At 41.7% G+C, this 144,179-nt stretch overlaps 1 protein-coding gene and 1 long non-coding RNA gene across 2 annotated transcripts; one reads left to right on the forward strand and one right to left on the reverse strand.

Moving 5' to 3' along the window:
• Positions 1–37,130: 37,130 nt before the first annotated feature.
• Positions 37,131–39,803, reverse strand: LOC126940229 (uncharacterized). The gene is made up of 3 exons (XR_007720670.1): positions 39,676–39,803; positions 38,872–38,971; positions 37,131–37,531 (listed from the first exon to the last, which is right to left on the reverse strand). It is a non-coding gene; the product is annotated as an uncharacterized LOC126940229 (long non-coding RNA).
• Positions 39,804–40,903: 1,100 nt separating this feature from the next.
• Positions 40,904–115,553, forward strand: TM9SF2 (transmembrane 9 superfamily member 2). The gene is made up of 17 exons (XM_050765977.1): positions 40,904–42,402; positions 60,024–60,091; positions 62,734–62,827; positions 72,538–72,665; positions 84,169–84,298; positions 85,300–85,424; positions 87,001–87,112; positions 88,235–88,314; positions 89,083–89,191; positions 95,286–95,418; positions 98,355–98,474; positions 100,530–100,587; positions 103,510–103,669; positions 105,675–105,826; positions 106,910–107,021; positions 110,740–110,911; positions 114,855–115,553. The coding sequence occupies exons 1-17, from the start codon at positions 42,232–42,234 to the stop codon at positions 114,920–114,922; spliced, it is 1,992 nt and encodes a 663-aa protein (XP_050621934.1). The 5' UTR covers positions 40,904–42,231; the 3' UTR covers positions 114,923–115,553.
• The last annotated feature ends 28,626 nt before the right edge of the window (positions 115,554–144,179 follow it).

The following is a 144,179-nucleotide window of genomic DNA, read 5'->3' on the forward strand; positions in this document are numbered from 1 at the left end:
ATCTCTTAAAAAAAAAAAAAAAAAAAAAGAAGAAGAAAGAAAGACAGAGAGAGAGAAAGAAAGAGAGAAAGAGAGAAAAGAAAGGGGAAGTGATATGGCTTGGCTGTATGTACCCACCCAAATCTCATCTTGAATTGTACTCCCTAATTCCCATGTATTGTGGGAAGGATCTCCCGGTGGGAGATAATTTGAATCATGGGGGCAGTTTCCCCCATACTGTTCTCATTGTAGTGAATAAGCCTCATGAGATCTGATGGGTTTATCAGGGGTTTCCACTTCTGCATCTTTCTCATTCTTCTCTTGCTGCTGCCACGTAAGAAGTGCCTTTTGCCTCCTGCCATGATTGTGAGGCCTCCCCAGCCATGTGGAATTGTAAGTCCAATTAAACCTCTTTTTCTTCCCAGCCTCGCATGAAGATGGACTAATACAGAAAGAAAGAAAGAAAGAAGGAAAGAAAGAAAGAAAGAAAGAAAGAGAAGGGGGGAGGGAGGGAGGAAAGAAGGAAATGAAATTGTGTTTATAAAGCCATCAGTACACAGTTAAATATCTAATTAATGTGAGTCCCCATTCATTCCTGCTCCCCCAAAATACACACTTTCCCCTTTGGAGGCCTACCCAGACCATGTGACCTCATGATCCTAGAAAGACATAGAAAGAGGCAGGGTGGGGCTGTTTAAAGATAATTTTCAGGAAAAGGTAAATCAAGAGTCTCATTCATATATTACAACACACACATGTTAAGTGTTTTATTTAGCTCCTTTGATGAGGAATTCAGGCAGATTTTACAATGGGCTCAAAAAAGAAGTCAAGAAGCACAAGTTGATATGGGTATAAAGGAACTGTTGAAATGAATTGTGAATGAGGGAAAACTGTTTCTTTTTAACAGGTTGGAGAGGGGAGTCAGCCAGACCTCTATCAGATGTGACAGAATTCACATGGCTGTTTTCTGTTATCTGTAGTTTGCAGAGTTGTAAAATAGCTCAGAATATGACTCAGAATCAGAAGGAAAATATCCTACTCTGACAAGGCAGAAGAGTGGGTTAGAGATGATGCATAGTTTTTCATCGGAATACACATTTTTTTTCTGCCACTGAAGGTGTGTGCAGCAATATTTTTCTCCCTTTTTTTTTTTTTTTTTTTTTTTTTTTTTTTTTTGAGGCAGAGTCTTGCTCTGTCGCCCAGGCTGGAGTGCAGTGGCGCGATCTCGGCTCACTGCAAGCTCCGCCTCCCGGGTTCACGCCATTCTCCTGCCTCAGCCTCCCGAGTAGCTGGGACTACAGGCACCGTCACCACGCCCGCAATTTTTTTGTATTTTTAGTGGAGACGGGGTTTCATTGTGTTAGCCAGGATGTTTTCTCCCTTTTTATTTCCTGCTTCCAAGACTTAGATCATACAGAAACCATCCTGCTGTGGCCCAGGCTTGTTGTGAGATCACTAAAAATCAAGGTTCTGGGTTCTGGAAAAAAGCTTCAGGCTCCAGAGACAAGCGAAGCAGTTTGCTAAGAATCAAGGCATCTTGCAACAAAGAAAGCCCCAGCCGTGCAGTGTAACCCACGCTCCTCCTCCTGCCCTGGTCCAGGTTCAGTCTCCCTGGCTCAGGCTGGCTTTAGGTCTGCAGCCCTGGGCCTGCTGGGAGGTAAATTGACCAGTGCAGTGGCTCCCACTCAATTTAACTCCCAGCAGGCTGCTCAGGGAAAACTCTCTGACCAGCAGAGCCACACCACTGGCTCCAAGTTTCAAGCCCTAGCTCTCTGCTCAATAATAAAAAACAAATTCTTTTCACACCTCCAATTCTTGAGACTTGCCAGAAGGCCATGCACCTAATTGAAGACCCCTCACCCTCACCCATTTCTGAGCTCATGAAAATATTAGTCCTAACATGGCATTTTGATGTCGACAGTGGATGGGGATCTTGCCTATACTGTCCTTGCCAGACGGTGCCTTGCTTACCATGCAGGGTTAGTAATAAAGTGCACAGAGAAAGTGATCTGGAATAGTGTTTTTTAAAATTGATTGAACTACCTGGCTTCTATGGATTAGCAAGTGGATTGGCAAGTGGATTCAGCTCCTCTTGTTGCTCCATTCCCGTCTTTTGGAGGGGATCAGAATATGCCACCTCCAAAATATGCCACTGTAGCATAAGATTATTTCGAGTTGAGGGCAATTAAGAAACAGCAGACACCAGAGGAACTCTCTTTCCTTCTGCTGTTTACAAGTAAGCCATACATTTCCCTCTGTAAAGGTGACATAAAATTCCTTTTGTAAAGTATTCTCCTCTTCTGATGTCTCTCATACCAGGAGGAGACTAACTCCAAATGACTTATCTGCAATACAAACCTTATTCACCATATGTTTCCTAGTCACCTTTCCACAATTTTCCACCCCTAGAAGCCCAAACCCTGACTCCCTTTCTCCTTTGTTGAGTCACCTCTCCACAATCTATTTTCCTTTGTTAAAATGGTATATAAAGGCTGGGTGCAGTGGCTCATGCCTATAATCCCTGTACTTTGGCAGGCCAAGGCAGGAGGATCACTTGAGATCCAGGAGTTCAAGACCAGCCTGGGCAACATGGTAAAACCCCATCTCTATAAAAAATACAAGAATTAGCTGGGCATGGTGGCACGTGCTTGTAGTCCCAGCTACTCTGGAGGCTGAGGTGGGAGGATTGCTTGAACCCCAAGAGGTTAAAGTTGCAGTGAGTCAAGATCATGCCACTGCCCTCCAGCCTGGTCAACAAAGTGAGACTCTGTCTAAAAAAAAAAAAAAAAAAAAAAAACTTTATGGGAGTCCACTGTTTTGGACTTGCCTCCTCCACTAGGTAGCCCCTGGTAGACCAGACCAAACCAGGATACAGTCACTTGTGCTAAGTTCTGCCTAATCAAACTAAACTTTGAGATGGGGCAGTATTCCAAAAAACATCAGATCGGGGTCAACGTGAGTCAGCAAAATAAGGAAGTCCTCTCTGTTTTATCCATTTATGTGTTGATGGACTTTTGGTTGTTTTTACTTTTTGTGCATTATGAATAATGCTGCTAGGAACAGATGTCTGGAAGTTTTTGTGTGAACATACGTTTTCAGTCCTCTTGGGTATCTATCTTGCAGTAGAGTGGTGGAGCCATATGATAACTGTGTTTAACCTTTTCAGGACCTGCCAGGTTGATTTCCACATTGGCTGCACCACTTTACAATCCCACTGATAGGGTATGAGGGTTCCACTTTCTCCCTGCATCTTCACCAGCACTTGTTATGATCTGTTTTTTTAATGATAGCAGCTGGCTTTGATGGGTGATGAACTGATGAGCGTGGCTGATCTAGGTTGGGGCGGAATGGACGTCCACGTTAGGCTCAGTATGTATTGCACACCATGGCAGGCAGTGTCTTCTTTTGGGTTCCCTCGGAATCAGACCCCAAGCAAAGGATTCCAATGCAAGTAGTTTCTTCTGGGGGGAAATAAACTGCAAATGGGCATGAGGGATCTTTTAAGGTGATAAGAATGTTCTCAAATAGGATTGTGGTGATGGCTGCGCAGCTCTGTAAATGTAGTAAAGATCATTGAATTGTACACTTAATATGAGTGAATTTTATGGCATGTAAATTATTTTTCAATAAGGCTGTTTTTAAGCAATGGCACAGAGAGACTTAAAACAGGCACAGGGATTCAGAACTAGCCTGCCTCTTCATCTGTCTCCATAACAGACATCTTATTGCCCCTAAATCAGAATCCATTCTGCTGCTGGGGCAAAACAACATTTTTTTTTTTTTGTAAGAGATGGGGTTTCATTACATTGCTAAGGCTGGAATCGAATTCCTCCCACTAGCTGGGATTGTAGGCATGCACTACCAAGTGCCCGGCTGCAAAACAACTTTTGCTGTTGGAAATCCATCAGACATTGATGGCTATGAGCTGGACAAGTGACCTAACTGCCTTGGGCCTCATTTTCTCCATAAGGACAGCGATGGGTGTTTTTTACAGATCACAAGAGTGCCCAGCACCTCTAAATCTGATAACATTATATGTGTTACATGGTGCCCTTAGGGATGATTTCTTGGTGTTACTGAGGCATAAATACAGTAATGGGATAGTCATCCAAACAAAAGTGAATTGGAAAAGCATCCTAGTCCCAAGACACTTTATAAAATGAATGTGACTTTTAAAATGAATAATATAACAGTACTAATAAAGAAGAGTGCAGCGCAGGGCATGCATAAGGCCAAGTACATTGGGGAAGAACGTTGCAGTGCATAGCCTTCTGGGGGTGAGGCTTTTAACAATTTATAGGGTTATAGCAACTTAGCTTCAGGAAACCTCTAACTCCGCTTGATGAAGAATGAAAGGAATTTCCATTAGTTACTAAAGCTCTTACTCAGTCCTCCTGATGACAAAAGAAAATGGCAATGACTGAAGCATGCTTTATGGAACCAGGATGATTGATTTGATGAAAGCGGGTAATAAACTATAGGAAAGCCAAATGTGATTGGTTGAATGAGGTCATATAAAGTCATTAGTTTTAGTCAAACTCTCTTTTAAACACAAGTCCAGAAATTTCTCTTGCGTTGGAACTTTTAGTAGCCCAGGTTTCTATCATAAGTTTCCCTCAATAGTTTTGCAGTCTGTTTGTGTTTACCATCAGTGTTTTGAGATTGTACTTTATCAACTGCTCACAAAATTAAGTCAACCAATGAAAGCTATTTAGAGGCAAGTTTCATAAAATACTCTCTTCTGGCTGTCTTAATTTCAGAGTGAAGCTTATCAAAAGACAAGAATATTGCGCATGACCAACTTTTAAATGATTTTATTTATAGAAAGTAACAGTTCTACTGGTGATTTTTATTATCTTCTTTATTTTTTTCTGAATTTTATAAATATGCTACAATAAATTGGAGGCTGGGAGCATTGGCTCACACTTATAATTCCAGCACTTTGGGAGGCCAAGGTGGGAGAATTGCTTGATCTCAGGAGTTAGAGACCAGCCTGGGCAAAATAGTGAGACCTTGTCTCTACAAAAAAAAAAAAACAGTTAGCCAGGCATAGTGGTGCATGCTTATAGTCACAGCTATTTGGGAGTCTGAGGTGGGAGGATCACTTGCGCCTGGGAGGTTGAGGCTGCAGTGGGCCATGGTGGTGCCACTGCACTCCAATGTGGGTGACAGAGCAAAACCCTGTCTTAAAAAGATAAAATAGGCGGGGCACGGTGGCTCACGCCTGTTATCCCAGCACTTTGGGAGGCCGAGGTGGGCAGATCATGAGGTCAGAAGATTGAGACCATCCTGGCTAACATGGTGAAACCCCACCTCTACTAAAAATACAAAAAAATTAGCTGGGCGTGGTGGCGCGCGCCTGAGGTCCCAGCTACTCGGGAGGCTGAGGCAGGAGAATGGCGTGAACCCGGGAGGCAGAGCTTGCAGTGAGCCGAGATCATGCCACTGCACTCCAGCCTGGGTGACAGAGCGAGACTCCGTCTCAAAAAAAAATAAAGATAAAATAAAAAATAAATTGGTATTATTTTACTTTAGTTTTAGGGATTTTAGTTTGTTTAATTATGGCAAATAATATCCAAATATACTCTAGTCATAAAAGATTTCAGCAACCCTAAAGTGCCTGGAGTAAAAAGTGAAGTCCGACAGCACTGTCACCACCAACCTCAACTTTCTTTGTGCTATAGTTGTGACAGCTGTAGCAGTTTAATGTGCATTCTGCTAACACTTTACACTGATGTGAAGTTTTCGTGGCATTGTGTGTTTTAATTATATAATATGCTGTGATTCACCTTTCAGCTTAACAAAGTCTGGGTGATCTGTATGTATACGTACTTCATTCTTTTTCATGGCTGTGTAATATTCTGGTGCTGTAGCTTATTTCACAATTCTCACATTGATGGACAGTCCCTTGGCTTTCCAGTTCACCGGGCATTCTTTGTACATACACGTTCGTGCACAGGAACAAATATTTTGTAGGAAAGATTCCTAGAAGTGGAATTGGTGGATCACAGGGTATTTGCAGTTTTAGTTTCTATAGATGCTGCCATATTTCTGTTCACACAGTAGCACAGTGACAGTTCCCCAGGATGAAAGTGACTAGCATGCCAGAATCAGGGAAGCCTTCGCAGAGGTGGTGAGGCGGGTTCGTTTTGTTTTTGAGACAGAGTCTCACTCTGTTGCCTAGACTGGAGTGTAGTGGCACGATCTCAGCTCACTGCAACCTCCGCCTCCCAGGTTTAAGTGATTCTCCTGCCTCAGCCTCCCAAGTAGCTGGCATTACAGGTGTGTGCCACCATGCCTAGCTAATTTTTGTATTTTTTAGTAGAGACAGAGTTTTGCAATGTTGGCCAGGCTGGTCTCGAACTCCTGACCTCAGGTGATCTGCCTGCCTTGGCTCACAAAATGCTAGGATTACAGGCATGAGCCACTGCTTTCGGCCTGAGGTGGTTTTAAAAGGTAAATAGGGATCGTTTTGGAAGACAAGGGCAAAGTGGAAGGCACCATGCAAATATATTCCAGACAGCAGTAACAGCATGTGTGAATGAAGGGAGAAGTGGGCTGATGGAAGTATAATCACAACAGCAGAGTTTAATTCCCCATTTGTAATGGGCAAACAGATGGAGCAACAATAAATAGCCAAAGAAAAAGGGATCTAAACAATATAGCTAAGAAGGTAAATTAATCTATACCAGGACTTGTATGTCACAAAGATAGGTTATATATTTTTCTTCTTTTATTTGGAAGAGGTTTACATCTGGAGAAAAGGGGAAAGAAGCAGACTTCTCCAGTGGGGCACTCAGTCTGGAGCCAGAAAGCATATCAAATCAGAGCACAGACCTGGCTCAACATGGGGCTACTTCCCAAGGTGTCAATCTTCTTTAAAGATTTTCAGGTGAGTAAAACATTGTTTTCGTAATAAAACCAAATGGAATATTTCTGAAGCAGAATGCAAACTTTTTGTTACTTTTTAAGATGTCACTCAAACCTTCAAAGACGATTTTCAAAACCTCAGGAAATGTACTAATTCCCCTTGGCCATCAGGAAGGCTTTGGTGGAAATGTTTGAAAAGCATAAAAGCCAAAATTTCTCATTTGTCCCAGTTTTACTATTTGGCCCCATCAAATCTTCAACTTTATTGTCACCATTTCTCTCCATTCCGTGTGACCTGGCCTTTTGAGATTTTTTTCTTGCTTTCCAAATATTCCTGCATTAGCATCTCTTTCACCCCTGCCTAGAATCATCCTTGAAAGGCCAATTCAAGCCTTACTTCTCTGAAACTTTTCTAAGCAGAATGGAACGGCAAGAGTAAATCTTTGGAGATTGATAAATTATATTAATGCATTCTTCCCAATTGTTCACTGCCTTTACCAATAAGATTCCCTTATCAGTTTCCCTGAGCATTGCCATGACCTGTCTGTAGAAGGCATAGACCTCTCTGCTGCCACTAATAGCAGGCTTGGCCAAGTGACTCGCTTTGGCCAATAGTAGTAAGCAGAAGTGATAAACTGCACATCCAAATAGCAGCTTTCAGAAACAGAGCATGGTTCACTCGTTTCTCTTTTCTTTCTGCCATAACAAAATGACAAGTCTGATGGCTGTCCTTTCAGACTGAGTCCAGGAATGAAGAGGACGCAGGAGCCGCATTGTCAGCAAGACATAGCCGATGCATGGTCTGAGTGAGAAACAGGTTTTTACAGTTAGAAGCTAATGAGATTTGGTGATGGAGAAACCCACTCAGAACCCCAGAGATGGTATAAAGATTATTTTAAGCAAAAGGCATTTCAGTTCAACAGTTAGAGAAAAAAAAAAAAAAGCCTTCTTAGAGCTTCTCTTATCTTACTAAAAGCAGAAACTTCTGGAAAATAAGGCTGCCATAAATGTTTCTTCAGGGTGGATCTACTTCAAGAAAAGAGACCGTGAATAAAGCGACCCCAAATCCTCTCTCTGGGGAAGTTTCACGGTCCTGAAGGAGACCGAAAGAGGAGGCATGTCACTCATAACTGCATAGAAAAACATTATCGCAAACTTCCTTATCTCCAGTTTGTTCTCCTCAAAACTCATTTATCTTTTTTTTTTTTTTTATAAAGGGTCTTGCTGTGTTGCCCAGCCAGAATGCAGTGGCGTGATCACAGCTCACTGCAGCCTCAACCTCCCAGGCTCAAACAATTCTCTCACCTCAGCCTCCTGAGTAGCTGGGGCCACAGAAATGTGCCGCCATGCCTGGCTAATTTTTGTATTTTTTGTAAAGATGGAGTTTCACTGTGTTACCCAGGCTGGTCTTGAACTCCTGGGCTCAAAGGATGCTCCCATCTTAGCCTTCCAAAGTGCTGGGATTACAGGAGTGAACCACCACACCCAGCCCCATTTACCTTTCTGAAAAGTCGTTGTTTTCACATAAGTGCCTTTCTTTTCCTACTCATTCCCTTCTAAGATGGTATGTAAGCCTGTCTATCCACTCCTTTGAGTAACTCACTCACTGAAATCAGAGTTACACACTGACTTCTGTGTGTATATGTATTACATGCATAAATAAACTCTCACGTTTTCCTCTTTTTAATCTGTCCTTGTCAGTTTAATTCACAGGCCTCGGGCTTGGAACATGAAGAATAGAGGAAAAAGTTTTCCTCTGCTACCAGAGCCATTTGTTATTACAGCAAACTGATACAAGAACCAGTGGGCCTGAATTTCCAATTATGCTTGCTGAGAGAAGTTTATGTTCTGAAAGGCCCTTGGTCAGATGTTCCTTCAGCTTATAAGTTAAATATGGGTAATGTTCTCTCCTTTCTGGTGAAGAACAAATAGGATGAACAAACTGTGTCTGTTGTGTTGGTATTAAGTCACAGTAATACATCTTCTCTTTCAGAAGGTAAGTTATACATACTGCAGTAAGAAAAGACATTGGATAATATTTGCCAAATTTTGGGAGAAACTTGTCCATCTAAAAATTATTCTTCCTTTGCAGTTTTAATGTTTCTATTAAAGAATAAATAAGAAAGTGCTCATTAAATGTGCTTGAAACCCTCACTTAGAATTATGACTGGATGTCCCATGGCCAATCGTAAGAGCCTAGGTTGGCAAAGAGAAATCAGTCCCTCCCCATGCCCTCCTTTTTTTAAGAGATGATGTCTTGCTCTGCCTCATGCAAGAAGCTGTTACCCTATGCTGTTCTCGTGATAGTGAGTGAGTTCTCACAAGATCTGATGGCATTTTAAAGGGCTCTTTCCCCTTCGCTTGGCACTTCTCCTTCCTGCCACCTTGTGAAGAAGGTGCCTTCCTTCCCCTTCCCCTTCTGTCATGATTGTAAGTTTCCTGAGGCCTCCCCAGCCATGCTGAACTGTGAGTCAATTAAAACTCTTTCTTTTATACATTCCCCGGTCTTGGGCAGTTCTTTATAGCAGTATGAAAATGGGCTAATACAGTGGGAGAATTGCTTGAGCCCAGAAGTTCGAGACCAGCCTGGGAAAGGGACAAAACCCTGTCTCTACAAAAAAAAAAAAAAAAAAAAAAATTAGCTGGGCATGGTGGCATGTGCCTGTAGTCTCAGCTACTTGGGATACTGAAGCAAGAGTCTTGCTTGAGCCCAGGAGGTCAAAGCTACAATGAGCCATGATCACGCCACTACGCTCCAGCCTGGGTGACAGAGAACAATGAGTTGATGATTGTTATGCCCGGGTGATGGGTACATGGAGAGTTCTTGTATATTCTCCCAATTTATGTGTAATTTAAATCTTTCCATAGAGAGAGAGACAGAGAGAGAGAGAGAGAGGGAGAGAGAGAGAAAATAGGCCTATTTTGGAGAAGGGAGTCATCTGATTTGGCAAATGTTTAAAACAACGGAGTAAACTTCTTAACTTACTGAACCTCAGTTTATTCTCTATGATATGGGATTAATGATAACTATTTCACCGAGTAGTATTTAATAAGAGAGTGCAAGGACAATATCCCTTTGTCCACATAATAAATACCTGTGTGTAATGAGACTTTTTTGCTTTGGTTACTAAAATAACCCACTAAGTATTTGATATCTCTAAGTAGGAAGTCTGCTGTTGCAACTTGATTACGATAAAGCATTTGGATTTGGGCAGCTTGCTATTTTTAATATAAATGTGTGATTGGCTCCTGGCTTAGTATTTTAAATGGCCAGTGGATATTTTTTCCTGGGCGTCTCCAGCCCGTAGTTTTCTGCCTATTCTCTATGAATTTGTAACCCCAGGCCAGCTGCTTTGTAGAGCTCTCTTTAGAAGGATAAGGGCCACACTCAGCCCGCTCAGTAAGAGGGAAGGCCCAAAGGCCATCTCAGCAGCACAGCCCATAGACATCTGCGTTGCTACATTGAAACTGCTGAGATTCACTGGTCAATGCAATGATCCTCCACTGACCAGGGGAAGAGGGACATGGGTTCCCTGAGGACCCCTGCATCCCTGTCCACCATCAGCATGCATGAGTAGACTTTGGTTCCTGATGGTTAGAAGTTGTAACCTTTAACTGCCTTCTTTGTTTGGAAATGAATTCTTCCCGTCTTTCCCACTGGGTCTTGGAAGGATGAAAAATAATTTAGAAGGGAAAGAACCTGCTTATAATTTCACTTTGCAACTAGAAATGTATTTCTTTACTCAGACAAATGCAGATACATTGGGAAATAACTTACTGGGAAAGAACTTAATGCTGTTCTCAATCCATGTGCGTTTTCTTTCTCGCTGAATTCCCTCAGGTGTTTGTTTAAACATTTCGAATATGTAGTGGCCGGGAATGGTGGCTCACACCTGTAATCCCAGCACTTTGGGAGGCTGAGGCGGGCAGATCATGAGGTCAGGAGTTTGAGACTAGCCTGACCAACATGGTGAAACCCCATCTCTATCAAAAATACAAAAATTAGCTGGGCGTGGTGGTGCACACCTGTTATCTCAGCTACTCAGGAGGCTGGGGCAGGGGAATCGCTTGAGCCCAGGAGGCAGAGGTTGCAGTGAGCTGAGATCGTGCCACTGCATGCCAGCCTGGGCAACGGAGTGAGACTCTGTCTCAAAAAAAAAAAAAAAAAAAAAAAAAAAAAAAAAGAATATGTAGTGTCTTAGCTATTTTCCCTATTCGACAGTGTGTTCTTCTTACATTTGATAGATGCACAATGAACAAACATTAATTGCATGGATGGATGGATGGATGGATGGATGGGTGGATGGATGGAATGGTTTGCAGGTAAGTGACCATGTGAATCGATGGGTAGAGGGGTGGATTGATGGATGGATGGTTAGAATCCACTTTCTCTGTGTAGCTATCCCCCTGTGATTTCTGCATAAGATTGATGTTATGGGCTAAATGTTTGTGTCCCCCACAAAATGTATATGTTGATGCCCTACCCCACAATATGATGGCATTTGGAGATGGAACTTTTCAGAGGTAATTAGGCCTAGATTAGGCCACAAGGATAGGAGCCACATGGTGAAATTCGTGCCCTTTAATAAGTGGAGGCACCAGAGCTTTCTCTCTTTCCATTTGCATGAACCAAGGAAGGGCTGTGTAAGCACACAGCAGGAAGGTGGCTGTCTACAAGTCAGGAAAGAGCCCTCCCAAAGAAGCAGATCTGTTGGCACCTTCCCAGGCTACAGAACTATGAGAAATGAATGTCTGTTGCTTAAGCCGTCTGTGGATACAGGGATAATCTATCCACCTGGATAACACCTTCCAGTCTATGGTATTTTGTTACAACAGCTCAACCTAAGGCAATCTGCTTCTGCCTATAAGTATACTTCTGCATCCAGCTCCAAATGCACATGTGATTGCTTCTGTTCTGTATGCCTATGTGTCTGCGTGTGTTTCTCCTTCTTCTGCATGTGGTTTCATTGACAGGGCCAACAATACTTTAGGCATTTCTGTAAAACAGATATGATTATGGCTCCTATCTTATAAGATTGTTATAAGTGTTTGATATCATTATTATTTAATACTTATCACTATTGACCACTAGACTTGAATTAAAGAAGTTCAAATTTATTTCTCTTACATTATTATTCATAAAGGTTAATGGTTAAGACTGGGTTTGTATCTCAGCTTTACCCATCATTCATCTGTCTATCTAACCATCCATCCATCCGTCCATCCATCCATCCATCCATAGCCTCAGTTTTTCCATCTGTAAAATGGGCACAATAAGACTATTTCCCTAATAGCATAGAGTGAAATAATACATGTAAACTGCTTAGTACAATGTCTAGCACATAGTAAGCACTTACTGTATGTCAACCAATAGAAAGAGCAGAGTTCTGTGGGAAATTATAGTACTTGAAGGGAGAAAAATCTATAGATACAGGTTATGACGAGGATGCAGTGGTGATGACTCTGCAGGCATCTTCCCAAGGCTCTGACTCCTCGTGGGAGGATGGGGAAGACAGGTCACACTGAGTCTGTAATGGAAGGTGTCCCCCACCCTCCACCCTGATGGATGGGATTGATGGTCGTGGGTGTCGAGTATTGCCTTTCTTCAGCGAGCAGGAATGCTGGCTTGTAGCCCTGTGGCACCTCTATGTTGAATGTTTCCTTCCAGAAACATTCATTCAAACAGAATTAGTTTGAACACCAATTCGTTCTGTGAGGACAGACCTCTGTGGATCCTTTATTGTGTTTTTCAACTGAGTTTCTTAGCACATTCTTAACAAAACTGAAAGCAGATGTCTGTGTTTATAAAGTAAGATGAACTAGACCCAGAAAATGTATTTGCAAGAAACGCTAACGTATTAAGTTGAGGAAGGTACTTGTTCTCTTCTGTTTTTATAAAGTGAGAAGGTTAGAAGGTCAGCCATAGCCTCGTGTCTGGTTTTCTGGGGTGCCCCTGGCACTCTCGTTGGGGCTTCCTAATTCCTGAATCCTGTCCCTGTTGTGTGTAGACATGCATTTCTGTGTTGTTTGGAAGAAAAAACTGTTATTAAAAGACAATTTGGCACCATCTCTCAGGTTCAACTACCTGCATTTTCCTTCTTTGTCACTCTCTCCATGATAATGACTACAGGGTCCTGAGCTAGGTAACAACTGATGGGCAGAAGTGGGGAGAAGGGCCAGGGAAGCTAAGTGGTCATACCACCTGAAGCTTCTGTCTGTGTAAACTCTTCTCAGCGCCAGGGCTGATGGCCACACCCGACATCCATCCTCTCCTCAAGGAACCTCGAAAAATCTCTAGGGTGTGTGCTTTTTGCTTATGGTTCAGAAAAAAAGTGTAAGCAGGAATGTGATGCTATTACAACAGCCAGCATTTGTGGAGTCTTTCCCATGTGCTGGGATTATAGTAAGTAAGATCTCTGCAAGCATTCTCTCAGGCCCTGTCTTTCAAGACTGTTGGTAATCAGAGCTCCTATCAGCTCATTGGCACTGTTACAGCTGTGCCACTTGTTCACTCTGGAGATGATGCCTGAACCCATCAAGTGCCTGCAACACACCCATTGCTCTGGGCCGAGGTAGGGCTTCTGAGGGGCTGCCCTGGTGTCTACCGCCCTCCAGCAACCTGCTGGGCCTCCAACAGCTCCCATCCGCATTTGACACTCCCCAGAACAGACTGGGCCCAGACCTTGGAAGGGGAGATGCCACTCTGGAACCCCAGTGGGAAAAGACCAGTGCCCACCTGGCTCTCTAAGCTGTGTTTACGTGCCACCATGTGGTGCCCTCTGTAATTACTGCATCTGCTTATCAGAGCAGCCTCCACAATGTAGAATACAGCATACAAAATATTTTGAATATCACCCTGCCTTTCTTTTGCTTTTTGCACCAACTACAACAGAATTAAGGCAACATCAACTAAGCATTTTTCAAAATCTCACTAGAAATTAAATGTTTTTCTTTTTCAAAAAATTTAAATTTTTTTGTATGTTGTTCAGGCTAGTCTTTTTTTTAAAACTTTTATTTTAGGTTCAAGGGTCCATGTGCAAGTTTGTTACACAGGTAAATTCCATGTCATGGGGGTTTGGTGTACAGATTACTTCATCACTCAACTAAAAAATAAGCCTAGTACCCAATAGGCAGGGGTTTTGGGTTTGTGTTTGTTTGTTTGTTTTTTGAGATGGAATCTCACTCTGTTGCCCAGGCTGCAGTGCAGTGGCGCATTCTCGGCTCACTGCAAACTCCCCCTCCAAGGTTCAAGTGATTCTCCTACCTCAACCTCCCAAATACAGGCGTGCGCCACCACGCCCAGCTAATTTTTGTAATTTTAGTAGAGACAGGGTTTCATCATGTTGGCCAGGCTGCTCTTAAACTCCTGACCTCAGGTGATCCACCTGCCTCTGCCTCCCAAAGTGCTGGGATTACAGGCATGAGCCACTGCACCCGGCCCTCAATAGGAAGGTTTTTGATCCTCACCCTCCCGCAACCCTCCACCCTCACGTAGGCCTGAGTGTCTGTCTTTCCCTTCTTTGTGCGATATCTACACACTCTTTAGCTCCCACTTGGAAGTGAGAACATGTGGCATTTGGTTTTCTGCTCCTATGTTAGTTCGCATAGGATGATAGCCTCCAGCTCCATCCGTGCTTCTGCAAGGGACATTATCTCATTCTTTCTCTTGTCTGTGTAGTATTCCATGGTGTACAGGTACCACATTTTCTTTATCCAGTCTACTGCTGATGGGCACAGGCTAGTGTTTAACTCAGACTGTAGCTATCTTCCCTCCTCAGCCTCGCAAAGTGCTGGGGTTACAGGCGTGAGCCACCACATCTGGCCTTTTTCATTTTTAGCTATTGTTTTAGAGACTTTGTTTGTCCACATCCATAATTATTACACAGTTGTAATCACAGAAAAGTTTATTTTTTAAATCTTGCTTCTTTCGTGGAACATTATGTCATAAGTATTTTCTCAAACTGTTACAGTTTTCAAAATTATCATTTTAATAGTTTATCAGATCTCACTTGGAAGGGATCTGATAAATCGGGGATCTGATCCCATACATTTCCCCAGCAGGTATTAGATAGCTAGCCAAAGTTCTCCCGAAGGGCCAAATCCACAGTCCTGAAGAAGAAATCCCTGTAGAACGTCACAAGCAGCCATAATTATAGTGTTGCCAAGACACCTGGTTCTTTGCTTCTACATTTTTTGTTTTACTGCCCTTTTCTTGGGGAAGCTCAAGGCCCATGTTACTTCTAAGCTTTTGGTAGAGGTACTAAGTCTTCAATTAAAGCAAGGCAACTAGAACAAGCTGTTAGTTTTGAAAACACAGCCTGTCCACTTGGTTCTAGAATGAGGCCACTTATTTTTCAGAAATAACACTTAATGATCTCAAGGAGACTAATTCGTTGATTTATGAGAACATTTTTAAAAATCAGGTCACCCTTTCCCATGCCCAAAATCAATTGTCCCTACACTTTGCCATGTCTTCTTTCAAGTTGGGAAAGTAATAAAGAAAAATAAGAGAAGGTTTGAAAACACTAGATATTCAGCACACTTTCCTGTTGCTAAAGTTTTAGATTTTTTTTGGTAGAACATAATATTATCCCATGCTTAGCTTGCTAAAGGCAATTGAGCAGCAGGATTTACCTAACAGAACAGTTTTGGCTTGATCTAATTTTAAGTAATTACCTCTCTTTTCAAAGCTCGTTTCTCTTGTGCTTTTGCTGGTCTTGATGTGTCACACAACAGCATTCACCCCCAGGATCTACTGCTCTGAAAGCAATAGAAAGAACAGCTCAATTTCCTTTATCAAATATCAAGCATGAAATATAGATCCACGTGTAAAATAAGGAATTTGATACCAGTCATAAAAATCTACCCACAAACAGGTGGAGAAGGAAAAAAAAAAAACAAATCAAAATGCCTAGATCAATAAAATATTTCATAAACCCAAGCAAATACTAACATTACTGATAGCTGGATATCTAATCTGAGTCATTACCCAAATAGGGCGACTTGGGCTATGTTCACCCAATCCTGGATATTTTCATTTGAAAGGCAAGGCCTTCCTGGAACTGGGTTTGCCAATGCCTTAAAAAAGTTAGTCACTGCAAATAAAGGAGGGAACTCAGCTAGCTCCACAGCAACTGCTCATATGTGTGTGTGTGTGTGTGTGTGTGTGTATACACACACACATATATATACACACATATATATATGATAAACACTTTTTTCCTTATAGTGCTTTTTTCAATCTTTGAGTATGTTTTAAAATGCTTTATTTCAGGGCAGGTGCGGTGGCTCACGCCTGTAATCCCAGCACTTTGGGAGGCTGAGGTGGGCAGATCACGAGGTCAAGAGATCGAGACCATCCTGGTCAACATGGTAAAACCCCATCTCTACTAACAATACAAAAATTACCTGGGCGTGGTGGCTCACACCTGTAGTCCCAGCTACTGGGGAGGCTGGGGCAGGAGAATCGCTTGAACCTGGGTGGCGGAGGTTGCAGTGAGCCGAGATCACGCCACTGCACTCCAGCCTGGTGACAGAACGAGACTCCATCTCCAATAAAGAAATAAATAAATTAATTTAAATGCTTTATCTCAAGTAAAGGGGTACATTTGCAAAGATTCCCTGCATGGAAAAAGGGAAAAATACCACTTTTTCAGGACTTCCTTTGTGCCAAGTGTTGAGATGGTATCTTTGCAGTGTTGTCTCGTAGAAATTGGCCAACGCAAAAACAAACCAAAAAAGAAATTGGCCAAACCACACCAGAGAACTGTTCCCAGGGGCTCCACAGCACTCAGCCAAGATGCCCTTATATTCTCTTGGTCAAGGAGAGAATACATGACCTTAAATAAGCCAGTCATCCTCTCTCCCTGGAACTTGACTCTTGAGTAGAGTGTCAAAAAGACTGGAAGTGATGGAAAGTGGTTTGTCCCTGTGGCAATATCCAGAAGAGATTCTCCATTAGATCTATGAAGTAGCTCTGATTCCTCTAAGTTCTTTCTTGTCTTTTAACTCTTTGAATGTCCCCCATCCTTCCAAAGTATTTTTTCCTCCTTAAGTTAATTAGAGTCGGTTTCTATTGCTTGCAATCGAAGATCCCTACTTGCTACCTCTATCACTCTGTCTCTGACATCTCCACTCCCCGGGCCTGCCCACCACATAATTCCAGAAGGCACCGTTCATATTGTATTGTATGGAGTTGTGAATGGTCTCCTTGGCATTGTGCAACTCATGACTCTGTTGCAACAGTCTATTCTAGACACTCCTGCCAGGGACTGTCTTTCTGAAGAACACATATTAATCTGTCATTTCTTTCCTTGAAAACCTTCAGTGGCGCTCCATTACAATAAATACTAAGATCCAAACGGGCTTGGAGACACTGCATCTGCCTCCCGCTGGTTTTCTCAGCATCAACATTCACTGCATGCCCCTCCCTTTCACACCATCTGGCACCCAAGGTCATGCCAATTAAACAAGCCATTCTACACCCTGCATTCTTCATCTTCTGTGCCTGATCCAGCACGGAAATCTCTTCCCCTTTTTCTCTCAGTACCTCATCAGTCAACATTCTAACCACCTTCAGAGACCTGCTGACATCCTACTCATTGACTTCCTAGACCTACCTGGTCAAATGACCATATTACTTTATCTTGCGGTTGACCAGTTGTACTTTGTTTGTGCCCCTAATTATTGCACTTCCATTGCTTGTCTCTAATGAGAGTCTCAACCAAAAATCTTTTCTTGGCTGAGTGTGGTGGCTTATGTGAGCCTGTAATCCCAGTGCTTCAGGGTGGCAAAGTGGGAGAATCCCTTGAAGCCATGAGTTCAAGACCAGAGTAGGTAACACAGTGAGAACCTGCTAGGCACAGTGGCATGCACCTGTAGTCCCAGCTACTTGGGAGGCTGAACTGGGAGGATCACTTGAGCCCAGGAGGTCAAGGCTGCAATAAGCTATGATGGTGTCACTTCACCCCAGCCTGGGTAATACAGCAAGATCCTGTCTCAGAAAAAACACACTAAAACCTTCTTCTCCCCTATTTTATTGCAAGCTCCCAGAGGACAATGACTACAGTACCAGCCTGGTGCCTCCCACAGCTCCCTAGCACAGCACCTCACTCGGTTCATGTTTTCTATTCAACAGAATGGAAACCTTTACAATTCTCTCCAGGGAGCTGGAAAGAGTTAATATGGGGAATCCTAGGAAAGTAATTTTTATGAACTAGGCTTGTCCTCTTATGTCCCCCACCATATAAGTCTCTCTCTCAAGCTCCATGTCCTCAATGCCACTGGAGGCTCTGAGTCCCTGTTCAGCTTTATGATGACAATGCAACTTACAAGACTTTACAGTCTTTTTTTAATTTTTGGACAGCATCTCACTCTGTCGCCCAGGCGGGAGTGTGCACTGGGGCGATCTCAGCTCATTGCAACCTCTGCCTCCTGGGTTCAATCGATTCTCCTGCCTCAGCCTACCAAGTAGCTGGGATTACAGGCATGCGCTACCACGCCTGGCTAATTTTTTCGTATTTTTAGTAGAGACGGGGTTTCACCATGTTCGTCAGGCTGGTCTCAAACTCCTGACCTCAAGTGATCCTCCTGCCTTGGCTTCCCAAAGTGCTGGGGTTACAGGCATGAGCTACCGCACCTGGCCAAGAAACAGTCTTGATCTTCAGGTAAATTTCCTTCACTTTATTGCCAGAGAGAACTATGCAAAACACCTGAGTGAATGAATTCGAGGAATAAAGGTATTAAGGAGAGAAAATTTTCTCAAAAACAGATGCTTTTCTTCAAATGTCAAATGACCCATCATCATTCTTGGAACTTTATTTTCTGAGTGACCCCAAGTATGCATGTCATTTTAATAACGTCTTTCACAGGAATATATTAACTTGTAATAAAGGGGAAATACAATTATGTATACAAAAGAGGGTTATATGAAATATTATATTACTTTTTTATTAAAATATGTCACACTGTACTCAGCCTAAAAACAATAGTAGAATTTCAGGGCATCATCAGGGAATTTAAATATCTCAGTTGGAAATCCTGCACAGTTAGGAGTGGGTTATATTTAAGAACAATGGCATTTTATTTTAGTAACTTGTTCCCTTCCTGGTAGAACATTCATCCCTGTTACTTTTGTGAATTTCTGTTGCTTTTAGCCTAATATAGTGACTCGTTTTCCTGTACTGAATCACTGACTGTAATTTCCTACTAAAAGATCATTGCATTATCTGGCATGGCCTCTTTGAAACGTCCTCATTCTTGATTCTCCAGCAAAAGGAAAGAAAGAAGGAAAGAAGGAAGGAAGAGGGTAGGAAGGAAGGAAAAAAACATAGGAAAGAGGGAAGGAAGAGGGAGTAAGGACGAAAAGGAAAGAGAACGGAAGAAAGGGGGGAAGGAAGGTAGGAAGAAGAGAAGGAAGAAGGAGGGAGTGAAGGAAGGAGAATGGAAGGAAGGAAGAAGGAGATGGAAGGAAGAAAGGAAGGAAGGGAAAGAAGAAAGGAAGGAAGGAAAGAGAGAAGGGAGGGAGGAGAGACAAGCAAGGAAGGAAGGAAGGAAGGAAAAAAGTCACTACCTTCCTTTGAACTGGCGCGCAGCTGGAGTGATGCTCTTGCTCTAAGTCCTCACAGGGCCCCTCAAGCTCCTTTATGTGAAATCTCCACCCTCGTATGGTAGGGATGGTTCTGAGTCTGTCCCCTACCATGGCCAGCTGCTTGCTTTCCTGTGTTCATAAACCGCCCTCCACAGGTGCCCTCCCTATCTCCTCTCTTCTCTTTTCCCTTGTGCTCTTTTTTCTCTTCCCTTTATTTCTGGATATTCTTCCTTTTCACATTCACTCAGCAGGAAGAACAGACACACTCCCATCTGAGGACCGTTTGAGTCTCTCTAGAAATTGACTCCCATTGCACCATTTCTCCAAGATTCTTTCCACTGCCAAGCTCCCTTCCCTATTCAGTGCCGATAAAACCCCAGTTCCTTCTTTGGGTACTGTGTACTCCTCAAGACTTCCACAGTTAAGGAAGTAATGGAAGACCCTTACTCCTCTCAAATCCGTCTGTCTTTAACTCCTCAGAACACCTGCTCTTATACAATGACAAAATAGTGAATTTATCCATCTTTAAAACAAAAAACAAGATTCTAGCCAGGTGTGATAGCTCGTGCCTATAATTGCACCACTTTGGGAGTTCAAGGTGGGAAGATCACTTGAGCCCAGGAGTTCCAGACCAGGCTGGACGACACAGCAAGATCCTGTCACTACAACAAATTTAAAAGACAGCTGGGCATGGTGACACATATTTGTAGTTCCAGCTACTTGGGAGACTGAGTTGGGAGGATCACTGGAGTCCAAGAGGTCAAGGCTACAATGAGCTGGGTTCCCACCACTGCACTCCAGCCTTGGGGGCAGAACAAGACTTTGTCTCAAAAAAAAAAAAAAAAAAAAGTTTCTAAAACTTAGATTGTTTTAAATTAATTTTAAATCACACAAATAACTTCAAGAGTTATAGATAAATTTAAAGTCTTTTTACTTCCAATCTTAATAATACCTGCTTTCACCAAGCTGGTGTGTATCCTTCCAGAGTATTTTCTATGCACTAACATATATGTTTGGGTAGCTGTTGAAGCGTATAGAATTATCTGATTGTGGGCCAGGAGCAGTGGCACATGCCTGTAATCCCAGCACTTTGGGAGGCAGACGTGGGTGGATCACCTGAAGTCAGGAGTTTGAGACTGGCCTGGCCAACATGATCAAAACCAATCTCTACTAAAAATACAAAAATTAGCCGGGTGTGGTGGCACGTGCCTGTAAGCCCAGCTACTCGGGAGGCTAAAGCAGGAGAATCACTTGAACCCAGGAAGTGGAGATTGCAGTGAGCCAAGATCGTGCCATTGCACTCCAGCCTGGGCGATAACAGCAAAATTCTGTCTCCAAACAAACAAACAAACAAACAAGAATTGATTTTATTTTAGGTTCCAGAACTAATAATGGGAATCGAGGCCAAATCTTCAAGAAGTTACAAATGCCTGTTAATGGCCTTTTGTGATATCCTTTGGGATGCCTGTGGCCTCACTTGCTGCTGGTAGTCATGGCAGGAATGGATGAGGGAGGCTGGAATCCCCTAGCATGGCTAGGAGTGTTGACTGCCATCTTCCCGTAGGGGTGTGCTTCTCAGGTCCATGCTGCTTCTCAGAATCTCAGAATTCTGGGCCGGGCGTGGTGGCTCAAGCCTGTAATCCCAGCACTTTGGGAGGCCTAGACGGGCGGATCACGAGGTCGGGAGATCGAGACCATCCTGGCTAACACAGTGAAACCCCGTCTCTACTAAAAAATAAAAAAAAAAAAAAAAAAAAAAAAAGAAAACTAGCTGGGCGAGGTGGTGGGCACCTGTAGTTCCAGCTACTTGGGAGGCTGAGGCAGGAGAATGGCGTAAACTTGGGAGGCGGAGCTTGCAGTGAGCCGAGATCCGGCCACTGCACTCCAGCCTGGGCAATAGAGCGAGACTCCATCTCAAAAAAAAAAAGAGAATCTCAGAATTCTGTCGTGTGTGCTGCAAAAACCGACTAAGGAGGCCAAATGCACTTGGTTTACATTCTTCTCTCTAGACCTTTGGATAAAACAATTTAAAAATTTCAGCCAGCATAACTTTGTTTATTTTTATAGAGCAGAATCAAATAAGCAAGTGCCATTGGAGCTCCTGGCAGCTTCCTAATACTTAATACTTGATGAAAGTCCTGCAAGACAAGCCAGACTTGATGAGGATGGGAAGCCAATATTTAGTCGGCGACGGCATCATCACATTGATGTTTTTTTCATTTCCTAAGGAACGCTGGCTGCACACCAAGAAATGAAAGTTGTTGGTTAATGGATGCTAATGGGAAACCTAATGAGGCAGTAGAGGCCAGCACTTTTCGCACTATGGCCCATGGCAAAGCACAAGATTGATGGAGAGATAAGAGCACTGCCAGTTCTTTTATAAGTAAAAGAAACATCTTATCCAAAAGATGTTTCTCCAGTAATGGGGTGAAGCTCCTTTACCCACAGAAGGCTGAACCAGTATGAAATAAGGCCAGGCATCACTCAAGTTAGTCCAATAGCAAAATACATTTACATACGTAAATAAATACGTATATTACCTTTCTATACGGCGACATCTCTGTTTTTTTCTTTTTTCTTTCTTTTTTTTTTTTTTTTTTTTTTTTTGAGATGGATTTTTGCTCTTGTTGCCTAGGCTGGAGTGGCAAAGGCACGACCTTGGTTCATTGCAAACTCTGCCTCCTGGGTTCAAGTGATTCTCCTGCCTCAGCCTCCCAAGTAGCTGGGATTACAGGCATGCACCACCATGCCCGGCTAATTTTGTATTTTTAGTAGAGATGGGGTTTCTCCATGTTGGTCAGGCTGGTCTCAAACTCCCAACCTCAGGTGATCCTCCTGCCTTGGCCTCCCAAAGTGCTGGGATTGCAGACATGAGCCACCGTGCCCAGCCAACGACATCTCTTTACAAAGAAAACATGTGTTCATTATTTCTAGAAATAGAAATATTGCGTAGTCAAAAGAGGGGAATCACCTTTATTCAACTATCACTTTTATTCAACTGCAAAGAAATAACCCAATGTTAGTATTTTAATGTGTGTCTTTCCATTCTTTTTTGTATATATATATATTTAAATCTTCCTGTGAATTTTAAGACATGTATAGATTTGTGTGGCCCCCACCAAAATCAGAATATCCAACAGTTCTATCACCCCCTTAAAATCCCCTCTTACATACCTTGGTAGTCACACCTCCCTCCCTTGAATCTCTGCATCTACTGATCTGTTCTCAGTCACTATAGTGTTGGGTTTTTGAAATGTCATATAAATAGAGTCATAGAGAATGTAACCTCCTAAGACTCAGTATGTGTGACATTAATCCATGGTGTTGTATGTATCAATAGTTCATTCCTTTTTATTGCCAAGTACTATTCCATCATATGACTGTTTCCATGGTTTGTTTATTCATTTACTGGTTGAAAGGCATTTGGGTTATTTCCAATTTTGGTGATTGTGAATAAAGCTGCTATAAATAGTTACGCACAAATTTTCATGTGAGCATAAGTTTTCATTTCTCTAGGGTTTAAATACTTAGGAGTGGGATTAATGGGTCATATGGTAAGTATATGTTTAACTTTGTAAGAAACTGCCAAATTTCCCGCCGGAGCAACATAGCAAGACCCAGTCTGGTATAGTTTGGATGTTGTCCCTATCCAAATCTCATGTTAAAATGTAATCCCCAGTGTTGGAGATGGGGCTGGGTGGCAGGTGATTGGATCATGGGGGCAGATTTCTCATGAATGGTTAAATATCATTCTCTTGGTACTGTCCTCGTGAGATCTGGTTGTTTAAAAGTGTGTAAAAGGAAAATATATTGGGGCCCCAAAATCACTAAGTTAAAAGGAGAAGTCAAGCTGGGAACTGCTTAGGGCAAACCCGTCTCCCATTCTATTCAGTCACCCCTCTGCTCACTGAGATCAGTGCATATCTCAGTGCACTGGAGAGGCTAATCAGAAACTCAAAAGAATGACACCATTTGTCTCTTATCTACCTATGACCTGGATGCCCCCTCCCCACTTTGAGTTGTCCCATCTTTCTGGACTGAACCAATGTGCATCTTACATATGTTGATTGATGTCTCATGTCTCCCTAAGATGTATAAAAGTATACTGTGCTCTGACCATTTTGGCCACATGTCATCAGGACCTCCTGAGGCTGTGTCATGAGCACGTGTCCACAACCTTGCCAAAATAAACTTTCTAATTTAACTGAGACCTGTCTCAAATGATCTGGGTTCACATTTTGGTAACCACGAGGGGATTCGGAGTGGAGGTGCCCCTGACCTTTGACAAATCTATTGGTTCTTGGCACCAGCGTGAGCTAATTTTATGGCTCAAACCAATAGGACAATTTGCTGAGGTCTGGGAGCACCCCCTCCAGTGAATCCCTGATCTCCAAAAATGTGGTTGAGATCTAAAGTTTATTTTGCTGTAGAACTCCCTTTTTTTTTTGAGTTTTACTTGCTTCCAACAAGGAAGGTAAGTTTTTCCTGCTTCCATGACAACGGAAGGCAGGTAACTCCTTTATGGAGTTTGAGTTCATTTCCAACAAGCAAGATGAGGGTTTTTTTCCTGCTTTTAGAGTGGTAGAGAGCAGTCTTCAGCCTGAGACCCATCCCTAGGTAAGTAATTGAATTGGGGTTTGTCTTGGCTAAAGTTAAGATGAACAACCAGCTTGTCTTAATTTCTCCTTACCACTAGAGCACTCAGGAGTTATCTAAGTTGTGCGGTCATTTGTTTTGCTTAACTGGTTTCTTGTTGTTGTTTGTTTCTGTTCTTGTTGTTGTTTCAGTCTTTTTCCCATTGGGTTTGATCAACTCTATCCGGCTTGATCAAATCCAAAGGAAAGTTCCAAATTATGGGGAATAAGGCCTCTGAAGTGACTAAATTGCTCCCCCCTCGCCCCCTGCACACACACACACACAAAAGGTGGTATGGTGGGAGAGAAAAACAGCCAGCAAAAGGAAACAAAAAAAAAAAGAGGAAAGATTTTTCATTTTGACTACTAAGGGGCTTTATTTACATAACAAGGCCACCTTTCCGCTAGCCAGGCCAAACCGAGAGAGCAATGACTGTACTTCTGAAATAGCAGCAATTTGTCCTAGCTGAAATATGGTAATGAGATCTTAAACGATTTTTTTTAAAGGAGCTCAATGATGAAAACTCGGCTTAATTAAAAGCTAACATTTGGCCGGGCGCGGTGGCTCACGCCTGTAATCCCAGCACTTTGGGAGGCCGAGGCGGGTGGATCACGAGGTCAGGAGATCGAGACCATCCTGGCTATCACGGTGAAACCCCGTCTCTACTAAAAAAATACAAAAGATTAGCCGGGCTTGGTGGCAGGCGCCTGTAGTCCCAGCTACTCGGGAGGCTGAGGCAGGAGAATGGCGTGAACCCGGGAGGCGGAGCTTGCAGTGAGCAGAGATGGCACCACTGCACTCCAGCCTGGGTGACAGAGGGAGACTCCATCTTAAAAAAAATAAATAAATAAATTTTTAAAAAGCTAACATTCAAGAAGTGTGTGTGTATGTGTATGTGTGCATGTGCGTGTGCGTGTGTATGTGTGCGTGTGTGTGTATGTATGTGTGCACGTGTGTGTATGTGTGTGCATGTGTGTACATGTGTGTATGTATGTGCATGTGTGTATGTGTGTGCCTGTGTGTGTGCATATGTATGTGTGCATGCGTGTGTGTGCATGCATGTGTATGTATGCACGTATGTGTATGTGTGCATGTGTGTATGTGTGCATGTGTGCATGCATGCGTGTATGTGTGCACATGTGTGTGTGCACGTGTGTGTTTGTGTGCGTGTATGTGTGTTTGTATTTAAAAGGCCTTCATATTTTTGTTTTTCTCCTAGGACCTTTTCTTTTTTTTCCATGAAAGTTTTTTTCTTCTCAGTTGACTGAATTCTGTTTTCCTCATTTAGTTCTGCCTTGTCTCCTTTCTCTTGCACTCTCTGTAGCATGGGTGACCCAAAATAGTTTATAATAGCCTGGGGTTCCTTAAAGAAAACTGAGAAGGCGCCAGACTCGCTTTGAGGGAGAAATCTGTTTTTCCTTATGGAACCCCAAGAATGTAAACAGACAAGTTCATCTCAGCTCTTAAACTGCTTACTTCTGTATTGTGTTACCCGGTTTTTTTTTTTTTTCAACTAAAATAGTTATTGCAACAGAGGTTACTCTTGGGTTTTTAAGGAAGAGTGTGGTATAGACACTTAGAAATATCTTTGTTCGAAAATGTTTTTTTCTCTGAGTGCACTGTAAAAGCATCACATGGTCTAGCCTCATAAAAATTCTCCCTTTTTGGAGACCAGGATTCAATTTCATACTTATCCTTGCCAGATACTAAAAAGTGTCAAAATTTGGCGTAGGGGTTAAAAACTATAAACCCAGCCCAAAACAGAATGATCTTTGCTTGTGTAGTCTTTAATAAATAAGACATTGATATTAGTTTAATAAAAATAGCTACATCTCAAATTTAGTGAGATTACCATAACTTCCAATCTTATGGCTTTAGGTGGTCTACTCCACAGGCAGCAATGTTTGTCATCATCTTTGTTTCAAGCTAAACTATAAACTAAGTTCCTCCCAAAGTTTGTTTGGCCTATGCCCAGGAATGAACAAGGACAGCTTGGAGGTTAAAAGCAAAATGGAGTCAGTTAGGTCAAATATTTTCACTGTCTCAGTTATAATTTTGCAATGGTGGTTCCATAGCTTTAAATGATGACTATCACAGTTTTCATAAATAATCTAGGTAAACAATTAAAATGAAATAATTAGGTAAATGTAATAGGATAAATACTTGTAGACAAACTCATAATTTAGAATATAAAGTTATATTAAACTAAATGATAAATATTTCATTATTTGGTTATTTTCCAATAAAAATATATTTATAGGAAAACATTCTTTATTAAAAAAAAACCTGTCATTTAAAAAAAGGTGAACTTGGCCAGGCATGGTGGCTCATGTCTGTAATCCCAGCACTTTGGGAGGCCGAGGCGGGCAGATCAAGAGGTCAGGAGATCGAGACTATCCTGCCTAACATGGTGAAACCCTGTCTCTACCAAAAATACAAAAAATTAGCCGGGCCTGGTGTTGGATGCCTGTAGTCCCACCTACTCGGGAGGCTGAGGCAGGAGAGTGGCATGAACCCGGGAGGCGGAGCTTGCAGTGAGCCAAGATCGCGCCACTGCACGCCAGCCTGGGTGACAGAGTGAGGCTCCATCTCAAAAAAAAAAAAAAAAAAAAAAGAGTGAACAGTGGCCGGCACAGTGGCTCACGCCCATAATCCCAGCACTTTGGGAGTCCAAGGTGGGCAGATCAGCTGAGGTCAGGAGTTCAAGACCTGCCTGGCCAACATGGAGAAACCATGTCTCTAATAAAAATACAAAAAATTATCTGGGCATGGTCGTGGGCACCTGTAATCCCTGCTACTCGGGAGGCTGAGGCAGGAGAATTGCTGGAACCCGGGAGGCAGAGGTTGCAGTGAGCCAAGATCATGCCACTGTACTCCAGCCTGGGCAACAAGAGCAAAACTCCATCTCAAAAAAAAAAAAAAAAGTGAACAATTTTTTGTCTAATTCAAAGCTTATGTAAAGGTCATGTATAAAACCAGGTAAAAGGAACCAGGAAATAAAAGAGATGTAAAGAAACTTATAAAAATAAAGAGGGGTTTTTTTTTTTTTTGGCAAGAAACTTAAAGAGAAATAATTTCATATAAGAAAGAATCTTGCATGATAAATTTAGTCATAGAGTAAAATGACTGGTTGTTTAAGAAGGAGGGATGTTCAGGACAAACCAGAAAGTCCAAGCACGTGATGAACCATCTGTGTAAGTCACAATAAGAGGATTCATTTTTTTAAATCCAAAAACTTTTATATGATCAAGTGGTCACATTATTATTAACTTTTGGTTTGCTTAGGAAAAAAACTGAGACTTAAAAAAGTTTTTAAATTAAGGTTATTACATCCATGTATCTCTCTGCATGTACTTTTAAAGTACTTGTGACAATCAGTTACAGGGCTTTGACTCCTGGGTCTAAAAAGGACATCAAGTCCTGCTAAATTTCAAATGCTGACAGTAATTGAAGACCCATCTTCAGGCCCAGTAGAAGATGCCAATCAAAATAAACTGCATTCCTGAAACACAGGGCTAAAAATTAAAGCTATTAGACTTCTCAAGGCCCAGGGACTACTGGGGAAGAGGTGGATAAGTGAGACTACATGGGCTGATTTTGAGAGATGAAATATGTTCATTTTCTCTATAAATTAATCATTAAAATTAAAGGCACACTGATGCAACCCCTGTGTCAGATTAACAAGGTTTTAACGGAGCATTAACCAACTCCTTAGTAAAGGCCACCACACAGGCCAGTTCTATTTTTTACTGATAAAAACATTATACTGATAAGCATACTTGGAACTAAATATTTTCATATATTCTAAATGTTTCCCTAGGACTGATTCTGAGAAGTATAATTGTTCTTTCTGCATATTTTTAAGACTTTTAAAAAATAACATAATGCCAAACTGTCCTACAGAAAGGCTATTAAACACTCATCACAGGCCACACGCAGTGGCTCACGCCTGTCATCCTAGCACTTTAGGAGGCAGAGGCAGGTGGATTGCTTGAACTCAGTAGTTCAAAACCAGCTGGCCAACATGGTGAAACCCCATCTCTACAAAAACTACAAAAACATTAGTTGAGCATGGTGGGGTGCACCTGTAGTCCCAACTACTTGAGGGGCTGAGGCAGGAGGATCGCTTGAACCTGGGAGGTCAAGGTTCGCAGTGAGCTGAGATCGCATCACTGCACTCCGGTCTGGGTGACAAAGTGAGATTCTATCTCAAAATGAACACAAAAAACAAACAAACAAAAAAACCACTCATCATCAGGTTGTGAAATAAGTTGGGTATTATTATTGCTTCCTTATTACCTTTAAAAAAGTATTTTTTTCATTTTCTTAAAAAATATGCAATTATGTTAATATGATAAGGCTGAATATTTATTTAAATGCTTTTTGCCATTTATGTCTTTTTGTGTGTAAATTATCTCTCCATGTCCTTTGTGCATTTTTATATAGAGACAGTTCATCTGTTTCTTACCATTGTATAAATAACTTAATTTTACTGCAAGTGTTTTCCCCCCAGAGTTTTATTTCAATGCATCTAAATTGGTGGGGCCCTTTTGAGTCTTTGCTGTAAACCTTATAAACCATGGATCCAGATTTAGAAAATAAAAATAATCAACAAATAATTGTTTATTAATTATGCCCCAAATAAATGTGGGACACACCTATACTAAAAATTTATTTGCTATTTATCTGAAATTTATTTTTTTTGTTTTTTGTTGGTTTTGTTTGAGATGAAGTCTTGCTCTGTTTCCCAGGATGAAGTGCAATGGCATGATCTCAGCTCACTGCAACCTCTACCTCCTGGGTTCAAGCGATTCTCCTGCCTCAGCCTCCCAAGTAGCTTGGATTACAGGTGCGTGCCACCACACCCTGCTAATTTTTGTATTGTTAGTAGAGATGGGGTTTCACCATATTGGCCAGGCTGGTCTCGAACTCCTGACCTCAGGTGATCTGCCTGCCTCAGCCTCCCAAAGTGCTGAGATTACAGGTGTGAGCCACCATGCCTGGACTTTTCTGAAATTTAAATGTAACTGATAATGCTGTATTCTCAGAACCCTAGCTAGAGGCCACAGCTGTAGTGGAGTGTGGCTGAATTGGGTATCAGGTTTTAAAGTCAGCACATTTGGTAAAAATACTGAAGGCCAAAAGTGCCCTTAAATGTTCTTTAAATAGCTTTCAACATTCAGTGTGCTTAGAGTTTCGCCTTCCATTCTATATGGTAATTCTCATGCACTATAAAGTTAAGAACCTTTCAGGGAATAAAAGGTCATTCAAACCATCTCACTCTTGTGACCACAGGTATGAGGAGGAAAAACATGGGGAGGTCAACATGTTCCTGCTTGCCTAAAGGCTTTATTATGTTTTATATCAGTTGTCTAAAATGTTTAAACAAGTATTTATTGGTAGTTTTGCTGGTTAAACAAGATAAAATAGTGAAGTTCCTCTCACATGGGCATAATGTTCTCAAGTCAGCTCTCAAGAAAAACATGACCACAGTGTAACTCCGCTTACTTATTTTTATACAGTTATCCTTCAATTCATGCTCCCCAAATCTCTCAGTCTAAATTTTATTTTCAACAAACATCCTACCCTCAAATCACTTCTAGATATTTTTCTTTTGGTAGAAATTGTGTACTTTGGATCATTCAGTAGCTACTTGAGAGCAGTGGTGGTGAAGGCCTCATATCTCTCCTGGTGCAATAGTATCCTGTTCTGCGCCCATTGTTTCTTTTTATGGATGCTTTTCTAAAAAGTTTGCCCAACATTTTATTTCAGCGAAAAATACCTAGTGATACTCAGAAGTTTCAAAGCAGTCATTAGCCAGGAGTTCAAATCAAAATGTACAGAATGATGTATTCATTTCTCTTGAGCACTGTTCATAAATGACACTTAAATCTTATTTATTTCTAGCACATTCAAAATATTCCCATGAAACAAAAAAAGTGTAATCCTAGCCAAAGTTCCTTTTTTTTTTTTTTTTTTTGGGATGGAGTCTTGCTCTGTCGCCCAGGCTGGAGTGCAGTGGTGCAATCTTGGCTCACTGCAACCTCCACCTGCACGGGTTCAAGCAAGTCTCCTGCCTCACCATCTCAAGTAGCTGGGACTACAGGCACGCACCACCGTGCCCAGCTAATCTTTTGTATTTTTAGTAGAGATGGGGTTTCACCATGCTGGGCAGGCTAGTCTCGAATTCCTGACCTTGTGATCCGCCTGCCTGGGCCTTCCAAAGTGCTGGGATTACAGACATGAGCCACTGTGCCCAGCCACCAAAGTTCATTTTAATAGGATTTGGACTATAAAAAAGACACTGTCAGATTGTCTATATTTCACTCAATATATTTATATCTATATCTATAGTTACATATATATTCTATATATTTATATTAATACATGCATTTAAATGTTCACTTAGACTTTCATCTTACATGTTAGATATATTGCTTTTGTTGGTTAATGTTATCTAAGCACACTAACCTTCTATGTCCAGTATAAAAGAATCACCTGGCTCTATTCATACTGCTATGGTCTCTGGGAAATCTTGTTCATTTTTGAATAGATTGGCAGGACAAGGAGAAACTCAAACATTCACAAATACATACACATAAATACACATTCCTACATATGTACACATCTAGACATATAGATATGTGCAAACATATATATACATATATATTTGAAGTTTATATTTATCATGAAAAAATTCAAATGCACAAAAGTAGATGGATTGGTAAAATCAACTTCCATGTACCCAATACTCAATTTCAGTGATTATCAACCTTTTCACAATATCTATTTTAGTAAATTATTTTGCAGTGTAACATACATATAGAAGAATATACAGATCATAAGTGTATAGCTCGATGAATTATCACAAAGTGACCACACCCAGATAACCACTACCCAGATGAAGACATAAACTTTACCAGCACTGCAGAAGCCCCAGGCTCCCCTACTCACTACATCCTTGTAACTCCCACAAGGAAACTACTATCTTGACTTCTAACATTCCAGATTTGTTTTGCCTGTTTTTGAATTTTATATAAATGGAATCATACAAGTGTTTAACTTTTTTTGCTTAACATCATATTTGTGAGATGGGTATATGTTATTGTGCTTAATAGTAATTTTATGAAACTACACTATAAATTCTTTATCCATTCTACTATAGATGGACATTTGAGTTCTGTTTTGGTGAACATATATTTTAGTGAATATATGTAGGCATTTAAAGCTAGGAGTGGGATTTCTGGGTTATAGAATATGTGTGCCAAACAATTTTCCACAAATGTTCACTCTCATCAGCAGTGTATAAGCATTCTAGTTGTTCTACATCCTTATCAACACTTGGAATTGTCAGTCTTTCAAATTGTAGCTATTTTAATGCTTGTATTGCTGCATCTCATTGAGGCTTCAATTCACAGTTTCTTGATGAGTAATAAGATTGAACATGTTTTCATTTTTGTCTACCATTGGCTATCTACAGAAGAAGAATATTCGCTGGCTGTATTCAAGTAACTGTTCTCCTATGGATTATCATTGTTGTTTTACCAACTTCATTGAGCTATAATTTACATACCATGCAATTCACTCACTTTATGTGCTCAATGATTTTTAGTAAATTTATCAAGCTAAATTTAACATCACAATAATACAGTTTTTGGAACATTTCTATCACCCCAATAAGACCACTCATGCCCTTTAACATTTAATCCCCCTTTCCACACCCACCTTCAGGAAACCATTCATCTACTTTCTTACTCTATACATTTGCCTTTTCGGACTCTTCTAGGGCTTTATTTCATTTTTATAAATTAACAAACTAGTAATATTATTTATCCATCAGTTTCTGTGTCTGTGGCTAATACAAATTCACCCTTGAGAGATAGGTCTATTTTTAGTGTTCTGACAAGTAAGCTGTCTCCAGCTCTTGAATTGTCCTGGATTCTCCTGGGTTCTGCAGTGTCAATGCTCTTCAGCTAAAGACCACCAGGAACACAACCGTAGTTGGGTTTACTTCCTTGTTGCAGAAAGGGAGAACGCACACCATGAGGAACCACGGGACATCTCAGTAAGAGGGGATTGGAAAGAAATGTGTAAGAATTGAGCTTGTGTTTGGTGGTTTGGGGAGTGTTTAAAAGGGGTGGAGCTTTGCTCTGGATCAAATGCTGTCAGGAAGCAGGGGGTAATTCTTAAAATTGGTTATCTAATCACTCCTAGAAGGAGGGCAGACTAGTCTGAGGCTTAAGTTGTAATTGGTAAAGAAGCAGTAATCACTGTTCTTAGGCAAGATGGGGGATGTTTGGTCATTTTGTGGTTTGGACCACGTTCGGGTTTCAGTGGATTGTTGAAACATGATTACAGAGGGTTACAGGGTTTTTGTCTTGCTACATCAACCTCACAGCACAGCCTTGTCTAATGTTCATGTTCTGTGAAATTGCTTATATTTGACAGGAGAATGCCAAGTCCTATCTGTAAGAACCAGGCCAACTCCTCATGCTAGTGGCTGCTTTTCTCTTTCTCTTTCTCACCAAGATAATGGCATCCAGTGGGTACCTTGTCTAGACAACAACCTCCAGCCACTCACTCCTCTGTACTATATAATTTTGCCCTTTTATTTGACACTTCTACAGAAATACTAGATTACTGGGTAAATTCTAACATTCAACCTCAACTTGTGACATCGTTTATAGATTAATAAATGTTCTGTGTTTCGTCTTATAAGTGAAGCCGTGAACCACAAAATTAGCACTTTGTTTGCTTTCTTTCATGACTCTAGGAATCTTTTAATGAAGCAATATTTGCAGTTCATATAGCTAACAGAGTGTTTCCACACAGAATATAAAAATTCTTATTAAAATGTTTAAAGATTATTAAGTTAAAAATGCATACAAGACTAGACAAAAGCAGAAAGTTGGTTTGTGGGCATAAATTTGGAAGTAGAATTAGTTTTATGACTAGAATATATCCATCTATATCACAGAGCTACACACTCTTGTCTTTCCTGAGTGATACTTTAGTATTTGCGTCTGTGGCTTTCATTTTTCCAGTTTCTGCTGGCCAAAAGAATCCCCCTTCTGGTTGCAACTTCTATGTTAGCTTATAAATAGCTTTTATGTTAGCTAAGTTATGTCCTGAGAACCATTGCTTATCCTAAAGCTTAATGTTTTTCATGCCTTGGCTCCAATCTACCATGACTTACATTTATTTTATTATTTTATTTTATTTATTTTTGAGATGGAGTCTTGCTCTGATGTCCAGGCTGGAGTGCAGTGGAGTGATCTTGGCTTACTGCAACCTCTGCCTCCTGGGTTCAAGCAATTCTCCAGTCTCAGCCTCCTGAGTAGCTGGGATTACACGTGTGTGCCACCATGCCCAGTTAATTTTTGTATTTTTAGTAGAGACAGGGTTTCTCCATGTTTGCCAGGCTGGTTTTGAACTCCTGACCTCAGGTGATCCACCCGCCTCAGCCTCCCAAAGTGCTGTGGTTACAGGTGTGAGCCACTGTACCTGGCCACTAGTTGCATTTATAAGCCTATTTAAGTTAGGCTTATTAAGCCTATTAAAAGTAAGGATAAGTTTTATTTCCAAGCTGTAATATTTACACTAACAGGGAAGGAGGTGGAGGAGAGGAAAAACTTTTACTCTCTTAATTATGTACTTTGGGCCTATAAATTAAGTTGATAAAAGACATGCAATTAACAGGAGAAAAAGCACACAAATTTTATTAATATTTTTACATGCATGGCAGCCTCACAGATAAGAAGTGAAAACCTAAAGATGTAGTTAAATGTAGGAGATTATGTACCATTTTAACAAAGGGCAATACATTGTGGAGAGGTGACTAGTCAAAAGAAAGGGACTTGGGTTCCTAAGGGCAGTAAATTATGGGAAGGTGACTATGAAATGTATGGTAGATAAGAATTGTGTAGTAAGGTTTGTTTGGCAGATTCAGTTTGGTACCATCTCAGGTCTTCCTGGTAGAGAAGAAGGGAACACCTTTATAAAGGAAAATGTATGTCATCTTTCCAAAGGGAAATTTATTCTCTGCTTTTAGGTGAAAAGGGGAAAGGGAGAGAGCTCTTCCTGTGTCTACTGTTTCTCAATTGCCTTCAGCTCAAAATAATCTTTATGCCAAAGTGTCATATTTTTGGGGTGGCATATTCTAATCCTTTCCGGGGTGGTTGATAACTCACGTTTTATCTATTGGGCTATCACAGTTTTATGTCAAAAAATGAAGGACAATGAGGTGATCTTTTTCTTCTAGAAAATCTTCAAAAGCCCATTCATTCACAGGGATACAACTAGTGTTACCGGTAGAGGGTCTTGACTGCAAGTTGTCCAGGTTCTTGGCATTTTGAACAAAGAATTGGACAAAACACACAGCAAAGCAAGGAATGAATGAAGCAACAAAAGCTGAGATTTATTGAAAGTGAAATTACACTCCACAGTGTGAGAGTGGACAGAGCAGCAGCTCAAGGGCCCCAGATACACAATCTTCTCAGGTCCAAATACCCACTAGGGGTTTTCCATTGGCCACTTGGTGTTCACCTCATGTAAAGGAAGTAGTGGTCTACAATCAGTCTGATTGGTTGTGGAAAGCAACCAATCAGAAGCTGAAGTGAAGTTACAAAGATCACATGCCTATGCAAACATCTGATTGGCTGCAGAAAGCAACTAATCAGAGGCTAAGATGAAGTTACAAAGTTGCACTTCTATGCAAACGAAGACTTGACCTGCAATCAGAAACTGAAGAGAAATTACAAAGTTATATACCCTCCGAGGCAAACATTCAGGGCATCGCCAATGATGGATGCCATAATTTTGGCTTGCCATTTTGTTTACTCTGTTTCCTTTTTCCTTCCTTCAGGTCACGATTGTTATAAACCATAAATGTGATATAAATAAGCTGATTTTGATTAGTTTGTGGCCCCATCTGTAGCTTTTGGAGCTTATCTCTAATGTCTGGGGCAGATTGGCCAATGAAATGCTGTGCTATTAATATTTTGCCTTCGGGAGAGTAGGGTCCAGATTAGTATATTTTTAAAAGGCTCCCTCCAGCCTGCCATAAAACATGGCTGGATTTTCCTCCTTGCCTTGTGTAACCTCCCTTACTTTATCATAGTTTACTGCCTTAGTTATTCCCTTTCTCATTCCTCCAAGAAATTTATCCTGGTTGTTCATTCCCTTAGGAGTGTTATAGTCCCAATTAGGATCAATAGTGGGAACTGTGTCTGGGCCAGGGTGATTGCCCTGAGGGTTTTGGCAAATAATTCATTGCTTCCGGGTGGGTGGTCTCAAAGATTCCTTCCTTTTCTGAGGGTGTGCAACAGGTTGCTAAAATGAATTGAACATCTCTCCATGAGAGATCAAAGGCTAAGATCAAAGGTTGAAACCCATCTGTAAATTTCCTAGGATTCTCAGAATAGCTTCCTAGCTTTTCCTTACATTGTATATATCAGTTATAGAGAAGGGGGCCTGCACTAGGACTGGTCCCTTGGTTCCTGCTACTTCCCTAAGAGGTAGCAGGGCTGGAGAGAGAATTGAATATGGCGTTCCTCTCTGAATGTGACGGGGATTTAGTAGGGTGTTTGCTCCTGGGTTTTAGCCTCAGGAGCACTTGGCAAGGGGCTATAAAGGGGTGGTTGCTGTTCACCCTGACAGACAGCTAGCCCTTGTAAAAGGGGGTGATATATAATATCTAGTTCTGCCTTAGCACTTTCCTTTGGGGGGTGGGTTCTGGGAGTTTCAGATTGTTAAGTTTTTGATATTGGATCATAAAAGTCTGTACATATGGGACTTCTGACCATCTTCCTGGCCTCTTGTAAAGTAGGTCTAACTGCAGGATGGTGTCATAATTAAGGCTATCATGACTTTGGACATTGACTGCCCATTGTTGGGGGCTTGGAAGCTCATACTGGGGCCAAACAGTATTGCAAAAAAAAAAATTATACATTTTCCCTTTAGAGTGTCAGGGTCAAATTGATTCCAATGGTGGATGATGTAGCCAAATGAGGAATCCGGTAGAATAGGTCTAGAATTGCCCACAGTGGAATAAGGTGGAATAGATTGAGAGTTGCCCATAGTGGTCTGGAAAAGAGAAGAGGACTTTGAAAAGTAGAGGGCCCATTAGGTGACCCAAACTTCACCCAGGGCATCCCCTGAAAAAAATCTGAACCCAGACTGGAGTTCCCAGGGATGTCCCTACTTTAGGGCCCTGATTTAGTCTGTCAGATGTCTCTGACCTTAAATGGGGGCTGGCACTGCTTTGGGATGGGTCCCTCCACCACTGAGGACCTACTATGAACTTTCCTTAAGGTTTTTCTGTCCCACTTAAAGCAACCCTTTAACCTTTTAAATTTAGACAATAAGTTCCCTTTCATGAATTTCCCCCCATGCCCCACACAGACCACCTCCGACATGCCCAGACCCTCTGACTTGTATAACTTTTTTGCAGTCTGTCCTTTAGCCAGATGAGTAGGGGAAGGGAAGAATTTAGCATAAGAAAAGAAGGTTTAAGTTGCCTGAAATGTGTGTGAGTTCGCCCAGGATGAGCTTCTGCTGCCAACTGCATCACATGTAAGGATCAGGGACTATAGCTGGAAGGGACAGAAAAGAGTCCTTCCCTCTTCAAGGCAGGGCAGTCATCCCTGTTCACTCCTTGCCCTCAGACAACACCAGAGAGTGGCCCCGGTCAGCTCCCCTCAATTGCCAAGGAGCTACTAGAAAACAGCCACTGAAAGACTGGAAAAGAAAAAAAGGAAAATAACTCAGAAAGAGGAAAAAAGGAATAGGACTCGGAAAAACAGAAACAAGGAAAAGGACTCGGGTCCCTCACCCCAACCCTGCGGTGTTAGTCAGACGCTTCCACATGGAGGCCTTTCAGTTTCACCAGAGAGAGGCCCTGGCCAGAAACTTGCAGTTGTCGCCGTGCTTAGGCGCTGTCCACCGCAAGTCCCGAGTTGGAAAGGAAAAGAAAGAAAGATTCCCCTGTATGTAGCAGAGAGGAGAAGAAGAAAGGAGAAAAATAAATCCCAAACTTTAGGCTTCCCTCCTACCTGGCTCGCGAGACCAGTAGAGGGTCTTGACTGCAAGTTGTCCAGATTCTTGGCGTTTTGAACAAAGAATTGGACAAAACGCACAGCAAAGCAAGGAAAGCAGAGATTTATTGAAAGTGAAAGTACACTTCACAGTGTGGGAGTGAGCCCAAGCAGCAGCTCAAGGACCCCAGATACAGAATCTTCTCAGGTCCAAATACCCGCTAGAGGTTTCCCATTGGCCATCCTACTTGGTGTTCGCCTCATGTAAATGAAGTGGTGGCCCGCAATCAGAGGCTAAAGTTACAAAGTTGCACTTCCATACAAATGAAGACTCGGCCCACAGTCAGTCTCATTGGTTGCAGACAGCAAGTTGTCCAGGTTCTTGGCGTTTTGAACAAATAATTGTACAAAACCCACAGTAAAGCTAGGAAAGAATGAAGCAAGGAAAGCAAAGATTTATTGAAAGTAAAAGTACACTCCACAGTGTGGGAGCAGGCTGAGCAGCAGCTCAAGGGCCCCAGATACAGAATCTTGTCAGGTCCAAATACCCCCTAGAGGTTTCCCATTGGCCACTTACTTGGTGCTCACCCCATGTAAATGAAGTGGTGGCCCGCAATCAGAGGCTAAACAGAAGTTACAATGTTGCACTTCTATGCAAAGGAAGACTTGGCCCGCAATCAGTCTGATTGGTTGGGGATGGCAACCAATCAGAGGCTGAAGTGAAGTTACAAAGTTACACTCTATGCAAACATCTGATTAGTTGCAGAAAGCAATCAATCAGAGGTACTTTCAATTTTCCAGCTGCAGCACAGAAAAGGTGGGGGTTTGCAAAGGGAGTGGCCTCTGGGCCTTTTGTTACTTAGGAGTGGAAAGTTAGGGTTTTCCTTTCCAAATGGCTCTAGGAAGTCAGTGAGAAACGGCCTTAGATTCTCTGCTTCCAGACCCTGTTCTCCTACCTCACTAGCAGAGTACAGTGTGCACTTCCTGAAAATGGAAGCTGTTTTGCTAATAATTTTAACTTGACAGAAAAGTAGGGTGATCAGATAAAATACCCTATGTCCCATGGAATAGTTGGAATGTACTTAAATTATTTTTCATTGATTATCTGAAATTAAAATTTACCTGGGCATATTGTACTTTTATTTTCTATATCCGACAATCTTACACAGAAGTCATGGGAAACTCAGAAAAGGTTGTCCAAATTATTCTGGCAGAGAGGAGCAGAAGTAACAAATGCCATTTAGGCTGGGTGCAGTGGTTCATATCTGTAACCCCAGCACTTTGGGAAGCCGAAGCAGATCACGAGGTCAGGAGATCGAGACCATCCTGGCCAGTATGGTGAAACCCCATCTCTACTAAAAATACAAAAATTAGCTGGGTGTCGTGGTGCGTGCCTGTAATCCCAGCTACTCGAGAGGTTGAGGCAGGAGAATTGCTTGGACCAGGGAGTCGGAGGTTGCAGTGAGCCAAGATGGCACCACTGCACTCCAGCCTGGTGACAGAGCGAGATTCCGTCTCAAAAACAAGAAACAAAACAAAACAAATGCCATTAAAAAAATTAAACAAACAACCAACAAAACTGTGGGGCCGGGCGTGGTGGCTCACATCTGTAATCCCCGCACTGTGGGAGACCGAGGCAGGTGGATCACCCAAGGTCAGGAGTTTGAGAATAGCCTAGCCTGGCCAACATGGTGAAACCCCATTTCTACTAAAAATACAAAAAAATAACTGGGCATGGTGGCTGGCGCCTGTAATCCCAGCTACTTGGGAGGTAGAGGCACGAGAATCGCTTGAACCTGGGAGGCAGAGGTTGCAGTGAGTTGAGATCCAGCCACTGTACTCCATCCTAGGCAACAGGGAGGCTCTGTTTCAACCAAAAAAAAAAAAAAAAAAAAAAAAAATTGTGGTAAAATATACATAATAGAAAACTTACCGTCTAACCATTTTTAAGTGTACATTTCTGTGACATTAGCATATTTGCATTGTTGTGCAGTCATCACCATTCATCCTAACTTTTTCACCAACCCATACTGAAGCTCTATGCCATTAAACAGTAAATCCCCATCCCTCCTTCCCTAGACTCTACAACCACTGCTCTACTTTCTGTCTCTATGAATATAACAGCACCATAGTATTGGCGGTAAATCAGAGTTGGCAAATGCAATCTGAAGCAGAGGAAAGGAGAAAGTCATAACCCTCAAGTTTTACAGTCCCATTAAAAGTATTAGTACTTTGAGAAAAGGACCGTCACGATCATGGAGAGAATGAAGGAAACACTCCATTTCTTTCCAGTTTGCAACTGGAATTGCCACTCTAACTTTCGCCTTTCGGCATGGCAACACCCAGGACCCCAACGCCCACAACGCAGGTCCTCCATTTTGTGACCTGCGTGGAGGGCGGGGCAATCTCTCTCCGCCACGCCCCGGCACCGGGTAGACATCGCAGCCAGGTAACCAAGGAACCCAAAGTGAGGCGTTGGCCAGGAGAGGCTGGATCCGGAAGTGAGGGGGCCCCTCCGCCCCGCGTCCGAGCCCCGCCCCTGGCCCCTCCCACCGGACCCCGGCCGACCTAGATGACGTGTCCGAATAAGAGTTGGCGAGGTGCGGCCGGCCTGCCCTGCGCGTGCGTGATACGCGCACCGGTGGAGTCGGTAGCAGGAGTCTGGTGGTCGTTTTCATTGAGAAAGGCTCCGCTTCTCCGGGTTTTTGCTGATGCTGAGCCCGGGGGATTGAGGAAACATCGAGCTTTGGAGTGGAAAGGGTTGCAGACTTTTAGACTCCCAAGTCATTGTGGTCTCAGTCTCCAGAGTGGCTGCGTTACTGCAGGAAGTCACTCCCCTTTCTTAGGCGCATCCTTGGCTGTAAAAGGAGGTTAAATGCCTCTGGAAAACCTCAGGTTTATTTCAGCTTTGAAAGTCCGGTTCCAAATTTAGATCCAGCAGTCGTGTGGCCTGGCCGGTGATGGTCCTGGAGTACTTTCCCCGCGCCTGGGGTCTCTAGGCTGTGTGGATGTAGAGGTGTGGGATGTAGGGGCAGGCACTTACCCGTGGAACTTACATATAAATGGGGGACTGAGACAGCAAACAAACAAACGTGATCCTTCCTGATAGTGGTACATGTGGGATGCCGAGGTTTAAGCAGACGAGTGGTATTAAGAGATTTCAAGGTTTTTGCCAAGAGTGGAAGCTGAGAGGCTTCTGCAGTAAGAAGTCCAGGACAACTAAGAATTTGACTTGGACCAGGGTGGTAGCTGTGGGCATGGTAAGTACTGAAAGAATTTAGTCCACAGTTTAGCACCCCAGCCAACGGGACTGAAGGACAGGAGGTAGGGAGTGAGGAAATGAGAAATTTAGGTTCTCCTCCAGGGTTGAGGCCTGAGAAGAGATGGGCAGCGATGCCGTTTCCTGGAAAACTGGGAGAGGATGTGTTTGTGATGAGGGCAGTGAGATATAATGAAGGTCAAGTTTTAGGGGTGTTAGAAAAAGAATATAATGAGCAAAAATGTTAGTTTGTTTCCTCCTCTTTCCTATCTGGAGAAAATGTCTGCTTCCTTTTATTGTATTGGAAATCTCCATGACTTCCAAATACAGAATATTTTACAATTTTTCCCTAGCCCTAAATTCAGCGAATATGTTGATTTATTTGAGTGAGAGGACGTGAAAGGGAAGCCACCTAGGCACAGTTTTCTGTCCAGGCCCTACCGGATTAGTTTTTGTTATTAAAAAAAAAAAAAGGTGCCATTCTTTGGGCCAAGCGGTGTGCTCAGCGCTTTGCCTCCATTTTTTCATTTAATCTTCACAACAACCTTAAGATGAACGTTCTTCTCTAATTCCCAGTTCTCTCTTGATTAACTTGGCTACCCCACTATATGGATCAATTTGCAGGGTCCTACGTCCCTTTGAAAATCTGATGAAAGTTATAAACCTTCCCTGGGAAAAAAGTACAAACACCTGCAATAACTTTAAATAGGAGTTCACCGGCCCTAAACTTTTCTGAGCTTACTGTTTCACAAACTTGCCTATTCTTGAATTCTGAGCTGGAGGTTGTGATTCTCTCTTCTGTACTTTAAGATGATGCACTCTTCCGAAGTTTTCGATTGAACTCTAGTGGCCAACTGAATTGACTTTTTCAGATCACTAAAAAGTTTCTCCTTGAAAAATACTCAGAAGATGAAACACACACACACACACACACACACGTGTACACATACACACGCGGACACCATATAGCATCATCAGTGGGAAAAGTGACAGCATCTTGCTAAAGGGTGATCATACCATATTAATCCGATTCGCCAGAACTACTTGCTTCACTGAGCTCTCAGGTGTGCTCGGGTCTTCCTTTGAAGAAAATAAATGTCACCGCTACCCTCTATTCTACTCCCATTTTCCTCCCCACCCCATTTCCACTCTCCCTTAAAGAGATGTGTGCACACAATCACTGCCCAACGCAGGAATGCATCACTCCATCCAATGCTTGGAAACTGTCCGTGAAGATGCCTTTGAGTAGCTGTCTATTTGAGGATTTGTGGCTAATTCCTCCCCATTTGTTTCCTTAGCCTGCTCCCAACCAGGTGTCTCCCGAACTTTTCCCCTCCGCCACCAACTCCGTCTCCATCAGCAGGTGCTTTCTGTCATAGGGACTGGCGTGCCGCGGACAGTGTGATAAAGAAACCGTATGATGGATATGAGAAATTCGTAAGACCCAGCAGCAAACGGGGAGCGGCTGGCGAGCGCTCCACGGCCCCCAAGCGTAGGAGCTCTGGATCGGAATTTGTAATTCGTAATTGGAACGTGAGCGCCGGAACAGCTCTCCCGGTAACCACCCCAGCTGGCGCGCGGAAAACCCGGAAAGTGGATTTCGCCCCCGCTCCCTCCCGGAAACAACTCCTGGTGCCTGCAACCGTTCTCACTGAGCATGTGCAGACGGCGATGCGCATGCTCTGTCGCGGTCCGGTTCGGTTTCTGTTGCGGGAGCCAGGGTGTCTCCTAGCGCAACCGGAACTAGCCGTCCCGGGGCCGGCCTCCTTTATCTCCCGCGGCCTTGTAGTGGTCTCCGAGCCTCCCCACCCCTCCTTCCCTCTTCACCCCCTAGACTTGATTGCCCTTTCCCCGAAACAGCTATCATGAGCGCTAGGCTGCCGGTGTTGTCTCCACCTCGGTGGCCGCGGCTGTTGCTGCTGTCGCTGCTCCTGCTGGGGGCGGCTCCTGGCCCGCGCCGGAGCGGCGCTTTCTACCTGCCCGGCCTGGCGCCCGTCAACTTCTGCGACGACGAAAAAAAGAGCGACGAGTGCAAGGTGGGTGAGGCCTGACGCGCCCCCTGATACACTGTCGGAAGGGGAAGTCGCCCCTATCCGGGGGAGTTGATCCTCGGGTGGGAGTGAGGGAAGGGGGTGTAGCAGTGGGTGGGGTCGAGTTTCCCCTGAAGCTTTTGGGGTCGGCCGGGCTGTGGGTGGGGGGGCTCTGGCACAGCCCTTGCAAGGGTGGATTCTGGAGGACTCAGTGGGCCTCAGACTCTCCTCCCGTCTTGCGGGCCAAGTAGCACGAGCAGCTGTATTCAGTTTTCCTGGAACAGGGACTGAGTGGAGCGCCCTTGGAGTTGGGCTTCACGCCTTAGAGCTTTGGAGTTGGATGCATGCAGGTCCACGCGTGAGTGTTCGCTCACAGCCCTGTATCATGTACGCTAAGAAAGCGGGTGACCGACTCCTTGCATGTGAGCAACACTCAGCCTAGTTACAATTTCCATTAGCTTTTAACTTCATTGCTTCCTGTTGAATTGCATTTTCCTGGAACCTCCTGGTTGGTTAGGAGAGCTTGTTCTTTCTAGGACTTTGATACCTCGCATCACAATTAGAAGTTGGTTCCTTATTTGTGGAGTATAACACCCAGAACCGCACAAACTGCATTAATAAAGAGTTGCTGTAATGGTTGAGCCACTTGATTTCTGACTTTTAAGTGTAAAAGATATTAATACCCAAAAATGATACGAGATCTCAGTAGTTTCTCTTAGATAGTTTTAAACATTTAAAAGGGGCAAATGATGGGAGAATCTGGTATTTTCCTAGGGCAAGTCTTGAAAACTTTGATTTCTTACAACATTCACACCCAAGGTTTTCAGTTTAATTGCTAGTAAAAGAGGCGTAAGTAAAGTAACCTGCTTTTAGGTTATATGGTGTAGGGCTTTACAGTATTCATACACAACTATTTTGTTAAGTTTATTTAAAACTTAACATTTGGGGGATGAGGATCTCTTTGAAGCCTTTAATGATTTTAACAATTCAAATAATCGTTCAACAAACTTTTACAATCTATAAATAGGCTTATTTATTAAGTTTGATTTTTTTTAAGCTAGTGTTTATTTTATTACTGCTAGCTTTACTATAGCTGTGAATTTTGAGGTTATTTTAGGGCATTAGATAAGCTATTAAATTTTTCATAACATGTGGTGGTTTCTTTTTAGGTTGTCAGCTGTCCTGAATGACATGTTTATACATCTGTGCAAAACCTTGTATCTGAAAAAATATATAAGGATATTTAAGGTTTACCCAAGTCAGCAGTTGACGTTTCAGTACTTAAGTTTATACTCTGCAGTGCAAGAAACTTTTACTCCTTTTTGAGGAGTCTGACTGAAAGACTGTTGTGCTTCCAAGTGGAAGGGAGATCTAGACTTGCAAGTACACTGGTTTTTCCATTAAATATTTTAGTAACCAACCTTCAAAGCCTAGTATTTGGTCTTTAATTTTAACAGCAGTTGTATATTCTATTCCTAGTGCCTCAAAGATGAAAAATATATTTCCTGCCCTCTAGGAACCTCAAAGTAAGGGATATAAGTTTATGAACAGATTAACAGATTATTGAAATCTGATATACGGGATGATGTCCAAAGTGTTCTAAAACACAAATGAGGAAACTATCTGTGGACTAGAGTCTTTAGGGAAAGTTCTATAGAAGAAGTGACACGGCCAGGCGTGGTGGCTCAGGCCTGTAATTCCTTGGGAGGCCGAGGTGGGTGGATTACCTGAGGTCAGGAGTTTGAGACCAGTCTGGCCAATATGGTGAAACCGCATCTCTACTAAGAATACAAAAATTAGCTGGGCGTGGTGGCAGGCATCTGTAATCCCAGCTACTTGGGAGGCTGAGGCAGGGAGAATCGCTTGAACTCAGGAGGCAGAGGTTGCAGTAAGCCGAGATTGTGCCATTGCACTCCAGCCTGGGCGACAGAGCGAGACTTTGTCTCAAAAAAAAAAAAAAAAAAGAAGAAGAAGTGACATTTCAGATGGACTTAGAAAATGAATAAGTGAAACTTACAGGTGGTCTGCCAGTTAGATGATTGTTTTCTCAACAGGTCCTTTGGTAAGTGGCTAGGTTGTGTATTATAGTTGTCTTTTGGTTAATCTTGGGGGGTCATTTTGGATTTTTAATTTTCATGGGTATAGGGATAAAACAGGCAGAGTAGATCATTTTTCTGAAATGTTTGGATTTTTATCTTTATCGCCAGCTACACTCACGTTTGGTCAATGGAAACAACTCTTAGAAGAGCAGGAGGGTGTACTTTCAGCATTTTTCCTACGATATGACTAACTGGTGTAGAGAATTTGAAATAAACTTTAATGTTTCTTTTCTTTGCCTTTCAAAGAAGATGCTATAAATAACAGTAAACAGTTGAAATTTGTATTACTTCAATCGGGATATTAATAATTTGTTCTCATCCATTTCGTATTTGTTAAGGACAGTCTTGTATATATTATTCAGAAAAGTGGAAGGAACTTCTTTTAAAAATTAGAAATGAGAGTCGTGAAGTGGAAATGATTCTTTCCAGAAGATGCTGTTAAGTTAGTGAATCTGAAATTGGATAAATTTGGCAGGTCGTTGATGCTGTTACCAACGGTTTTTCCATCTGTAAAATAGGGATAATCATATTTGATTATGACATATTCCCCTTGAAAGGTATTTTGCATTTCTTAGAGGAAAAATGCAATATTTGTCATTGTTGTCATAGTGTAGAGATGAAACAAATATATCTTCAACTTATATATAATTTAGGTAGTAGAGTGTTTTTATGTGCTGTAAAGTTTGTCTCATGCATTTACCTCAGGATGTAAATTGAGAGAGAATCAGAAGAACCCTGAGGATTTAGTAATTTTCTCTCTTTAAAAATTATCTTACGTTGAATTTACTAGCAGAGAAACAGGAGTCCAGTGAACATAAAATTCTATTTATGTTGCTGTAACTTCTGATTAATTATCTTAGCCTTCATAGATACTGTATGTTTTCATGGCCTCCTTTTTTTAACTTATTTTACATGCACATGCATTTGGATATTGAGGTGGTGCACATTCTTACTGCTTTTTATAGCCTATACTATTTCATTTTGTTCCTGTACTATCTATGGTTTGCCTAACCATTCTTACTTGTAGGGCATTTAGATTGGGCCCAGTTTTTCTCTATTATAAATAGCTCTGCTACAGTGTATTTAGCAGTAATTATTTGCATATCCCCAAATATAAAATTCTGGGCAAAGATAAGAAGTGTTTTAGTTCCATGTAGTATTGCCAGATTTCTTTCAACAACGATAGGTTTGATTTACAGTGCCTTTAACTAAATAATACCTTGTCTTGCCGCATTATTTTAATTTTTATTTATCAATTTCATAGCGATTTGATGGTCCCTAAGACTTTTTTTTTTTTTTGAGGTGGAGTTTCGCTCTTATCACCCAGGCCAGAGTGCAATGGCGCGATCTTGGCTCACTGCAACCTCCACCTCCTGAGTTCGAGCAATTCTCCTGCCTCAGCCCCCTGAGTAACTGGGATTACAGGCGCCTGTCACCCCCTGGCTAGTTTTTGTATTTTTAGTAGAGATGGAGTTTCACTGCGTTGGCCAGGCTAGTCTCGAACTCCTGAGCTCTCAGGTAATTCGTCCACCTCAGTCTCCCAAAGTGCTGGGATTACAGGCATGAGCCACCACACCCAGCCTGTACACTTTTTAAATGCTTTACTTTCATTGCTATTGAAGTTTCTGCGTCTTTTAATATTTTTCATTTATTTGCCTTATTTTGTTAGGTTTTGAAACCATAGTAATAAAAGATTGAGCTATGCTATTCCTTTCCTGTAGAATTCTCTTTACTTTCTTCACATCAAGGGACACTGTGTGACTGAAATAAGTAGAATAAAGGCCTGATTATAAATGAATAGATCTTCCAGGGTAAGATACGCAGTTCTAATTTAGTTTGTAAAAGTTTTGGCTATTTCAGTTAGGTTTGTGCTTTTTAGCTTTAGATCAAATCTTAGTGTGCCGAGTGGCATTCTGATGGCTAAGAGGTGAAGATAGTGAGCGGTTCACCTTTGCTGCTTTTAACTTTCAAGTAATTATTGGATTGTCAACCAGAATTCAGACCTAAGAACTAAAAATAGTATTCTCCAAAACTTTAATTCTGCCACTTTTTTACTGTTTGATGGATAGATTATGTTCTCAGATGAAAGATTAAGATTTTTTTTCCTTTGCTGTAAGGAAAAATGACCAATCATACCCCCTAGTGGTTAAAAATAATGTTTAAATGAATTAGTTTAACAACTTTTTAATAAAAAAGAAAATTACTCAGTCATACTTTCCTTTCTTGGTAGTTATTTTTAGAAGCATTTTATAAGTTGCAATTGTATTCTGGGAGCAGTCGTGTATAAATATTGGAATGAGTCAAATTTAAGAAAATAGTCCGAATGTTGATCTGAACAGGCACAGAATAAATATATATGTACCTGTTTTAATTTTACCATAGAAGTAGTTTGAAGATTTTGAAGTATTTAAAGAAAAAAATAGTAATTAGTATGTGTATTTATTGGTATAGTGATAAATATTTATCGATATTTAGTTTTACGTTCTCATAGTTTTCTCTGGAATAAGAGCATTGATTCTTAGCTTCTGGGAACTCATTAGTGTTTGGGTGTTGCTGTTTCAAATCTGAAATCTGGCACTGGGAGGACTTACTTTGACTATGGTAAATACACATTCCAACAATTATTTCTTCTTCCTCTGTAAAGGTATGTGACACTGAGAAAGTTTGCCTTTCAGAAATTAAATTTTTAAGTAAAATTATTTTAAGACTGTGATTGTTTGTTATAGTCAATCTGAGAATTAGAATGAAGAAAGCAACAGAAGTCTATGAATAAAATTGTGTCTTTCTGCATGTGGCCCCTCACCAAGGTGGGTGTAAACTTGAACTTCCAAAGGTGTAAACTGGAACATCTGAAACAAATCACAGACATACGTTCCACACCTCACACCCCCAACACAAACACACAGACACACATCAGCACTACAGAGATTGGTCTGTGCACTGTCAACCTTAGAGCCCAGCTGCCCAAACCCTTACTTCCCTATTCTCGCCTGTAGTTTTCTGTCACCATGGTCTCTCAGTAAGTTTTGTAGTTAATTGTAGCTGGTTTACATGTGTCCAACAGTTTCATTCTGTTTTCATTAAAATTAACTATCTATGAAAGGTTTTGGAGGAAATTTGTGAATTTTTTCTTTTTTTGCTCCTCTTCTCACTTTTCAAACCTGTTTACTATGTTTTGTGTGTTTTGTATATGCCTTAGCTAAACTTCATAACATCCCTATGATATTTAGATGAGGAAACAGAAGCTCAGTAAGATTTAGTAGCTGTCTCTAGTATACAAAACTAGTAAGTAGTAAAGCCAGGATGCAGACAAACCCAAGACTGAGTCCAAAGCCCAGGCTCTTGGCCACAGCCTTCTACTCTGAGCACTCTTCTTCTTTGCCTCTCCCTGGGGATCCCTGACCCCTTATCACCCTGGACTTTGACAGTTCCAGAAAACACTCTATATCTATTACATGTGATTTTCATTTTATTTTATTTTTTAGAAACAGGGTCTTGCTCTGTTGCCCAGGCTCGACTGCAATGGTGCAGTCATAGTTCATTGCAGCCTTGACGTGTCTATGTAATTTTTAAGTAGTCAGGTTTTGTATTTACTTCTTTTGTTGATACAGTCTAAAATTAAAATTTTATTTTTCAGGGCTTTGGGGAAGGAACCCAGGTAATTATCTAGGAGATCAATTTCTGGGCATTGCTGGTTGGATAACTCAGAGCTCATAAACAAGCATTTGTGAGTCCCAGCATTGCCCTTGAGACTTTTATTGTGTCTGAATTAAGACTTCCCTTCTTCAGGAATGCGCCACTGTGGACTTCTCTAATGTTAAGGAGTTGAAGCTTCCATAGATTTCCTTTTTTATGGCCTCCATATCTCAAATCCTTTTGTGCTTGTCATTTGCCATGATCCTTGTACAGTCACATTTCTTCACTGAGATTTCTTTCTCCCTTGAAAATTCAGTTGTAGGTGTGGGGTGGGACAGATGTGATGATAGCAGAATAAGGTAGAATAAAAGCAGAAACAAAGGAACCAGGAAATGGGAAAAAGTATAGTCCTGTGGCGTTGCCCATGTACCTTGTTAAAAGAAATAAATAGACTCTAGTTGTGACCACAGCTGTGATCAGGTATGGAATCAGCAGATTAGGACTAGAAATAAAATTGTATATTTGGGAGAGAAATTTAAAAAGGAAGACTCTAGAATTCTAAATAAAACCACTTCATTAAAAAATTTCTTAGTGCAGGATTGTAATCAGTCTTACTTTCTCTAAGTGACTTAGGATTCTGCAACTTCCTTAAAATGTTTCATGTTGTCAAAACTTTGCATGCTTGAAATAACCTAGGTGGGGACAGTTTGAAAGTGTGAATGTAAAGCAAGTAACCCTTGAAGCTCTTTCTAGTCCCATCAGTGATAATCTAGAGTTGTCTGTCTCTATTTAAGGCAAATTTCTGGGAGGAGATGGACTTAACTGTTTTGGATGGTGAATAAAGATGCTTAGAGTGGAAAATGACCTTAAATAAATCAGATATTGTCCTCATATAGCTCATGCTATTTTCACGATAAGGAAACAAAGTCAGCCAGGTGCAGTGCTTCTCACCTGTAATCCCAATGCTTTGGGAGGCCATGGTGGGCAGATTGCTTGAGCCTAGGAGTTCAAGACCAACCTGGGCATGATGAAACCCATCTCAACTAAAAATACAAAAATTAGCCAGGCGTGGTGGCATGAATCTGTAGTCCCAGCAACTTGGGAGGCTGAGGTGGGAGGATGTAGGGACCAGCCCCACAGGGTTGGTGGGTTTTTCTCCCCGTGTGTGGAGACGAGAGGTTGTAGAAATTAAGACAAAAGACAAAAAGATAAAAGACAGCTGGGCCCGGGGGACCACTACCACTAAGACACAGAGACCAGTAGTGGCCCCGAATTCATGGCTGCGCTGTTTTATCAGAAACAAGGCAAAAGGGGCAGGGTAAGGAGTGTGAGTCGTCTCCAATGATTGACAAGGTCACGCGAGTCACGTGTCCACTGGACAGGGGGCCCTTCCCTGTTTGGCAGCTGAGGCGGAGAGACAGAGAGAGAGAGGACACAGCCTATGCCATTATTTCTTCATATCAGAGGTTTTTAGTACTTTCACTAATTTTGCTACTGCTATCTAGAAGGCAGAGCCAGGTGTACAGTATGGAACATGAAAGCAGACTAGGAGTATGACCACTGAAGCACAGCGTCACAGGGAGATAGGCCTCTGGATAACTGTGGGCGGGCCTGTCTGATGTCAGGCCCTCCACAAGAGGTGGAGGAGTAGAGTCTTCTCTAAACTCCCCCGGGGAAAAAGGGACTCCCTTTTCCGGTGTGCTAAGTAGTGGGTGTTTTTCCTTGGCACTGACGCTACCGCTAGACTACAGTCTGCTTGGTAACCGCGTCTTCCCAGACACTGGTGTTACCGCTAGACCAAGGAGCCCTCTGGTGGCCCTGCCTGGGCATAACAGAAGGCTCTCACTCTTGTCTTGTGGTCACTTTAAACTATGTCACTTCAGCTCCTGTCTCTGTATGGCCTGGCTTTTCCTAGGTTATGATTGTAGAGCGAGAATTATTGTAATATTGGAATAAAGAGTAATTGCTACAAACTAATGATTAATGATATTCATATATAATCATATGTATGATCTATATCTAGTAGAACTCTTGTAATTTTATGTGTTTTATTATACTGGAACAGCTCATGCCCTTAGTCTTTTTTTGCCTGGGCACCTGGGTGGCTTGCCACCCACAGGAGGATTACATGAACCCAGGAGGTCTAGGCAGCTGCAGTGAGCCATGATTGTGCCACTGCGCTCCAGCTTGGGTGACAGAGAGAGACACTGTTTAAAAAGGCAAACAAACAAAACACACACACACACACACACACACACAGCACACAGAGATTTAGTAGCTACTCCAAGAACATATAAATAAGCTCTGTCACTTTTTAAAAAAATATATGCTGTATTAGGCTGTTCTTGTGTTGCTATAAAGAAATACCTGAGACTGGGTAATTTATAAAGAAAAGAGGTTTAATTGGCCCACAGTTCTGCAGGCTGTACAAGCATGGCATGGACATCCCTCGGCTTCTAAGGGGAGCCTCAGGAAGTTTTTACTCATGGCAGAAGGTGAAGCAGGAGCAGGCATGTCACATGGTCAAAGCAGGAGTGGAAGAGAGTGTTTTGTTGGACGAGATGCCACACTTTACAAGTAGATCTCACAAGAACTCACTCACCATCACGAGGACAGCACCAAGGGAATGGTGCTAATCCATTCATTAGAAGTCTACCCCCATGATCTAGTCACCTCCCACCAGGCTCTACCGCCAGCATTAGGGATTACAGTTTGACATAAGATTTGAGTGGGAAAAAATACTCAAATCTCATGCCCTTCTTATATTGCAAAATACAATCATGCCTTCCTAATAGTCCTCCAAAATCGTAACTCACTCCAGCATTAATTCAAAAGTCCCAAGCCCAAGTCTGATTTGAGACAAGGAAAGTCCCTTCTACCTACGAGCCTATAAAATAAAAAAGCAAAAACAAGTTACTTACTTCCAAGACACAAAGCAGGTATAGGCATTGGGTAAATATTCCCAGGCCTTGGGCAGCTCCACCATTGTAGTTTTGCAGGGTTCAACCCCCACAGCTGCCCTCAGGTTTTTGAGTGCCTGTAGCTTTTCCAGGCACAGAGTGTAAGCTGCCAGTGAATCTATTCTGGAGTCTGGAGGACAATGTCCCCCTTCTCACAGCTCCACTAGGCAGTACCCTGGCGGGGACTCTGAATGGGGCTCCAACACCACATTTCCCCTCCACACTGCCCTACTAAAGGTGCTTTGTGGGGGCTCCATCCCTGCAGCAGGCTTCTGCCTGGGCACCCAGGTTTTCTCATCCTCTGAAATCTAGGCAGAGGCTGCCAAGCATTCTTCACTCTTGAACTCTGTGTGCCCGCAGGCTTAACAGCACATGGAAGCCCCCAGGACTTACGGCTTGTATTCTGTAAATGGCAGCCCGAGCTGTACCTCGGACTCTTTGAGCCCTGGCTGGAGCTGGAGTGACCTGGATGCTGGGATCCCAAGGCTGCACAGGGCAGTGGGGCCCTGGGTCTGACTATGAACCCATTCAGTGTTCCTGGGCCTCTGGGCCTGTTTTGGGAGGGGCTGCTGCAAAGGTCTCTGAAATGCCTTTGAAGCCTTTTCCCTGTAGTCTTGGATATTAGCACTTGGCCTCCTTTTAGTTATGCAGGTATCTCTAGCACATGGTTGCTCCACAGCCTACTTGAATTTCTCTCCAGAAAAAAACTTTTTTTTTTCTTTGCCACATGGTTAGGCTGCAAATTTTCTGAATGTTTATGCTCTGCTTCCTGTTTAAATATAAATTCCAGCTTTAAATCATTTATTTGACCCTGCAGCTAAGGTAGGCTGTTAGAAGCAGCCGGGTTACCTGTTGAACACTGCATAAAAATTTCTTCTGCCAGATATACTAGGTTGTCACTCTTTAGTGCAGAGTTCCCCAGATCCCTCGGGCATGAATAGAATGCACTCAAGCTCTTTGCTAAGATGTAACACGTGTGACCTTTGCTCAAGTTCCCAGTAAGTTCCTCCTTTTCATCTCAGACCTCAGCAGCCTGACTTTACTGTCCATATCACTGTCAACGTTTTGGTCACAACCATTTAAACAGTCTCTAAGAAGTTCCAGACTTTGCCTCATCTTTCTATCTTCTTTTGAGCCCTCCAAACTCTGCCTGTTTCCCAGTTCCAAAACCAGTTCCACATTTTCAGGTATCTTTATAACAACACCCCATCCTCGGCACCAGTTTCTTTATTAGGCCATTCTTGCATTGCTATGAAGAAATACTGAGACTGGGTAATTTATAAAGAAAAGAGGTTTAATTGGCTCGGGATTCTGCAGGCTATACAAGCATGCACCGACATCTCTCTGCTTCTGGGGAGGCCTCAGGGAGCTTTTACTCAAGGCAGATGAGGAGGCAGGAGTGGGCGTGTCATATGGTTACAGTGAGCGAGAGATGGGGGATGGTGCCACACTTTACAAACAACCAGATCTCACAATAACTCGTTATCAGGAGGATAACACCAAGAGGGATGGTGCTAAACCATTCATTAGGAATCCACCCTCATGATCTAGTCACCTCCCAGCAAACTCCACCTCCAACATTGGAGAATACAATTTGACATAAGATGTAGACAAGGACAGATATTCAAACTTATCACATGCCTTGTGTTTCCATCTGGATTATAAATTCTTTGAAGGCAAGTGTTCATGAATTTGTATTATTTTATCATCCAAAATGTCTAGTATAGGACTTTGTGGGCATTAAATACATGTGTTGGCTGATTGAGTTTTTCATGGTCTTCAGGATCTGTTGTTGTGAGTGTTCTTTGGTTTTCAAGTATATTGCAAATTCTACTATTTTTTCCTATTTAATAAATTGGCTTCTTCTGAGATAATTGTTCCTGTTCCTGGAACATTTTTCCACCCTAAATTTTACTTTTTTATCTTTATTTCTTACTGTTTTCATTTGGCTTCTGTTGCTTTACAGTGAGACTAAGGTCTACTCTCAACTTTAAAGCCCTTTTTCCAGCTTTTAATTGTGACAATTTTCGAAATTCAAAAAAGTTGAAAGAGTGATGTAATGATCGCCTTTTACTCACCTAGACCACCTAGAATCAAGTTGTTTACGTTTTTTCATACTTATCTGTGTATTTATGTTTTATAGGGGTGAATGTCATGACATCTGTGGCGTACTTTCACGTGGTTCAGCTTGAAGCCCTTTCTTAAACCATATAAACTCCCGGCAGTCTCATTTCCTTTCTTCCAATTTTTAACATTTGCTCCACTGCTATATTAGGAGGTTCTCATTCTTATGATACTTTTGAAATTTCTTTCTCTTGCTGCAAGAGTTGATATTTAGAGTTATTGCAAATGTAGCATATTTACAAATTTATTGTAAATGGCTCTCTTCTATGTTCTGTGTTACGGTTGACTTTAATTTTAATTGACTTCACATTCCTCAGCGTGTGTGAGATGATAATTCTTAAAATTTCAGATTCTCACAATTTAGAAAAGGAAGAATGAAAGTACTATGAACGCCAAGATGAACTGAATATTCAAGCTGTGTTTGATTACTTTGCTGAACATCAAAAATAGGTCCATAATTTAGTGTTGATATCTATGATAGACTTTCTTACAAAAGTAGTGTGGAAAAGTGTCAGAAGAGATAAGAAGGAAGAAATGTAGAGGAATAAAGGCAACAGAAATAAAAAGTTATGGTAGCAGCAGTTGAGTTTACCTACTTTGTTTCTGCAGTCCAGCTTTTTAACTTGTTTCCTCATGTTAAAGAAGCAAGGAATCCCTAATTCTTAAGGCTACTATCAGAATTGTGCATGGCAATTATTATCTTCCTTTTCCCTAGACTAGTGAAGATGACAAGAATAATGAATAGGCATTAACAAGGTTCAGAAGGCCGTCTGTCTTAGTGTTCTTGAAAAACACTGGAATAGCCTACTTGCACTACTTGGATGAATGGGAGACGAGAGGAAGGAAGAGCCTTTCACAGAAACCCTTATACTAATAAACCTTTATTTAGACTCAGGAATGGCCAGTTTCTTTAAGATAATAGATTACAGCTGCTATGTTTATTATTTGTTACAGTTATTACGTGCCAATTATGGACGACCTTCTGTGTGTACTATTTTCTGTTTTATTATTACATCATTCAGTTCCTATATTCAAAAGCGCTTAGTAAGAGTAGACCTAGGATTTGAAGTGAACCCAGCATTCTGATGATACATTCTGTCTAAGAAGAATTGGAAGCTGCTTCATGAGATCAGGAAGGGTTGACAGATAAGGTAAATTTAATGGGTATTAGATATTAGATGAAATGCCAAACGTAGATGGATTAAAAACTAATAAATGCAGATAAGAAAATAAGGGAGGAAAGGGTTTGAAAACCCCCCTTGGGCTATGTACTAAAATGGAGTAAGAGTGATAGTAATTGGTTTAAAAGACACCAAGTTACATAAACAGAAGATTAACATGGTTTCTGGAAAAGAAGTTTTCCTGGTTTCTAGAGTTACTGGAAGATTTGCTGTAGTTTTAGAAGGAACCAATGAATTTGATTTCTAAAGTTTTGGCAAGATTGTTTTTTATTTTTTTTTTTTTTTTTTTTTTTTTTTTTTTTTTTTTTTTTGAGACGGAGTCTTGCTCTGTCACCCAGGCTGGAGTGCGGTGGCCGGATCTCAGCTCACTGCAAGCTCCGCCTCCCGGGTTCACGCCATTCTCCTGCCTCAGCCTCCCGAGTAGCTGGGATACAGGCGCCCGCCACCTCGCCCGGCTAGTTTTTTGTATTTTTTTTTTTAGTAGAGACGGGGTTTCACCGTGTTAGCCAGGATGGTCTCGATCTCCTGACCTCGTGATCCACCCGTCTCGGCCTCCTAAAGTGCTGGGATTACAGGCGTGAGCCACAAGAGAGCTTCTGAAAATATATTTCCATTAGCTTTACATTATGCTACATATGGAGATTTGTACCACTGGCAAATTAAAACATTTCATGTGCATTCTCTTTTCTAAATTTAAAACCCAAATTAGCCTCAAGCACCAGTCCTGGAAATCTCCACTGTCAGCACTCCCCATGGATTTCTCTCTCACTCCACCTCACTCAGCCCTTAAGCCAACCCACGCCACATTTCCTTTAAATTTCATTTTAACCCTTAATGTTTTTTAAAGGTGACAGTGGAGATTTCCAGGACTGGTGCTTGAGGCTAATTTGGGTTTTAAATTTAGAAAAGAGAATGCACATGAAATGTTTTAATTTGCCAGTGGTACAAATCTCCATATGTAGCATAATGTAAAGCTAATGGAAATATATTTTCAGAAGCTCTCTTCAAGTTATTATGAGACAGCAAAAAGTAAATTAATTTGGTCACGGACAAATTGAGAAAGTGTATCTGAAGAGAAACAGTTACCATGTTTTTGAGATGATGAGCTCCAAGCTATCAGTTTAGAACATAAGAAGGAAATAAAGAACTGTCCTTGAAGAATTTTAGCTTGTGGGTAGAAAGGCTAATGAAAGTAACAATGTTACTCTATACTTACATGAAACTTTAACATATAAATCTTAAACTCTGCTATGATTCTCCATGACATGCCTTTTAAGAAAGATATGAGAATAGGGCAAGGTCCTGAGAAGAGCAGCTGGCATGATCAAGGAGATAGGTGATTCAGACGATTAAGACTCAAAGGAGATAGGAGAGAATGCAGAAAAGGAGAATAATGTTTTCCCTCAATCTTAGATTCTTAGAGCCAAAAGTTGTCTCATGAAACTTCAGAGAGGACATCATAAGCTAAGCAAAAATTTGTATTACTTCATCAATTGGGTAGAGATGGGAGAAACATTTACCCTAAATTTATATGCCCTGAGACAATGTCCTAAAATTTTTCACATGGCCTCAGGCTTTCAAACTTTATGCCTTGTGTTGGACCCTCTGAGATTTGAATTCAAATAATATTGAAAAATACCTGGAAAACAGTGCTGAAGGATGTACTAGAATTCTAATCCAGCTTACTGCTTGTTTTTGTAGGGCCTTCAGGCTAATAATTGTTTTTACATTTTTAAGTGGTTGGAGAAAAAAATCAAAAGAAGGGTAATATTTAGTGATGAGTGAAAATTACATGAGAATAAAATATCAGTGCTGTAAGTGAAAGTTTTATTGGGCTACAGCCATGCTCACTTGTGGATGTAGTGTCTACGACTGCTTTTGCACTACAGCAGTGGCAGAGACCCAATGTCCTATAAAGCCTAAGTTACTCTCTGGCCCTTTACAGGAAAAGTTTGCCAGCCTCTTAGATAGACTAATAAAATTAGCGTCGTTTTTCCAGGAAAAGAAAAGATTGTAGTGACTAGAGGAAAAGTGTTAAATAGATGAAGAGATGTTATATACAGTCGTGAACTACAAAACGTTTCGGTCAACGACATACCAGTGGTCTCATAAGATGATAATGGAGCTAAAAATTCCTATTGCCTAGTGACATCATAGCCATTGTGACATCATAGCGTAATTACCTTATTTTTAAAAAATTTAGCATAGCCTAAGTGTACAGTGTATAAGTCTACAGTTGTGTACAGTAATGTCCTAGGCCTTCACATTCATTCACCGCCCACTCACCCAGAGCAGCTCCCAGCCTTGCAAGTTCTATTCACGGTAAGTGCCCTATGCAGGTGTAACGTTTTGTCTTTTTAGACTGCATTTTGATTGTACCTATTCTATGTTTAGATGTGTTTAGCTATACAAATACCATTGTGTTACAGTTGCCCGCAATATTTAGTACAATCACATGTTGTTTAAATATGTGATGGACCACACCATGTATATACCCGAGGTGTGTAGTAGGCTACACCATCTAGATTTGTGCAGGTATGCTCTGTGATGGTCCCATGACAAAATCCCCTAATGACACGTTTCTCCGAACACATCCCTGTCATTAAGTGACACATGACTGTAAATGGTGCTGAGCAGCATGCTGTTCTTTCCTGTGCTGTTCTTTCTGTTTCTGGTCTAACACAGAGGCCGTTAGCCTCCTGGGACTATTTACATTTAATTAAATACAACTTAAAATTCAGTTCTTCAGCTACATTGACTGCATTCCAAGTGTCCAATAGCCACATGTGGCTGGTGGCCACCATATTTGAAGAACATTTCCATCATTGCTTAAAACTCTGCTGGACATGGCTGTGTCATAGTAAATACGGTACTTTGTGCCAGGTGCTGCTCTTGAATCTTCTCAAAAACTTCTTGAAGTAGGGATTATTATCACTTCTGTTCTACAGATCAGAACGTTGAGGAACAGGGAAGTGAAGAAACTTGCCTAGAATCACACAGCTGGTGTCAGGCAGCATTTAAGCCCAGGCAGCCTAGCCTCAGAGTCTTGCTTAATCATTTCGTGCTGAGAAAGGTTGAGAGTGAGGAATACGCTTAATCCTAGCAAGAGGGACATGGCTTATGTGTTGACAGTGCTGTACAGATTTTGAAACACAAAACTTAGAAAAGTTGTATACAGTATAATAGCCACATTCCTTCCTAGAAGGAAATTGAGAGATAGGAACTGGACTAGTGTTTTGGAGACCTTTCAGTCTTCATTAGGTTAAATGGATCATTTGAATTCTGACTTATCTTCATAGTAGTGTTGACTCTTTCTAATTAGTGGAAATTATTTTGGCAAAGGAAGCCATTAAATGGGAATTTTGCCTTCACAATGGTTATATGTATTTGTGTTAATTCAAGCATGCTGTAGTCTACATGATAGACTACATATAGTAGTTGCTATGGTATCATGTCCTATTACCTTTTTAGCTGTGTTGAAGGCTGTGTTGCTGTTGAGTTATAATTTCACTTGAGTAGAGGTGTAGGGGCCACATGTGATACTGTGTTTGGTATTACATACAAAGGCTGATGCCCTCCGTTGTATAGCATGAATATTGGGTGAGCATTTTAGTGGATGAACACTTCCTTCTTCTGAATATTACTAAATTTTTTTGGTTTTATTTTAACAAATGCATAGATTTCATGTGTCAGGCACTATTTGGAGTACTTTATAAATGTTAACTTATTTAATCTCCATATCCCTATGAGAGAGATACTGTTTTTTTTTTTTTGAAATGGAGTCTTGCTCTGTTGCCCAGGCTGGAGTGTAGTGGTGTGATCTTGGCTCACTGCTACCTCTGCCTCCAGGGTTCAAGCAGTTCTCCTGCCCCAGCCTCCCCGGTAGCTGGGATGACAGGTATGTGCCACCACACCTGGCTAATTTTGTATTTTTAGTAGAGACGGGGTTTTGCCATGTTGACCAGGCTGGTGTCAAACTCCTGACCTCGGGTGATCCGCCTTGGCCTCCCAAAGTGCTGGGGGGTTACAGGCATAAGCCACCACACTTGTCCGAGAAATACTGTTATCCTCATTTTGCAGATGAGGAAGCTAAAGCACCCATGAGGAAAGTGACATGTTTAATAGTTTGACCACAGTCACACAATTAGACAAGTGATAGCACTGGGGTTTGAACCCAGGCAGTCTGGCCACAGAACCTGTAATCTTGCATGCTGTGTTTTGCTGCCTTTCTGGTGGCAGTGGACTATTGATTTGTTTTAATTGTACACCAACCATCTCGTCTTGGTTTGGGGGATATTAGCAAGTGTAGAGGATTGTTGACAGCACTAGTAACTGAGATCAAAATGACAAGTGTGGCTCTGTGGCACTCCCAGAAGCCTCATGACTAGTCCACAGGCAGTATACAGCTCTACCTCTATAAAATAAATACTTGTCCCAGCTAAATAGCTCTTAGTCATTTTTGATTAGCACCAAAAGTATTTCAGGGCACACATGACTTGCTGGCTTCCTCAGCTGGTAAATTCTGTCATGAGTAGCCTGAGCTCCTTTTTTGAGAGGGTGGGTCAGCGTTATGGGTCCTGCAGAACTTCAGCTACAGCTGGGAGAAATTTTGGAAGCTTCAGTAGGAAAGTGTAGCTTAAAATTAGCCTATATTTCCCAGGAAGTTGATACAGCTTATCTCCCTCTACCCTGATGTTCAGCTTGATCTGGTTATTGCCACCTTCTTCACTGCTACTACCTTGTAGTTCATTGTTCTTAAATTGATGGAAGAGGTCCTTCAAAGTTAGCCTATGTGGTCGTTGTCTATCCCCGTGTGCTTAAGAGTACACATGTGCATGGAATTGTATTCCAGTATAGTTAATCTAGAAATATCTAACCAACTTGGCAGCATTTCTTGGTTGCTTGCTGTGAAAATGCTAAAAATTGTGTTTAAAAATAAAAATTGTTGTGCTTCTGAGTGTAATACCAAATTTGGAAACCAGATTTTTAAAAATAGCATCTATATTAATATGATAAATGCTTTTAGTTAAAATATCTTAATAATTTTTTAGAAAATTTAGAAAGCATTTAAAAACTATTGGAGACATTTGCAACTCTGAAAATTATTTTATTGTATTTTTAAAATTAATTATTAAAAAATTTTTTAAGACGGAGTCTTGCTCTGTCACCCAGGCTGGAATGCAGTGGTGCCATCATAGCTCACTGTAACTTTGAACTTCTAGGCTTGAGTGATCTTCCTGCCTCAGCCTCACAAGTAGCCAGGAATACAGGCTCGTGCCATTGTGCCCAGCTAATTTTAAAAAATTTAAAAATTTTTTTGTAGGGACGGGCTCTCACTATATTGCTCAGGCTAGTCACAAACTCCTGGCCTCAAGTGATCTCCTACCTCAGCCTCCTAAGGGGCTGGGATTACAGGTGTGAGCCACCATTCCTGGCCCTATTTTAGTATATTTTAAATATATATAAATCCACTCAGTGAATGGATTTGTAAGAGAATTGTTTAAAGTTGACTGGAATTATAACATTTTACATTTCAGACATTGTCAAATTCTTTTTCAATTCTAAGCATGACTTAAGGCTTTATGTCCTGTTGTTTATATTCTAATTTTGTGTTTCCTTATTTTCAGGCCGAAATAGAACTATTTGTGAACAGACTTGACTCAGTGGAATCAGTTCTTCCTTATGAATACACAGCGTAAGTTTTTCAGCTTGGTTTTTATATAAAATTCAGGATTTTGTACATTGAGAACTTTGTTTTCTCACAGTTGTGGACAAATTGATATGCATTTTTAAAATGTATGCGGCCTGAAAATATTTTTTAAGGTGTACTCTTCCAAGGTGTGGTTAAAAATGTGATCTTTGTTTTATATTTCTTTGTAATACAACAGAAGCACTGACTAAACAGTGAATTTCCTTTTTTATCTGACTGAACAAAAAGGTATTTTGTTTTCTTAACATTTTAAAATTATAAATAGCTCCACATATTTTTAAACAAAATTTTTATGTCCCACATAATCAGTTCCCAGAAATAACTACTTTGATGTCTACTTCTCCACATTTTTTTCTCTGAATAGTCTAATCTATATAATCACATTTATTCATTTTTGTTTTAAACAGAAGTAGATTCATAGTATTTATATTTACATTTATTTTTATGTTTTTGAGACAGAGTCTCACTGTATCACCCAGACTGGAGTGCAGTGGTGCGATCTTGGCTTGCTGCAACCTCTGCCTCTGGCATTCAAGTGATTCTCCTGCGTCAGCCTCCCAAGTAGCTGGGTTTACAGGCGCATGACACCACGCCTGGCTAAGTTTTGTATTTTTAGTGGAGACGGATTTTACCATGTTAGCCAGGCTGGTCTCAAACTCCTGGGCTCAAATGATTCACCCACTTCGGCCTCCCAAAGTGCTGGGATTACAGGTGTGAGCCACTGCACCTGGCCCATACTATTATTTTTGATTGGCACCTTGTTTTTCTCATTGAATATATTGTGGGCATCTTTCCATGTCAATACATAGCTACCTCACTCTTTTTAGTGGCTGCTATTATTTCTATTTTAGAATTATATAGATTCCGGCCAGGTGCAGTGGCTCACGCCTGTAATCCCAGCACTTTGGGAGGCTGAGGCGGGCGGATCACGAGGTCAGGAGATCGAGACCATGGTAAAACCCAGTCTCTACTAAAAATACAAAAAATTAGCTGGGCGTGGTGGCGGGCGCCTGTAGTCCCAGCTACTTGGGAGGCTGAGGCAGGAGAATGGCGCTCCAGCCTGGACGACAGAGCAAGACTCTGTCTCAAAAAAAAAAAAAAAGAAATTGTATAGATTTCATGTACAGTTAGTTTCACTAATTTCCCGTTTACCAACATTTGATTATTTCCAGGTTTTTTGTTTGTTTGTTTTTGAGACAAGGTCTTGCTCTGTTGCCCAGGCTGGAATGCAGTGGCACCATCATGGCTCACTGCAGCCACAGCATCCTGGGCTTAGGTGATCCTCTCATCTCAGCCTCCTGAATAGCTGCGACCACAGGCATTTGCCACCATGCCTGGCTAATTTTTTTTTTTTTTTTAATTTTTTGTGGTGATGGAATCCCACTATGTTGCCCAGCCTGGTCTCAAACTCTTGGGTTCAAGTGATCCTTCCACTTTGGCCTCCCAAAGTGCTGGGATTACAGACATGAGCCACTGTGCCTGGCCCAGTTTTTTGATATTGTGAAAAATGCTGCATGAATATCCTTTATTCATTTGACCATTGTATACTATATTGGGTCTAAAACCGTTCCTAAAATTTTGTTGAATCTAATTTCTCTGCTATTTAAGAGTTTTAAAAGAAAATAGTTTGCTGTGGGGAAAAGCATACACAAAAAAGTTAAGACTATCCTAAAGAATTAATATACTTAAATATGTCTAAGAAAAGATATTTATAGTCTACCCAAAATACATGAATGGGTAGACTATAATTTAATTATTGGATACTTAAATTTTTTTCTAGTTTTTGTTTTGTTAAACATCTTTAAATCTTTGTGGGTATTTTTAGGAAAAGTCAGTGGATCTGTTATATACAGTAAATGGAGATTCTTAATTTGGGAACTTCAGCCGCAGTATTGTTTTTAATCACCAGAGATCCACCTGCCTCTTTAGGAATCTCAGTAATCTGTTACTATTACCGTACTGATCTCAGGTATTCCCCATATCATTCCAGGGTGAGCACAGAACTGCCCTTTAATTTTCTGTGGCAAAGCTGAAATTAAGCTGTAATGTTTAAACAGAACTTGATTAAAGTCAATTAGTAATACAAGGGAATTACAACACAGAGAATCTTATAGGTGACTGACTACATCTTCTCTACAGCACTCTTCACAGGGAGTCTGTTTAGCCATACTTCACATGTTGGGATGTGTTGGCCAGTGTACTGAGATGAGACAGAACTGCAGGTAGACTTGACATACATTACTGAAATATCATTTTTAATTAAAGGTTTGAATTAGATATAGAAGGGAGATAAGGTATGCAAAATTTGTTTGGATAATAAGGATCTAAATCATTTTATTATTGGAGTAAACAAAAATAAATTATAATGAGTCAATTTAAAAGATCCTGTAATATGCACTCTAATAAGAGAATGTTATTTAGAAAACAAAATATTCGAAGGCATAATTTTAGGTGTTTTTTATGGGGGGAGATGTGGTACATAGGACTTTTGGGGTATGGATAGATTTCTTACTCATCTACTAGAGCTACTAGAATGATCAGTACCTAATCTGCTCTCAAGATTGGCTAGGTGTTTGATATTTCATCATTCCCTTTTATGTGTAAAAATTTAAATATTCTTCTCCCAGGTTTGATTTTTGCCAAGCATCAGAAGGAAAGCGCCCATCTGAAAATCTTGGTCAGGTACTATTCGGGGAAAGAATTGAACCTTCACCATATAAGGTTTGTATTTAGTGTTACGTAATAATTATTTACTTACAGCTTTTGCTTTTTGTTATTTAAGAAAAGACTGAGATAACTCAGCTGTCATTGCTAAGGAGGAGTTCATTTCTCTTTTTCATCTAGGAATAGTTTCTTAAAATCATAGTTAGAAGGATCCTTCTCCTTCTCATAATGTGTCATTTATAAGTCTGTCTTAATGAACATTCATGCAACTAATGTTATGAAGATAAGACGGTGGCTTAAGGGGCAAGACTCAGACGCTCTGCCTCCTTTGCAGAGGGTCCTGAAACCCACCTTCCAGTCATGAGGGGTTGTCCCAGCTGCTCTATGACTGCTTCCCTCTGTTTTCCAGCAGTATCTAGAGACACTCTCTGTTAACACGTATAATGCTTCCTGGGCTCCCGCACTGGGATTTTTGGAAGCTAACCTTTCTTTTCTTTTTTTATTTTTTTAAGGCAGAGTCTTGCACTGTTGCCCAGGCTGCAGTGTAGTGGTGAGATCTCAGCTCACTGCAACCTCCGCCTCCCAGGTTCAAGCAGTTCTCGTGCCTCAGCTTCCCGAGTAGCTGGGACTATAGGTGCATGGCACCATGCCCAGCTAATTTTTTTGTATTGTTAGTAGAGATGGGGTTCCACCGTGTTGGTCAGGCCGGTCTCAAACTCCTGAACTCAAGTGATTTGCCCACCTTGGCCTCCCAGAGTGTTGAGATTACAGATTTGAGCCAGTACACTTGACCTGACCTTTCTGTTTTGATGATTGAAAATGTATTTGGGGCCGGGCGCGGTGGCTCACGCCTGTAATCCCAGCACTTTGGGAGGCCGAGGCGGGCGGATCACAAGGTCAGGAGATCGAGACCACGGTGAAACCCCGTCTCTACTAAAAATACAAAAAATTAGCCGGGCGCGGTTGTGGGCGCCTGTAGTCCCAGCTACTCGGGAGGCTGAGGCAGGAGAATGGCGTGAACCCGGGAGGCGGAGCTTGCAGTGAGCCGAGATCGCGCCACTGCACTCCAGCCTGGGCGACAGAGCCAGACTCCGTCTCAAAAAAAAAAAAAAAAAGAAAATGTATTTGGGCCGGGCGCGGTGGCTCAAGCCTGTAATCTCAGCACTTTGGGAGGCCGAGACAGGCGGATCACGAGGTCAGGAGATCGAGACCATCCTGGCTAACACGGTGAAACCCCGTCTCTACTGAAAATACAAGAAAAAAATTAGCTGGGCGAGGTGGCAGGCGCCTGTAGTCCCAGCTACTCGGGAGGCTGAGGCAGGAGAATGGCGTGAACCCGGGGAGGCGGAGCTTGCAGTGAGCCGAGATCGCACCACTGCACTCCAGCCTGGGGCACAGAGCAAGACTCCGTCTCAAAAAAAAAAAAAAAAAAAAAAAAAAAAAAGAAAATGTATTTGGAACATCTTTGGTACATTTTTAGAATACCAGTTAAACCAAACTAAGCACAATATAAGGTGTTCTTTCCAGCATATGTACTTCATCATCTCTCAGAATTCTTTTGCCTTTAAATCTGTTATCTTTTAAGCCTATTATCCTTCCACATTGCATAGTCCCTGTTTGTTTTATATCTATTCTCCTACTGTACAAAGAACAATGGTCTTTTGCTTTTAGAAACATTAGTTTATTATAATAATGTATCACCATATAAAAAAATTAAATGTTGCAGAAGAATAATAATAAACGTGCAGTTCTACTTCACAGCTTGTTATTAAAATTTCCTGAAAATTTTCATACACCTGTAAGCTTATATTAAATAGATTAGATATACTTATTTGTTTTAACATACTATGTTCCACACTTTGCATTTTTCCTTTAACTCTCTACCATGGGCATCTGTCCACATGAGAATGTGTGTTCTAATGGCTCTAACTTGACTCCAGGTTTTATTCCCCAGCCCGACAGCTTCCTCTCCTGGCTTCGTGTCTCTGCTATGGCTTAGACCTCATACATATCCACCTTCCCTGCTTTCTCACGAGGCACCCCTGTCTCCCTCAACATTTTATTACATGGAGCACAACATTTATTACCTGTCCAGCAAATCCCTAAGCCTAGGTTCGTCTCAGCAACCATCTTACTCCCTCTAGCACCTGCATCTACGCTGTGAAGCCCTGGGGGAAAAGAGACATCGCTGTGCACATTTAATCCACTGCAGGTTGAGAGTTTTTGACCGTAAATATATCCTCTTCAAATACTCTTTTTTTTTCTTTTTTAAGAGATGGAGTCTTGCTCTGTCACCCAGGCTGGAGTGACGTGGCACAATCATAGGTCACTGCAGCCTCAGACTCCTAGGCTCAAGTGATCCTTTTATCTCACTCCCCTGAGTGGCTAGGACTACAAATGCATACCACGACATCCAGCCAATTTTTAAATTTTTTATCAAGACAAAGTCTCACTCTGTTGCCCAGGCTTGTCCAGAACTTCTGGCTTCAAGCAATCTTTTTGCCTCAGCCTCCCAAAGGGTTGGGATTATAGACATAGATGTGAGCCACCACCTGATGCCTTTCAAATACTTTTTTTTTTTTTTTTTTTGAGACAGAGTCTCACTCTATTGCCCAGGCTGGAGTGCACTGGCACGATCTCAGCTCACTGCAACCTCTACCTCCTGGGTTCAAGTGATTCTCCTGCCTCAGCCTCCCAAGTAGCTGGAATTACAGGCGTGTGCCACTATGCCCAGCAAATTTTTGTATTTTTTGTAGGGATGGGGTTTTGCCATGTTGGCCAAGCTAGTCTCAAACTCCCGACCTCAGATGATCTGCCTGTATCGACCTCACAAAGTGCTGGGATTACAGGCATGAGCTACTATACCTGGCCCCCTTTCAAATATTCTAATCTGAAATTGTCTACCCTAAAATTGCCAGTAACTTTTAAAGTTTCCTAAACACAGTAGATGCAAAGGCCCTAATGGGATGAAGTCACTGGGGAGGAAGGAACTCAAAGTGTATGGACGTGGTGCCATTGAGCAGGGCAGGCATGTAACTTGTGAAACACCACCTTCCTCTTGGGATGTTAGGAAGATTACTTTGAATGGTATTGCATTCTTCTTATAGCAGATGGCTGTTTTCAGGCATGCTTATTAAATTTTACAATCTTAAATACTCCAGTAGCCTCTCAGCCCCATCTCTCTATTTAGTTGTGTCTTGGCCTTGAGAAATGATGGGTGGAAAGAACATCAGTAATGCCGTTAGAGAACTGGGAAGACAGCAGGAGTCCCTAGCAGGAAACAGAGGGAAACCCAGCAAAATGTTCAAACCATGGAGAGGTGTTGTCCCTTGGGGCAGACTTTGAAGGCAGGTTACTCCCCTTAATAGGACGTCATTGGGCACATTTCGGTTTCTGTGCAAGGACTGTTCCTTGCTCATACACAGGACCCTTTTGGGGGCCTAGGACTTTTCAGATTTAATCCTTTGTTGTAGAAGTTGAGGTTAAATAGAATAAAAGGAGAGCTTTAGAATGGAGAAAGATGTGCACACAACATTTTCCCTGAGTCTCGTGGAATGTTTTAGGATCAGTATCTGTACTAAAACACATTCTCGAAGCCTCAAGTTTAAAGGGGCAGAGCAGGCACGTTTTAAGGCCAAGGTGTAGGTAAATAGAAACATGGGACTCAGAAGATTTTTTTCCAAGCCAGCCATAAATGTATTGACTAGTGTTTTTCATTTCACTATTTGTTCTCTATTTTCAAGGATTTCTCTCTGTCTCTCTGTCTCTGTCTCTGTCTCTGTCTCTGTCTCTCTCTCTCTTTTCTTTCTTTCTTGTCTCACTCTGTGGCCTGGGCTGGGCCACAGCTCACTGCAGCCTTAAACTCCCAGGCTCAATAAATCCTCTCACCTCAGCCTCCTGAGTAGCTGGGACTACAGGTATGCCCACCATGCCCAGGTAATTTTTATTTTTTGGAGAGACAGGGTCTCACTATGTTGCCCAGGCTGGTTTAGAACTCCTGGGCTCAAGCAGTCCTCCTGCCTTAACCACCCAAAGTTCTGGGATTATAGGTGTGAGCCACTATACCCAGCTTTATCTTATTTTAGATCTGCCATAAAAACTGAGGTAACAACCAGCAACAAAATAAAATCCCAGTCTGCTTTGCCATCTTTTATATTTGACTTCTGTTTAGGTCAGGAAAACAACAGTGCAAGACACTGTGTGTATTACGTGAAGCTGGAACCACATTTCAGAGGACCATAAAATCTCATCTGAGATCTAAGCACTCATATTCAGTAACTCAGTTAACATATTTGCTCCATACCTTTCATGTGCCAGGCACTGTGATGGGATACAGCAGTGAGCTGAACAAAAATCTCTGTCCTCATGGATCTTTTATGCTGATGGGGAGAAGGAGACAAAATAAGTTACCAGAATATATGTTTCAATTACTGATGAAAGAACTATTGAAAATAAATCTGGGAAGGTGTGTGGGGAATTTCTAATTTTAAATAGGCTTACTGCAAAGGTGAATTTAAAATCTTAAATTTAAAAAGCCTTACCGAGAAGGCGACATTTGAGCAAAGACCTGAAGCAAGTAAGGGAGTGAGCTACGTGAATATGAAGGGGAGGTGTTCTAGCTGAAGAGAGGCCCCAAGGTGTGCAACTTGAGCAGGCGAGCAAGATAGAGCATATTAGGCAATGAGCACAGAGAAGTAACAGGACCACATTATAGAATGACTCAGAGGCCACTGTAAGGATTGGCCTTTACATCTGAGCAAGATGGTTAGCTAACACTGGAGGGTTTTGAGTAGGCTTCGATTTTACCAGGGTCACCCTGGCTGCTGTACTGAGAATGGACCGTGGGGATGCGAGGGGAGAAGCCAGGAGACCAGTAGGAGGCCTTCTCCCTCATTTAGATACGATCTGTCTCGGGAGGGGTGAGGGGGTGGGAAAGAGGTCAGAATCTCTAAATCTGCCTTTGTTTTGAAGAATTTGCCAAGGGATGGGATGCGGAGTGTGGAGTTTCTATTTTCTAAGATGGGACAGTGTGGGAAGAGCCAGGTTGGGGAATGGGGAAGAGTTAGTTTTGGATGTGGCAAGTGAGAGGTGTTTATTAGGTGTCCAAGCAGAGATGTTGAATAAACAGCCAAATACATGCTTCTGGAGTTTGGAGGAGGGCTTCATCCTGGATATACACAGTATATATTTGAGAATCATCTGTGTATAGATGGTATTTACAGTCATGGAATTGAAGAGATCCCCAAGGGAGTGGGTATAGATGAAGGAGACAAGATTCAAAGAGGCGCTCTTCTGACCTGTAACACCAGGCGCCCCAAGGGCTCCTGGTATTGTATTTTTAGTAGAAGTGGGATTTTACCATGTTGGTCAGGCTGGTCTTGAACTCCTGACCTTAAGACATCCACCCCTCTCAGCCTCCCAAAGTGCTGGAATTACAGGCATGAGGCTCAGAACCTTGGAGCACCTGGTGTTATAGGTCAGGAGAATGGCGAGAGTCTAGCAAAGGACACTGAGAAGGAGCCATTGATGAGAAAGAAGGGTAACAGGGAGATTGTGGTCCCTGGAGGCCAAGGCAAGAAAGTGTTTCCAGGAGGAGGGATTGGTTGATTTGTCACTGATGGGTCAGGTGAGATGAGGACGGATGATTGACCTTGGGTTTAACCTTCAATGTGGAGGTCACTGATGAGAAAGCAGCCGTGGTAGAATAGCCGGGTGGAGAGAGAACGGAAAGGCCAGTTGCAGGTGGGCACATCTACAACTGTCTTGAGGACTTTTATTTTACTGGCAGTGAGAAAAAGAGTGGTAGCTGGAGGATGGCATGGTTCAAAGAGGACTGTTTTTGTTTGTTTGTTTGGAGACAGAGTCTTACTGTGTCGTCCAGGCTGGAGTGCAGTGGTGCAATCTCAGCTCACTGCAACCTTCACCTCCCAGCTCCAGTGTTTCTCTTGCCTTAGCCTCCTGAGCAGCTGGGATTACAGGTGCCTGCCACCACACCTAGTTAATTTTTGTATTTTTAGTAGGGACAGGGTTTCGCCATGTTGGCCAGGCTGGTCTCAAACTCCCCACCTTGGGTGATCTGCCCATCTTGGCCTCCCAAAGTGCTGGGATTACAGGTGTGAGCCAAGGTACCCGCCCCAAAGAGGACTTGTGATGGATCTTTAAGCAAGGCATGTATGTGGATGAGTATGATCAGTAGATATACGAAAAATGATGTTTTAGGAGATGGAAGGATTGCCATGGGTGTCCTTGCTCTGGCAAGAAGGGATGGGACCCAGTGTGCTGGTGGAAAGGTTGGCCTCAGTGAGCTCATTCATCCGTGGTAACTGGAGGGAAGGCAGAGACATGGGGTGTGATGCTGGGAGGTAAATGTGGCAATTGCTCCTGATTCCTTAGTGAAGTAGGCAGCATGGCCACCCCACCTGTGAGTGAGGAGGGAGGCAGCAGTCAGGTAGGATCCAGGAGAGCGAATAGAGAAGGAGTGTGGAGCAGCTGCTAGGCTGCATCAGGGACCCTCTGGCCAGCTGATGGTTTGAAGTAACAGCAGCCAGCGTGCTTACTTATGTATCTCCAGCTATTTCCAGCTGTGCTGCTATGAGTTGGATTTAACCAGGTTGTGGTTTTAACAAGTGAGTACCAAAAAAGTGAGAGAACACAGGATGTGAGGACATCCTTGGATGTTATGAAAGATGGAGATACTGTTGAGCTTGGAGTTTGAGCTTGCACAGGGGGCATGTAAGGCCACAAAAGGAGTAAGAGACAGTGAAAAGACTGTAGGATCTGTCGATTCAAGTGGCATCCAGAGCTTGTTGGAGGTGAGGAACATTTAAGCCAGTGAGTTGGAACAGTGGGAGGAGGTGCTTTGACACTAGGAAGCTTGAAATGAAGATAACGGCAGGGACTCCTGTCATTGTTAAAGGCAGGGTGAAGTGCGACCAGAGGAGCGAGTCCTTTGAAATAGGATGAAGACCAGAGTTGCTGGAGGAGAGGGCAGAGGATCAAAAGGTCATTGTTTTCAAGGATCATTTATATAAATGTTGTAATCACCAAGAATCAGGAGCCAGGAGGAGTGTTGGAGTGACAGTGTGTCTGGAGCTGAGGGCCGGTGACCTGGGGTTGGTAGATGACAAGAACAGGAAGGAGTAGGGGCGGTGTGGTCTGATCACATGGGAGTCAAAGCTAGAGGTTTCTGGAGGAGGGAGAATGGTCTGGCCCAGTGCTGGGGCCTATGAGAGAAAACAGGCACCACTGGCAAGACTCCAGTGAGGCAGCGTCCTTCAGGGACAGCCAGGTTTCCATCAGAACAGGCACCAGTATTCTACTGGTGACACATGAGTTTCAGGGTATAGTGGAAGGGTTTAAGCAGTTGGGGTGGGGATCCATTTTGGGATTCAAATGTGAGAATGGAAGGATGACATGGAAATCCTGGACTTCTGGTGGTGACTAATATTCAGAGGGGTAAAGGGCATAATGGGATTATCGTTGCCAGAGCAAGGACACCCATGGCATAATGAGTCCTGCCCATTAGTCCTGATGGGCAGTAGTCCATTCTCATGCTGCTATGCAGAAATACCAAACTGGGTAACTTGTAAAGAAAAGTGGTTCAGTTGACTCATAGTTCCACATGACTGGGGAGGCCTCAGGAAAACAATCATGGCAGAAGGGGAAGCAACCATGTCCTTCTTCACATGGTGGCAGAAAAGAGAAGTGCAGAATGAAGCAGGCAAAGACCCTTATAAAACCATCAGATCTTATGAGAACTTACTATCCTAAGAACAGCATGGGGGACCACCCCCATGATCGAATCACCTCCCACAGGTCCCTCCCCCAACACGTGGGGGTTACAATTCAGATCACAATTGGAGATGAGATTTGGGTGGGGACACCAAGCCAAACCACATCAGTCCTGATGGTCTCAGGCTGCATGGGGGAGAAGTCTTGCCAGGAGTGTGCAGCCTTCCATGATTTTCCTCAGATACGGACTTCGATATAATTTTTCTGCTATTTGCTAAAAGCTGGTGGTGAGATACGTAACAGTAACTGTTGTTTAGTGAATACCTGTTTTCATCAGCCAGCATGCTAGGTGTTTTGCACACACATTTCTGTATCTGACAACCCTGCAAGGCAGGTCCTGCTCCCATTTTACACTTAAGTTAACGGAAGCTGAGGCAGGGTTACGCAGCTTTCCCTGGTCTCCTAACAAGATGGAGCTGACCTGTACCCAGGTCTGACTCTAGATTGATAAAGCCTTTGATTTTCAGAATTATTCCAAGGAGAATTTTAAATCCTCACTGAAATAATCCAGGAAAAATTATAATCCCACGTTTTCCCAAATAGAAAGAGAACAGTGCTGTGCTTGTGTGTTACAAGGAGGATTTGTTTCCCTTGGGAGCTAAGAATATTTAAAAATCCTTAACAAAACATAAAATACAATTCCATCCATAACCAAACATGATTTAAAATATTATAAAATTCCCAACTAAACACATGACAGGGAGAGGCTGTAGGGTGTTGTGCTGAAGAGCATTTTCTCCAGAGCTCAGCTCGCTTGGCTGAGATCCTGGCTATGCCGATGCTCAGTTGTGTGACTTGGTGCTCCAGTTTTCTCCTCTGTAAAAGATGGATAAGCGTTGTTTGGAGGATTACGTGAGGCTTGATATATACAAAGTATATGGAACACAGGAAGCACTAAACAGATGTTAACCTATTACTACTTTAAATGTCACCTTAGTCTTGCTATTTCCTTCACAATTGAACACACTTCGTTAGGTTGACTCACCTAACGAAGTGAGCGCTAGATTGAGGTGTCAGATTTGCCATTTTGGTGTAATACTGTCTCTCTCTGCTTAACTTATTTTAAGTTTGGTACCTGTGCTTCTGATTCCTTAGTATGTATACTTTTGTTTTTCTATTTTTCACTTTTTGGGAATGAATCTTTAAGGTTCATATAAGGTTTAAAATATCAACTAGCGGTACAAATATGGCTGTATTGGAAATAGCAATGCAGACAGAATGAAAGCATTGGCTGACAGGTGGCAGCAGTGGACTGTGCTTAAACATTCACTTAGCTACTTCACTGCACCTGCTTTAGGGATGTTACTAAATACATACATACAAAGAGTGGGCTGCGTAGAAGTGAACCATGCAATTTTTTTTTTTTACCACCTTATGTAATAAAGTTTGAATTTATTAAAAGATACAATTATGGCTGGTTGTATAGCTGGTAAATTTCAGCCTTCTGGAGTCATGTTTACCCTGATTTTAGACATCTGAATGTCACTTTTTCTTATATTATCACATGCCATCTTGTTCACTGCTGAATCTCTATCACCTGACACTTAAGGAGGGCACTTAACATCTATTGATTATTTGAACATAAAAATTTGTCTGCTTGTTACTAGAAAGCCATCAACTCCAGAATTCCTAAGACATGACCATGGGATATTACTAGGAGAGACTAAAGTTCCATTTTTGTTCTACATGGGATTTTTTTTTTCTCTTCTAGAACTAACTTACGTTTAAAAGGTAAGTCGACTGATATTACCAAAAAGAACGTATCAAAGGAAAACTTGATGACAAGTCTTTAGAGAAACACAATAGGAGTAACATTTACATCTGATTGAGCTATGAGGAATTTAAAAATTTATTTATTACCAATATTAATCCACTAAGTAATTTAATGGGGCTAGCATTTTTACTCTGTTTGTGATATTGATATGAAGAACCTGGATATTTTTTCTGAATTTGCTTTCCACTTCCTTTTAATACAGTTTACGTTTAATAAGGAGGAGACCTGTAAGCTTGTTTGTACAAAAACATACCATACAGAGAAAGCTGAAGACAAACAAAAGTTAGAATTCTTGAAAAAAAGCATGTTATTGAATTATCAGCATCACTGGTAAGGCATGAATATTTTTGATTTTGGGGTTTATCCTTTCCATATGAAATCTTTGTTGCATTGACTGTATAACTTACTTGTAAGATTGTATAAAATATAGCAAATTAATTGATTTCCTCTTTTTGTTACTAGTGGTTGTAGTTTGATGTAGTGATTGTTGATTAAAGATGACCACATCATTTAAAGAATTATCTTTTAACCGTGTTTAGATTACTGTAATATCTGGTACTTCTTTTGGTACACAGATCTGGTACATAGAGTAGTTATTTTTATTCACATACAGACATACCTTGGGGATACTGAGGTTCAGTTCCATTCCACTGCAGTAAAGCAAATATCACAATAAAGTGAGTCACATAAAGTTTTTTGGTTTCCCAGTGCATATAAAAGTTATGTTTATACTACGTATAGTCTATTTAAAGTGTGCAATAACATGATGTGTAAAACAACTCTGTAAGTACCTTAATTAAAAATACATTATTACTAAAAAAAAAAAAAGGCTGACACAAAGACATGAAGTGAACACATGCTGTTGAAAAAATAGCACTGATAGATTTGCTCAATGCATGGATGCCACAAACCTTCAGTTTCTAAAAAACACCGTATCTGCAAAGCACAATAAAGTGAAGGGCAATAAAACGAAGTCTGCCTGAATAGTGAGCAGTAGCATATTATGCTTTGGGGAAAAGGGCCTGGGTCAGTCTTCCGGTGAAAACATTGTTTTATACTTGTGGGCTATGAAAAAAATCACAGGAAAACAAAACTTAACTTTTGTTTGATAAATAGCATCAACTTCTATTAAAACGCTTACATTTTGCTTAGCCTTTTATTTTGTAAACATGACATAACATTAACAAATTCTGTGCCAGTTTGTATCAGAATCAAAAAGCATTAAAAACTGTCTTGTTTTTCCTTCCAAAGTAGTATGTACTTATCATACAATATTCAAACATAGAATTTTTTTTTTTTTTTTTTTTGAGACGGAGTCTCACACTGTTCCCCAGGCTGGAGCTCTGTGGCGTGATCGTGGCTCACTGCAACCTCTGTCTCCCGGGGTCAAGTGATTCTTGCACTTTAGCCTCCTGAGTAGCTGGGATTATAGGTACCTGCCACCACGCCTGGCTAATTTTTGTATTTTTAGTAGAGATAGAGTTTTACCATGTTGGCCAAGCTGGCCTCGAACTCCTGAACTTAAGAGATCCACCCCTCTCAGCCTCCCAAAGTGCTGGAATTATAGGTGTGAGCCACTGCACCCAGTCAAACATAGAATATTTTTAAAGACTTTCAAAATCCAACATTTGAAGTATAACCATTACTATTCTTCTGAGTAATTTTGCTGGGAAATGCCTATATTCTATGGGGTCATAGTTTACATATGTTTCGCCTCTTCCAGAAAGTGTAAGATGCTTTTAGTGGCAAGTGGGAGGGCTGTCTTCGCGCACTTCCTTTTGGACGTTTGTCCTGTCGGTATATTAGATCACATCGTTTGTTCACGCCAGTGAGGTTAGGAACCTGACCGGGTCCTGTGGCCTCACATTCCCTCCTACCCCTCAGTTTTCCTCCTTCTCCACCCCACCCAACCCCCATATGTATGGAACCCTGGGTCCTGTGCACAGCCATGAACTAGTCTGTGATGGAAAGGATTCGTTCTGACTGGCCAGACCTGGGTAACATCTACCTGAACCCCATAAGAATGAGTTCCCTGTAGGCTACTAGGGCTCTGTTGGAAGGAAGGAGACAGTGCTGTTAGAAACCTGCCTGTTATGCTTGTGTTAGCTTCTTTCTCATCTGACCCTCAGTGCAAACAGACACTTTAAAACCTCTTTTGTCTCCCCATTTCTTTGGTTTCTGGTAAATGAAGAGCTTTTTTCCCCTAAACTACCATAGGAATACTGCTTATTTGCTAGATCAATGCGTATCAATTGCATATCAACTTGGGATATGTTTACTTTTTCATAAGTAATTGAAATTTTCCTTGTTGTTTTTCTTTGTAATCTTCTAAATAATATTTAAACCTCAGTTCTTCTCCTATTAGCCCTGTCCACCTGCATTTACTGCAATAGCTATCAGTTTGTTGACTGAATGAAAGAATGACTCTTAAGCTATGTGGGTGATTTTTTAGCTCTTTCTTCTACCCTCTGTGCTTAGAATACTGTTTAGTGAGCCCAGCGCTGTGGCTCATGCCTATAATCCCAGCACTTTGGGAGGCCGAGGTGGGCAGATCACCTGAGGCCAGGAGTTCGAGACCAGCCTGGCCAACATGGTGAAACCCCATCTCTGCTAAAAATACAAAAATTAGCCAGATGTGGTGGCAGGCGCCTGTAATCCCAGCTACTTGGGAGGCTGAGGCAGGAGAATCGCTTAAACCAAAGAATACTGTTTAGTCTTGCTGCTGAAGGTAATAGAAGCAGTTCTTCTTTAGTAGTCTCCTCACAGGAAAGTACTTAGAGATATTTTTGACTAATTTATGATGCAGTTAACAAAGATTTCATTATAATGCCAAGATGCTTAATAGCAAGAATAGATAAAATAGTGTACAAATTAAGAAAGCATTAGTAAAATTTACTGAACGATTTGTAATCAGTGTATCAATGGCAAACTTAAACTATTCTGCTTTAAAAAATTAACTTGGGAAAGTGCTGGTAAATAATGATTTTGCAGTTGAATCAGAAAAGTTGATGATTTTAAGTGTAACACTTAAATCAGTTCAGTATACATTTGGAAAATGTTGATTCACATTGATTAATTTATTGAAACCATTATTTGAGTATATTATGTCCATGACCTATTTCAGAAAGATTTTACTGTATAACTTGATTTTAAGCATAGACAGTAGAGTTGACACATAAAATCATGTACCCATGGTAATGTATAGTATTCTATTATGGTGTTTGATTGTGAATGTAGCACATTTTATTTTATACTTTGCACTAAGACATGTTGGGGAGAGCATAATCATTTTCTAAATCATAAAGCAATATATGCCAATGAAAACACACAAGCAGTACAAGAAAATATTAAGTAAAAGTAAGTCTTCTGTCACTCCCATTTTCATTTCTCTTCTACAGAACTAACACTATTATTTCTCATGTGTGTTTCTAATTTACTATGCATATGGAGGTATAGAAATGGGTGTGTCCTGTTTACAATAATGCAACTACAATATTATTGTACACATTATTCTACAACTTGCTCATTTAAGAAAATATTATGGACTTTTTTGAGGTCAGGTAACCTTGTAAATCTATAACCCCCTCCGTCCTTTTCATAATTTCGCAATTCACTGCATGAATCAATCATAATTTCTCCCCCATGACATTGGAACCGTGCTCTAGTTTATTATTCTCACTATAAAGAACAGTTAATAGTTTCTTATATAAGTTGACTAATACTTTTTATTTTTTAAATTTTTGTTGTTGTTGTTGAGACAGAATCTCGCTCTGTTGCCCAGGCTGGAGTGCAGTGGCACAATCTCGGCTCACTGCAACCTCAGCTTCCCGGGTTCAAGTGATTCTCCTGTCTCAGCATCCTGAGTAGCTGGGACTACAGGCATCTGCCACCACGCCTGGCTAAGTTTTGTATTTTTAGTAGAGATGGGGTTTCACTTTGTTGGCCAGGCTGCTCTCGAACTCCTGACCTCTTGATCTACCCACCTTGGCCTCCCAAAGTTCTGGGATTACAGGAGCGAGCCACCACTCCCGGCCATGCTTTTTAATTCTTATTTGGGACTTTAGAACATATTTTGAAGATCTTTTTGTCTTACTCTGTCAGTAGCTGCTAAGCTACTTCATGATTCCTGAAACTATTGCTTTGATACCAGCACCAGACACTTAAAACTTTCTTCAGCTGTGCTCTTTGTGGTTTGTGATTATACTTCTTGCCTGAGTTTCCAAATCTTGATGACATTTTATTTATAAAAGTATAATTAACTAGTTCAGAGTACTTACCATTTTTTAGTATCATTGAACCACTGAACTATAGCTTATTGAATTATAAAGGGGTCTTGAAGATACTTTAGTGAGTTCCAATCCCAGATCCCACCAAGTTAGCAAAGGAGAATGATGTGCTGTTTTCAGAAATTCAGAATCGTATTGAATAGTATTAATGTACTCATGTTAAAACTACATAGAAATGCCAACTTGTGGGCTACCTTCTTTGGGTCCCCTCCCTTTGTATGGGAGCTCTGTTTTCACTCTTAAATCTTGCAACTGCACTCTCTTCTGGTCCCTGTTTGTTACGGCTCAAGCTGAGCTTTTGCTCACCGTCCACCACTGCTGTTTGCCGCCGTCGCAGACCTGCCGCTGACTTCCATCCCTCCGGATCCGGCAGGGTGTCTGCTGTGCTCCTGATTCAGCAAGACGCCCATTGCAGCTCCCGATCGGGCTAAAGGCTTACCATTGTTCCTGCATGGCTAAGTGCCCGGGTTCGTCCTAATCAAGCTGAACACTAGTCACTGGGTTCCACGGTTCTCTTCTGTGACCCCCGGCTTCTAATAGAGCTATAACATTCACCACATGGCCCAAGATTCCATTCCTTGGAATCTGTGAGGCCAAGAACCCCAGGTCAGAGAACATGAGGGGTTTGCCACCATCTTGGAAGCGGCCCGCCACCATCTTGGGAGCTCTGGGAGCGAGGACCCTCTGCTAACATTTGGCGACCATGAAGGGACCTCCAAAGCGATGGGAAACCTTCTCCCCAAGGCAGAAATGCCCCTAAGATGTGTTCTGGAGAATTGGGACCAATTTGACCCTCAGACGCTAAGAAAGAAATGACTTATATTCTTCTGCAGTACCTCCTGGCCACGATATCCTCTTCAAGGGGGAGAAACCTGGCCTCCTGAGGGAAGTATAAATTATAACACCATCTTACAGCTAGACCTCTTTTGTAGAAAAGAAGGCAAATGGAGTGAAGTGCCATATGTACAAAGTTTCTTTTCACTAAGAGACAACTCGCAATTTTGTAAAAAGTGTGATTTATGCCCGGCAGGAAGCCCTCAGACTCTACCTCCCTACCCCGGCACCCTGCCCAACTCCTTCCCCAACTAATAAGGACCCCGCCTTCAACCCAGACGATCCAAAAGGAGATATAGACAATGAACCGGAGAGTGCAAATATTCCCCGATGATGCCCCCTCCAAGCAGTGGGAGGAGGAGAATTCGGCCCAGCCAGAGTGCATGTACCTTTTTCTCTCTCAGATTTAAAGCAAATTAAAATAGACCTAGGTAAATTCTCAGATAACCCTGATGGCTGTATTGATGTTTTACAAGAGTTAGGACAATCCTTTGATCTGACATGGAGAGATATTATATTACTGCTAAATCAGACACTAACCCCAGATGAGAGAAGTGCTGCCATAACTGCAGCCTGAGAGTTTGGCGATCTCTGGTATCTCAGAGATAGAATGACAACAGAGGAAAGAGAATAAATTCACCACAGGCCAGCAGGCAGTTCCCAGTGTAGACCCTCATTGGGACACAGAATCAGAACATGGAGATTGGTGCCGCAGACATTTGCTAACTTGTGTGCTAGAAGGACTAAGGAAAACTGCAAAGAAGCCTTTAAATTATTCAGTGATGTCCACTATAAAACAGGGAAAGGAAGAAAATCCTACCGCCTTTCTGGAGAGATTAAGGGTGGCTTTGAGAAAGCATACCTCTCTGTCACCTGACTCTGTTGAAGGTCAACTAATCTTAAAGGATAGGTTTATCACTCAGTCAGCTGCAGACATTAGAAAAACAACTTCAAGTCCACCTTAGGCCCAGAGCAAAACTTAGAAACCCTACTGAACTTGGCAACCTCGGATTTTTATGATAGAGATCAGGAGGAGCAGACAGAACGGGATAAAGGAGATAAGAAAAAGGCCACCACTTTAGCCATGGCCCTCAGGCAAGCAGACTTTGGAGGCTCTGGAACAGGGAAACACTGGGCAAATCGAATGCCTAATAGCAGTGAGGTCTACAAGGACACTTTAAAAAACATTGTCCAAAGAGAAATAAGCTGCCACCTCGTCCATGCCCCTTATGTCAAGGAAATCACTGCAAGGCCCACTGCCCCAGGGGACGAACATCCTCTGAGTCAGAAGCCACTGACCAGCAGGACTGAAGGTGCCCAGGGCAAGCGCCAGCCCATGCCATCACCCTCACAGAGCCCCGGGTATGCTTGACCATTGAGGGCCAGGAGGTTAACTGTCTCCTGGACACTGGCGCGGCCTTCTTAGTCTTACTCTCCTGTCCTGGACTATTGTCCTCCAGATCTGTCACTATCTGAGGGGTCCTAGGACAGCTAGTCGCTAGATGCTTCTCCCAGCCACTAAGTTGTGACTGGGGAACTTTAACTCTTTTCATACGCTTTTCTAATTATGCCTGAAAGCCCCACTCCCTTCTTATTCTAGCAAAAACAGGGGCCATTATACACCTGAAAATAGGAGAAGGAACACCCATTTGTTGTCCCCTGCTTGAGGAAGGAATTGATTCTGAAGTCTGGGCAACAGAAGGACAATATGGACCAGCAAAGAATGCCCGTCCTGTTCAAATTAAACTAAAGGATTCCACCTCCTTTCCCTACCAAAGGCAGTACTCCCTTAGACCCGAGGCCCAACAAGTACTCCAAAAAAATTGTTAAGGACCTAAAAGCCCAAGGCCTAGTAAAACCATTCAATAACCCCTGCAATACTCCAATTTTAGGAGTACAGAAACCCAACAGACAGTGGAGGTTAGTGCAAGATCTCAGGATTATCAGTGAGGCCTTTGTCCCTCTATACCCAGCTGTACCTAACCATTATACTCTGCTTTCGTGAATACCAGAGGAAGCAGAGTGGTTTACAGTCCTGGACCTTAAGGATGCCTTTTTCTGCATCCCTGTACATCTTGACTCTCAATTCTTGTTTGCCTTTGAAAATCCTTTGAACCCAACGTCTCAACTCACCTGGACTGTCTTACCCCAAGGGTTCAGGGATAGCCCCCATCTATTTGGACAGGCATTAGCCCAAGACTTGAGCCAGTTCTCACACCTGGACACTCTTGCCCTTTGGTACGTGGATGATTTACTTTTAGCTGCCCGTTCAGAAACTTTGTGCCACCAAGCCACCCAAGCACTCTTAAATGTCCTCGCCACCTGTGGCTACAAGGTTTCCAAACCAGAGGCTCAGCTCTGGTCACAGCAGGTTAAATACTTAGGGCTAAAATTATCCAAAGGCACCAGGGCCCTCAGTGAGGAAAGTATCCAGCCCATACTGGCTTATCCTAATCCCAAAACCCTAAAAGAACTAAGAGGGCTCCTTGGCATAACAGGCTTCTGCCGAATATGGATTCCCAGGTACGGCAGAATAGCCAGGCCATTATATACACTAATTAAAATACCCATTTAGTAAGATGGACACCTGAAGCAGAAGCGGCTTTCCAGGCCCTAAAGAAGGCCCTAACCCAAGCCCCAGTGTTAAACTTGCCAGCGGGGCAAGACTTTTCTTTATATGCCACAGAAAAAACAGGAATAGCTCTAGGAGTCCTTACACAGATCTGAGGGATGAGCTTGCAACCCGTGGCCTACCTAAGTAAGGAAATTGATGTAGTGGCAAAAGGTTGGCCTCATTGTTTACAGGTAGTGGCGTCAGTAGCGGTCTTAGTATCTGAAGCAGTTAAAATAATATAAGGAAGAGATCTTACTGTGTGGACAGCTCATGATGTGAACAGCATTCTTACTGCTAAAAGAGACTTGTGGCTGTCAGACAACCATTCACTTAAATATCAGGCTCTATTACTTGAAGGGCCAGTGCTGTGACTGCGCACTTGTGCAACTCTTAACCCAGCCACATTTCTTCCAGACAATGAAGAAAAGATAGAACATAACTGTCAACAAGTAATTGCTCAAACCTATGCCACTCGAGGGGACCTTCTAGAGGTTCCCTTGACTGATCCCAACCTCAGCTTGTATATTGATGGAAGTTCCTTTGTAGAAAAAGGACTTCAAAAAGCGGGGTATGCAGTGGTCAGTGATAATGGAATACTTGAAAGTAATCCCCTCACTCCAGGAACTAGTGCTCAGCTGGCAGAACTAATAGCCCTCACTCGGGTGCTAGAATTAGGAGAAGGAAAAGGGGTAAATATATATACAGACTCTAAGTATGCTTGCCCAGTCCTCCATGCCCACGCAGCAATATGGAGAGAAAGGGAATTCCTAACTTCTGAGGGAACACCTATCAAACATCAGGAAGCCATTAGGAGATTATTATTGGCTGTACAGAAACCTAAAGAGGTGGCAGTCTTACACTGCCAGGGTCATCAGAAAGGAAAGGAATGGGAAATAGAAGGGAACTGCCAAGCAGATATTGAAACAGAAAGAGCCACAAGACAGGACCCTCCATTACTAATGCTTATAGAAAGACCCCTAGTATGGGGTAATCCCCTCTGAGAAGCCAAGTCCCTGTACTGAGCAGAAGAAATAGAATGGGGAACCTCCTGAGGACGTAGTTTCCTCCCCTGAGGATGGCTAGCCACCAAAGAAGGAAAAATACTTTTGCCTGCAGCTAACCAAAGGAAATTACTTAAAACCCTTCACCAAACCTTTCACTTAGGCATTTATAGCACCCATCAGATGATCAAATTATTATTTACTGGACGAGAGCTTTTCAAAACTATGAAGCAGATAGTCAGGGCCTGTGAATTGTGCCAAAGAAATAATCCCCTGCACTGCAGGCCATACATTTCAATCCCTGTATCTTTAACCTCCTTGTTAAGTTTGTCTCTTCCATAATCGAAGTGTTAAAACTACAAATCGTGCTTCAAAGGGAGCCCCAGATGCAGTCTGTGACTAAGATCTACCACAGACCCCTGGACCGGTCTGCTAGCCCATGCTCTGATGTTAATGACATCGAAGGCACCCCTCCTGAGGAAATCTCAACTGCACAACCGCTACTACGCCCCAGTTCAGCAGGAAGCAGTTAGAGCGGTCGTCGGCCAACCTCCCCAACAGCACTTGGGTTTTCCTGTTAAGAGGGGGACTGAGAGACAGACTAGCTGGATTTCCTAGGCCAACTAAGAATCCCTAGCTGGATTTCCTAGGCCAACTAAGAATCCCTAAGCCTAGCTGGGAAGGTGACTGCATCCACCTTTAAACATGGGACTTGCAACTTAGCTCACACCCGACCAATCAGGTAGTAAAGAGAGCTCACTAAAATGCTAATTAGGCAAAAACAGGAGATAAAGAAATAGCCAATCATCTATCGCCTGAGAGCACAGTGGGAGGGACAATGATCGGGATATAAACCCAGGTATTCGAGCCAACAACGGCTACCCTCTTTGGGTCCCCTCCCTTTGTATGGGAGCTTCTGTCTTCACTCTTAAATCTTGCAACTGCAAAAAAAAAAGAAATGCCAACTTGTTAAATGCCAAGTTTCTTTGCTTTAGGCTGTAATTTTCTGAGTGCATTGTGACAATATGGGTTATTCTGATTAGTAACTTTTGGAATTAATTTATTGGAAAAACAAGTTATTACTAAATGAAGTTTGATTGGTAGAACTGTTTCAGATGGGGTCCTTGGAGGGCAGACTTGGAAGTAAAGGAAAGGAGTTCTTCATGATAAAAAGTTGGGAGTCATTCAGCCTTTATCCTTGCGAGTCTTCTTCCCATTATTCAGTCTGTCAGATGGGAAATAAGAGTTTTAATTTTTTTGATATTAGAAATTTAAATAAATACTATTCATTAACTTAGGAAGACAGTAATTGAAAATCATATTCTTTGGCCGGGCATGGTGGCTCACACCTGTAATTCCAGCACTTTGGGAGACCAGGGTAGGAGGACCATTGAGCCCAGGAGTTTGAGACCAACCCTGGCAACAGAGTAAAACCCCAGCTCTACAAAAAAATTTTAAAAATTAGCCAGGTATGATGGCATGCACCTGTAGTCCCAGCTACTCGGGAGGCAGAGATGGGAGGATCACTTGAGCCTGGGAAGTTGAGGCTGCAGAGAGCCATGATCATGCTACTGTACTCCAGCCTGGGTGACAGAGCAAGACCGTGTCTCAGGGGAAAAAAAAGATATTCTTTAAGTTTTCTTAAATTTATTTCAAAGGGATTTTTTTTTTTTAATGCTTCCTATTACCAGAAAAAGCTATTATGTCAAGGTATTATATAAATGATATGTTTAGGATGTTGGCTTTTATAAAACCTAAATTGCCACTTAATTTCTCATTTTGTAACTAGCACTATAATTTTTATGTAGTACTTTCCCTCCGATATGGTAGCATGAAGATACTGTATATTGCTAGTATATATTCATTAATTGAACTTCATCTCTATCTAAAAAATTAAAGCAATTAACCGATTCTTTAAGCTTCTAGAAAGTCTGAATTATTTATTTTATATAACGATGCATTTATACTTCTAATATTTTATAGTCTTTTCATTGGAACTACTAGCCTGCTGATTATAATAATAAGCAGTTTAATAGCATAGGTGATTCTAAAATTTTGTAAACTGGGTACTATTAAATCGCATTTAAAGGTGACGAGACATGTTTTATTAGGTCATTAAGGTACACCTTGGGTGAATATAGAATCATAATTTTACTTCCTAAGGCACACATTAATTAACAAATAAAACATGCCCTGGAGTGTCGTCTTATGACTGTAATATAGCTGCTATATTTTGAGTAGTTTTTTTATTTGTATCCCGCAGTGTACTCTGGGCACAGGGGGCCACATGCTCGGACTATAATGTAGTTATACGGTGCTACAGAACTTTATTTTCTGCTTTTATCATTTAAGTCCTTTTTCACTATAGAACTTGAAAGATTGGGTTCGCTAGCTTTGTAGCAGTATTTCTTTTAGAAATAACTTGGATTTATAGTTTTCACAGAATTTTTTTGTATAACTTTCACTTTTCTTCCTGGCCCTTTAGTTTAATATTTTCCTGTATCTTGCAATTGTATTCCTTTTTTATTGAATTACCTGAGTAATAAGAGACATTTCCTTCTTTACTGTTTAATAAACTGTTCCTGAGGAACTAGATATATTGCTTTGTGTACCTATTTAGAGCTGTGAGTGTTCTGCTAAAGGTAAATTACAGTGAAGTGTCTAAATAGTACTGTTAAATTAGCAATTACAATAAATTAGTTTATAAAACTCTTTCCTACGTACCATTATCCTTTCAAAAAAGCTATAAAGGTTGGTTTTTTTGATTTGTTTGGTTTTTGTTTTTTTCCGGCTAGTCAGATGAAGCAGTGCGAGTAGAGAAAGAGCAAAGAAATCTATACTTGGTTGTGATCAATTAGTTGTAAACACCACTGCACTCTGACCAGCCTGTAGTTTTTTCCATCACTGCAGTGTATCAGATACTGGCATATTGTTATTGCTTATGAAATAGCACATTTCATTAACATTCTGTGTGGTTTTTGGAATCTTAAGGCATTTACACATTTAAATTTTACAAAGTGATGACACTGATTTGGGCAGTAATTCTTAGTCATGTTTAGTGGGTTCTTTTCTAACTTAACTCTTCTTTCCGTGTGTAGGATTGTGGATAATATGCCTGTAACATGGTGTTACGATGTTGAAGATGGTCAGAGGTTCTGTAATCCTGGATTTCCTATTGGCTGTTACATTACAGATAAAGGCCATGCAAAAGATGCCTGTGTTATTAATGTAAGTTCATGATAAACTCTGCTGCTTTTTAAAACATGGCTTTTGACAGAATTCAGTATTTACCTGGACAAAAATTGTTATATACGTTTAATGAGTACAGTTCAGATGTTCTGAAGTACAACTACTTCAATCTTAAACTTACAGCAGATTAATAATGTGTAAGTTGAGCCTTAGAATTGGAATAATTCAGATTCAGTTCAGCGTTTCCTGAGAGTGTCTGTTGTATGTTAAGTGCTATGGTAAGGTCTAGAACTTTGTTCTCTCATAAATCTTATATATTACAAAATGTACATAGTAGAGTGTCAAAAAAGACTTCATTATAAGTTAACTAAATTTGTATTGCAGAAGTCAGATATTATACCCTTTTTAAGACCTATCTGTCTTTGAGGCCATTCTTTTATATTTAAAAATAGATTAATCAAATAGAGACGTTACTATAGAAGGTAATTAGAACTAGATGGGGACATATGTTAAAATAAATTTTGTGTAATCAGATCAACCTGATTTAAATCTCTTAATGGATCAGATCCAGTGGAAGTTAGCATGAGCTTAATCATGAAACTGATTATATCAGTTAGGGCTTTTGTGTTGTGCGCTCACAAAAGACCAGAGATACTTGAGTAATTTAGGTTATGAGTTTAGTCCAAACTTACAAGCTTCCAGGCAGGAAAAGTGTTTAAATGTATAAGCTTTAGTGTGCTCGGAATATTTTAAATTTTATTTTGTTTCATTTTAAATGAAAGGCTAGAAAATACTAGATTAGTGTTCTTTTGAATTGGTACTTACTAAATTTTCTGTTAAAAAAAAACTGTAAGAAGCAGATACCTTCCCCAATTAATTTTTGGCTTAAAAAGAGTTTAAGTATAAAATTGAAACATGTTAATATGAAAGGATTAAAATTCCATTCAAAATTAAATTTTCTTGTTGTAGCCCATTTTAAAGTTTTATGTTTTGACTCTTATGTAGTTTTCTACCTTTAACTTTTAAGTTCTCTTCCGCAGTCAGAATTCCATGAAAGAGATACATTTTACGTCTTCAACCATGTTGACATCAAAATATACTATCATGTTGTTGAAACTGGGTCCATGGGAGCAAGATTAGTGGCTGCTAAACTTGAACCAAAAAAGTAATTATATTAATGATAAAAAGTAAACAAGTATAAGTGAAATTTAGACCCAAAGTATAAGTATTTGGGGCCCAATTACTCCTAAATATTCTGGCATTTCAGGATTGATTTGGCATGATTTGTTACTGAGTTATGGGTTGTCCAGAGAAACTGTACCAATAGTTCTTTTCCTGTCATGACAAGCAGTCAAGCCAAGGTGCCTTTGTGTTTTGTTTTCAATCAGGAGGTTTTGACAGCTTTTCCACGTGTCAGTGGGGAAGGAGAAGTTGAGTGGTTGGGACAGTGTTCCCCTTCATAGTGGAAAGAACACTGCCTCAGATATCTGCAGCTTTCCTCTGCTCAGAGGCCCAAATGAGTGGACACGCACTGTGATTTCTCAAGCCCCTATTCAGTGTTAGATGCCAGTATGAAATACTAGCCATTGAAAGACAGCTCTTCAACTTGTTTGTTATTTTTTATCAGAAACGTACATATCAGTTATTTATGAGATTTTTTTTTAAGTATTTCATTTTTTTCATTACTTTTTCTGCCATTGAATTAGCCTTTTTCTTATGCACTGGTGGTAAAGAAATACATGCCATAATAAGATGGCAGTTAAACTCCGTCAGTATATATTTTTTTAATAAGATTATTTAGCCAGGCACAGTGGCTCACACCTGTAATCTCAACACTTTGGGGAAGCCAAAGCAGGAGGATCACTTGAGGCCAGGAGTTTAAGACCAGGCTAGGCAACACAGTGAGACCGTGTCTCTACCAAAAATAAATTAGCTGGGCATGGTGGCCTGTGCATGTAGGAGGCTGAAGTGGGAGGATCACTTGAGCCCAGGAGTTCAAGACCAGCCTGCGCAACATAGTGAGACCCTGTCTCTACAGAAAATTAAAAAATTAGCTGGGCATTGTGGCCCATGCCTGTAGGAGGCTGAAGTAGGAGGATCACTTGAACCCAGGAGTTTAAAGCTGCAATGAGCCGAGATCACACCACTGCACACCAGCCTGGGAAACAGAGCAGCAAGACCTTGTCTCAAAACAAAACAAACAAACAAAAAAGGCCAGGCATGGTGGCTTATGCTGTAATCCCAGCACTTTGAGAGGCTAAGGCAGGAGGATTGCTTGAGCCCAGGAGTTCAAGACCAGCCTGGGCAACATAGCAAGACCTTGTCTCTACAAAAAATGAAAAATTAGCTGGGCATGGGGTGTGGTGGCACACACCTATAGTCCCATCTACTTGGGAGACTGAGGTGGGAGGATCCCTTGAGCCCAGGAGTTTGAGGCTGCATTGAACTGTGATGGCACCACCGCACTCAGGCCTGGGTAAGAGAGCAAGACCCTGTCCCCCCCAAAAAGATTTAAAAAGATTATTTAAATGCTCTTCAAGTATAGTGTTTTCAAAAGTATGTTTATAATTTTGTACACATATTTATATGAAGTAGATATTTATGCTATTAAATATGACATGAATAAATTTCACCTTTGTCAGCAGCATTTTAAAATACGTACAAAATCTCTAACCTTTCTTTACCTTATTTAAAAAAAATTGTACTTTATCAGCATCTTGCCAAAATGTTTCTTCCCACAGCTTCAAACATACCCATATAGATAAACCAGACTGCTCAGGGCCCCCCATGGACATAAGTAACAAGGCTTCTGGGGAGATAAAAATTGCCTATACTTACTCTGTTAGCTTCAAGGTAAGTCTGTTGTTATCTTTAGTGTAATTCTGAAACTGATTTTAAATTTGTACTACTTAAACTAATTAAAATGTTACTGTTTATGCTTGTCAAATAACGAAGCTATGAATGAGCTGATTTTTAGGATAGTTTGTCAGTGTACCAAGCAACATAATCACTCTTGAAACTAAGTCTTAGTTTAAATGAGAATATAGAGGAAGTTGGAGACTTGAGCCTGATTTAGTGTTAAGCATAAGAGATACATATAAGACAAAAGTCAAAAATAGGCATGGAGGACTGGATGGAAATGCCAGAGATATATTCAGAAACCATTTGGGAAATCAACACCATACTTTAAAGGATTTAAATATGAACTTTAAATGGAGAGCTTCCGATTGGTAGATTGTCTTAGAAAATTGAAGAGAATGTTTTCATTAACGAAGTTTCTTAAAATGTAAATTCATTTTTATGAGAATCTTAGTATTCTACTTCTATTTTTTCACCATTTTTAAAATCAGGATTTAAGTATGAACTTTAAATGAAGAGTTTCCAATTGGGAAATTGTCTTAGAAAATTGAAGGGAGTATTTTTATTAACGAAGTTTCTTAAAATGCAGGTTTACTTAGGCAGTGTTCCACCTCTATTTTTTAAAACTTTTGGCAATACAATATAGTTGTGATGTTTAATATCCCCGTATAATGTTTCATTTTGCAAACCTGGAACAGTAAACAGTATACATTTCTAGATACTAAGAGCTCAGTGTGCCTGGGAAGGCTGGTCTAGTTAGCTTCCCCTGGCATAAAGAAAGAATAATTATTCCATTCCATTCCATTATTTTCTTAAAAAAAAAAATACATATAGCTCTAAATGTAGGCATCTAAACATCTAGTTATAATTTAAAGCAATACTTTTAGTGGGTATTACTAGGAATTCTTTTTTTTTTTGGCTGCATAATCTTACTCTCATTTCCCTAGACTTTAGTAAATCTGAAACCCTCTGAATCTCAGGACTAACCAAAGTTATGATAATTTAGAAATTGCGATTGTTGACTCAATGGAAGGGCAAGCTTTGAATGGGATTTTTTTTGTTCTTAATGTGTTGTCAGCAGATGTTTACTTAAAGAGATTTTTTAATCTCCTCTAGGAAGATGATAAGATCAGATGGGCATCTAGATGGGACTATATTCTGGAGTCTATGCCTCATACCCACATTCAGTGGTTTAGGTAAGAGTACAGAGTTAGCCTGCTTTTGCTTTCTACTTTTCTACCCTCTGTCCCTTTGAACATCTCATTTACTCTCAAATCCTCTCTACTTTATTCAAAAGTCTGGCCTTGGGTTCAAATCCTGGCTCTCAGCCACTGATTGTGAGTCACGGCAGGTCCCTTAATTTCTCAGCGTGTGTTTCTTTATCTAGAAATACCCACCTCATGGGATTGTTGTGAGGATTAAAGGACATAATGGGACAGAGCATTTGAGGACATTGCCTGGCACATTTAAGAGTGTTCAGAAACAGAAGCTGCTGCTGTTGCTATGACTTTATTATTATCCCCTTCAAACATGATTCAAAACTTTTATCTAGAAAGCTGTTCATGTTGCCATAACCCTCCTTTTCCTATTGCTGTCTGATCTTTTTGACACTCACTAATTTACTGAGTAAAGTTGTTCTTCAGTAAATTTCTTAAGGGCACAAACCAGTCCTTTGTTATGGCAGTGATTTGGGCACAGTAGTTATTTCATAATATTGACCATGTACCAAAAAATTCTAGTTCAAAACAGACTATGAAATGGTATTATGATAAGTATATAATGTTATTTATCTACTAGAGGGAAACATGAAAGAACACAGTTCATTGAATTTGTTGGATTTTAGGTAGCTTTCGTTTTGATTTTGATTAAGACTACTTTAATGTTACTCAGTAGACGTTTTTAAAAGAGTTTTACTGTTCCTAAGATTAAGCTACAGATTACTCATAATGTGCTTATTTCTACAGCATTATGAATTCCCTGGTCATTGTCCTCTTCTTATCTGGAATGGTAGCTATGATTATGTTACGGACACTGCACAAAGATATTGCCAGATATAATCAGATGGACTCTACGGTAAGTGGAAACATTTTAGTCTGTAGTGTGCCCACAACACTGTTTATTGTTATTTTGCGAAAAGGTAAAATAATAGCTTTAGAATCTGCTTTTAAAACATTCTTCTACAAAAAAAAAAAAAAAAACCAGAAACAAAAAAGAAATTCTTCTCAAAAGTTATCTTGAATTCACATTTTCAAATAAGAAAGCGATACTTAACAATTAATATTCTTGGCCGGGCGCAGTGGCTCACGCCTGTAATCCCAGCACTTTGGGAGGCTGAAGTGGGCGGATCACCTGAAGTCAGGAGTTCAAGACCAGCCTGGCCAACATGGCAAAACCCCATCTCTACTAAAAACACAAAAATCAGCCAGGTATGATGGCGGGTACCTGTAGTCCCAACTACTCAGGAGGCTGAGGCAGGAGAATTGCTTGAACCCGAGAGGCGGAGGCTGCAGTGAGCCGAGATCGTACGCCAGCCTGGGTGACAGGGCGAGACTCTGTCTCAAAAAAAAAAAAGAATTGATCCTCTAGAAATGGAGTCAGCACAGCCTTGGGAGCTGACCTGCTCACAGCCTCCTCTGTGGGAATGGACTGGTGCAGTGGGGGGTGTAGGTGCAGTTACAACTCTGTAAGGTTTCTCTATCCCTCACACATACCCATTTGTGAAACCACAAAGTTGAATAACTCCTAAGCAACTTTTATTTGTGTGGTTGTTTAATTTTTTAAAGTTAATTTTAACAAATTTGTATCATTTCAACTTTTTGGTATATTCAAAATAATTGCATGTCCCAGCCTCTTTAGTCTCAAACTTTTTAAGTTGCACAATGTTACACATTTTCTACTCTTCATTTCATGGCAGCATAATAAAAGAATTTTCACAAGAATCACAGTAATTTGGAATGAATGCAAAAAACTCAGGTTTTTATGTATTCTTTTCCCCTAGCTTCTTCAGCCTCCTCTCCCCCAACCTCTCTGACCTGTTCTGATTGGGAAAAATATATATGAATATTTATAAGCTTTTTAACATTTGTACTCTACAGTCTCTTTCCTATGATTTTTATTGATTTTATGTCTTATTAAATATTAAAGTGATTTAAAAATACTCTGCTCATAATTGGCTGTTCCAAATAATTGCTGTTAATGGAGTTTTGTCTTAATTTGCACAGCGTCGCCATGTGGAACCGGGCTGCTGGTGACCCTGCTTCCACTCCTGTCCTACTTCCCATCTCTTAGCACAGCAGTCAGAGTAAAACTGCTCAAACGGAAATCAGATCATTTCACTCCTGAGCACAGCCCTCCAGGGACTTCTCTTCACGCAGAGCAAGAGTCAGAGGCTTTACAGTGGCTTGTAAGGCCCCACATTACCTCAGCACTCTGCTGCACCTGTGCCAGCTATCTTGCTGTTCCTCAGACTGGGCAGACACAGGTTCCCACCTCAGAGCCTTCACGCTCACTGTTCTATCTGCTAAGAATGTCTGCCCCTCATTTACATGGCTAGTTCCCTTACCTCCCTCCGATCTTTACAAAATGTGATCTTCCCATTGAGCCCCTCCCAGCCATCGCATTTAAGTTACATCCTGTCCTGCACACACCCATACATCCTGTTTTTCTGTATAGCGCTTATTGCCGTCTAATGTACAGTGTACTTTCCTGACTTATTTTGTTTATTGTCTGCCTTCCTAATGAGATCATGTACTCCTGAGAGTAGGAATTTCTCTGTTACACTCACTGTGGTATCTGGTGTTTTAAACAGAGCCAAGCTTATAGTTGGTGCTCAATGAATATTTCTTGAATGAATGAATGAATGAATGAGTGAATGAGTCACTTCTTGATGTACGACTTACTGATGCATTGCTGGGTTCATGATAGGGAACAGGTATTCAAGGACTCCTCCTGCTCCAACCCACTGCCCAAAACCAGGAGCCAAGGCCAGAGCAGGAAACATTGCACGCCTGAGAGGTGCACTGACCCTGTGGGTCAGGGTTGTTTTCAAGTCTTTAAGCGTTATGTTTGGAAGGCTGTCTGGTGGGTCATTTGCAAGGAGGTGAATCTCAGGCTCCTGGATTAAGCCTGGATTCTGAAAGGGGGGCCAATTGGTTCTAGGTTAGTGAGAGCCTCTGATTCTGGGCAGAATCAAGTAGAAAACCTCTGGAAAAAAAAAGTGTCCCACATTTAGATTCATAGGATTCTTCTAATTTAAGGTCAATAAAATATGAGCTACTAGTTGGAAATTCACAAAATTTACAGTAAAGGACAGATTTAGACCTCTAGAGATTCCAGATACTGGAACTCTTCATTGCAAATAAAATATATGAAAAAGTAACAGCTCAGAATTTCTCAGAATAGATGAAAAGTAAAAATCCATAGATATAGGAAACACAGTGTATCCTAAGCAAATAAATAAAAAGAAATCCACATCTAGAGCAATTGTGACAAAACTATAGAACCTTAGAGAAAGGAGAATATCTTAGAGTCGGTTCAAGGGAAAAAAGACTCAGCATCTACAGAGGAAAAAACAGTTAGATTGACGATGGAAACCCCAAGACTAAATATCATTAAATTGGCGAGAGTAATTACCTATTTACATAGAATTGTATACACAGAGAAGTCATCTTTCAAAAATGAAGATGAGACCAAGGTGAGAGAATCACTTGAGCACAGGAGTTCAAGACCAGCCTGGGCAACATAGGGAGACCCCATCTCTACAAAAACAAATTAAAAAATTAAAAATTCACTGGGCATGGTGGCTCACGCCTGTGGTTCTAACTATTTGTGAGACTAAGATGGAAGGATCACTTGGGCTCAGGAGGTCAAGGATACAGTGAGCTGTGATTGCACCACTACACTCCAGCCTGGGCAACAGAGACCCTGTCTCAAAAAAAAAAAAAAAAAAAAAAAGAAGAATGAAGGTGAGGTGTTTATCTTTTACAGATGAACAGAAACAGTTGACAATAAGCTGACCTTCATGGAAAGAATTTATAGAAAGCTTGAGCAAATAATAAATAAATGAAGTGAATCCTAAAGGGAGATTTAGAAGGATTGGTGAAAAAGAAATTCCAAGTAAACATTTTCTGTGTATAATGAGTCTAAATGTAGAGGTTAACAAATGTATATGAACAGGAGAAAAACAGATGCTTTACTGAATGGTATTGGGGATAAAGTGGGTGGATACCTGGGGGAAAAAAGGTAAATTCTAACTTTATTACCTAAAATAATGATTTACATGAAAATGAATCTATAAAACACTAGAAGAACATACAGAAAGTTTAAATATGTTTAAACTTTTTTAGTTTAAATCTTAGAGAACGGTAGAATTTTACGAGTATCACAGAGAGACAAAAGCCATAAAAGAAATTATTGCTCTGTGATTATTGTTTGTTCACCTGGTACGTTGGCAGAAATTTAAATGTTTGATATAAGTCTGTGTTGGGGGACTGAGGACATGAGCACTTTGATACATAATGTATGAGGATGTAAAGAGATACAACCTTTGGAGAACAATTTGACAGTACCTGTCTTAGTTTATAATATAAATTGACCCAACAATTTCATTTCTAGAAATTAATGAATGCAGAAGATTTAATTTTTTTAACAATAAGCATGTGATTTTTTATAAATAGCAGAAGAATATAAACAACCCAAATACCTGTCAATAGGGGACTAATTTTAGAAATTATAGAACATCCATATAGTAGAATACTATATAATTACTCAAAAGAATGAGGTAACCATATATACAAAGAGGAGACTCACCTTCATGATGATGTTAGACTAAAAAAGCAAGATAGGAAAAATGTGTATAATACGCAACCATTTTTGTAAAAAAAAAATCTATTCATACATTTGTTTATATGTGGGTAGAATATCTCTGCAAGAATAACAAGAACCTAGTCCCATTGGTTTGCAGCAGAACGGGGCCTTGCTCCCTGGGGGAAACTTAGTTTTCAGTTACACCTTTTGATATTTTTAGTGCCTGCTTAATAAAAAGTGATCAGAAAATGGCCCCTCTTAATACTACCCCACCTAAAAGAAGAGATGCATGTACTTTTCCTCCCCTACTTTTTAAATAGACATTCTCAAAAGTAAGGAGATTAGCGTACCCACACCCTAGTCCAACACTTAATCAACTCAGGTTCAATCTTGTTTCCATCTATGGAATTCCACTTATGCCCACCAGGTTTTTTGAAGCCAATCCCAGATATAGTTTTAATTCACTTAGAGCCTGCATGTACATTCCTTGTAAATGACCAAGTGGAGTCTACTTCCCAAGTGTAGGAAAGTATTTTGTACCAAGGGGAGGAAAATATTTAGATTTTTACTCTTGCCTTAAAAGTTAGACATTTTATTTATTTATTTATTTATATTTTATTTTCTTTTTTTTTGAGACAGGGTCTCACTCTATCATCCAGACTGGGGTGCAGTGGTGCAATCTTGGTTCACTGCAACCTCCGTCTCCCAGGCTCAAGCGATTCTCCTGCCTCAGCCTTCTGAGTAGCTGGGATTACAGGCACGCGCCACTATCGCCCAGCTGGTTTTTGTATTTTTAATAGAGACGGTTTCGTCATGTTGGCTAGAAGGCTGGTCTCGAACTCCTGACCTCAAATGATCCACCTGCCCTGGCCTTCCAAAGTGCTGGGATTATAATCTAGGCATGAGCCACAGCACCTGGCCTAGACATTTTAAAAGCAGGATTAATGCCTCTGTATAATTTTCCACATTTCAAATTTCAGCTGATTTATAGTTACTTAAAAAAATGTAAATTTAATATATTAGCAATAGCATTGTCTACTGCTTGGAAAGATAGTAGTTTGAATGGGGAATCGAGGAGGGATGCCCATTACCCTTGAGGAATGTTGACAGAGGAAGCTGAACAAGCAAGCAAGGGCCAGATTCCAATGGTCTTGTGAGCTGTACAGTTTGAAGGTCATTGAGAAGCTGTTGAATAATTTTAAACTGCAGTGATGCGGCCAGATGTGTGTTTTAAGAAAATTACTTTGAATATTATGTTGAGAATCATCCAATGCAGGGCAAAATTGGAGGTTTAAAGACCAGTCAGGAGGCTGTTACAGAATTCCCAGAGACGGAGGATGGTGGCAGGGAGGAAGGAGGTGAGTGGACAGATAAATATGGAGGATGTTTGGGAGGTGGAGTGGAGCTGATTGACTGGCTGGCAGTGGAGAGTGTAGAAGCTGAAGAAAAGTCAGTGAATGACCCGAGGTTTCTGGTTCAAACCACCAGAATGGTCCCTCTGGCTGCTGTATTGAGGATCAACTGAAGGGTGGCAAGCACAGGAACAGACAGGTTTAGCGTATATTCAGTATTCAGGTAAGATGGGATGACTTGAACCAGGAGGGTGGTGGCATCCTATGGATATATTTTGGTGGTAGAACCATAGCATTTGTTAAAAGGTTGTATGCAAGGTAGGGAAAAAAGGGAAGAATCATGGATGACTCCAGGGTCTGGGGAACTGAGCAGCTGGAAGGATGGAGTTTTTATCTACTGAAGGAGTCTACAGGAAGAGCAGATTTAGATGGGGGAAAGAGAATCGAGAATCTGTTCAGTTGTGGATAATTCTGTTCAAGATGTGTATTAAACAACCAAGTGAAGCTGTTGAGTAGGTACTTGTGTATGTGTCTGTAGATCAGGGCTGTAGTTTGGGCTGGTGACACACTTATTAATATGTTTACAGCCATGCTTACTGTATTAGCAAAGTAGCTAGAATATGAGAGCTAATGCCATTTTCTTATTGTGGAGATTATTAAGGGTAGGATGAAGAGGATAGAATGTGACTACAGATCGTCAAGTCAGATCACAAAGCTTGACTTAAAGTAGAACTAGGTAGCAAACACATTGTCTTCGTAAAGTTTCTCAATAAGTATATTTGTAGACCTTAATGTCATAAATTCAAGAAACTGACATATAAGTTCAACAAAGCCATATTAAGCTCCATGAGTCAACCTGTATTCTTCAAAATTGAAATAGATACCAACATTTTAAAAATAAGTTTAAAAAAACCTTTTTTCTGTAACAGCATATTCAACAGTGAACAAACTGTCTATAGTTATCTTGTTGGTACCATAAGACAATTGAACTGATTTCATTCCCCTTTTAGGAAGATGCCCAGGAAGAATTTGGCTGGAAACTTGTTCATGGTGATATATTCCGTCCTCCAAGAAAAGGGATGCTGCTATCAGTCTTTCTAGGATCTGGGACACAGATTTTAATTATGACCTTTGTGACTCTATGTAAGTGTTAACTGAAGTTTTTCTGGCCGGGTGCGTAGTTCATGCCTGTAACCCCAGCACTTTGTGAGGCCAAGGCGGGTGGATGACAAGGTCAGGAGTTCAAGACCACCCTGGCCAATATAGTGAAACCCCGTCTCTACTAAAAATACAAAAAAAATTAGCTGGGCATGGTGGCAGGCGCCTGTAATCCCAGCTACTTGAGGGGCTGAGGCAGGAGAGTCGCTTGAACTTGGGAGGTGGAGGTTGCAGTGAACTGAGATTGCGCCACTGCACTCCAGCCCGGGCGACAGTGCAAGACTCCATCTCAAAAAAAAGAAAAAAGAAAAAAAAAACCCACAGGTTTTCTAAGTGGGTAGGTAAGCCAGATTATTTCTGAGAGTCCTTTAGGTTCTCAAAATCTAAGTGACTTGGGGCAGGGTTAGCTGCACCCAAAGACTGACTCTTGGTTTCTCCCTTCAGCTCTTCCTAGACCAAACCTTTGTCAGGAAAGCACTGGACTGGAGATGAACAGGTCCTTAAGACCATCAGCATCTGAGTCTAAACAGCCCAGAACCAGGACCATTTAGGGTCTCTTTTACCCAGCCATCGTGGGCAGGCACAGTCTGGTTAGGGTTCCAGGATATTCTTGGCTTCTACAGAGGGAGGAGGGTGGGAAAGAGGGGATGGAGAAGGAAGCACTGTGTAGACCCTTCTCACCTGGAGAGGATTTAGGAAGCAGGATCTCCTTCTCTAGAGAAAGTGAGTGTGTAGAAAAGACCTTCCTTCCTCCATAAAGAGAGTATTTTTGAGCTACCTCAACAACTTCAGAAATTGTATTTAAATTTTTGCCAACTAGGACAATCCTCTGTTTTTTTTTTTTTAAATAGATGTTCCTTAGAGGTATTGATAGCCCCAGGGGTTGTTCTGAAACTACCTGTGTGTATACTTAATTCCACTGTCTTCCGGTTTTCTTAATTGGAAGAGAAAAAATGTTTATGAATAGAATTCCAAATTTTACCTTTTTTAATGTATTTTACTTTATTGATGCCTACTACTGATAAATAGCAACAAATGAATATACTGGGAGAATTCATAAACCTTTAATAATTTTTTAGTAAACGTTTATTTTTTATGTTGATTACATATTAAATACATAATACTATAGTGGTTTTTGTTAGTAAAGTTTTTCCAAATTTTTATGATAAAATTAATTATATAAATGCTTTGCAAAGAGCAGTATCATTTCCAAATGTCTGGCACTGAATAAGTTTGGGAACCACTGACTCACACCTTCAGGCTCAATTTGAAGACTGACTAGAACATCTCTTTTTTTAATCTAACAACTTAAGGAGATACAACTTTGATAGGTAGAGCTAGAATTTGTAACTATGTCATACTAAAAAGAAGTAAGTCATTCTAAAGAGGATAGGTCAGGAAAAGGTATCATAAAAAAGGTTTGGACAGAGGGTAGGGTGAAGTCACTGGATGACAGAGAGCCAAACTAGACTTAGAGCAGAATGAATACTTGAAGATAAACTTCCGCTTTCTTTCTTTCTTTCTTTTTTTTTTTTGAGACGGAACCTCGCTCTGTCACCAGGCTGGAGTGCAGTGGCACGACCTTGGCTCACTGCAATCTCCGCCTCCCTGGTTCAAGCAATTCTCCTGCCTCAGCCTCTGAGTAGCTGGGATTATAGGCACCTGCCACCACCCTGCTGATTTTTGTATTTTTAATAGAGACAGGGTTTCACCATGTTGGCCGGGATGGTCTCCATCTCTCAACCTCGTGATCCACCCGGCTCGGCCTCCCAAAGTGCTGGGGTTACAGGTGTGAGCCACCACACCCGGCCAACTTCTGCTTTCAAATCTTATTAGGAGCTGCCTTCTGCGACGCTCTGGTCTTTATTGGAGTCAGCTAGAAAAATGAACTTTTAAGGAAGGAAAGTTTCAGAGAATCTAGGATAGAATACGATGGGAATCATTTTCCTTGAGTCCTCAAATAGGAACTTTCTGCTGAAGGGCAGTCCATTTTTCAGGTAGGGGAGGAGAAAGGGGTTGCATCTTAACTGAAATCCTGGTACATCTTCTAAAGCCACCCTGATGTGTTTCCTGCTGATCATGACTCTGGTGCTCATCAGAGGTGTGTGTGCGTGCTTGCTCACATAGGTGCTTGGTCATGTGTGTTTTGGGGGAAACAATGGGGATTTTCTTGCTGCTGGGTTTAGAAAGCCACCTGAAACTCTTCTTGGCAGTATCCTACTTGCCTTGGGATTCTGAGCACCTTATAACTTCTGAGCCCCAGCTTAAAGCTGGGAATTTCTATGAATATAATATAGCGTTTTAATTCTCGTTAGTAGGAAGGCTTATATGGGGAAGAGCAAACAAAGCTAACCACATGAATAAGGTAGGGCCAGGGTTTCCGCTCATTGCTGACCAGGTCCTGCAGTAATTTGTGAAAAGCTAATGGCCCTATGAAATCTTTCTCCCTCATTTTGTTCTTTGATTAGGTTCTGTATGTCTCTTATGTTTGAATGTTGTAAGGTTTTGGGTTTTTTTTTTTTTTTTTTTTTTTTACCCCCAGAGAACCCCTATATTTTTAATGAAAGAAAAGTGGGAATATTTCATAGTGGAAACATTTTCATTTATGTTAATTTTAAAGGCTGTGCTTGAATCTCAGAAGAGCCAAATGCACTGTTGAGCGTCCAGTCTGATCACAGGAAGGATGAGGTCTTCTGGGCTCCCACAAGAAACTTCCGAAGTGAAGTTTGCCTCATCTGTGATCAGATTGGTGCAGTACATTAAATATTACTAAAATTGAGTAGAGCTGCGTGGTAGGAGAGCACATGGTTTTTCATGAAGTTGTATTTTTTTCTTGTTTGAAAAATGACAGGGTTTCTCTATCATTTCACAGCAAAGGAAACAGTAATAACATGTACAACCTTTCGTGATTTGTGTTTTAGTTTTCGCTTGCCTGGGATTTTTGTCACCTGCCAACCGAGGAGCGCTGATGACGTGTGCTGTGGTCCTGTGGGTGCTGCTGGGCACCCCTGCAGGCTATGTTGCTGCCAGATTCTATAAGTGTAAGTCAAAGCCACCGTGACTGGCGTCTGATCAGGAAGGGACTCTGCCGCAGCTATGGGTCTGACCTGGGTATCAGATGGTGATGCTCTGAAAATAGTGTGCCTCACAGGGATTCTTAGTTACAATGAGCCTGCTTGGTGATTCCTTTTGTGACATGAGTGACTATCCCAAGATTTATTTGTTTGAAAATGTTTAGTGAAACAAGCAAATTGTGCCACTTACCCACTATCCCCTCCCTCTTTTTTTCCTTAAGCTTTGGCTTAACAGGTTGGGCTGAACTTAGATTTGCTGTGTTCATAAACGCACATATAGACTAATAAAGGAGAAAAGTATACAAATGAGTATCACTGATTTTTTTCACTAAAACAAGTAGTATATCTAGGTGTACCTTTTCTTACATATGAGAAGTCATACTTACATTGTATCAATTTAATATTTAATAAAAATAAACAGTTTCAAGTAAACAAAGATCTCACTATTTTGGAGAGCTGGAAAGTTACTTTTGTAATTGCATTAGTCACAATCTCTTGTGTTCTTGCTTTCTAGAAGTAAAATAAAGTTCAATGAAAAAAAAAGGGTCAGGGCCAAGAGTAAGGCTGAGATGGGACTGGATGGCTTAGAAAGCAACTGACAGGGTCGGCAGGGACCAGAGCTGGCCTCCTCGGGAATGCCACAGTCTTGTCTGGGATATACAGTGATTCTCCACGGTCTAGCAATATGGAAAACTTTTGAGGTGAAACACAGTAGAGTTACATGGACGAACTGAAGGTGGGGAGGGGTAGTCTCAGCCCCAGGTAGAAGATTAACTTAGACCTTGTCAGACACAGTTCTCTCTTGAGTATGTAAAGCCCTGTATGTATGTGTGTTTTAAGTGTGTTTTAATTTCTGTGAATTTTATCAAGTTCTTTCTTCCCCTTTACTAAAGGAGATAGGATTAGGGTCATCATATGGATTTTAATGCATACAAAATACAGTCAGCCCTTTGCCTGCCACACCAGCCTTACTTCATGCCACTCTCCCCCTTTCTCACCATTTCAGCCACACTGACTTTCTGCGGGTTCCTCGGCCAGGCTGCCTGCCTTCCCACATCCCACTCCCATCCATGCTCCTCTCACTAATGCCTCCCCATCCTTCAGGTCTCCCAGCTGCAGATCATGTATTACCTGAATTTTGACTGGAATTGTAGTAAACCCAGAATTAATCATTTCATAACAGTCTGTTTATCAGAAACACTGTGAATTCAAATCATGATACATATATATGATTTTATGTGTATATAAAATTTCATTATTTTCTTTTAGGGGAAGTAGCACTTAAACTTGCCAATGAACTATGTTAAAACTTTTTTAAAATTCACAGCTGTTCTGAGATCTCAGCCAGTTTCATTTCTGACTTTTAGACTGGGAGCAGAGGTATACTTTCATTTTTCACTCTAGCTACTTCAGTATTTGAATTTTTTAAATTGGAAAAAACAAATTGGAGAGAGGCAAAGGAGAGTAAAAGATATATTAGCAAACATGTTCTGTCAAATGGTCATAACCCTTCTACTCTTCTTAGTTGCCTCACCTGACACACGCATCTCCTAGGAACCGCAGTTCCTCCTAGAAACCACAGTGCTAGAGGAAGAGTCGGCCTGCTGTGGAAATGTAAATGTGTTGCACATCAGGCTTGACGGTTCCTAGTTTTATAACAAATTCTGAAACTGACTGCAAGATAAGTGAGAGTCCCGTGTGCCCTTCTTGTACATAGGCCCGTTGATTGGTACTGGCTCAGGATTTAAGAATTCTTTTGGTTGTGAGGGGGAAAGAAGAACTGATCTTGATGACTTGCCTCTGATTCTCTAGAGCAGGACTTACCTAGGGAATCCCATGCTGTATATCTCGGATTTGGATGATTTAATAAGGGACTATCACATCATATTTGGTAGTACCGTTTTCTAGGAATGAGTACTCAGTGCTATCTGACAGTTTGGCAAATATCAGACTTGTAATATGGATATTTGGTTTGCTTTAAAGAAAAATCTGTATTTATACCACTCTTGTTTTCTTCTATAGCCTTTGGAGGTGAGAAGTGGAAAACAAATGTTTTATTAACATCATTTCTTTGTCCTGGGTAAGTGAATTTTTCAAGAATTACTTTCTTAACATAGTTACATGTTAGTCCCCAAATTTTCAGTCCTTGAGTCTTTAATCCTCTGTGTCTCTAAATCATGTACCTAAGAAAGTACATTTAATTTTTGAAAAGGGGTAAAATAAATATTTTATAAACATTTGCCAAATGATTACCACATGTCTTATCTGGGGAAAGTACCTTTAGACATGAGAAATGTTTTAATTCCTTCTCTTCAAAGTCTTTCTATTTCTTGGTTTTTAGTGGTCAGTCTGACATGTTGTTCTGTAGGGCTGTATTTAAAGCTTTTGACCCAGTCACGGAAGGAATCCGCACCTGAAGATAGTTCAGGAAAGCATATGTTTTCCCGTTTCTATCCAAAGCATTGCTGCTTTTTAGAGTTTATTTCATTAAATAAACGAATATACGCCAAAAATAGAAAATAAACAGCCTCCACAAATCCAAACAAAACAAAAATCCTTCACTCTCTGGAACGGCTTCTGCTCTCAGTTATCTGATGTGGTTCTGGTCCTAGAAACAGAACCCACTTCCTCCCAAGCCTGCACTTTTCTGGTGGGCGAGAACTGACATGTGAACAGGCTACAGCAATAAAGAAAGCCAAAGATGATGAAGTCTAGAAACCAGAACTGTTCCATTTGCAGGCTAGAAATGCAAGCGTGATGGCAGCAGCATTTTAATACACATTTGGGGTAAATATTCTGTCACCCCCACCGAAGATTCACAGTCTTCTCGGTTATGGGTTCTATTCAAATGTCTATGCTTTTCTCAAGCCATGTCCTTTGTTTTCTTTCCCTCTGTCAACTCACGAAGGTAACCCTCCTTACCAAGACTGTGATTTCCTGCAGAATCTCCGAATCTTGCTTTTCATCTTCCATTGCCCCGTTCTCATATGTTCTGCTTATGTGGTTCTTTTATTCCTCCAGATATGCTCATGTGTCCCCTAAAAAGGGATCATAAGCATCTTCTCCTCTTATTTCTTTCTCATTTCTTTTCTATTCTCAACAAAATGCCTTGAAAAAAATAGTCTATACTCCTTTTTTCTCATTTTCTCAGTAAACATTTGCAGTGTAAATCCACGTCATTCATATTTTTCTCCATCATTTTACTGAAACTTTTAAGTTTACCATTTTCAAATCTAGAAACCATTTTGTCTCTGCTTCTCTGTATTGTCTAACTTTGGAATACTTTCTCCTTGAAACTCCTTCCTTTTTTGGCTTCATAAAAATTTTCCTGTGCTGGTTCTTCTTTTATGTCTCTGATCAACCCTTCTCTGATTGATATTCTTCATCCTACTCTTAATAGTAGGTGTTTACCAGCAGGTAAATAGAGCGTGCTAAGAACTCAAGTATTCAGGGGCAGGGGGACTTGGTGTTCACCTAGGAATAGAAAGATCATTTAATAACAGGAAATCTAGTCATATAATTCTACATAAATAAACACCTGCATATAATTACTGCAACAGATGCAGTAAAATGGCCTTTGATAATATTGAGCATTGTTTTCAGGTTTTAAAAAAATTTAATAAAGAAATGTTTCCTTGTATTAAAAAGAATCTTATCTCTAATTCAGAACCAACATCACTGATAATAAAACATTAGGGACATTCTCAGTAAATCTCTTTCATGACTTGTTATTTAAGTTCTGTGCCTAGTAAAGGGGGAAACAAAAAGGTAGATTTCATCTTATTATTTATAGATGACATTATTTATATACAAAGAACACCAACAAGTTTTAACTGTAAAACTTGTAGAATTAATAAAAAGAGTTTGGCAGAATGGCTAGGTATCAACTAATATTCCAAGATCTTAAATATCACCATTAGCCAGTTAAATGTTTTAATGGTAGTGGTAGTTGTGCTGGAAGAGGGCTGTATTCACAGAAAACCTATACAGCGCCTAAAATAACCTCTCAAAGTATGCATAATCCATATGAGAGGCCTACAAGGTTATTAACTCGAAAGAGATGGATTTTTGCCATGTTTCTTGATGAAAAGATCAAGCACCGTGAAGGTGTTTATAGAGTCCAGTGGCTGCTGGGATGGAGAATACAGAAGTAGGCCCTGTATCCATGGCAGCTTGCTAGATGTGGCACCCTGAGCCAGAGGAACGGTTAGATAAGTGATGCTGGGACAACTGATTCTCTTCATGAAGGGAGAAAGTCGTCAGTTCTAGGTGGAGTCAAACCTAAATGTACCAGGCGTAACTACTGTGTGAAAATACGGAAGAGCAGCTTCATGATCCCAGGTTAGGGAAGGCTTTCTTCTCTTAAGCAGAGTGCACAAAGGATAAAGGGGAAAGTGGTTGCACTTAAAAACTGTGTGGGGTAAGTACAGTGATTATTGTATGATTACAACCATATTTTTTAAAATGTATTCAGAAGAAAGACCTAACGGAGATTAACTACACACATTTAGATGTTTGGGTTCAGAAAAAGCCACAGACTGTGACAACAAGACATTTAACAAGGAATTAGTAAGTAGAGTATGTAAATAACTCACATACATGACTTGGCAAGACATGCAGGCCAAGTGAAAACCGAGCAGTGCATGTCAGCAGCCCGTCACAGAAGGTAAAACCAGAAAAGCCGGCAAACAGCAGACACTTGCTGCAGTTTTCAATAGGAAATACAGATTAAAACAACAGAATTGACAGTTGCAAGTGTAATGAAAATATGTAAAGAACTGACTTTCATGGGCTGCTAGTAGGAGTTTAAGTCAGGCAAGCCCAACCTGAAGAGCAATTGGGTAGTTTCCAGTCAGGTTTTACATTCACACATCCTGTGATGCAGCAATTCCACTTTCTTTGTATATATATTTTAGAGACATAGAAGTTGTAATATTCATTGCATACTACTGTTGCATTTTGTTATCTCTGGTTTTACCCAAAAGCCTGTTGTGTCTTTCAGGATTGTCTTTGCTGACTTCTTTATAATGAATCTGATCCTCTGGGGAGAAGGATCTTCAGCGGCTATTCCTTTTGGGACATTGGTTGCCATATTGGCCCTTTGGTTCTGCATATCTGTGCCTCTGACGTTTATTGGTGCATACTTTGGTTTTAAGAAGAATGTAAGTATATAGGTGTTAACTTAGGTGAATTTTAGCTGCAGAAATTAGCATATGCCATCTCAAAAGATATCATAGAAGTGTGTAAAGATGTAAACTTGTCCTTTAGGATCCGGATTTCATAGAATATTTTAAAAATAGTAGTATTATTTAGGAGCGTGGTAGAGAGGTTACAGATCTAAACTTTGGTTTCAAAGTTTTTTAAGTAAATAGAAGCTAATATAGATTAATTGGGAAAGAAATGCTAATATAAACTAATGAAAACATTCATTCATTCATTCATTTATTTATTTAGAGATGGAGTCTCATTCTGTCACCCAGGCTGGAGTGCAGTGGCACCATCTCGGCTCACTGCAACCTCCACCTCCTGGGTTAAAGTGATTTTCCTGCCTCAGCCTCCCGAGTAGCTGGGATTACAGGCATGTGCTACCACACCCAGCTAATTTTTGTATTTTTAGTAGAGACAAGGTTTCACCATGTTGGCCAGGCTGGTCTCTAACTCCTGACCTCAGGTGATCCACCTCCCTTGGCATCCCAGAATGCACAAAGCTTAACTAAGTAAGCAGAGAGGGTGGGTTAAGAAGTCACTATAAGAAAAGTGGCTGCAGAGTAAGAGTAGCAAATGTTTGTGATTGATATGTAGCTTTGAAATAAATTGTATCTGCTTGAAATAAATTGTATCTGCTTCCCTGCTAATATTGGATTTTAAGGAAGATCATAATCAGGTTTCAGTCGTTCCTCTGGTTTCTCTCTCACCCTCCAGTTGGCCTTCTCTCACTTTGCTGCCCACTTCTGCCCTCAGGCTAAAAGGGAAAAAAATGAAATATTATTCTTCCGTCTTACCAGTATCCTTCTTTAACCACACTTCGGTATCCCTGTCCTTCTCTGAAAATATCAAGTCCACAGGGTAAAAGAAAGACTGTGTGTTTAGTACACTTGGTGAGCAGGACCCGGAAGGCCCTGGCAGAAGCTGGTGCTTGTTCCACAGCCTCCACTGCACTTTCATGCCTAGCTGCTGAAGGATTTTTTTAAACAACTTTGGCATTTTGTTTAATTTATGACTTTATACCTCAGAAGTAGTGAACTGACAGGGTTTGAATTTTTTAATTACATTGATTAAATAATTACTTGAAATTCCAAAACTTTGCTGGTTTGAAGTTTATAATATTTCTGTTTAATATCAGCGTGGGAAATAAATAAAAGTTTAAAATGTAAGTATTGGAGAATGATATACATGATTCTCTGCCTGTATACTCATGTATCTACATGTAAAATAACAATCTAGTCTGCAGAAGTATGGTCTGAATGAAAATACCAAGTTTTAAATTTTGATTTATCATCACAAAAACTATAGAAGGATATTTTTGAACTTTTTTACAAGAAAATAAATTTCTACATCTGTACTCCTTTCCCCTCTCACGTGGCTGCTTGTGTACTTCAGGTTCCAGTGGTTTTCATACCACCAGGTAGTGTCATGAAAGGGAGAATAGTTGAGAACATCACCAACTCCTTATGGTCGTAAAGTTTCATACAGCCATTCGTTGTTGTCTTCATGTTCTTAAGTCTTAGTAAAATTGAGCAATTTTAATAAAGATGACATTGCCCACCTCCAAATAAAAATACATTGACCAAAATTGCAGAACCAGCTGATTTCTTACAGTACATAGGTAATGAAAATGAAAAGCCTAACTCTACCTTTTTATTAACTATTATTTTCCAAGTATTCTCTTATCTCCTGTGTACTTCTTCCTGTGTCTGAAGCCGTTAGTCAGTGGATCACTGCTGGAGACAGTATTAACTTGTTCCAGTAGACAGACCGAGTACTGTACCTGATGGTACCTGGTTGATGGCTTCTAAAGACAAATTTCAATTTGATGTCTTAAGTAGACTTTATTGCCATTAGTGACAGCGTGGAAGCTGGAAAAAAGCCGGCAAATAATCTTGTGCAGAGAAGAATGTTTAAGACAGATACATAATTATGAATTCTTCCTTCCTTTCTTTACTGAAGGCCATTGAACACCCAGTTCGAACCAATCAGATTCCACGTCAGATTCCTGAACAATCGTTCTACACAAAGCCCTTGCCTGGTATTGTCATGGGAGGGATTTTGCCCTTTGGCTGCATCTTTATACAGCTTTTCTTCATTCTGAATAGTATTTGGTAAGCTAAGGACAAAGTCTTCTCATTCTTACTACCGTTATATATAATATTTGCTTTTCGTTTGTTTTTATGGGTTACTATTTGTATCCTATAAATGTAGACAGTTCTTCAGTAACCAGAAATCTTAAAAGCCAAAAGCTTATTTTTATCTTTTCTATGTGGGAAGAAGAACAGTAGTGATAACAGTTAGTATAATATGAATTGAAGGCTTGTTAATTCTTCCTTTTCCTTAATTCTTATTACTTCATTCTCAGAACTCTGTGAGGTGAGTGTTATCCCCATTTTACAGAGATGTAAATGAGGCTTTGTAAGTTGAGTAATTTGCCTTGTTACACAGCAACCCTGTGACAGAGAATTCACCGAAGTTTCTCCAAACCTGTGTTCCTAACTAACCTGCACTGCTCCGGAGAAGATCCTCTGAGCACTTGTTGGAGGGGATTGATGAAGGGATTGGTCTAGATGACCTGCAGAGTCCTTTCCAATTCTCAGATGCCTTCATTCTCCGATTCCTTGTTCACATGTAAAAACTCATAATAGTCATTTTGAGCCATTCCGTGTGTGTGTATATATATAGTGTTATATCATGACTGTTAGTGGATCACACTGACATATGTTACAGAAAGTACCAAGGTTGGAGGTTACAGAAAATTAGAACTAAATTTGAGCTTTTTGGTGATTGGAACATATCTTTCCTTCTCAATTGTTATATTAATTTTCCAAATTCAACTGGTTTTATTATATGTGATAAGAAACGGTTACCTATTCTTAGTTGGCTCTGTCTTTTCAGTCAGTGTTTATCAAATATGTCTGGCTCACCAGGAGATGAGTAGACTAGCCATATGTGAACAAGTAGAAGTTTCAGGCCTCCCTGAGCAGGAAGGTAAAGTCCAGTGACACTGACATATCCTTCCTACTCCTCCCCTTCCCCACCCCATCACTATCCCAACCTGTGATAATTCGTCTTGTTCGGTTAGTTGAGAGAAAAAGCAAACCTTTTCAGTTCAAGAAGAATGAAAAGATTGTGTTATGTGTGGTGTCAAATTGAAAATATGTATAGTTTCATCTTGACGTGTTTGATTACAGGTCACACCAGATGTATTACATGTTTGGCTTCCTATTTCTGGTGTTTATCATTTTGGTTATTACCTGTTCTGAAGCAACTATACTTCTTTGCTATTTCCACCTATGTGCAGAGGTATGTATTAGCAGTATTCACTTATGTTAATTTATAGACAGTATTTATAACTTTGGCATATTGCAATTTGTATATTATTAAAATAATTTCTGTAGATGTATGTTTATTATGATAGACATTGACCTATATTCCTAAATCAAATGCAACCTTCTTTAGGATTAAGATATCCCGGTTCAGTGTATTTAGTTAGAGATTACTATTAGAGACTTTAACATGTTAATTTTCCAGAAATAGTAAGTTGTGCTAACTTTTCACTGTTGGTTTTTAACCAACTTAAAAATTAATACTCTTGTGATATAAATATATATATCATGCCTGAGATAAAAGAATATAAAATAATATATTAAAAACAAATTTAGACTGAACATTTAATAGAAGTAAACTAGTAAGAAAATTCATTAAAAAGTTTCTATAATCACATTGTAATAAGTTCTCTTCATGGCAGCACCAAAATGATAGTATCCTTATGTAATAGTAGAATTGAATTTTAAAGATTTAGGTTGTGTTAAATCTATTATTTAATATGTATTGTCTATATTGGAGAAAAATCTAACTTTATTAAACTTGGTATATTATTCAAAAAATTGAGGTTAAATTTACATAACAGAAAATGAACCATTTTGAAGTGGACAGTTTAATGGCACTTACAACATTTACAGTGTTGTGCTACCACCACCTCTGTTTAGTTCCAAAATATTTTTATCACCCCTAATTAAAGCCCTATACTTGCTAAGCAGTTACTCCTCATTCCTCGCTTCCCCTAGGCCTTAGCAACCAACAGTCTGCTTTCTGTCTGTTTTGCCTGTTCAGACATTTCTTATAAATTGAATCATATAATATGTGACCTTTTGTGTGTGGCTTCTTTGACTTAGCATGTTTTCAGGGTTCATCATATTGTGGTATGTATAGTAGTACTTCATTCCTTTCTTTTTTTGTTTTTTTTGAGACGGAGTCTCGCTCTGTCGCCCAGGCTGGAGTGCAGTGGCATGATCTCGGTTCACTGCAAGCTCTGCCTCCCGGGTTCACGCCATTTTCCTGCCTCACCCTCCCGAGTAGCTGGGACTATAGGCACCCGCCACTACTCCCAGCTAATTTTTTTGTATTTTTAGTAGAGACGGGGTTTCACCATGTTAGCCAGGATGGTCTGGATCTCCTGACCTTGTGATCCACCGCCTCGGCCTCCCAAAGTGCTGGGATTGCAGGTGTGAACCACCGCACCCGGCCACTTCATTCCTTTTTATGGCAGAATGATAAATTTGTTTATCCATTTGTCCATTGATGGGCATTTGTATTGTTTCTACTTTTTGGCTGTTGTGAATAGTGCTGCTGTGAACATTCATGTACAAGTGTTCATTTGCGTACCTGTTTTTGGTTTTGAGGTATATATCTAGGAGTGGAATCACTGGGTCATGTGGTAGTTCTGTTCAATTTTTTAAGGAACTACCAAACTTTTCCACAGTGGTTGTGCCATTTTACATTCCCACCAGCAATGTACAAAGGTTGTAATTTTCCACATCTTTGCCAACAATTACCTTCCATTTTTGAAAAAATTGTAGCTGTCCTCGTGGGTGTGAAGCGGTGTCTCATTCTGGTTTTGATTTGCATTTCTGCAGTGACTAATGATGAGCATTTGTACTTGTGTTTGTTAGCCATTTGTATTTCTTCTTTGGAGAAATAGCCATTCAAGTCCTTTGCCTATTTTTAAATTTGTCTTTTTGTTGAGTTGTAACAGTTTATTTATTCTGGATAGTAGATCTTTGTTAGATTGTTATTTGCAGTTCTGGTTCTATAGGTTATCCTTTTCACTTTCTTGATAATGTCCTTTGCACAGAAGTTTTAAATTTTGATGAAGTCAGATTTATCTATTTTTTTTCTTCTGTTGCTTATGCTTTTGGTGTCATATCTAAGAATGATTGTCAAACTAGGGCTGAGTATGGTGGTTCACGCCTATCTGTAATCCCAACACTTTGGAAGGCTGAGGCGGGAGGATCGCTTGAGCCCAGGAGTTTGAGACCAGTCTGGGCAACATAGTGAGATCTTGTCTCTATAAAAAATAACAAAATTAGCTGGGTGTGGTGGCTTACTTGGGAGGCTGAGGTGGACAGATCACTTGAGCCCAGGAGGTCTAGGCTTCAGTGAGCCATGATTGCACCACTGCACTCCAGAACTGGGGTGGCAGAGTGAGACCCTGTCCCCCTCTCCCCACCAAAAAAAAAAGAATTATTGCCAAATTCGAGGTTATGAAGATTTACCCCCATATTTTCTTCTGAGATTTATAGCTTTACCTCATGTGTTTAAGTTATTGATCCATTTTGAGTTAGCTTTTGTATTTTGTGTGATGTAGTGTCCAGCTACATTATTTGACATATGGATATCCAGTTATCCAGCACCATTTGTTGAACAGGCTGTTCTTTCCTTATTTAATGGTCTTGGCAACCTTGTCAAAAATCAATTGACCATAGATGTATGGGTTTATTTCTGGACTCTCAATGCTATTCCAGTGATCTATATGCTTTCCTTAGGCCTGTACCACACTACTTTGATTACTATGGCTTTGTAGTAAGTTTTGAAATAAAAAAGGCTGAGTCCTCCAGCTTTGTTCTTTTTTAAGATTGTTTTGACTATTTGGAGCCCCTTGCAATTCCATTTGAATTTGAGGATTAACTTTTCCATATCTGCAGAAATTGAATCGTTGGATTATTGGAATTGTGACAGGTATTACATTGGATCTGTAGATCATTTTGAAGAGTATTGCTGTCTTAACAATGTTTAGTCTAACAGTACCTAAACACGGGATGTGTTTCCATTTGCCTAGGTCTTCTGTCATTTCTTTCAGCAGAATTTTAGAGTTTTCATTGTGCAAGTCTTCCACTTCCTTGGTTGAATTTATTCCTAGGTATTTTATTCTTTTGGGTGCTATTTTAAATGGAATTGGGTTTTTTAATTTCCTTCTCAGATTACTCATTGCTGGTGTGTAAAAACACAACCAACTTTTGTATGTTGATCTTTTACCCTGCAATTTTGCTGCATTTGTTGATTACCTGTTGCATTTATTGATTAGCTGTTGCATTTTGTGTGTGTGTGTGCGCGTGTGCATGTGTGTATTTTTAGGATTTTCTAATCTTAGTTTGCTTTTTGAATGTATTTATTTTTCACATATTCCAAAGGGCAAGAGAGATAGTGAAGTGTTCTCTTTTAAAAGATCTTCTATTAAGCTATAAGCCACTTAAAAGCAAGAAGAGCTATTTTAATCATCTGCCTTGTTTAAATTATGTTAGTAATAAGTGAAATTGGATTCCAACCAGGCCTGAATAGAATAATCTTCTTCTTAATACAGAGTTGACCAGACTTATTTAATATAATAATATTAATGTCAAACCCTGTAAGTAAGTTGTAAGCTATTTGTACATTGGTTTTCTTTGGGAAGAATAAATTTTGAAATACAACCTAATGCTTTATTATTCATAAACAGTTTAAGCTGCTTCCAAACATTTTTAGCCAGTTTTTAAGCAGCCGCACCAAAGACAATGGGCACTTCTTAGCACCTTTAGTGAGGAGAGAGGAATGGGTGAAGTTCAGTAGGAGAAAGAGCCTGGAACTGATAGCAGAAATTAGATTGGGGGCTGTCTCATTTATTATGCTTGCTTTGAACCTTAGTTAACTACATCTTATCTATTAATTGGAATGTAATTCTTGTTCTTTTTTCTTTACTACCTAGGATTATCATTGGCAATGGCGTTCATTCCTTACCAGCGGCTTTACTGCAGTTTATTTCTTAATATATGCAATACATTACTTCTTTTCAAAACTGCAGATCACAGGAACAGCAAGCACAATTCTGTACTTTGGTTATACCATGATAATGGTTTTGATCTTCTTTCTTTTTACAGGTAAAATTAGAATTTAAGTGATTATTTTTATTTTGTAAGTTTTTAGACAAATAATTTATAAATGTTTATCTTTTTTAAAACCCATGAAGGCTTATTCTGTTAGTGCTCCTGTATTTAGTCCTCCTCTCAACTAGGCATAGTTTGGTCTGCCCACCTGTGAGTTGCATAAAGATGATGAAACAGAAGCCGGGAGAAGGCGGCTAAACAGGGTCATAGTTGTGGTAAGGGTTCAGGGACACGTGGGCCAGTACAGCTCATAGTTTTCCTCTGTTAATCTCTTAAAGGTACACACAGTCTTTTTTTTTTTTTCCCACTTCAGAAATGGGGTAGAAGCTATAGTGACTTAAGTTTAGGACTAAGTAGAAACTGAGGAGGTGAAGTCAAGATGAGACTGAGAGTAGGTCGGGGATATCAAGGAAAGATAATGGGACATTCCTTAATCTAGAAGATTTTATCTCCACTTTAAAATTCAAGTACTGAATAGGATATAGTGTGTATTATATTGGTATTAATTTTGTATGTGTATATATCTTCTGTATCTTAACTAGATAAAGGTTTTCTGTATCTCAGAGCCCAGGGTGCTTGGTAAACATTTGTGGCGTGAGTGACTGAACTTAAAAAAAGAATTATAGCACCTTTCTTTGTCACAAGTAATACTGCACGAAGTGTGCATCTGAAATTTTAGCTCATCATGCATGTTATGGAAGAAAATACAGGAGCCAAAAAGAAAAAAAAAAAATTTCTTTTTTTTCCCCAATTAAACCTGTTCTGCTTTTCACTCATCTGTTGGCATGTCAGAGCCTGGAGTCGGGTTTTGAAGCGTCTGTGCTGCTGTCTCAGGTTTAAGGCACTTACATCAATTCTGTATTCCAGGTCATTGATCAGACATGGTGGGGTGCGTGTCTTGGTGCTACGTGATAGATTTAGGTCCAGAGCTGTAAATTTTAATAAATCATCTATAAAACAGCAGTAGCCAGTGAAACAAGGAATAACTATTTTTGTGCCCTGTGTGTCCATAAATGCATATAGGGAATAATTTATTCCTAGCCTACACACAAAAACTAATGATCACTATGAAAATCTGTTGTTTTTCCAGGCATATCATACAGAAAATGATAGCTTAACCATCACCTAAATTTTATTGATGTTGATTTTTTTTTTGAAGTGGAGTCTCGCTCTTGTCACCCAGGCTGGAGTGCAGTGGTGCGGTCTTGGCTCACTGCAACCTCTGCCTCCCAGGTTCGAGTGATTCTCCTGCCTCAGTCTCCCGTGTAGCTGGGATTAGAGGTGCGTGACCACGACACCTGGCTAATTTTTGTATTTTTAGTAGAGATAGAGTTTCACCATGTTGGCCAGGCTGGTCTCGAACCCCTGACCTCAGATGATCTGCCCACCTTGGCCTCCCAAAGTGCTTGGATTATAGGCGTGAGGCACTGCACCTGGCTGAGTTTGATTTTTAAAGTGTTACATTTTCATTCATTCAGAGTTGAGTTTTGTAATCTGAATTATGGAGCCACATCCCAATTGAACCAACCAGTTAAACCAGTGACTTATAGTGTGTTTCACTTTCTTCAATTTTATTTTTCCTTTAGTGAACAGGTGGAAGGGTTCTGGATAAGGGAGTAGTGAGCCCTTTAAATGCCTTACCTTTCTCTAAAATAGGGTATGGTCTGTATTTGCTTCAGAACTCCAAAGCAATGCCATTTTACTGTATTTAAGTCAATCCATTTTACAAAACAGAAGTAATTATTCTGTCACAAAAGGAAAGAAGCCACTTTTAGTATGTACATATATTCCATATTAAGAACAAAATTGGCTGGGCGCGGTGGCTCACACCTGTAATCCCAGCACTTTGGGAGGCCAAGACGGTGGATCACGAGGTCAGGAGATCGAGACCATCCTGGCGAACACGGTGAAACCCCGTCTCTACTAAAAATACAAAAATTTAGCTGGGCGCAGTGGCAGGCGCCTGTAGTCCCAGCTACTCGGGAGGCTGAGGCAGGAGAATGGCGTGAACCTGGGAGGCGGAGCTTGCAGTGAGCCGAGATCGCGCCACTGCACTCCAGCCTGGGTGACAGAGCGAGACTCCGTCTCAAAAAAAAAAGAACAAAATTAAGTAACTAAACTTCAGTTTCTTAGAATTGCCTGGATAGTGATTAAATGTTTTTCTCATCTTAAAATATTGTTTGTCATCTTGAAATTTATGCAAGTAAGTACAAGGTTATATAAATATATTGATGTTTTCATTATTGCTTTTCTGAAATTAACCCCAATCCTAGCCTGAATAATAACCCTTTGGAGTATGCAAAAGGTATATTTGTATGTTCTCCAAAACACACATCAGTGCCTTGCACAAAGTAGGGCCTCAGTACATATACAATGTAAGAAGGATGGATATAATGATGTTTGTAATTTCCCACGGTAATGTCCCATGTATAGTCTCTTGATTTAGAAAATCTCCTTTAATATTGTCTCTGAGTACTGCATTTAAAACAATGGTGAAAACCATTGAGACTTTAAGTGTAAAATTTATACAAGGACTATTTATAGCCCCTTATGTGTGCATGTGGAAGGAGTACTATGCTTGAAGTCAGAAAAAACGCATTTGAATTCTGGCCACAAATACCATCCATGTGACCATGAGACAGTCACTTAACCCCTTTGAACCTCATTTTTGTCTCATTGACAGAGTGTCCCCAGGATGGGGAACATCACACACCGGGGCCTGTTGTGTGGGGGGAGGGGGAGGGATAGCATTAGGAGATATACCTAATGTAAATGACGAGTTAATGGGTGCAGCACACCAACATGGCACGTGTATACATATGTAACAAACCTGCACGTTGTGCACATGTACCCTAGAACTTAAAAGTATAATTTAAAAAATGGAAAAAAAAAAAACACTTAATGATCTGTTAATAAAGTTCTTGAGACAGCAAAAAAAAAAAAGAGTTTTTATCAGGAATGAATACTTCATCATCAACTGTCTTCCCAGTACTGAGATAATTATGACTATCCTCCTAGCTATTCATGATAAATATTATTAATGTATTTTATATCATAAAACCATATTTTCTGTTCTAACTCTACGTGATTTGACTGTAGAGTTTTTTTCATATATGAAAATAAACATTAGCTAATTTTGCTTAACTAAAAAAAAAAAAAACAAACAAACCGTGTGTCCCCATCTAGCGTTCAAATTCTTTGGAATCTCGACTGATACCTGAAAATCAAGCCATACATTGTTTTCATGAATTATCTCATTTACTCTATATAACAGTCCATGGAGGCAATGAGGACAGACAAATTTCTCTCTAGTTAATATGGTAAATGGGCTTGGAGATGTCAGTGGACTTGCCCAAGGATGATACACACAGTTCATGACAGAGCTGCTGTGTTCTCTGCTGCCATGCTGTCTCTCATTTTCAGCTAGGATGCATTTCTGTTATTATCCTAATCATGTCACTTTTAACATTATGTAAAAACTTACTGAGTTACTTTATTATAATTCTTTGAAGACTGATAACTTCCAATAACTGTACTTAGAAAATATCCCCATTTAATCATTATTTGAACCTGTTTTAATGTATTCATCTCATACCTTAAAAAATTCTAGTAGCATTTTCCATTTTGTTATAAAATATTCTTAAATAGGAAAGGACAGTTGACATCCTTCAGTCTTTTCTATGTAGTAAGGAAAATAATGTGTATTGTAGAAAGCTTAGGTAATCTTAGAGTAGAAAAAAATTCTATCAGTTTTTGTAAGAAACTTGATGTGGTCGTATATTTTTCAGACGTGCTCATAGATCTTTAATATATTCCTGGCGGGTAATAGTTTATAGTTTTGGGACTTTTTTAAGGAACCAGTCATTGTAAGTCTGTATTTTTGTGTAAAGTATGACACTTCCTTTGAAAAGGTTTATTTTTATTTTTTCTCTTATAGGAACAATTGGCTTCTTTGCATGCTTTTGGTTTGTTACCAAAATATACAGTGTGGTGAAGGTTGACTGAAGAAGTCCAGTGTGTCCAGTTAAAACAGAAATAAATTAAACTCTTCATCAACAAAGACCTGTTTTTGTGACTACCTTGAGTTTTATCAGAATTATTGGCCTAGTAATCCTTCAGAAACACCGTAATTCTAAATACACCTCTTCCCACATACCTTTCTCCCATGAGATGTGTCTTCAACACTATAAAGCATTTGTATTGTGATTTGATTAAGTATATATTCGGTTGTTCTCAATGAAGAGCAAATTTAAATATTATGTGCATTTGTAAATACAGTAGCTATAAAATTTTCCATGCTTCTAATGGCAGAATAGAGGAGGCCATGTTAAATAATACTGATGAAAGGCAGGACACAGGATTGTAAATAGGATTTTCTAGGCTCGGTAGGTGGAAAGAATTATTTTTCTTTGAAGGAAATGACTTTTTATCATGGTAATTTTGAAGGATGATTCCTGTGATGTGTTCACCAGGGGAGTGTGGCTTTTAAAGAAAATCTTGTATTGGTTGTAACTGTTCATATCTTCTTACCTTTCTGTGTTGACTTCATTATTCCCATGGTATTGGCCTTTTAAACTATGTGCCTCTGAGTCTTTCAATTTATAAATTTGTTATCTTAATAAATATTATAAAAATGTCTTCATTGCATCATTACCTATTATATGTTCAAGGAGGTTCTGTAAATACAGATCTATTTACCAAGGGTGTTTTGAAATGATTTATACTATGTTATCAGGTTTTACTGGATTTTGTTAATGTAACACTTTCTGAGTTTGGATCTGAATGGCATTTCAGTGTTTAAGGCATTGTCTAAAATGTTCGCTGTGGGGCAGTAGAGGAGGCTGAAGTCCTGCGTATCTAGACAGAGGGATTATCCACAAGTACTTAAGGTGGGCCTTACTGCATTGTCATCAAGGAGCTTCTAGTTTTGACTTGTTTTTCAAAATACAGTATTTTAAGTCAGGTTTTATTACCTGTACATTAGCAGTGACTAGCAAGTCTTCATCTTTAGGATTTCATTGTTTTAATTTAATTTCACAAACAGTTTTACTTCTAAGAGTTAAGAAATGCACTGTCTTTCACATTCATCTCACTAATTGAAATCCATTTATGTAGAATATAGGCATGTGGGGTGATTCAGAAATATCAGTCTGCTTGTATCCGTGAGCATATTCATTTGTATTTTAGGGTCTCTGCTTGCTGCTTAAGAGAGCAAATCAGATACTGTCATTAAACTTACAACTGAAATTACTAGCTGCCACTTACATGATGTTACTGGGTTCTTACTGAATAATTTTTTTTTTTTTTTGAGACAGAGTTTCGTTCTTGTTGCCCAAGCTGGAGTGCAATGGCGTGATCTCAGCCCACCACAACCTCTGCCTCCCGGGTTCAAGCGATTCTCCTGCCTCAGCCTCCCGAGTAGCTGGGATTACAGGCATGTGCCACCACGTCTGGCTAATTTTGTATTTTTAATAGAGACGGGGTTTCTCCATGTTGGTCACACTGTTCTCGAACTCCTGATCTCAAGTGATCCGCCCGCCTCGGCCTCCCAAACTGCTGGGATTACAGGCGTGAGCCACCACACCCGGCCTTACTGAATAATTTTATGTCACTGTCGTTTTTTAAGAAAACGGACCTGTTGGTTTTGAAGAGTGAAGGAGGAGCTTTGGTCATTTTTAATATGGAGTATTTAAGATAGAAGAGTTTCTTTTCAGTTTTATTTTATATATCTCTTGTATTTATTTTTTATGGGTAGAGTTCACCCTTAGTATTTATGGGAGATTGGTTCCAGGACCCTTGTGCTTACCAAAAATGCATGGATGCTCAAGTCCTTGGTATAAAAATGTGTGTCCAGTTAGAACAAATAAATTTGCAAATAATCTGTGTACATCCTCCCATGTACTTTAATCATCTCTAGTTTCCTTACAATACCTAATACAATGTAAGTGCTCTGTAAATACTTGTTATACTGTATTTTCCATTTGTATTTTTATTGCATTCATTTTTTAAAATTTATTTTCAAGCATTTTTGATCTGCTGTTACTGAAACCTGCATATGCAGAACTCTCAGATAAGGAAGGCCAACTGTGATTCTCTTAAGGAGCTGTTGAGATAGGCTGGTTGACTCAACAGAGAGAAGGTTTTACTTTTTAAAAATTCTGATTCAGATACCAGGTTAGTTTTTATTGACCAAAGTTAAGTTTCTTCAATTTTAGCTTTCCTTTAGTGAACAGTTAGCTTAGTGATTTAAAAGTCAGCTGATTGATTTGGTGTAACTTTTTCTTCTTTTTGTTTTGTTTTTTTGTGAGATGGAGTTTTGCTCTCGTTGCCCAGGCTGGAGTGCAGTGGCATGATCGGGGCTCACTGCAACCTCTGCCTCCCGGGTTCAAGTGATTCTCCTGCCTCAGCTCCCCGGGCAGCTGAGATTACAGGCACCCGCCACCGTACCCAGCTCATTTTTTGTATTTTTAGTAGAGATGAGGTTTCACCTTGTTGGCCAGGCTGGTCTCGAACTCCTGACCTCAAGTGATCCTCCCCCGGAACCTCGGCCTCCCAAAGTGCTGAGATTACAGGCGTGAGCCACCGCACCCGGCCTTTTTCTTCATGTATTTAAGTGATCGTATTTCACACGTAAACAGTGGAGAGGCAATTGGGAAAATGAAATTGGAGGGTTAAAAGAAAAGACTTAGGAGGCAGGAAAGCGGAGGAAAGAGACAGTGACAAGGAAGGCGAGCCAAGTGAGGAGGGCGGTGGAGAAAAGACGCCTCTCCAGGGCTTGGATCCCGCTGTCCTGAGGGGTGCGCTGCTGTGGCTTTCCCAGAAAGTTCTCCAGGAAAGCATCCCTCGGCATGGCAGGCGGTTAGAAGCAGCGGTCCGTCTCCTTAGTTTGAGTATATCCCAGGACAGAAACAGTTGTGTTGCGCATGTTGTGAGACCCCAGTGACCACGAATCCCGGGGAGACGTCTTCTCCATGAGCGATGATAGCCACAGGCAGCTGCGAAGGAGGGGGACGTGTAGCCAAGACCGGGAAGCTAGGTTACTGCAGTGTTTTCCTGCTGGAGAAATGGCCTTCTGCCATTCCCATGCCTTCTGTCTGCCCAGGTCATTTCTAGAGACCCAGCCGTGCTGCAGGGCCGTCCTGCTCGCTAGCTAAGGGCGGCATTCTGTCTGCAACTGCCTCCTTGCCCGCCACATCAAGAAGGCCCCCCAGGCTTTCAGGCAGCACCCCAACTCCCTGGTGTCTCCCACAGTTTCTCCAACTGTGCTTTCACCTCGAGCTCAGTTACAGCCTCACCCTGCTTTCTTCCTGTCTATTTGAGAGTCTTGCCTCTACTTTCCCTTCTGTGTTCAAACCTTCCCTCCATGCTTTCCATTTTAAAACACGTCCAACTTGCTGCTAGATTTTTGTTTGTTTTGTTTGTTTGTTTTTAATGAAAACAACTCGTGTGACGCATTTCTCCCTCTTCTTGCCTCTCCCACCTGGCTTTGCCATCGGCTTCTTGCTTTCCGAGGATTCTGCTGGGAACCTTGTTGCCGAGCTCTCCAGCGCCCCCATCAACTGGTCCAGCCCTAATTTGACCAGCTCCTTGGAAACCTTGTGCTGAAAGCCATGTTCCTCATAGTCTGGGTTTGAACCTTCCGCATAGAATCCCAAGGAGATTGTCACAAATATATCCTTGCCCTGCACGTGTTCTGGAGAAGTGCATTAAAACGGGAGATGCTGCTTACCCACTTCTCTTCCCTGCAATTCCTCCTCTGTCACAGTCTCCTTTGGGGGCTCCACTTCTGCCCCCAGCGGGAGTTGCTGCGGCCCTATTCCATCTTTCCCCCTTTGACCTACTTCTTACTTGGTGTCCTCTGTCCAGTTTCACTCTCGTGTTTAGTCATCGCCTCCATCTCCAGTCACAGCACCTGCTTGCTGCACAGCCTGCGAGGTCCTCGCGAACACTAAGCTCGTGGTGTACAAAAGTGAGTGCACCTGCCCTCCGTCCCCAGCTGCCGCTCCCCCAGAGGCCCGGAGGGGCCGTTAGCTGCTTCATCCCCTGAGCGGAGCTTCACAGGTCCCCTGGGTGCCCCTTTCAGTCAGTCACCGAGTATCCTCGAAGTCCTCAGATCCGTGACTTCCTGCCCGCCCCCTCCACCCCTGGCGCCTGCGGTGACATCCTCCTGGACCGCTGCAGCGACGCTTGCTGGTTCCCTGCTCTATGCATGTTCCTCTGCAGGGAAACCTAGAGCTGCCACAAACCACACCCCTGTGCTGTCCACCTCCCTCCGTGACCCAAGCCATCCATGTCAAACCACTTGCTCATGTCTATCCAGGAAATTACAAAAAGCCCTACTTGGCCGGGCTCGGTGGCTCACACCTGTAATCCCAGCACTTTGGGAGGCCGAATCGGGCGGATCACCTGAGGTCAGCAGTTCGAGACCAACCTGGGCAATATGGTGAAACCCTGTCTCTACTAAAAAATACAAAAACTAGCTGGCCATGGTGGCGGGCGCCTGTAATCCCGGCTACTCTGGAGGCTAAGGCAGGAGAATGACTTGAACCCAGAAAGCAGAGGTTGCAGTGAGCCAAGATCAGGCCATTGCACTCCAGCCTGGGTGACAAGAGCAAAACTACATCTCAAAAAAAAAAAAAAAAGAAAAAGCCCTCCTAAAGGTGTGACGAAAGCGTAAAAATTATAATCTTAAAACTTCTTAAAACACATAGAAGCGGTTAAGGGCTTCCTTAAGCAAACTATTTCAGACATTGGTCATATAAATTTGTTTTAATACACAAATTCAATTGCACATTGGAATTTGTAACAGATTTTGGTGACAAGTGAAGAAAACCTAAAAGTCTTTCAAATGTAGCTGCTTCAAAGTTCTGGACCACATGAGTCTCATGTTGTCAAACGCCTTGTTTCAGACCTGGTAAAAATATCAAGACAAAGCATTTTAATATAGATCTGTTTTAGGGGTGTGTGTGTCTATGTTTAGAAACAGGGTCTCACTCTTGCCCAGGCTGGCGTGCAGTGGTGCAATCACAGCTCACTGTAACCTCGGCCTCCCAGACTCAAAGCAGTCCTGCCTCAACCTTTCAAGTAGATGGGACTACAGGCCACCACTCCTGGCTTAGTTTGTTTTAATACATGTATTAGTTTGCAAGGGCTGCCATAATAAAGTACCACAGACTGGGTGCCTTAGGCAACAGAAATGTATTTTCTTACGTTCTGGATGCTGGAAGTCCAAGCGCAAAGTGTCTGCAGGTCTGGTTTCTCCTGAGGCTTGCAGACAGCCACTTCTCCCTGTCCCTGCGTCTTCACATGGTCTTTTCTCCATGCATGCACATCCCTGGTGTCTGTGTGTGTCCCAATTTCCTCCTATGAGGACACCAGTCAGACTGAGAGAGCCCACCTGTAATACATATGACCCCATTTAACCTGAGCCACCTCTTTACAGGCCCTATCTTCAAACACAGTCACATTTGGAAGTACTGGGAGTTAGGGCTTCAAATATGAATTTTAGGACACAATTTGGCCCGTAATAATGCACTTCCTTCTAAAGATGCTGTATTAACTGAGAACAACAGGATTCTTTTTTTCTTTACCAGAATCCTTTAGGCAGTAAAGTCAAAACCATCCACTAACCCAAGCGCCACAGGGAATTCACTCTAAGATCACTGTTATGTCGGTGACCCCCGCCAGAAGGAACTCAGTGTCTAGCGTCTGGGGTGGCACTCCTCTGACCAGGGCCCCCACACCTGACAGACAAAGCCTGGAGAGTAAAAAGGCAACAAGGGTATTGGCGCCATAATGAGGCCTCTGCAAGCAACTGCAGAATTATACCCCACGGAGGATAAAGGGTTTTTTCCTGGGCTACGTTTATGTTCTATAATCAGATAATTGTTTTATTTGAGAAGTCTTGCTTTTGATATGACCAAAACTGCTCAGGAAAAAAAAAAAAGCGGGCTTGAGGGGGTGGATGCAATGGCTCATGTCTGTAATCCTAGCACTTTGGGAGGCTGAGGTAGGAGGATTGCTTGAGCCCAAGAGTTTGAAACTGGCCTGGGCAACAAAGTGAGACCCCACTGCTACAAAAAAAAAAAAAAAAATCGGCATGATTGCATGTGCCTGTGGTCCCAGTACACAGGAGTCTGACACAGGAGGATCACTCGAGCCCAGGAAGTGAATGCTGCAGTGAGCCCTGATTGCACCACTGCACTCCAACCTGGGCGACAGAGTGAGACCCTGCCTCAAAAAAATAAAAAATAAATAAAAAATAAATCTCAGCTGTTTGGAAAGGTTTTTAAAACCTTTTAAAACCCTCAGAAATAAAGGTCTCTCCCTATGAATAGCAGGACATTCTGGGACTTCATTAATATATAAATGTATGTCATTAAGAAAATGTTTTCTCTGGCTGGGCAAAGTGGCTCATGCCTGTAATCCCAGAACTTTGGGAGGCTGAGGTGGGTGGATCACAAGGTCAGGAGTTCGAGACCAGCCTGGCCAGTATGGTGAAACCCCATCTCTATTAAAAAATACAAAAATTAGCCGGGCATGGTGGTGCATGCCTATAGTCCCAGCTACTTAGGAGGCTGAGGCAAGAGAATCGCTTGAACCTGGGAGGCAGAGGTTGCAGTGAGCTGAGATTGCGCCAGTGCACTCCAGCCTGAGCAACAATACGAGACTCTAAGACTCCATCTCAAAAAAAAAAAAAAAAAAAAAGTTTTCGTATTTGTATTTTGTATCCTATAGCCCAAGTAGATGGTAGCCATAATTTCTCTGCCTACAGTTCTATATGTAGAAAATCATGCTTTTCTTTCTCAGATAGTTCGATGGAACTAAACCTGTTTTCTATGATTGATTTGTTCTCTCCTTTACTATGTAATTTGAAGTCTAAACACTAAAAATCACTGTTTCTGCACATTCTCTAGCTTTTGGAATTCCACTGGATTTCTTTTTATTTTCTTTTCTTTTTTTGTTTTTTGAGACAGACTCTCGCTCTGTCACCCAGGTTGGAGTGCAGTGGTGCCATCTCGGCTCACCGCAAGCTCCGCCTCCTGATTCACGCCATTCTGCTGCCTCAGCCTCCCGAGTAGCTGGGACTACAGGCGCCCACCACCACGCCTGGCTAATTTTTTGTATTTTTAGAAGAGACGAGGTTTCACGGTGTTAGCCAGTATGGTCCCGATCTCCTGACCTCATGATCCGCCCGCCTCGGCCTCCCAAAGTGCTGGGATTACAGGTGTGAGCCACTGTGCCCGGCCTCCACTGGATTTCTTCACCTCACTCTCTTGAACTTTATATCCACATGTTCCAATTTGATTTTTTTCCCTTTTATTTTTTGACCTAATGATTATTTGACATTATCATTAATAATGAATTATTTGGCCAGGCACAGTGGCTCACGCCTGTAATTCCAGCACTTTGGGAGGTTGAGGCAAGTGGATCACCTGAGGTCAGGAATTCGAGACCAGCCTGGCCAACATGGTGAAACCCTGTCTCTATTAAAAATACAAAAACTAGCCGGACGTGATGGTGGGCGCCTGTAATCCCAGCTACTCGGAAGGCTGAGGAAAGAGAATCGCTTGAACCCAGGAGGCAGAGGTTGCAATGAGCCAGGATTGCGCCAGTGCACTCCAGCCTGGGCGACAGAGCGAAACTCCATCTCAAAAAATAAATTTAAAAAAATATAATTAATTCCTTTATTTTGTGAAGACGAAAGCATGGCTCTAAAAAGTCCTGTTATTTCCTTCAGATATTTTTAGCCCAAAGCGTTCTAGGCCTCGTGAATGGTGTTGACCATGATAAATAAATAGCACTATAATAGGTCACAGGTCATTAATTTCTCCGAAAAGAGTTAAATATGAGATATAAGTTGGAAATGATATATTTAAGGATTAGAGTCCACTTTTTTAAAGGTTTTTACTTATAACTTACAATTAATGACATTGTATACATTCGAATTTAAATCAGGTTTAAAAAGTATGCTAAACGTTTTGGGGTTAGCATTATTATCTAAGAAAATCATAGGCTGTCTAGGTCAGAGAGAACAAGGCTCCTCTGGCTCAGGCTAAAGTCAGACAAGTTGTGCCACAGTTGACTAGGACCATTTCATAGACAGTGGTGAGCTGAGGCAGTGACTCTGTTGACTGGGAATGGCTCATAGCCAGCTCTAAGCTGAGGTACTGATGCTGGCGTGAGCCACACTGCAAGGCACTGCCGCCGGCTTCCTGCTTCAGCAGTGCCAAGGGAAAGGAGCTGGGGACTTAGAACTAATCCCAAGACACCGCCGCGGGGCCGCAGCCACACTACAGGTCCCCTCTCCGGTGGCCACCACCGCCAGGACCCAGAGCCACCTTCCAGACTTGCCACTACTCTGCTCTGGATGATGTGACTTGGAAGAACTTTGCCACCCCCTTGAGGAGAGGAGACGTGCTGACACACTGATGACACCACAGAATTGAAGTGGCACAATCTTCTTTCCGGACATCAGTAACCCAGGTGGGAAGGACTGGGAACACCTGGGTGCAATGGGTTCACTTCACGCTGGGGAAATGTGAATTGGTTGTTGCTGGAATTGCACAAACTAGCTCCGGCAAAAATCCCTTCCTACTTTGGCAAACATGCTGGCAGACAGTGACAACTAGATGTAGAGATGCGTGTTTGGGTTAGCTTTCATCATTCCAGAGCCATCCACTGCCTTCGTCAACCTCCTGCCCAACATATCTGTGGTGTGTGTGCACGAATGCGCACTCGTGTGTGCGTGTGAGAGTGTGTGTAAAGTGCAAGTGGAGGTGGCATGAAGGGACACAGGCTGTAGTGTCAGCTGAGGGTGTGTTTCACTCTGGCTCTAGGACCCCTGAGCATCTCAATATAGAGCCCTGGGCCAGAGGAATGTCTCCTATACTGCACTCCTAATACTTTAGAACGCCGACGTTTGCCAGCTCTCCTCCTATCTCAGATATCATGCATATTATTGTCTACCTCTGCTGGCCCGTCCTCCAAAATACATCACAAACTTCTCAAAGGCAGGAAGGGCCCCTTCTGTTCGTCTCTGGTTCACACCCAGGGCATAACAGTACTTTGCACATAGGAGGCACATATTCATTGACTGAAACTAGGACTTTAGATGAGAAGTGATACTGATTTTAAATCTCTCAATCGTCGTTTCATAGGATGATTTAAAGACACCATTTCAATATTTTGTTTAGTTCTCAGACTCTAGGACGTGCTATCTTGATTCCGTAAAATTATGTGTTTTACTGTGTGTCCACAACACCGCCTCGTACGCTTGTTCTACGTTCACTGACAGTTGTTAAAACACATCAGCACCGGCAGAACTTGGCCGGCTCCTCTCCACACTTAGCTGAACCGTTACCCATGGAACCAGCCCAAACAGAAAGCTACAAAGAGGCTAATTGAAATCAGAATGCTGGGTCACTTCTCACTCAAGCAAAACAGATGGCCCTCCTTGCCACACTTCTGTCAAACTTGAGGGGGAATGATAAAAAGCATTTTCAACTCCCACACACGCTGACTGGGCTCCTTAAAGGAATTATACATAGCTATTGAAATGTGGGGTGAGGGGTTCTTTCAAAAATCAAAGCTTGCTTTCCTTTCTTTGAAGATTTAAGGAAAAGCATTTTAATGGGGATATTCAGTGGCTAAGGCTTCAGCTTAGATTCTGAATATTTTATTTATATTTATTTTAATTCAATTTTTCCTTTGGAATAGGTAAAATTCAAAATGCGCAAAAGAATAAAGAAAAAACTAAGACTCTAGTCATGTCCCAATCACCGAGGACTCTCCCCTGAAGACAGCTACTGTTAACCGTCTCCTAGGTATCTTTCCAGAAATTGAACCTTCTTTTTTTTTTTTTTTTTTTTTTTGAGACGGAGTTTCACTCTTGTTGCCTAGGCTGGAGTGCAGTGGCGTGATCTCAGCTCACCACAACCTCTGCCTCCCGGGTTCAAGCAATTCTCCTGCCTCAGCCTCCCAAGTAGCTGGGATTACAGGCATGCACCACCACGCCTGGCTAATTTTGTATTTTTAGTAGAGATATGGTTTCTCCATGTTGGTCAGGCTGGTCTCAAACTGCCGGCCTCAGGTGATCCGCCTGGCTCGGCCTCCCACCAAGTGCTGGGATTACAGGCATGAGCCACTGTGCCCAGCCGAACCTTCATTTTTAACTTAGGTCCTTGAAACCCTCTTATTTGGATTCCTATTTAATGACAGTATTAATGATATTTAGTTTCAAAACTAGTGTGTGGGCTTGTTTTTTGTTGTTTTTTGAGACACTGTCTCACTCTGTCACCCAGGCTGGAGTGCAGTGGTACCATCACAGCTCACGCCAGCTTCAACCTCCCAGGAACAAGTGATCCTCCTGCCTCAGCCTCCTGAGTAGCTGGGACTATGGGCCTGCACCACCACACCTGGCTAATTTTTAAAATTTTTTGTAGAGATGGGATCTCCCTGTGTTGTCCAGGCTAGTCTTGAACTCCTGGACTCAAGCAATCTGCCCACCTCAGCCTCCCAAGTAGCTGGGACTACAGGCCTGTACCACCACACCTGGCTTTTTTTTTTTTTTTTAAGTTTTTATAAAGACTGAGTCTCACTATGTTGCCCAGGCTGGTTTTGAAATCCTGGCCTCAGGTGATCCTCCTGCCTCGGCCTCCCAAAGTGCTGGGATTACAGGTGTGAGCCACCATGCCCAGCTGGTGTGTGGGTTTTTTAGAGGCAGCTGTGGATATTGTGTTCTTCCCATGTAAAGGATGTTCAGCACATTAATACAAAGCATTGCTGACAGTGTTACTACATGGTGCCTCTGTGATACTGAATAAATATGTACAGCATCTTAGGACCTGTTGGGGGAAAGAAATGAGTGTCTACAGAAATGTGAAGAGGAAACCATTGCTCCATATCTCAGCCACCCAGTTAGTACATCATGACAGCGTCTCCAATAAACGCATTGTCAGAACCCAACTAATCAATGCATCATCTAATTTCGCCCGTTGCTGCCCAGAAATGTGGCGCCTTATTAATGATCTCTGAAAAGCAATGTAAAAACAACCAGGGCCGGACGCGGTGGCTCACGCCTGTAATCCCAGCACTTTGGGAGGCTGAGCCGGGCGGATTGCCTGAGGTCAGGAGTTTGACACCAGCCTGACCAACAGGGAGAAACCCCGTCTCTACTAAAAATACAAAATTAGTGAGGCGTGGTGGTGCATGCCTGTAATCCCAGCTACTCGGGAGGCTGAGGCAGGAGAATTGCTTGAACCCGGGAGGCGGAGGTTGCAGTGAGCTGAGACCACGCCACTGCACTCCAGCCTGGGCAACAAGAGTGAAACTCTGTCTGAAAAAAAAAAAAGGCAACCCGGTGTCTGACTGTGATGTACAGGTGCCTGTATGGACACGGGCCTTCCAGTTTTCTCCCAAGAGGGACGCTGTCCTGGAGCTTCCTCCCCCAGCCCCCGGTCTCATCTGAAAAACTGCATTTCGGGAGAAGTCACCCTGAGGTTTAGTTCCACCCCAGCGTGAATTTCTTTTTCTTTTCAAACTCTATCATAATCAGGGCAGTTTTTTAAACCATATGAGTAACAGTGGAACGAGAAGCTTCTTTTTATATTAAAAACAAAAAAATCAGAAAATGAGTGTGGACAGGTGGGGAGGACAGGTCCTTCTCAGCACCCTCGAGGTAGCTGCCTGGAGGGGGCTCTGTCCTCCACTCACCAGGAAGCAGGGCGATGGCTCCCTTGCTGGCTCTGGGGCAGCCAGCCTGGGCTGGTTTGAAGGCAACGCCCTTTCACTGGGTTAGGGTTAGGGATAGGGTTAGGAATCTCCCCAACCTATGCTCAGGTGGGGCGGGGCCGGGCGCATCCGTGCCTCAGGCATGGGCATGGGCATCCCATGCAGGCTCCAGGTTCCAGCAATGCCCCTACAACATCCTCCTGTGTCCCCAGGATGGCCCCGGGAGGCAAAGGCGCCTCCTCATGCTGGCTCAAGGGCAGCATTGGTGGAGGCTGCTCTGGGGAGAGGCCAACTCAGCACCGCAGCGCCCAGGGGTTGCCTCGCCCTGTTTTCCTGGGCAAGCATGGTCCAGGTTATTACCTCACATAGAAACGGAAGGAGATGCAGCCTATTTTCAAAGCTCTGAAGAATCTGTGCAATCTGCTTTTATCCTTTCTTACGTTACATTCAGATATTTCATCTTTAGGTTGCTATAGTGACATGTGAATAATTATATGTGAAATTCTGTGGGCAAGCAACAAGCGGTGGAAAGGGAATTGGGTAGAGATGTCACTTACAATAAGCCTGGACTACCTGTGACCCTCATCATGTTCTAGTCACACAGACATAATGCTTTGGCATTGGCAATATTTACGTTGATTTTACCAGATTTGCTATAATATTTAGATTTTCTATACATTATAAAGAGTAACATATTTTTCTTTATTTTCCCCAGTCATAATGGGACCATATGGGCAGGACAGAAATTGTCAGAGGGTGTGACTCACTGGCAGAGGGGAGGGTATCTCCCCCTAATCTTGCTCTCAGGCAGCTCAGCAGGAGTAGTTCATTTTGAGTGTGCAAGTTGCTGATTGGGGGTTGAGGGGGAGCCTAAATCCCTTCCAACCAGAGGAAAGGATGGTTTTACTGTGGAAACCAGTTTGGAGGTTGACCTCATAGACTGGGAGCTGCTGGTTGAGAAGCCCAGCTCCACGGGTTTGCTGCTGAACATTTGAAAACACCAAACACAGGAGAGGATGCGGCAGTTGAAGGGTGACCTACGACGAAGTATGGGGAGGCCCCGGGAGGTCTCCTTTCTGAAGCCATCTCCCTGCCTCCCTGCCATTGTGCCTCTTGCGCTAGGAAAAAGCCAAATGGCCTCTTTTTTTTTTTTCTTCCAGTGTCTCGCTCTGTTTTAACAGCCCAGGCTGGAGTGGAGTGGCGTGATCTCCGCTCACGGCAACCTCAGCCTCCTGGGTTCAAGCGATTCTCCTGCCTCAGCTGCCTGAGTAGCTGGGGTTACAGGCACCCGTCACAACGCCCAGCTAATTTTTTTTGTATTTTTAGTAGAGACTGGGCTTCATCATCTTGGCCAGGCTGTTCTTGAACTCCTGACCTCAGGTGATCCGCCTGCCTCGGCCTCCCAAAGTGCTGGGATTACAGGTGTGAGCCACCGTGCCCAGCTGGAAAAGCCAGGTGGCCTCTTGACTGAAGTGGGCAGAGCCCTCAGTTCCTATGACTTGTTTTCTGGTCTGCACTGGGTGGAGCAGGAAGCCAACAGTACCATTGTCTGTGAATGCCCCAGAAGCCCCTAAGGGCAAAGGTTCCCAGTGGATGGGATGCCATGGGGGACATTCCAGAACTCTCTATGGGCAGTTTTAGACCAGCCTGGGCAATATAGCAACTGTCCTGCTGGCGCACAAACCCTCCTGCCTCCAAACACAATTTGATGGGCCCCTTGGCAAAGGCAGTTTTTAGAACCTACTAGGGGACTGGGGCGCAAGGAGAGCCTGAGCCAGGCCACGCCTCCTGGGGGAACATGGCTGAAGCAAGACCTACAGACATCTCCCTGAGGTGGCAGCCCGCGTTCAGAAGCGGCAGATCCAAGTCTCTGTGTGGCTGAGGAGAGGACATCCTGCTGGCAGCATGGTGCTCACCTGTGGGCCCACTGGCAGCATGACTTTGTAATTTCTTGGGCTTTCTGGAAGGTTTTGAGGTGTTGCCCCTGGGCTCAGGTGACCAGTTATTCTCCTAGGGAAGGATGGCCCAGCTTGTTGTTCAGTTCACATAGAAACGTAGGGTGGGCTAGGGAGTCAATGCAACTTCTCCACTTTCTCCCTGCCCTGTCTTTCTCCCCTTCCCATTCCCCAGAGAAAGAGCCAGCCGCAGAAGGACCCGGAATTCCACAATTGTTACATAATCAAAGCACGTCACTCCAAAGGAGACCAGAACCCAGCTCTCCTCCCTACCACCCCAACCCCAGCTAGTCATTTCTTTTTTTTTTTTAACAGATAATTGTAGATTTATATGCAGTTATAAGAAATAATAGAGGCTGCACACAGTCACTCATGCCTATAATCCCAGCACTTTGAGAGGCTAAGGTGGGAGGATCACTTGAGGCCGGGAGTTTGAGACCAGCCTGGGCAATATAGCAAGACTCCGTCTCTACAAAAAATAAAATAATTAGCTGGACATGGTGGTGAGCACCTGTAGTCCCAGCTACTCTGGAAACTGGGGTAAGAGAATTGCTTGAGCCCAGGAGTTAGAGGCTGCAGTGAGCTATGATTGCATCACTGCGCTCCAGTCTGGGTGACAGAGCAAGATCTTGTAATCTTGTAAATACATAAAAAGAGCACATTCTGTGGCTTAGCCCAAGAACTGTTATGCACAAGGAATAACTTGTTGGGACGAGCCATTGCCACATTGGCAGGGTCTTCCCGGTCTCTGCTTGGGTACTCTTATTTGTAGGCCTATCAGTTCATATGCTTTTGGAAAATTCTGGGATTTATTTGACTAGAGAAAATGGTAAAGGTCTAGGGTCGATGTTAATTGTGTCCCCTTCAAAAAAGATATGTTGAAGTCCTAACCGCCCAGTACCTCTGAACATGACATCATTTGGAAATAGGGTCTTTGCAGCTGTAATTAGCTAAGATGAGGTCGTACTGGAGTGGAACAGGTTCCTAATTCAAGACGACTGGTGTCCCTGTAAGAATAGGAGAATGCCATACAACAGCTTAGACAGAGATCGGAGCCGTGCAGCTGCATGCCAAAGCAGGCCAAGGATTGCCAGCAAACCGTGAGATGCTGGAAGAAGAGAGAAGGATCTTTCCCTACTGATTTCACAGGGAGCATGGCCCTTGATCTCAGGACCTTGACCCCAGCACTGTGAACAAATCAATCTGTGGTTAAGCCACACAGTGCTGGTATTTTGTACAGCAGCCCTCGGAAACTCATACGGCAGGCAACCAATAATGTCCCAGGTCTAGTAAGTAATGAAATACACTCTGACGTGGGGATAGAATTGAAATAAAAATATCCATCTGAGGGAGCTCTAGAGCCTTCGCTTCCTGAGTCCTAATTTGACTGTAACCTAGAGGATGGACAAATAATAGCTGTTTTCCGGACAGGACTCTTAACCTCCTTTCAGTGGTTTTGATTATTTTTAGTTTCTGTTCTATTGACATTTGGATTCGGAGCACAAATGCCTTTATTGCACTGAATGCCTTTGACCTGAGGTGGGTTTTAGCTGAAAGTGCGGGATTCTGCGTGAGACAACACTGAATGACCCGTTAACCAAGGCAGACCGTTCTCCTGGTCGGGGCCAGGTGCTGGGGACAGTGTGACAAGAGCTTGAATGAAGACAACTCGCCCTCCCTACCTGCAAAATTTCACAATGAGACAGGAATCCTTATTTTGTATTTTTTCAGGGGGCAGGAAGCTGCAAAATATGCTGTCCTCTGGAAATCGCTATCTGGACCAACAACGTAGAAGTTCCCTCAACCTGTCCCTGACTTCCTGCCGCACCTCTGAGCTCTTTGGCTTTTGTAGACATTCGCTTCTTGGAACTCTGCTGACCTTGTGGGTCCCCAGGCGTCACCTGAGAACTGGTTAGAAACTCGAAGTCTCAGGGCCTCCCCAGACCTGAATCAGCTCTGCAGGTGGGGACAGCAGTCTGGGCTTTGAGAAGCCATGGGCGGATTCTGATGCCCACTCGCGCCGTTTTGCTTCTGTGTTTACTCCCCACTACAGAAACGAGGAGCCCACGGATGCTTGAGCGCCAAAGCTTCCATCACGGCTGCCCATGGCTCTGCACTGTCTTCATTCTTCCCTGCTTTTTCATTATGTCCCGTCCGGGCTCATTCCTCCTTTATCCCCCTGTTTGTATGTGTGTCTGCATGCATTCATTCATTCATCCATTCATTCATTCAGCAGGCTCTAGAAAAGGATATCCTATAGTAACTACGGTGGATGAGTCTAGATGGGTCTGCAGCTCTGAATATTTGTTGGTTAAGCTCCAAGGAGCAAAGAAACATATATATTTCTGTGAAAGAGGGAAACGAAGCAATGAAAAGTAAGAGACAGGAAATTGTCCCAACACCTTGGCTCCATGGGGCCTCAGGGTGCCCTCCATGACGAGTAGTGACTCCCAGCAGCTTCCGCACAGTATCAGGCATCCTTTGCCACTGGCTCTAGGAACCCCGGCACACACGTGTCTCGGCTTCTACTGTGACTATTTCTGCTTCTCCTCAATGTTGCTGCTTCCTCCTAGGTTTGGTTGCCACGAGGAAGCTGTGTCCTGGATTTTCTTGTTTTCTTTCCGTTCCGGCTGCCAATACCAACTTCCTCCTCTCCATCTCACATTCAAAGAGCACACAGGGAGGCTTGAATTGGGTCTTTCTACGTCCCGTTTCTGTACAGAGCTCTTGCGTTTGGGTGGGGCCTTTGCACCGTGACCAGCCTAAGATCAGCACCAGCCCCTGGTCCAATCAGCTGTGGCCAAGGCCCTTGAAGCCACAGGCAAGACGCTCCTGACAGTTGTGTGGTTCACAGAGGTTTCTGGGTGTGATGGGGGCTCAGGGAACATCAGCCCCCAATCTGGGTAAGAAGAGAAGTCTGGAAAGAAGATACAGCTTCGAATAAGTGGTGGTACGCAATGCCTCAAGTGTAGTAACATTGCTCAGGGAAAGTGAGTAGAGAGAGTGGAAAAGTGGAGCCCCTAGTATCACCAGCTTAACCCATGGGAAGAAGGTCATTAGGAGAATGACCTTCCTTCATTAGATGAAGGTCATTAGGAGAATAGAGCAACTAACCTTTATTGAGCACCTACTATGTGCCAGGCTGTATGTCTTGGTGCTTTACATAAATTACTTTATTTATTTATTTATTTGTTTATTTGTTTATTTCTGTTTGAGACAGGGTCTCACTCTCACCCAAGCTGGAGTGCAGTGGTGCAATGAATGCTCACAGCAACCTCGACCTCCTGGGCTCAAGTGATCCTCCCATCTCAGTTCCCAAGTAGCTGGAACTACAGGCTGTGCCACTACACCCAGCTAAGTTTTTCTATTTTTTGTAGAGATGGGGTCTTGCTATGTTGTCCAGGCTGGTCTCAAACCCCTGGTATCAAGCAATCCTTCCAGCTTGGCCTCCCAAAGTGCTGGGATCACAGGCATGAGCTACCACACCCAGCCTATTTATTCTTAAAACAACACTGCAAGCTACGTATTATTATTATTATCCCAAATTTGCCAATGAGAAGGCCGACCAAGCTCACAGAGATCAAGGTCATATCACTTGTAAAGGGCAGAGCTGGGATTTCAATAGCTTTGTCCAACTTCAACAGCTTTGTCCAATCTCCAATAGCTTTTTACTCTTCCTACAGTATATGAACCACATTGGCCTCAAAAGAAATGGTCTGAAACACAATGGGGAAATCAGGGAGAATAATGTTTTCGGAAGGAGGTGATTAAGAGAGGGAAGTCCTGTCAGCTGCCTCTTTGGACAATTAGGAATTTGTCAGTGAAATGTGTATTTCAATTGGGAGAGTCAGACTGCAATGAATTGAGGAGATGAGGCAAAGGAGAGAGTGAAGGTCAGCTGTGAAGGGTAAGAAAGACAGGAAAGGTTCGTTTTGTGGTGTTGTTTGTTGTTTTACTGTAAGGATGGTGTAGCCGCCAGGGCCCAGTCAGGAGACAGAAAGCACACCGGTAATGTGAACAGGGAACATTTAATGTAAAGAGTTCTTAAATTAGTAAAAAGGGAATTAAGTACCATATTCGGATTATTCAGAGAAACAGAACCAATAGGATATGTCTACCCATTATATATAATCTATGTATCTATTAAGCGGTATCTGTATATATAGATATATAATATATAGACACATATTACAATACTAGTGTTGTATGTAGATATAAAGAGAGATTTATTATAAGGAATTGGCTAACGAGAGTATGGAGACTGGCAAGTCCCAATCTGGTGGCCCAGGAAGGGTGACGGTGTAGTACCAGTCCAAAGGCTGGCAGTCTCGAGACCCAGGAAGAGCCAATGTTTCAGTCTGAGTCCAAAGGCAGGAAGAATTCCCACTTACCTGGGCCAGGGTCAACCTTTCTGTTCTATCCAGGCCTCCAGTGGATTGGGTGAGGCCCATCCACATTGGGGAGTGTGGTCTGCCTCACTCAGTCCACCAATTCAAAGCTGCGTCTCCTCCAGAAACGCCCCCATAGACACACTGGAAAAATATGTGATCAAATATCTGGACATCCTGTGGCTCAGTTAAGTTGACACATAAAATTAACCATCATAACTAGTAAAAGGAGTAAAAAGAACCCTAACCAATACAGCGATAGATCAGGCATGGTGGCTCATGCCTGTAATCCCACCAATTTGGGAGGCCAGGATGGACAGATCTCTTGAGCCCAGGAGTTCGAGACCAGTCTGGGCAACATAGGGAGACGCTGTCTCTATAAAAAATTAAAAATTTAGGCAGTCATCGTGGTGTACGCCTGTAGTCCCAGCTACTCAGGAGGGTAAGGTGTGAGGATCGCTTGAGCCCAGGAAGTTAAGGCTGCAGTGAGCTGTGATTGCACTACTGCACTCCAGCCTGGGTGACAGAGCAAGACCTTGTCTTGCACACACACACACACACACACACACCCCGAAATAGAGGATTCCAGCAGCAGCTGCAACAGCTCTTATCTTCTCTGGCCCTCTTTGACATCTCCCTTTCACTTCCAGAAACATGGCCTTCAGTGTGGCTGTCTCTGATGGTGACATCAAGGTGTCCAATGACGTGAAGGCACACAACTTGGTGACATCAGAGGAGTTGAAGCAGTGCAAGAAGGTAGTGCTCTTCTGACATAATGAGGCCAAGAAGAATGTCGCCCTGGAAGGGGCAAGGAGATCCTAGTAGATGGTGCAGGCCAGACTGTTGATGGCCCTACGCCACCTTAGTCAAGATGCTGCCAGACAAGGACTGCTCCTCCATCCTCTATGATGCAACCAATGAGATCAAGCACAGCAAGAAGGAAGATCTGGAGTTTATCTTCCGGGGCCCTGAGTCTGTACTCTCTAAGAGCTAAGTGACCTATGCCAGCTCTAAGGATGTCATCAAGGAGAAGCTGATGGAGATCAAACATGAATCACAAGGAGGTCAAGTGCCATAGCACCCTGGCAGAGAAGCTTGGAGGCACTGCCATCATCTCCTGGAGGGCACGCCTTTGTGAACCCCCTTCAGCCCCCTGCCTGGAGCATCTGGCAGCCCCTGACCTGTCTTCAGAGAGTTGTCTGTCGCCTTCCTCCAAGACCAGAGGGGTTTGGGGGATCCCAGCAAGGGGAGGATAATCCCTTCACCCCAGTTACCAAACAGCCCTCACCCCCAGGCCTTCCTCCTCCCTCCATCCCTGATGGTTCTGGCTTTCCCAGGCCACTTTTGACCTTCTAATTCCTCTTGGATTGAAGCAAACCAAGTTCCCCTCATGCACCCTAGTTTGGGAGGAGCCTGTATTTATTTATTTTTGTTTGTTTGTTTTTTGAGACAGGGTCTCACTCTGTCATCCGGACTAGAGTGCAGTGGCATGATCTCGATCTTGGCTCACCATAACCTCCGCCTCCCAGGCTCAAGTGATTCTCCTGCCTCAGCCTCCCTAGTAGCTGGGATCACAGGCATCCACCACAACTGCCCGCCCGACTAATTTTTTTGTATTTTTAGTAGAGACGCGGTTTCACCATGTTGACTAGGCTGGTCTTGAACTCCTGACCACAAATGATCCACTAGCCTCAGCCTCCCAAAGTTATGGGATTACAGGCATGAGTCACTGTGCCCAGCCTAACCTACATTTTTTTAAACAACACCCTTATTTTTTTCTTTTTTTTCGAGACAAAGTTTCGCTCTTGTTGCCCAGGCTGGAACGCAATGGCATGATCTTGGCTCACTGCAACCTCTGCCTCCCGGTTCAAGTCATTCTCCTGCCTCAGCCTCCCGAGTAGTTGAGATTACAGGCATGCGCCACCATGCCCCACTAATTTTGTATTTTTAGTAGAGATGGGGTTTCTCCATGTTGGTCAGGCTTATCTCAAACTCCCAACCTCAGGTAATCCACCTGCCTCAGCCTCCCAAAGTACTGGGATTACAGGTGTGAGCCACCGCACCTGCCCACCCCATGCTAGCAACTTCTAATCACAAGAGCTATTGACTCTGTGCTTGTGTGTTCCATTCTGTATGTGAGTGGAATGTGGTGAAGGTGACCCCTCCCTGGGCCGGCTGGTTCCTCTCCCTTTTCACCTGGTCACCACCACTCGTAGAAGCAGGACCAGGAAGAGACTTCAATTAGAAAACCAAACAAGACAGATTATAGGAATAGCAGATGTAGAGAAAAAACACTACCTCTGGGGCCGAGGCAAAATATTCAAGGAAGACAAGCTTGGAAGAAGGCTCCCCTCCAAGGCTGAGAAGCACATCGCTGATGAAAGACGTGGCCACTGGCTGGGATAAGAGTTTGCCGAGGTGCTGCAGACCATGGCTGGCAAGGAGAAAACCACCTGCTGGGTGCTGGGGAAACTTTCCAGGAAGCCTCCTGTTGGGGTGACAGTGAACCTTCCAGGAGGGTTCACATCTCCAGGTCTGCCACTGGCCCTACCAGCTGCTGTATTGCAGGAGCAAGAGGAAAAACACTGGGACCAGGAAGAAAGCCTCTGCCACCTGCAATGTCCCTCAAGGGCTGGCTACTGACAAAACATAACATCGTGGCCGGTGGCAAGGGAGGCATGTTTACAGAGTCCATCTCTGATGTCACCAGCAGAGCCAGAAAGGGTGGATCTGGAGCTTGGAGGCCATACATCAATAACTGGTTCAAATGGGACACTCCACAGTGGCAGAGCCAGTCCAACTAGATACGTGACCTGTGAAAGTGCACGCATGGCAGAGTTCCAGTGACAACACTCTATGGAGAACTCCCAACTCTTCATCTCTAGCCCTGTCTGTTCACCCCAGTTCTATTCCAGGCTGGAAGCTGCTTTCTCTGAAGATCCTCTAGTTCACAGCCAAATGTTTGGACCTCAGATTCACAGAGTTTGGTTCGTTCCACTCTCATCTTCTGTATATGGAAGGCCCTTCTCTTCTTTTATTTTAATTGTTTCTTAGTCTCCAAACCCCGCTCCCGTTTCTACTCTACTACCCCATCTCCTGGCGTGTGTTCTGTGTATGCGCTTGGACATGTACAGAATTCTGAAAAAGACTTAGCATTGTTTTGTGTATGTAGCATACTCACGTTTACATCCACACAGTGTTGGGCTATGGGTCTCATTCTGTGTCTGTCTTTTCTCATCCACAGTATGTTTTTAATATCTAGCCATGTGGCCATACGTGCCTCTTGTTCATTGCTAACTGCTGCCTAGCCCTCCCCAAGGAAGCACCAGTGACAGTTTATTTCTCCTCTCCTCCACTTCACCTTACAAGATTGACTCTAAGAGCTCAGCTACCACAAACGGCCAGGATGCACATCCCTGTACACATTCTCCTACAGACCTGGCTATACGTTTCTCAGCGTTACACCCCGGGATGGCTGGGTCATGGGGCATGCACAGATGAATTTCACTGAGATCTGCTAGGCTGTTCCCCAGAAGACTACACAGTCTGCGCTCCCATCTGTAGTGCATAATAATATCCATTTTCCTACATCCTTGTCAACCATCGCTATCATCTGATTTTCTAATTTTTCCTCTGTCGTGGGTGTAAAGTGGTAGCTCATTGTTTTCTATAATTTGCATTTCTCTAATAGTGAGGTTGAACACTTCTTCATATTTTTGCCCCATTTTTCTACTGGGCTCCAGACAATTTCTTTGTTTTCTAGATGATTTCCTTGTATATTCTAGATGAGGTGTTGATAAAATTATCTATAAAGAGTCCAGGTTGTAGATAATTTAGGCTTTGCAGACCAGAAGTTCTCTGCTGCACCAACTCAGCTCTGCTATTTCAGCTCAAGAGCAGAGACAGTACATGATGAATGAGCATGGCTGTGTCCAACCAAACTTCTGTTTTGCTTGTAAAAATAGGTGGAGGGGCCACACTTGGTCAGTAGGCCATGGTTTGCTATTCTCGACAAATCTATCTCACTAGAAGTCCTTGTTGGATTCTGACATACAATTATCTTCCCCCACTCAGTCTATGGTGTCCTTTGTTGAGCAGAACAATGTAATTTTGATGGACTCAAATTCATCAATTTTTTGCTTCATAGCTTGTGCCTTCATAACATCGTGGCAGGTGATTTCAGAAGTCCTTCTCAACCTCAAGATGACAAAATTATTGGGCATCTTTTTCCCTATTGGTTTTATATTTTTACCTTCACATTTAGATTTTGGGTTATCCAAAACTGACCTTTGCATATGGTGTTTCTTTTTCTCCATAGAATGAACCAGTTTTCCCAGCACCGTCTAGTGAATCACCTGTCCTTCCCACACGGGTTTGTGCTGTTGCCTCTCATAAGTCAACAGATTTGCTTTTGAGCTCTTTACTCTGCTCCACTGGTTTATTTATTGGTTTCTCTGCCAACAGCACATTTTATTATTATTACTATGGCTTTGAAGTATGTCTTCATGTCTTACAGTGTGAACCTCTTCATATCTCCTTTCAAAGGCCCATGAATCCACATCTATTTCAGTGATGCAGACTTCTTCGTACCTTTTTGGCTGACATTTGGCTGTAAGTCATTTTCAAGAAGAAGGGAATATGAAGTCAGGCAAGTTGTAAGTGGGCCATTCCCCACTGAATGTTGTTTAGCCTCTCTTTCTTTCTTTCTTTCTTTCTTTCTTTCTCTTTCTTTCTTTCCTTCTTCTTTCTTTTCTTTCGTTCTTCTTTTCTTTCTTTCTTCTTTCTTTCTTTCATTCTTTTTTCTTTCTTTCCTTCTTTTTTCTTTCTTTTTTTCTTTTTTCTGTTTTTTTTTTTTTTTTTTTTTTTTTTTTTTTTTTTTTTGAGACAGGGTCTCACTCTGCTGCCCAGGTTGGAGTGCAGTGGCATGATCATGGCTCACTGCAGCCTCAACCTTTCCAGGCTCAGGTGATCCTCCTACCTCAGCCTCCCAAGCAGATGGGCTCCCAGGCATGCACCACCATGCCCAACTAATTTTTGTATTTTTCAGTAGAGACATGGTTTTGCCATATTGCCCAGGCCGGTCTCAAACTCCTAAGCTCAAGTGATCCGCCCACCTCAGCCTCCCATACTATTACTTGAACACCTGCTGATTCAGGACTCTTGGTTGCAAGAGCCAAAAACCAAATTAAAATGCCCTTAATTTAAAAAATGCATACATATTAGTTCAGGCAGCTGGGAAGTTCAATGAATGACATTATTTGATCAAAGAGTTCAAACAATATCAACAAGGCTCTCTCCTCTCTTTCTCCATTTTCATCTTTGCTTTTCTCTGTGTGAGCTTCATTCTCAGGCAATCTCTCTCCCCAGAACAGCCTAGAAGATAATGCTATCAGGCTTACCATGACCTTACTACTCTTGATAGCAGAAGAAAAGACCCTTTCTCACCAAACATTCATATCCGTTTCCCCAAAATGGACTCCGATTGCCTGGTTGGGTCATGTGCCCATGCCTGGATCCATCATGGTGGCATAGAAGTTGGTCATGTAAATTATAGCCCCACCAACCAGCACAGTGCCATTCTCAACAGGAAAGACGCTAAGAAGACCAAACGCCCACCGACGCCTACCTCACTACCCACCTACGCAGTCCTCACAACCCTGAGGGCTGATACAGGGGCGGACGCTGAGTCTCAGGGAGTTTAAGTTATTCAGAAAAGCCCCTCACCCTGTAAGAGGCCAAACCAGAATCAGCGGCCAGGTCTATTTGAAAACCAGAGCCGTTTCCACTACAGCATACTATCGTTAGATTAAACTGCTGTCACTTCAAACCCGGCAGGGCAAAAACGAAACTTATTATTTTTCCTAAAATCATCTCAAAAGTTCAAATTCTCCAAAAGTTATCATCAATTCCCTCATCTCCCAAGTGTGAAAATTTAGCCTTTTCTTTCTTTCTTGCAGCCAACATTTTGTCTATCTCTTTCCTCTTCCCGTTCTTTCCCATATCCACAATCTCCACACTTGTTTGTGGGTTCATTACCTGACATCTGGATATGATCCTATCTGTTCCCTACTTCAGTCTATTCTATACATAGCCACATATTAAACTCCTTACAGTACAAGTATTAAAAGAACTGGCCGGGTGCAGTGGCTCACTGCTGTAATCCCGGCACTTTGAGTGGCCAAGGCGGGTGGATCACTTGAGGTCAGGAATTCGAGACCAGCCTGGCTAACATGGCAAAACCCTGTCTCTACTAAAAATACCCATATTAGCTAGTTATGGTGGCGTGTGCTTGTAATCCCAGCAACTTGGGAGGCTGAGGCTGGAGGATCGCTTGAACCTGGGAGGTGGAGGTTGCAGTGAGCTGAGATGGCGCCACTGCACTCCAGCCTGGGTGACAGAGTGAGACTCCATCTCAGAATAATAATAATAATAATAATTATTATTATTTTTACTTAAAAGTATGTATTCATTTGTATTACAGTAACAATGCAGCAACGAGGAGCATTCCAAAACTCAGGGGTTTAACACAATAGATATTTATTACTGCTGATGCCTTTGTGAGTCTGCTGCAGTTTGGCTGACATGGGCTGGGCTGGGCTGCAGGCTCCGCAGCAGGCTGGGCAGCTGGAGCGCTCTGTTTCACTGCAGGGCAACCTCCTCTCCATCATGGGCTGTGCTAGGACATGCTCATCTCACAGCGATGGCTGCAGGACAAGAGGGCAAGGCTGCGGCTGGAGATGGCACACAGTCACTGGCAGAGCTCAAAGTGGGACAAAGAGGTATATTCTTCCCACACTGAGCTCATGACAAGGATGTGGAGGCAGAGAAGAGGTAAGAATTGGAGGCTTCAATCCAATCCACCACAGGGAAAGTCAAGGCTGACCTTCACCGCCTGCATTTCCAAGTCTTCCATTGTCTGGCCTCACCCCATCCATCCAACTCAAACGCCTCCCTTGGGGACTTCAGGTTGTCACAGATCTTGGGAATCTTACAGAAGTCGGACAGGACTGAGCAGTTCCAGACAGTGAGCAATGTTCCAACAGTAGGCCCGGTTTTGCCTGGTCTCTGCTTTCCCACCACACGAGGAAGAGGGAGGAATTTTCTGGACCCACTTGTTATTGGTAGTTTTTACAAAATAAACAAATGTAAAACAATTTCTCCTCTAGGAAATAAACTGAGCCAGGGATTCTCTTTGTGATTTTTTTTTTCTTTTTTGGCTCTTTGGGGAAAAATATCTCTAGGAATTATTTTCTCTATAAACAATGGCAACAGTTTATTTTTGTTGGCTTGCCTTGGATCCTCCCCCACTTCCTTTTTTTGGATTGAGAGGTTGGCTACAGAAATGAGAAAGAAATACTTTTTTATTCTTTTTTTGTGTGTGGTTTCTCTGGCTGGAAAATAAAAGCTCTGCATTCTTTCTGTATTCAGTGCACTTCAAAGTCATAAAAATTTGGATAAAGTACATGAGGGTTATGGGTGTTCTAGATTTCAGTCTTTTTATAACTTCCTCCTATTTCACATTCGTTTCACCTCAGGTTAAAGGAACGCTTTTGAAAAGTATGATTTGATCCTAGCAATGGATGCAGCAAAAATACTGGGGTCAATAAGTTAAATTAAAAGGCTTTTTATAAAGAAGAAGAAGAAAAAGAAGAAGCAAAAACTATATTTTGCAAACTTTAAGCTTAAGACTGCATGACAGTGGAAGAATTTCCCAGCTGTATTCTTATAAAGAATATATGCTGTGAAAATATTTTTCAAAGTTTACCAGAGCAAAAAAGTTTGAATTAAAGGAAACTAACTTCATAAACCTCTGAACTTATTTTCCCAGCTTACGTAGGCACTTCCTGTAGATTTGTTTTTAGTATCTTTCTATATATATTTGGTTTCTTTTCTTTCCCACAAACATCTGAATATTCTCATGTGTATGGGTTTTACAGTATTACCTAAATATATGTTTCAGTGATATATTGAGGGGAGAAAAACAAGTTTCAAAACTGTATGTATATGTGATGTTACTTTTGCTAAGAACTATATATGTGTGTTTATCTATCTACCCATCACCTATCTTTCTAGAGATATATAAATGCACTAGTATAAAAACGCGCAAGACGGCCAGGCGCGGTGGCTCACGCCTGTAATCCCAGCACTTTAGGAGGCCGAGGCGGGCGGATCACGAGGTCAGGAAATCGAGACCATCCTGGCTAACATGGTAAAACCCCATCTCTACTAAAAAAAAAAAAAAAAAAAAAAAAAAAAAACAATTAGCCGGGTGTGGTGGTGGGTGCCTGTAGTCCCAGCTACTTGGGAGGCTGAGGCAGGAGAATGGCATGAACCCGGGAGGCGGAGCTTGCAGTTAGCTGACATCGTGCCACTGCACTCCAGCCTGGGCAACAGAGCAAGATTCCGTCTCAAAAAAAAAAAAAAAAAAAAAAAAGAGCAAGACGTGACTATAAGGAAGACAGAATATGAAGTTACCTTCAGGTGTTGGTTTTGTTTGTTTGTTTGTTTGTTTGAGATGGAGTCTTGCTCTGTTGCCCAGGCTGGAGTACAGTGGTATGATCTCCACTCACTGCAGCCTCTGCCTCCCAGGTTCAAGTGATTCGCCTGCCTCAACTTCCTGCATAGCTGGGATTACAGGCATCCACCACCCCACCCGGCTAATTTTTGTAGTTTTAGTAGAGACAGGGTTTCACCATGTTGACCAGGCTGGTCTTGAACTCCTGACCTTAGGTGATCCACCCGCCCCCGCCCCCCCAAAGTGCTGGGATTACAGGTGTGAGCCACTGCGCCCAGCTCCACATGTTGTTTTAGTTCATTTGCTGGTGCTATACTAGAATACCACAAATAAATATTAATTTACAAAGAAAATAAATGCATTCCTCACAGTTCTGGAGGCTGAGAAGTCCAAGAACATGGTGCCGGCAACTGGTGACAGACTTTGTGCTGCATCCTAACATGGCAGAAGGGCAAGTGAGTGTGTGAGACTGAGAGGAAATGGGGGCTGAACTTCATCTCTTTTTTTTTTTTTTTTTTTTGAGATGGTGTCTTACTCTGTCACCCAGTCCAGAGTCAGTGGTTCACTGCGTCTTTATCTCCCAGGCTCAGGTGATCCTCCCACCTCAGCCCCCCGATTAGCTGGGACTATTAAGCATGTACCATCCTGCCTGGCTAATTTCAAAAAAAATTTTGTAGAGACGAGCTCTCACTATGTTGCCCAGGCTGGTCTCGAATTCCTGAGCTCAAATGACCCTCCTGCTTTGGCCTCCCGAAGTGCTACGATTACAGGTGTGAGCCACCGTGCCTAGCTGAACTCCATCCTTTCATCAGGGGCCTACTCCTGCAATAACAAACCCACTCCTGTGATAATGGCATTAATCCGTGCCTGAAGGCAGAGACCTCATGACCTAATCATCTCCTAACGATCCCACCTCTTAATACCATCACAATGGCAATGAAATTTAACTACGAGTTTTGAAGGGTGCATTCAAACCATAGCAGGTGTTAGCTTTCTCCCTATGTACTTACCTATTTTGCATGTTTCAGTTTGTCTATGATAAACATGTTATTATTCATAATACTAAATGGGATTTCTTTTTAATAGAAGAAATAGATGTTTAACAGTTTGGTCTTTTTTTTCCTGAGAAATTGTAAAACTTCTCTAAGTCTAAGGAAACTAATAACAAAATCTCCATGTGGGGCCTTGTTTGAATGCTGGAAATCATATGGCTAGCAATATCGTTTTCACTAAGCAGAAAATCAGAATGAAGAAAGATGAGAAAGCATGAGTTTAGATACCAGTAAATGCCTTTTTCCTGAGGCTGGCACTGATGAATCCCCAGAGTAGAAGGACAGTATAGACATCTAGAGGTATCTTAGTCTGGAGTTTGTGTAACAGATTTTATCTGCAACTTACATATGGAAGCAGTCAAAAGACCTTCAAGGTTCAGGCAGATCCTGCTAAAGGAGATAATAACTTATATGCTTAGAAGTTTTTTCTCGTGAAGATACTTTGAAAAATGCATTGCGATACGATGGATAAGATTAAATACTAGCAATATTATAAATCCCAGCACTTTGGGAGGCCAAAGTGGGAGGATCATTTGAGGCCAGGAGTTGAAGACCAGCCTGGGCAACATAGTGAGACCCCAATCTCTACAAAACAAACAAAATTTAGCCAGGTGCAGTGGCATGTGTCTGTAGTCCCGGCTACTCAAGAGGCTTGGATGGGAGGATTGCTTGAGCCAAGGAGTTTAAAGCTGCAGTGAGCTATGATCTCACCACTGCACCCTGGTCTGGGCAACAATGAGACCCTGTCTCAAAAAAAAGTAAGAAATACTAGCAATATGCATAGGTTTAGATTTTGTCATATAGCTTTTTTTTTTTTTTTTTTTTTTTTTTTTTTTTTTTTTTTTTAAAGAGATAAGGTATCGCAATGTTGCCCAGGCTGGACTTAAGTTCCTGGGCTCAAGTGATTCTCCCACCTCAGCCTCCTAAGTAGCTGGGAATACAGATGCATGCCACCATGCCTGGCTGGCATTTTATTTCTTATAAATCCAAGAGAATTACAGATCTAATTTAAATTAATCTCTATTTGGTTTTCCATATGTTGTCTACCAAAATTCATATATCTGAGAACATTTCACTGGAGCAATTATGATAGTTTATGAATGAGACAATCCCACAAACATTTTCAAGAACTTACTATATATGAGCCCCTGTACCTGTTACTGTGAATGCAGAGATGAATGAAGAAATGGACTTTGCCTTCCAAGGTTCACCTTATCACAGAGACAAGTTTAAGATTTGCTTTGTTCTTTTACTTAAATAAGTCTTAGAACAACAAATAAAAACAAGGAAGGGTGCACTAGAGAATCTCAGCCACATCAACAATTATGAGGCTTCTTTGTTGGGTGGACCATTTTGCAATCCTGGATCAAGGTAGTTTATGCCATTGTGGGCCGCGATGCAAAGGTTTAGCGAATGGGGATTAAGCAACAGCTCAGAGCAATTAGATCACATGAAGTCGCAAATGTCTACTTTATCAGGATGAATCCAAGTTTGGCTCCTGTTGCTAAAAGAAAAAAATAAAAAGCAAGGCACATATTACTTACAAGCAAACCTGGGGGCATGCCATCTATTATCAGCAATAAACAGATTCGATTCTTTTCTAAATGAGATTGTCAGGGC

This window comes from Macaca thibetana, chromosome 17 (assembly GCF_024542745.1).
Source record: "Macaca thibetana thibetana isolate TM-01 chromosome 17, ASM2454274v1, whole genome shotgun sequence".
In the NCBI taxonomy this organism is placed as follows: domain Eukaryota; kingdom Metazoa; phylum Chordata; class Mammalia; order Primates; family Cercopithecidae; genus Macaca; species Macaca thibetana.

Coding starts and splice junctions, on each gene's coding strand:
- TM9SF2 (XM_050765977.1), top strand. CDS start 42,232: ATGAGCGCTAGGCTGCCGGTGTTGTCTCCACCTCGGTGGCCGCGGCTG. Junction 95,419..98,354: donor TATGACCTTTGTGACTCTAT/GTAAGTGTTAAC, acceptor TTTGTGTTTTAG/TTTTCGCTTGCCTGGGATTT. Junction 98,475..100,529: donor TGCTGCCAGATTCTATAAGT/GTAAGTCAAAGC, acceptor TTTCTTCTATAG/CCTTTGGAGGTGAGAAGTGG.